This window comes from Stegodyphus dumicola, chromosome 11 (assembly GCF_044657685.1).
Source record: "Stegodyphus dumicola isolate Sdum_Otavi_A_Nest chromosome 11, ASM4465768v1".
Classification (NCBI taxonomy): domain Eukaryota; kingdom Metazoa; phylum Arthropoda; class Arachnida; order Araneae; family Eresidae; genus Stegodyphus; species Stegodyphus dumicola.
Window position 1 is genome coordinate 77819588 of NC_140778.1, and position 144179 is coordinate 77963766.

The 144179-nt window shown below is 33.5% G+C and overlaps 2 protein-coding genes and 1 long non-coding RNA gene across 3 annotated transcripts; 2 read left to right on the top strand and 1 right to left on the bottom strand.

Annotated features, from left to right (window-relative positions):
* Nucleotides 1–23905: 23905 nt before the first annotated feature.
* LOC146994140 (uncharacterized) lies at nucleotides 23906–85839 on the bottom strand. The gene is made up of 3 exons (XR_015044025.1): nucleotides 85794–85839; nucleotides 27184–27226; nucleotides 23906–27000 (listed from the first exon to the last, which is right to left on the bottom strand). It is a non-coding gene; the product is annotated as an uncharacterized LOC146994140 (long non-coding RNA).
* LOC146994141 (uncharacterized) lies at nucleotides 28100–36436 on the top strand. The gene has a single exon (XM_085826878.1). The coding sequence runs from the start codon at nucleotides 28759–28761 to the stop codon at nucleotides 30544–30546; it is 1788 nt and encodes a 595-aa protein (XP_085683004.1). The 5' UTR covers nucleotides 28100–28758; the 3' UTR covers nucleotides 30547–36436.
* Nucleotides 85840–94285: 8446 nt separating the features above from the next.
* Nucleotides 94286–101360, top strand: LOC146994142 (uncharacterized). Its single transcript, XM_085826877.1, has one exon. The coding sequence runs from the start codon at nucleotides 94707–94709 to the stop codon at nucleotides 96699–96701; it is 1995 nt and encodes a 664-aa protein (XP_085683003.1). The 5' UTR covers nucleotides 94286–94706; the 3' UTR covers nucleotides 96702–101360.
* Nucleotides 101361–144179: the final 42819 nt, after the last annotated feature.

Here is a 144179-nt window from a genome sequence, read left to right on the forward strand (position 1 = left end):
AAATTAATGTCGCTAAGAGTGCCGCCACCGTTTTCTTTTCCAGAAAGAGGAATGTTCACAGTGAACTCCCACCACTCAGGTTATTTGAAGAAAAAGTACCCTGGGTGGTTCCTATAAATATCTGGGAGTATATCTGGATGCGAAGCTGCTCTGGAATACACACATCAACTATGCAATATCCAAAGCTAGAACCACAAGAACTCAACTGATGTCACTTATCAATAGAACCAGCAACCTCTCCCTCAACAATAAGATCCTCCTATACGAGAGTACCATCCTCCCGATTCTGACGTACGCAGCCGTCGTCTGGTCTACTGCAGCCAATAGCCACCTGAAGAAGATCCGGGTATTCCAGAGCGTCACGCTTCGTATTCTGACAAATGCTCATTATTTCGTCCGTAATGAAGTGCTACACAACGATCTCAAAATTCTACTCCTTGATGCCTTTTTTCGGCAAAATTCGGCCAAGTTTTCCAATAGATTATCACAGATTGAAAACCTGTCTTGCACTTATTTCCTGCATATGACCCAGCGGAGCCCAGCTCCGCTAAGCGACCTAGGAGCGTTCTAGATAGAACATTTAACATTTTTCCTAGGAAGCCCAAGCGGAGGTGTTTGCTTGACTAGGAATTCTTTCTAAATTAAATTACAACTAGCACTTCACGGGCCTAACCCGGCGACCCTTAACTATTTCTAACTACCCACCGGACTTAATTCGGCCTAGTTCAATCGGCATATTTATCCGTGCTGCTAAACATAATATGCTCCTCCATTTGCCAAGACCTCAGCTTTTCATATCTCACGGTGTGTGTTAAGATGAATCTAGTGTTTTCTTATTTCAGTGCTTGCATGTATTTGATTTTGAAAGTGTAAGATTCAGAATACATATTGTGTATGATCTGATTATATCCATTGTTACTATTAAAAGTTATCTGTGAATAAATTGAATATATTCATTGTGAATAGATAAATTCATTCTCTTTGATGAGTATTTCTTCTGTAGATAGTATATTTATGAGTGAGCAGTTATTAAATCTGAAATTTAACACAGTAATGCAAATTAGTGAAGCTCACTTTGAATAAAATTCTGCATTGACTATTATTATATCTTTTTTATATAGACTGCAATAAAAAGTGCTGATTTCTATTTACATATATAATTGGTGTAAATGTTTTTCTCATATGCATAGTTTTATGTAAAGATAGCATTTGGGCTCAGATGTGTGTCACATATTTCTTTTGTCTTATTTATCACTTATTAAGTAATATTTCGCATGAATATTTTTGCGGAGTATCCAACATGTGTTTGTATTTATTTCAAATTCTTTCAGCCAGGTAGTGAAATCTTCATAATTGCTTATATTTGATATATCTTCGCAATGAAAATTTTAAGAAAATATAGGCGATGTGCAAAAATTTGTACAGAAAATTGCGTGGCAAAATATTTTCAACCATCTTGCCTAAATCTTAAAGCGTGCGAAGGGTCATGTGGCACGACAGAAATATTACTGGATGCTCATTGGTCCATCCTAGAATCCACTCCCTCGGTGGCTACACAGATGTGCACTTGTGAAATATGCACGCCGGAAACTATCGCCTTGGGCCGTCGGAGCGCTCATGATGCGCACCTTCACGTACAAGGATCAAGGACCGAAAAAAGGTCGTCGCATGGCCGAAGATGTTTGGCCTGGCGATGATTTCAGATTTCTGCGATTCAGTGAAGTGTTGCGGAACGTGTGAAAATCGGTCACTTTCTGCCCAATTATGCTAGCAATTGTTTGCTAAGTGCTTAAAATGGCACATGGGGTGAGCTTTGTGCTCAAATATTTGAAAATTTACTTACTGGGGACTGAAAAAGCGTATACAGAAATAGACGTTATCTTTTTTTCGCTCGTGTTGATGTTTTTGAGTTGCTTAAATTAATGTTTTATGTTTTCGTAACATGCAATAATCAGTTAACCGTATTTTACATTTATTTCCAAATGTATTATTGTTTGATATTTCATCTTATATTTACCGTTATCATACTTTTTTTTATTCATGCTTTCCTTAAAGACATGTCTCATCCTAAGCAAATAACTCTTCAGTCTTTTGACATAATCAATTAATTTAACCTCATTATACAATTTTTTTTATTTCATATTTACAGGTATCATAATAGACCTTGGCAAATAATTCTTGAGAGCTTAATATAATTAATTTATCCTCATTTATCATAAAAGTTTATCTTTTAACAGGCATTCAGAAAAATAACATACTGTGGTCCTTTCTTTTCGTATTGGTTACATTATCTTACCTTAGTAGTAATCCAAAAAGGATAGGTTCTTTTTTCAGGTAAAGAAGTTGTTAACAAAATACAGCAATCAGTTAAAATAAATTTCTGGCGATTCAACATACCTCATTCAGTAGTATTTTTCACTAGTGTGAAGTTTGGTAAAATCCTCGTATACTGTGTACTCTTGGTGCGATTTTGAAAATTATCGCCAACACCAAAATGACCCGTTTAAATACTCATCGTATATGTCCTGTTTACTGCTCATCATAAAGTCGGCAAATCCCTTGTGCACCGTATACTAGGATTAAACTGTGAAGTTTGTTTTAAAATTCTTTGTTATTTTTAATGGCATCAAAAAATTCACTGCAGTTTTTGTTCACTATTAATTTTGCAACTTACTAAAGCTTTTTCCTTTGGTTCAGCCATTTTACCTCTTTCTGTAAACCATAGCGTGTTCATTATTTAGAATACTCTTTGGACTGGTGCAGATGTGTTTGGCATGCTTATTTGAATGGGACTGAACAATGAAGTACATTTTTCAATGAAATGACTGAAAACGTGTATCCATAAACATGCGTTTTATAATTGGCTGACCAAAAAGCTTTTAAAATCATTAATTTTTCAAAAAATACATCCGTGTTCATTGTATAATCTGCATGATTTTCATAAATATTTTTTTTTAATCTGAAGCTTCAGTTTGAGCCCATGTTAATTTACTGTTGTTTATACAAATAACATAGTCGGCTCCGCCAAAACTGTTGTCTCGTAGCTCCGTATAAGCAAAACATCTTTCATAAAATGTAATATCATAAATAGGTACAATTTTTTAATCATAAAATGTTTTTATTTATTTTTTTGCATCATTAAATGTTTTGTAGGATTAGTAATTTCATTATTTTCTAGTATTCTAAAATGTTTTCTGTTTCTTGAAGCATAAATTTACTATCTAGCTTTGTTTTTATTTTTCAATTTCACTGGCAATATCGGTTGCAGTTGCTTTTGTACTTTCTTTAATAAAGATAATTTTGCTAAATAATTTAAGTTGCGTTTGCACAAACCACAAATACATTTCACTACAATCGTTATCATCTCTGCAAGGTGTTCTTGTGAAATAAAATAAGATTTCATTTCTTTGGAGATTTCAAGTATTTTGCAATAGCTGGTAGTAGTAAAAGAAAATGGTTGTGGTTATGTTGAAGAACATTTTTCATACTGTGCATCTACAAATTCAGATAAGGGACAAAGAATATACAAATAATATCTGCGGGTATGAGATACCCGGCACATGTGCTGGGTTAAAAATATGTCGAAATAGTTTTTGGTATTTTCTGTATATATTTGTTTTCCAGGATTTTTTCCTCATTACACAATATAGCGTATTTGTCAATAAATGATATCAGTTTTATTAATATTTTTTGAAGTCAATGAGATTTTGATTATGCTGATCAGTTTTGCCACCGCACATGCGTGAAGCAAATGCAATGCTAGGGCAAAACACTACTCATAATTCAGTTATCAACCCCTTAATCATCAGTGACCCTTTCATAATTTCATCAACTTCTGAGGACTCAATACCAACCCTTTTGGAAACCAGTGGACTAGAGAGTGGACTTATTCATCTTCAGCTCAATGCCGATTCGTCCGTTGCCTTCTCTCACCAATTTCCTCCTTTGCAAACTACTTTCTGATACCATGAACATCAGCTTTTGTCAATTAAAACAGTTTAGAAAAGGTTCCCCTTACTACTTTGACCTAGTTTAGCTTTGATTTGCAATGTTATTCATTAAATATTTAAGTACTGTTCTAAGGACCTGATCCAGAAATGTATGTATGTATGTGCATATATACACACACAATATAGCTTTTATATATATGTATGTTGTGCAGTATAGCACAAAGTACATATATATTTCTGGATCCGGTCCAGAAAATTACCAGTATTTCTTTTAGACAATTTACTTTCAGCAGAATATTGAATGTTATATTCCAATATCTGAATCTAGTTTCGACTTCGTTACAATTCTGGCCACCCTTTATCTTTTATTGTGCCTTTTATTTATTTTTTTTCAGTACTAATGTTCTTTAAAATAGTAACTTTCTTTTTGAGAAGCGCTACTATAATTATTTACTAATAGGTAATGGGGGTGAAGTGGAGAATCGCACAGTTATTTGTTTGGTGCGTTTTACAAGAGTAAGAATTTGATTTTTGTCAATTTTCTTTGACTTTTTAAGGGAAAATTGGTCGATGTTTACATGGATAAAGTCAAGGGAGTGCGCAATGCCATTTTTGTGCAATTCTGGGATGATTTTAAGTGAAAATAAGTCGATGTGTACATGGATACCGAATTTGTGCAATTCTTAAAAATGCGTCAATCAGTGGATGATTCTGCACTTTGCCCGGTAATGGAATTATTTAGTCCAGTATTAATTTTTAAAATGTCTGTTTATTCTAAAAGAAATGTAAGAACAGTATAACTGACGTCGTTCTTCTGCTGTCAGCTATTATGCAGTCAAAAGTCGTTAATTTAGACACCCATAATCCGGAATGATCTATAATCCAGACCTCAAAGCTAAAAACATTCTGAGCATGCGCATAGGCGTTTACGCATGAGCGTAAGATCTTTACGGCTGCAAATATGCATGTGCGCATGCGCATAATACGTTTACGGATGCGCGTTTAATGTATAAAAGACGGTATAAGCTAAGTTAAAATTATCTAATTCAGTTAATGTTGCAGATTGCGTTGTTCCTTAATCTTCGAATTGGATCCGGCTTATTATTTTTTGCAGACTGTTAGAGCAATTTTATAAAAGTAAGCTAGAACTTTCGATTATGTCAAATAGAATTTCCGATATATATTTACTAATATGTAAAGGAACTACAAAGCGAAAGTATGTTTCGAAATCCGAAATCTGTTTATCAATTTCACGCTGCTCTGCGGCGGAGGGGGGGAAACGCCACGGCGAGCAATCAATTGGAAGTTGATCTGGCAGCACTATCCTTATCTTCAGGGCAGATGCTTTTATTTTATTTGGCTTATAATTCCTTACTGAATGTAGTATTTCATCTCGATGTACTCCGTCTTTGATATGATTTAAATCAAGTTCCTCATCATTATACTTCGCTTCCGATAGCGAAGAAAGTGACAGAGGTTATTGAAAACGAAAAAATTTCGATTGACAAATTAGTCGGTATTCTCGACACAGCAATTATAGGACTTGAACAGCGGAACTTTGTAACTGAAGAAGAAATTATGTCTGTTTATAGAATTACAGAGAAAGTATTATCATATAAAACGAAGCAACTTAAACAACTTACATTGAAAGAAATGTTTAATAAAGTAAACAAATAAATATTAAGCTTTTTCTTTTTGTAAATTTTGATACCCTTTAGATCATAATTGTTCTTTATTTCATAAATTACGGTTTCGAATTTTTAATTTTGTAATTGCTGCATGCCATCTTACCAAATTTGAACTGATGATCTATAATCCGGAAAAATCGATAATCCGGAATCGCCGAAGTCCCGACGAGTTCGAATTAACAACTTTTGACTGTATAAGTTTAAATGTTTTCTCTGTATTTTTCATCATACATAACATATATTTATTATGATACAGTCAAATACCAAAAATCCGCTGACCTGAAATCCACGTTGCCTCTCAAAATATAAATATTAAATTTATAGATGACACAAAGAAAATACCAAATCATTGACATCATAGTAAAAGTTGTTTTCCCCTTTATTCTGTATCGAGGTAAAAATAAGTCAGAGTTTCTGAAAAAAATTCTTTCAAGTGACCATTCTATTTCACTTATTATTTAAAAAAAAAATCACCTTCAAAGACTGCATTTATTTGTTAGATGGATCATGGAATTATGTTTCCCAAACAACATTAGTAAATGCCTGGCACAATGTATGGCCATGGAACATGATGATAAATACTAAAAGTTTTAGAACAGAGCAAGAGATTCCAACTCTATATAATTTATAAAAAAAAAAACTTACTTTGGAGCACCTTAAAGTTTTAAAACGAACCTTTACCAGAAAAATGTTTTAAACATGTAAAAAATATATATATATTTTATGACTGATTAATATGCCTTATTTTTATATGACTTTATTGTATAAGTGTTTAATGCTTTTAAGTATCCCTGTAATCACTAATATAAATGAATATAATAGAGTACAAAGTCCGTAATCCGGACTCGTCGAGACTTCGGCGATTCCGGATTATATATCATCAATTTAAATCTGGTAAGATTGCATGCAGAAATTATACAATGAAAAATATGAAACTGTAATTTATGAAACAGAGAGCAATTATTATCTAAAGGGTATCACAATTTACAAGAAAAAGGCGTAATATTTGTTTACTTTAGTAAACATTTCTATCAATGTAAGTTGTTTAAGTTGTTTCTTTTTTTTTTTTTTTTTTTTTTTTTTTTTTTTTTTTTTGTGCTAATACTTTCTCTTTAATTCCATAAACAGACATAATTTCTTGTTCGGTTACAAAGTTCCACTGTTTTGCTGTGTCGAGAATACCGACTAACTTGTCAATCGAATTTTTTTCGTTTTCAATAGTGTTCCCTGGTCTTTTCTTCACTATCGGAAGCGCCCATGGGTAAACGCTTTACGTGCATGTGTAAGTTTGTGGCTTTGAGTTCCAGATTATAGATCATTCCAGATAATGGATGTACGAATTATGTACTGTATATGTATATAATAATAATTTAACGCATATAATAAATTAATGTAATAATGTATATGTATACTACTTGTATTATTATAATGTATATAATAATTTAATTAAATGTATCTGTCTTATTTATTTCACACTGTTCCGGTGCACCGGAACAGAACAACTCAAACTGACTCTTTCGCATTTGGAACTATGCCAAAGAACATTGAATTCAGTTGAACTGTCGGACTCAGACGAACACATTCGCAAGGCAGCTGGAATGCTGTCTATTTTTCATTATTTTTGTTCTGTTCTCGTATTTATAAGTTTTATATGTCATTTTCTTGTTTATACTTGTATTGTGCAATTACTCAATATAAGTTTTATGTTTAAAACGAGCACGTATATCGAATTCATTCACATTACATCGCAACACACACTTATAGTCTAATATTATGACTACTAACGATTTTTCAAACCAGAATGAACTTAAAGTGATGCAAAAACTGGAGATTCTGCACGATGAAATTCTAATAATTAAAGAATTTGTGAGACCGAACGTGGCAATGGATACGGATGAAGTGTCAAAGGGTAAGGATGAAATTATTTCATGCCCTTTGAAGGAAGGTGTATCTGCACTCGATGTACTGTAGAACTTACCGGCCCCTGAATCCCTTGGGGTTCATCCACGTAAGAGATTTGTTAGGAGAAATGGTGATGTTGTACTAAGATTAGGCTCCAGCGAAGACGTTTCAAGGCTGGATGCACAAATCCGCTCTCGAAAAGAATGTAATGAGATAATTCGTACAAGAAGAAGAAGATATATTACTCCTAAGATTATCATCTATAATGTGCCTAAGCATCTTTCAAACGATGATTTAGTAAAAGCCCTAAAGGGTAACTGCAAATGTGGTACTGAGAAATGTGCACGTTTTCTTTTTGAAATTCCGAACAGGAGAGACAATGATTTGAGCCACAGGATTTTTCAGATTTTGCCTTTATGCCAAGTTGATTTCGTGGATCACCGAAGTATCTCCATTGGATGGCGCACCTATGATGTTAATCTTTTTAGTATAAGACCTAAACAGTGCCTAAACTGTCAGGAATATGCTCATATTGCCAAATTCTGTCCAAATGCTTCACTCTGTCGTTGGTGCGCTGGCACACACAGTTCGAGAGAATGCCAAAATAAGAATCAACACTGTTGTATTAATTGTATTACGGCTAATAATGTGACTCGCATTTATTCTAATACTGCTCACTATGCCAATTCAAAGGATTCGTAAATAATTTATTGTTGCCAAACCAGGAAAAAAAATTTTTGACACCTGAACAAGTTAACGCGCATGACGTCATGATTTAAATTTAATGTAATATAACAACTTTTTGTCAGTGTCAATAAAATAAGTAATGTGGCAGTCAGTTATCCTAACCTGAAGCAAAAAAGGGCTAAAGTGCAGAATCGCCCACTTATTAGCTTGGCGCTTTTTGCAAGAGCAAGAAGAATTGGATTTTTGTCACTTTTCTTTGACTTTTTAAGTGAAAATAGGTCGATGTGTACTTGGATATCAAATATGTGCAATTCTTAAAAACGCGGCAAGCAGTGGGCGATTCTGCATTTTCACCCAAAAAAGTTGCCAACAGCAGCTCTTTGTTTAAAATGCTGACATTCACGAAACATTTTCGACATACAATGACGTCACATGCAATAATGTGTTTTCTTCACCCAGTGAATATGACTTTATATAATATTAATACATTTAATGTTTGGCAATGCTATTTTTAGTTCATATTTTGTAAAACTAACAATTTTTTTATTATTATTATTAAAAGACTCTAATATAGAAAGCGAAGAGTGGCATTATTTTTCGAAATATAAGCAGACTTTTATCTACTTTATCTACAGCGCGCGAGACTGTTGCCACTCGAAAAAATGAATGCGAAAATTTGAGTTTTCGGGGATTGTAATTAATATTTCGGCTGATGAACGTTGTGCGATGATGAAAATGTTCCAAATGGCCTTTCACGAGTTTTTGGAGTCCAAGGGAACGAAACTCAACTCTCCGCCGTTCCGGAGGAGATGATGTCACAAAAATACAAACAGACAGACGCGCGCAAATTTCAATAGAATAGATTGTTTGGAATTTGCAATAAAATAGGTTCTCGGTTTTATATTTTACTTACTGTTATGTTGTTCAAAGGTAATATCTTAATTAATGCACACAGAACCGATGAAAGCTTGATAAAATTTCTTTTACCAAAAGAAAGGCCTTACAGTTCTGGAACTTTCCACAAACATACTCGTACAGCTTTTCTCAGTATCCCACAGCGCAATCAGTAGTTAAAATTTCAGACTAATAAGAAAGTTAACGCCATGCAAAGCGTATCTAAAAGACGAAACTCTGTGAAATGTCTAAATACTCCGAATTCAGCTCTAGACTAAAATTGAGAAAATGACGCTCTCTCTGGTCTCGATAGTTTTACGCTGGTCACTGAGAAATGTCTAGTACCTTCCACTTCTCGAAATTACTGGAAGGCATATAAAAGCTGGATACGGTTGCGTGATGACCACTACACCACAAAAGCATGCTAAGATTGCGGTCTGTTCCCAGGCATCATTTGAAAGCTCCTGTTGTTGATACTTATGCTTAACTCCTGTTGTTGTTACTTATGCGCAGTTGCCGTAATATCAACCCAAGCGCACGAAATACCTCGTGGCAAGGAACGGTCCGCCCCAAATTTTGATGGAGAGCACACCGGGGGAACGGGTTCGAGGGTCTCCTATCCTCTCCCTTTCCACCAAACTACACGAGAGGACTTTCGGCTCGCCGCATAATTACACTACCGCCATGCCGCACCGACATTATACATTTACAAACTGCCATACCTTCCAATCTCCGGGATTAGAACCCGGGACATTCGGCAGTCAGCGACGCTAACCACTAGACCATTTCTTCCATGTTGTACTTGAAAAATAAATACAGAACAAAATTAAAATTGGATCCTAATTTATGGTTAAAACTAATCGAACTAAGACCAGACGTAACGAAATTAATCTATCTCAAACAGGGCCAAATCTCACACTAAATTTTAGAATTAAAGTATTATAACTTAAATTTTGCTAATTAAAATGGCAACCAATTTTTAATCTAATATTTTTTGTGTGCATATTTAATACAAATATCTAATATTTTTTGTGTGCATATTTAATACAAATATCCAATAGGTTGTGCAAATGGCAAATATAGATTAGATTTTTTTTTAAATATTTCTATTGAGATATTGAAAAAAAAATCATTTCTTGATTATGCGTTGTTCTTATTTTCAAAATATTTTGATTCTTAGAGCAGACGTATGAAAATAATTTAAATGCTTCCGCCATAAGAACAGGACCGAAACAATCTTGATCCGAAAGAAATATTGACCTTGGGTGAATGACTTAAAAGCACGCTAAATTATGTGTTGCAAAGGGGAAATTATCATAAGCGACAAAATTATTTAAATCTGAATTAATTAACTCGCGTTATTGTCTGCCCAGATAAATATTTTATACACGTTTTGTAATAATTAAGTTTTGTTTAATCACGTTTTCATTAAAAGTGTAAAATCCCGATTAGCCCAGATAATGTGGATTGTCTTCTATGAGTGAAAATACATATAAAGCAGCATCTATAATTATTTCGTAAAATTTATCGTGAAGAAAATTTTCGGTGTTAATTGCATTATTAATTATTGTGTTATTACGTTATTAAGTGCGTGCATGCAAAAAGGCCACCAGATCCCTAGTTCGACCTATAGTGTATTTTAAGGAATAAAATCCAAACACTTGGTTATGTATGAATTTGGTGTTTCTATGCTGTTGGTATGTATAGGACTGCCCGGGTGGTATAATGGTTAATGACGCTGAATGCCGTAGTGAAGGGTCTGGGTTCGAATCCCGAAGAAGGCGTAGCTATTGGTAAACTTATAATATCTTTACATTAATAATGTGAAGCTATTATAAATTTACAATCATCCATGCTTTCTTCATGCGTAAAGCAAGCGAGCATTCACAATACAAGTCCAGCCGAAATTCTCTCGAGAAGCTGATAGTAGAGGAATAAAAGTTGGGAGACCGTCGGAACACCCGCAGAGACATCTTCCATTAAAAACTGAAATGTCATACTAGTTAACAAGACTCAGCAATATACAATATACTTTCGGGAAGGGACGGATGCTTAACCTACAACTGCCTTTTCCAGTTGGGATGTTATGAAGGAAATTTCTTTATGGTAGAATATGTGAACAGATTTATTTCCATAAAATTAAAGAGTGTTTTTAAACTTAATAGTCCTCAAATAATATTAAAAATGATTATTAACGGAAACATAGTGAGATATGCCTAAATTTATTTACAACCTCTCCTGTATCCCCGAAAATTCTTATAAATGCTGTTAATACAGGAAGTTTTCAAAGCTAAAAATTATGAGCAACATAAATAAATGTACAGTGAGGGTGGGGGTGGAGAATCCAAAATGATTTATACAGTTTTTTTTTTTTTTTTTTTTTTTTTTTTTTTTTTTGTGGTCAGTACAAAATCTTAATTCAGAGTGAATTAGTTTCGACGTTGTTTGAGTGATTGATAAATAGCGCTCTAAAATAATATTGGCTGGTTAAGTTTCGAATTACGAAACATCACCAGCATTATATAGACAAACATTACAAGAAATTTGTATGTAGAAAGCAGTGGCGTAACTAGAACTCTTGGGCCCCTATGCAAAAAATTTTCATGGGCTCCTTTCCCAATAAATTTAATGAGCCTAAAAAAACAAAACAAAAAAATCAAGGATTCCAGGTGCCAATGTTTGAATGAGGATTTTTATCACATCTGGATTAATTGTTAAAAATTAAAGCACGTTCTCAGGGAACCAGTTGAAAGGTACGTAACATGACGAAAGAATAAAAAGGAAAATAATTTGAAATAATTTGGAAAATAATTTGGTGAAATGAAAATTTGCTTTAGTCTGGGTATTTGACGTCAGATGATTTTAATTCAGTTACTTAAGACTTTTTGTCTGAGTGCGAGAGACAGATTTTTCTCTCCTTTCACTGAGATGCATACTGATAATAAATGAAAAAGTCTATATAAGAAAAGGAACATGTCGACGTATAGCATTAAGAAAAGGTAGAAAGCCTAGATTTGCAGAGATTTTTATAAAAAATTCAAGAAGTTTTACATACTAATGTTTTACATTTTTATATAAAATCTGTGCCTATCTAAGTTTTTTCGCTTAAGTTAGCAAACTTATAAATAATTAGTTATATTATAAAAACTGACAGACAAGATAATTGATAAACGTACAGAAAGGCTATTACATTACTGTATAGTACTCTGTGATATCAAATTTGGCGCAGTTCGTACCCTACCTTTCGAACATGATTTATGCAATAATATACAAGTAATAAATAAGAACTTTTATAATGTAAATGATACATTTGTTAAATATAAAACATATTTATCATAAACTTCATAAAGAGAACTATTTGAACATACAATTTTTGTAGAAAATATGTATGGTAAAGTTTTTTTTTTTCTGTCTTTTTAAAAAAACTTTTGGTACATGATTTTTTTTAAAAAATGCTAAAAGAATAATAAAGTTTTTTACTGTTTCCTTTTTATTTTCCTTAGTCCGTACTGCTCTTCTCTAATTTTTCCTCCCTCAATAAGTCTAATGATAACATTGGTGGCCAAAATTCATCATAAAGAAAAAAATCCTTCTTTTAAAATTTGCGTCTCCTAACCTTCATTTCCGCAAAATTATTTATCAATAATTGGATGTCCATTTTCTCAGCGTCTACGCTCAATAGTGAAAGGTTTGACAACCGATCTTGCGTCATGCTGTTTCTTATATATGTTTTTATTAGTTTCAGTAGTGAAAATGATCTCTCACTCGTGGTTGTGGTTACGGATAGTGATAAATACAATATAAGTAAATTGCACACTCCCGAATAACTGCTTGTCATGTCATAATATTTTACCATTGCTAATTTAGCTAAATCCTTAAAGGATTTCAAATTTTGGATTTCTGTTCTGAAAGTATTTATAAATAATAAAAGTTGTACTTCCAGTGCAAGTCTTCTTTATATGTCTTCTGTATTTTTGAAGCATTATTAATAATTTCCGTATTTGTTAACAATGACAGTGTTTTAGGTTCCTTATTTCTCTTTTATTTTTCAAATTTAATTTCTATGCCCCATTTATTTGCAATAAACTTAGCTTCTTTCATAATGTCTTCAAACTTGTTTCTCATATCTTGCATATTAATAGAAATGTTTTTTAGAGGTTGATGAGCTCCATTCAAGTCGATTGATTTTCGATTGTCGAGCCGATTGATGGGTTGATCGATCCTGCACTATAGCGCAGGACGTGTTTAAAAAATTTTGTTTTTCTTAATGTATGGAAACATTGATTATATTTATATTTCATATTTATCATAAAAATATTTTGTTAATATAACAATACGTTATTAATATTAGTAGACATTTGCATTGTTAATGGTGATAATTTTGGATTTTTCAGATAAATGGATTAAAAGTTTAGCTGAATTGAAGTTTTAGCAAGTTTTAAATTATAAGAATTTAGTTTATGATTAATTTGATATTACAAATCGATAACTTACCTTTATAATGAAGAATAATATTTGAGATCACTTTGAAATTTAATTTTAAAGAAAAACTTCTGTTTGTTCTCGCCATAGACTAGAGAAGTGGGATTAGAATAAGAGCAAGTTTAAGTTCAGTTTACTGTTCTGAGTCATCAGCCAATTTACAAGTATACTTGAGGGGGTAGCGTTTCACACTTCAATGCAGCTGTTTAACGAAGAAAGGAACCCCGCCTCCACTATAAATTTCCAGTGTCTCCCCAAGTTGAGTAACAGTAAAACTTTCATCCAAGACTTTACTGTAAAGATTTCCATTGTCCATTTTGTTTTTAAAACGCTGAAACATCTTTTTTTTTTTTTTTTTTTTTTTTTTTCAGTCAAATTGTACTATTATTATTGTCATATTCCAATGATATATAATACATCACCTGCAATATCTTTCTACATTTCCACTGTACTATAAATGCATTTCAGTTAATGTATAATTATTAAATATTTAACAGTAAAAATTATGGATATTCGAATATTTTTAGGAAATTCTTCGCAAGTTTACGATGAAATCATAAACAGGTAGAAACAAATTTTATTGATATGTATCCAAAGAGCTTTGAAAATAATTGTGTAATACGAAATGGAAATTTTAAAATTAATCTAAATTTAAATACCCACTGTAGCAAAATATGATGATTCCCTTCCAAGTTTCAAGGTCCCAGAAATGTTTAATAATTTAGAGTTAAGCTTATTGATACTAACGTATATTTGAAGATGAGTACTCACACTCTGTCGCATGGGTTCTAAAAGTAGTACATATAAATATTTGTTTAGGAAACAAGTAGAAAGTTTCTTCATAATTAGTAAAAATAAAATTGTATGAAACAAGTTTTGCGTACTTCGTAGAGAAATGCGCAAAACTTCATTTATGAAAATAGGTTTTTTTGTACCCCAGGTGGATCAGAAAGCAAAAATCAGTTAAGAAAAGCGGATTTATTTTAGGAGCATTAATATTTATGATTATTGTTATGTTTTATTTGCGTCTTAGAAAGCTATTTATATCTCAGAAATTCATTACCTCAGATTTCCAGTCCTTACATTGCTTATAAATTAAGCAGTATCGATTTTTTTATATTAATCATTAATTTATTAATGACAAAAATATAAAAAATAAATATAATGTATGGGAACATATATTAACGGAAGCTATTTATGTCTTAGAAAAGTTATGCAGTGATACCGAAATGAAAGAGAATAATGTACAAAGGGATTTTATGAGTGAAAATCGCATCATTTACTATTAAAAAGTGTTAATTAATTTTTTTTTAATTTGCAAAAATTATTGAAATATTGCAATAACGGGGGAGCATTCTTCTCTGAAATATTCCATTCGTTCGTGGATTAAAAATAGCAATGTAATTTTCGTTCTTTCAGATGTTCAAATTCAACTTAAAACTATTAGGGCAACGCTGTTATTGATATGTTTAATATTTTCAGTAATTAATTTATCGAAATTTACGAAGTAGTATATACTTTAAGTTGTGTGATGCCTTTTTTATTTTCATTATTATATTATTATTGATGATTTCACGTACTGAAAGCTGTGGAAAGTAAATTAAAAGCAAAAGTAAAGTAAATTGTAAAATTTCATTTCAAATAACGATTAGAAAGTACTCCATGAAGGCATTCTTCCCCTCGGGCAAATAGTCCTTGAGTGCTTTATTATTATATAATGATTCAATTCAATTCCGTTTAAATAATGTACAAATTTTTGCGCATTACTCAATTATACGCTTAAATGTTTCATGTTGTTAAAAAAAAATTGTAATTTATGATATTTTTTTCAAACGAAGAGAGATTAATATATTTCTTTCAAAACAAATTTAATGTCTTCAGAATTATCTTTTACGGATAAGTGTGAATTTTTGGTAGAGATGGGTAATTTACAGGTTAAGAAACACTACAGCTCTTCTCTTTTCTAAAGCAAATCAAGTAAATCCTCAAACGAGTTCTATGGTTTCAAATTTAATTCTCGATTAGGGATTTGAAAGAATTCCTAACCTGCATTTTCTCTGCAATGTGCGAATATTTTGAAAATTTTGATAAATATTCATTTACTCATTATTTCAAGTAAAAATATTCATCCATTTCCATTTCCTACCCCCACGAGTGAAAAAGTAATGAATTTTGATAAATTTAATGAAAACAATTTCATTACATTTACGCCGGAAATTAAATGAAATATTTGCCGCTTAATGTTTGAGCATCTGTGTGTTCGTAGACTGTCGTAAAACTTCCCCCCCCCCTTTTTTTCGGACCTTGAATTCATTCAAAGATCCCTATGCCGGACGGGAAATCTCTCCTTTCCAAATGTGGTCCATAAATTCTTCGCGTTTCCTTAGAACGGCTTTTCGACATAGGGGTGGGGCAAAGTCCTTTCATGCCATGGAGGTAGGAAAGGAAGGAAGGGCCAGTCCGCACTAGAAGTCAAGCACTACTTTGAAGCTTGGGTCACCAGATGGGGTGTTCTTTGTTTACATTCAGAAGCTCGCTTGACACGGTTCTGATAGTATTTCGACACACGACAGTTCCATACAAATCGAAAAAGGGACACTTTCGCATGAAAGAGACATTCATAGTGTGATGGATAATAGCAATTTGTATAGTTTAGTGACATTTACGCCAAAATCACATCTTGGTTATTTTTCGATAACTAACAACAGCGCGATTTTGATTATGAATTAGTTTTATAAAATTCTAAGCTGTTGAACTACAAAAATATAGATTTTAAGAAAAATGTTATGCTTAAAAGAATGAAAAATACCTTACGGTACATTTAAAATTGTATACGTCTTTCGATACCCTTGATAGAGTATTCGCTACTTTTATTTTATTTTCCAAACGCCAAAATGTTTTAAATAAAACAAATTTTTTTCAGATCCATATATTATTGTTGCATATTATTGCAAAAAGCATGTATCTGCTTTTGACAGAATACATAAATATTCATTAAATTATTTATAAATGTATTTGAAATGAAGAATTTATTCACTTATAAACAACTGTGAAAGTACTGTGAAGAAATCTAATTATTAAATGTATCTAATTTATAATGATTATAGATGTTATCTAAATATATAATAACCTTAATATTGAATTGTAAAAATAAATTGAAATCCTGTTGACAAATACGTTATAAAACTATTTAAGCAAGAATTGTTCGTATTGGAAAGCAATGTGTTAAAAGGTATTGCAAAGCAAATGCTATGAGATGCGCACTTAAGAAAGTAATAAAGAGTTTTGGAATATGTATTGTTGAAATGAAGGGTAAAAAAAAATCAGATAATTAAAAGAATTATTCCCCTTACATTTTATAATAACTCAGTTACAAGTTTTAAATAATACTTAAAAAAAAAAAATCTGAAATGTTTCAGATTTTAAATTACGTCCAAAGGGGCGTTTTTTTAACGTTTTGAGTGTTTCCTTTATTTATTAAATATCATGTTCTTTGCACTTAAACCATAAAATTCAGTTGAAGAGCAATATCGCAAAATAATGTTAAATTAAGCATATCTTTAGAATTTCCGATATACACAGTCTCGCGAGCTGGAGATAAAAGTATTTTTTTTTTCTATATAACGTTGCCATTTCTCGCTTTTAAAGCATTGAGTTTGTAAATCAAAAATTCGTTAAAGTTTTACAAAATATAAAATCTATAATAAAACAAATTCCAAATTTGGGATTTCAGATGCCCATATTCGCAGTAGGATTTCGTCATTCAAAATTCGATGGCTCTATGTACCATTGTTTTATCACAATGCGAGAAATAGACAATCATTTATGCAGATTTTTCATTATTTAATTTCTTCAAATATAATGCAGGACTCTAACATTTTGTGGTCACAGTTTGAAAAGTGAACCGACGTTTATGAGTCCGACACAAAATCGCAAAACGAAAACAATAGTCCTTCAGGGACAAAGCCCCTTTGGACTAAAAAAAAAAAAATCTGAAATGTTTCAGATTTTAAATTACGTCCAAAGGGACGTTTTTTAACATTTTGTGTGTTACCTTTCTTTATTAAATATCATGTTCCTCGCACTTAAACCATAAGATCCAGTGAAACAGCAATATCGCAAAATAGTTTTAAAACGAGCATATCTAGAATTTCCGATACAGAGACTCACGCGCTGGAGATAAAAATGTTTTTTCTGCACAACGTTGCCATTGCTCGCTTTGAAATCCTTGAGTTTGTTAATCAAAAATTCGTCAAAGTTTTAAAAAATAGGAAATCGATCATAAAACAAATTTCAAATTTGGTCTTCCACATGCTCATATTCGTTGGAGGATTACGTTATTCAAAATTCGATGACTCTATGTACCGTTGTTTTATCACAATACGAGAAATATACATACATTTATGCAGATTTTTCATTATTTAATTTCTTCAAATATAATGCAGGACTCTAACATTTTGTGGCAACAGTTTGAAAAGTGAACCGACATTTATGAGTCCGACGCAAAATGCCAAAACGAAACTAATAGTCCTTCGGGATTCAAATCCCTTTGGACTAATAAAATAAAAAAAAAATCTGAAATGTTTCAGATTTTAAATTACGTCCAAAGGGGCGTTTTTTTAACGTTTTGAGTGTTTCCTTTATTTATTAAATATCATGTTCTTTGCACTTAAACCATAAAATTCAGTTCAAGAGCAATATCGCAAAATAATGTTAAATTAAGCATATCTTTAGAATTTCCCATATACACAGTCTCGCGAGCTGGAGATAAAAGTATTTTTTTTCTATATAACGTTGCCATTTCTCGCTTTTAAAGCATTGAGTTTGTAAATCAAAAATTCGTTAAAGTTTTACAAAATATAAAATCTATAATAAAACAAATTCCAAATTTGGGATTTCAGATGCCCATATTCGCAGTAGGATTTCGTCATTCAGAATTCGATGGCTCTATGTACCATTGTTTTATCACAATGCGAGAAATAGACAATCATTTATGCAGATTTTTCATTATTTAATTTCTTCAAATATAATGCAGGACTCTAACATTTTGTGGCAACAGTTTGAAAAGTGAACCGACGTTTATGAGTCGGACGCAAAATCGCAAAACGAAAACAAGTCCTTCAGGGACAAAGCCCCTTTGGACTAAAAAAAAAAAAAAACTTATTTTATTTCCTTTTAGAAATGTTCAGAGAAAGTCAAGTACTATTTAAAGTATTTCGCTAATTCCTAATAATTCTCTAATTTAAAATTAACTGAATAGAGCATTAATTAGAAATTGACTTACATTTTTCGATTTAAAAGATGCCTCAGAAGCCAAAAAATCATGTCATATTTAAGAAAGTATTTTAGGATATATTTAGTATTTTAGGATTTTAGGATAGATAGTATTTTAGGATAGCTCTATAAATAGAAAAGAAATAATGCATAATTTTAATATTAATAATACAATAAACTTTGATCTTAATTTTTGTACCTTAACCGAATGAAATCGAATTACCTTAATTTTTTCTTTTCTAATGTAATTAACGAAAACTTGTGAAAATATTTCATTCAAATTAAACCATTCTGAGAAAACTGTCCTGTGAAAAGTATAGCATTTAATTCTGTTCAGAATGAAATGTTGTTTAAAAATATGTTGTTTTCACATACTTAGAACTCTGAAGTGTTGTAGAAAAAGAAAATATATACATTTATATGTATATTTACGACGTAATTACAAAATATTTACATCCGAACGCGTCAAATCCCATAGAACTCAATGGTAAATGACCCAATGTTTTGGTCACCACGTAGGGATCGCCGGTGCTTCAGAGCAGGGTACGGGAGAAACTTGTTTAGCGCAACTCCATCTTACTTCCTACCCTCATGTTTCATGCCCCAACTGCTCAACTTACGTTAATGATTTTATGTCCTTAAGAAAGAAAAGCATGTATTCTAGAGTTATCAATTGATACTTACCAATGATTCTCCCCTCCAGCTCATTAATGTAAGAAACAGAGGAAAAAAATCGATCCGCCTTTAACTTTGCTATTTTTTAATGTCAATCGTGCTTCTAAATCCAAAATGTTTCTGTCCCTTACCTTGCTCCTTGGTGCAACTGCACAGGTTGCAAGTACCATCGTTTTTTACATTGTGAGAACTATACATTCAAACATGCAGATTCTTCCTTATTTAATTTCTTTAAAAATAATACAGGGTGAGGTTATTTGGTGGCAACAATTTGAAAAGTTATACGCCATTTATAGCGAACCAACGAAATACATGTTATATTAAATTCTAAGAATCATTCACATTAATAAATTCAATTTCAAATTGAATACATATTAGGACTGATTTTTAGACTTGCGCTTAATGGAAAAGCTAGTAAGAGATTCAATATATGCACAAAATTAAACGCTACCGGAATGACTGTATTATGAAAATTATGAACTGTAAATAATATACCACTATTTCTCTTAACTTGCATTACAAAACTTAAGTTCATTACAAACATTACTTAAGTTCATTACAAAGTACCAGAATCCTGCCTAGTTACTTCTTTGATTTATACTTCGAAAATATGTCTACTGATTATTCGATCATAACACGAATTATACAGAAACAAATTAATATATAAAATAAGTACTTTATAATAAATAGTTAAAATTAATTTCCACTTCCACCACTTTTTGATTTGGGATTGCAAAAGGAGAAACCTTTCCTTTAGGGGATCGCCTTTAATAATTTTCAGGTTTGAGACTAAGGAATACAAAGAAAATTTCAGATTTTCCTCTGCTTCCTATCCCTAAACTGGGGTAGATCATGAAGTTATTATTTGATAGTCGAATGCTGGAATTTTAACTTTTGCAAAAACTTGAATTTAGCTATTTCAGGTGCTTCCATGGGCCTCCTATCTGTGTCATACAGAGAATTGCGTTACTGCACCATATAGGTAGGGGGCCCTTAAAAACTTAAAAGTAAACGAATTCTATTACCTACATATACTTAAAGATTCTAAAGTTAAAAGTAAATTGGAGTCAAATCAAGGCTATTCCTCAACTATATTAATATTAACAATCGTGTAAAAGGGGTTTAACACAAAATTAAAACATATCAAAATTAAAATAAGAATTTATAGTACATAGTACAAATTCTAAACATTAAAATGAAAAGCAAAAGGGAAAAATAAAAATAATAATTAATCTTCTTTTATTGAAATTCTAATTTCGAACTCAGCAAGGGAAAATGAATTAAAGCTTCTTTATATACATAATGGAATCCGTCTCTTAAGTTTAAACATGTAAATGTAGTTCAGCAGGACATTTAAGGGCCCCTTAAGCCTTCGGGCCCCTATGCGATGGCATTCCTTGCATACCCTTATTTACGCCACTGGTAGGAAGTCACTTGACATGGATTAATAAAGGAATGACACAGTCCAGAGAGGTTTATTATAAGCAGTTACTATTTTTAGTACAGAAACTGAAAATAACCTAAATTAAAATGATGAGTTAAGGGCAAAACAATTTTTTAAATTAGAATCTTGATTTACATAGTTTTTATCTATCAATCTCTAGATATACACTTAGCAATATACAAGAAACATTAAAAAATTATTCTATTTTCTGAGGTATTTTTTAAATATATATGCAGAAAAAGACTTTAATATCTATAGTTCAGATTTCAGACACAAACTGTCTGCCTAAAGAGATTTGGATTTATTAAGTTATGGAAAAGTATGCTAAAGTTATATTCCTTGATGGAATAATGCTGTTAAGGAGGGCTTTCTGATGGAAACTATCTTGTACTCATGTTATGCAAGGGAGAATCTATGAAAACATGCATGCAGCCAATCTGTTCCCTGGGAATTGAACTTGGACTGAACTATCAGTGCTTAGCTGTCTTACCTGCTGGGCTGTGAAGGAAAAAAGATGCCTTCATGGATAACTTTCTATGAAGAACTGCCTCTGTTCATGTTCTATATAGGTAAAACCACGGATGCATACATTGAGCGAATTTGTTCACCATAATTTCGAGTTTGTCTAACTATCAATGTTCGCAGTCTTACCCACCAGATTCCATGGTAGGCTATATATGTTACAGATACAGTTGTTAATCACATTTATGGATTTTATGCCATCTCAGTGTGTTCCCTATGTTCCATTCCTTTCAAGTGTGTAAGATTTCAAACATGAAAGCAAGATTTCAATATGCAAGCAATAAAAATTGTTTAATACATAGCACTATTGCTATTATATGTACGAGAAAATAAAGCAAAGATTATACAAAATTCTGAAAAAAAAAAATTCATATGGCAGTAAGCTACGTAACACCACATTTCACAAGTGACAATGTATTGTTTTCCGAGATCGTTTAAAGAATCTACCTGGTAAGAACAAAAATTTTTCAATTTGTGTGAAAACTGTCATTAAATTTAGTTTGGTAATGACACATGATTTTCAATGTATTTTGATAATATTAAAGAACTTTATTGCTCTGCATGTGATAGGATACAAAATCAAAATGTTCATGTTATGTCTGAAGGCATGACACACAGACACACATATAGGCAATAGTTAAAAGAGGCAGAATAGTTTTAATTCTATAAAAAAAAAAAAAAAAAAAGGTGATAATTGCTTATTAATACCATAGACTTGAGCAACAGTTATATGGCAAAACTGTTGTTAACAGATTTTTTTTACTAAATTAGGTTAGATTATTTATATTGCATGAGGGTTATCTGCAGAAGGGGGGTACTTTTTTGGAGAACTTTCTTAAGGTGAGCTGGCTTGTATTACGTTAAACATGTCCAAAACCACAAAAACTCTTATGCAGCCAGCCCATTTACAAGGATTTGAAGCATCCATATTTAGGGATTTGCACTGGTGGATGTTTGTTTATAGTATGGAAGACACAAACATCTACAGAATTCAGGTATGCTTGAGATTTCAGTCTCTGCAGGGGTATACTGATAATCAGGGTTTCAGATTAATTTATTAAAGCAAAAACATGTGAAAATATCTGCTCAAGGAGACATATATCTTTGTGGAGGACTTTCTACAGGAAACTGGTTTGTATTTGTTTCATATGGAAAGCCATCCAAACACTAATGCAGTCAGCTTGCTCATTGGGATTTGAAAACGCGTCAAACTAACAATATTCAGCTTTCTTATTCACTTGGTTGCTGGTGGGCTACTTAGAAAAACTACAAGAAGTAGGTATGAAATGTCAAAATTTGTATTTCAGCTTTTTTATCAGAATTTGTATTTTTATCTCGTACTCTTGCAGGGCAGTAATATTTTTGAATAAAGACTAATCAAAACTATATCAATGTCCCTTTTTCAACTGACTATTTTTGTTAAAATATTCTACTTACATAAGCATTTTTTAAAAATTTTAATTGATGACTATTTAATTATAGAGATATAAAATATAAAAAGAACTGCCATCTTATTCATTTAAATTTTTATATAATAAATTATGAAAAGCAAAATAACATGATTTCTTAAACAATTCAAAATTAATTTTTAAGATGGTTTTAATATATAAATACCAAAGGAAGATTCATTAGACAAAACTATTTCTTTCCCTGTTGAAAGAAAAAAAAGTTTTTTAATTTTATATTTTATTCATAGACTTTATTGTTGAATTGATAAACAATTTAATTGCATTAAACTGTCACATATCTGTAACTTCTGGTTAATTTTAACACCATTAAATGCTACAATGTATTACATGTTACAAATATAGATTTTTTTATTTCAAGAGAAGTTAAAATTTACTGTATTACCATGATTGTTATTAGTGATATTTTGATCCAGCATTTATGGTGTCACATACACTGAATGTGTACTCATAATTAAACAAGTTAATAATCATTACTGAATATCCAGTATTATAATTTCACCACTGTATATAACAGGTAACAACTGCTAATGCCTAATTGAAACTTTCTAAATATTTTATGAAATTGATCTCCATTAGCTAAAATATTTTTCAAAATATACTTCACTTGATAAAACATTCACTTCCCAGTGGCGAAAAAATTAACATACATACATATTAATAATCCTTAGAAAAAAACCCTTTAGCCAGGTATATGTTTCATAGCAGCTATCCCTTGAATACTTTGTGAGGTAAACATTCAACTTGATTTGAAAAATATGTTACTTTTTAAAAAATTTTCTTTCCTCTCCTATCTTTATATATCTTCTACAACAGGGATTTTCAACCAAGGGGGCTACAGGGGGAAGAACATGGTCAGCCTTTTATTTATATGTTAAGTATTTAGTTTTAGTTCATGAATATCAAAATCTACTTTTGTTCCAAGTTTTAGCCCTTATCAACATTTTCTACACTTTGGTTGTTTAATTTATAAAACAAGTTGAAACATAGTCTGAATATAAATAAATGTATATGCATTTTTCAAGAGTTGGAGAAGGGGGTAAGGATTTTCTAGCAATGGCGAAAGAGATGCATCGGGCAGAATAGGTTGTTTTATTATTTTTAATACATCTATGTTATAGTATTTATTATAATTAAAGTCATGCCTTTCAGATACTTTTCTAATTGATGAATTAAAGTAATATCCTTTTAATCTTCATTTAAAAACACATTACCATCATAAATATTCATCTAAAATGTGTACGTAGGAAGTATTTTTGTGTTTTCTGTGAAAGGGAAGGCCATAAAGTACTGTACTTCCTTTGTATTCTCAGATTAGTCATGCTACTGTAACATTTATGTTCTCAAAACCTGTGCACTGTATTATCATTTTCCAAGTTACAACTTTTCCAGGTTGACCAAAAAGAAAAATAAATTCACAAATGTTTTATTGCACAGAACTTATAAGTTCACAAAATGTTGAGTAGATACTAAAAATTAAGAAGAGTTGAAAACAGTAAAAATCATACTATGCAACCAACTCCAGAAACCACCTGTTGGTGTTTAATGATATTTTGCACATGTTGGTTCATACAGACTGGACAAGTTTCACAAAGATTTAAGAATATTTGCAAAGGCAGTTATATTCCTGTATTAGCTAATTTGGTTTCAAAGTCATCAGACATCATGTCAGTAAGAATTGCATGTTACAATTCAGAAATATTCAAGAAACACAATTAGGTGTTTATCATGTTTCAAAATTAGCAAAGCTTTTCAATAAAAAGGAAATAGTTTAAGTAAACTGCCAAGGGTTTCTTAATTCAACAATAATGCTTACTTACACGAATAAATAGCGGTACTGTTCAGTTATTGGGATTGAGTTCAGAAATGTATGTATGCATTTATGTTTTCATTGTATGCATAAGTACAAATATATGTGTGCATACAAATACACATATAAGCATATACATACCAACACACGTTCACACATTTCTGAATCCAGTCCCTTGATAATAGAACAGTAGCAAAATAACTTTTACTGCTTTTGCTCAGTTTCCGAGAAAGCATATTTCTTGGATGTACGAATTATAACCTTTTCTATACTTTAGTTTTTATAGCTAATAAATAAAGCTTTTCCTTCAGATTTTCAATTTTTCTTTTTCAGTTATAATTAAAAACATACTTTAATAGCAGTAAACTGAAAATAAAAGAAGCGACATACTGCTGTTTACAATAATGTAAAAATAAAGCAGTAATTTGAAAATAGAGAACTATGGATTTTTACTTAGGACTCTTAATCTATACAATCTCCTCATGATAATAGTAAAAAGCATGGAAAAAAAAAAAAAAAAAAGAGGGAAATGAGACTGTAAGCTGTCAAACTATTGGGGTTATAGGAAAGTATACTTAGTTTTTTGCTATTGCATGGGCCTTCAGCCCACTTCAGGATTAATATAGGGATCAAACCTCACTACTGCATCACATAACAACTAATTCGTTGGAAATTTGGATCATTAGATATGTTTTGTATTTCATAATGCAAATCACAGTACAGATATTTATAGGGCATTCATTAAAATTGGCGGTATATTATGAATGCAGGTGCTACCAGGATTAAAAAATTTGTCTTTTCTGCTACGCTGATGACCACTACACATTTCAAGAGTAATATCAACATGGTAGTTACACATATGGCACTGTTTGACTTTTTTTTTACTTATCAGACATTAGCAAATAAGGCACAGTTTGAAATTATTATTCACACAATGTGATTTCAAAAAATTAAATTAGTAATTATTAAAAAGACACACAAATTACGTTTCAAATGACAATTATGTTTCAAAAGCAAAACAACGTGAGTTGCTTATTACTTGAGTAAATTATGAATTATGATTCTCAGCTTGATCTGTACATAAAGTATATGGCATATAATTATAAAAAAAATAACTTCTAAGAAACAGTATATTCTTAATTTGTTTTAAGAATATGATCTGAAAATTATTCAGATTTTTGAAGTTTTCAAAAAACAACACTTTTTTTTTTTCACTTTCATACAATATATAAATTGCTATTTCAGTGTCCATGAAGTATCAGACTTTCAATACTCAGCTACATAAATTTCTATCCATAAAAATTGTTTTCTTACTTTTTCATCAGCAACTATAACAGATTTTATTTTAGATATAAAAAATGCACTCAGATATATATGTTCTGCTTTACCACTCAGAAATAATACTTAAGCGAATTTTGTCACATGGGATATACTTTCACATCATTTTGAGTTTATTAACTTTCTTTTGAATATGGTCACTTTTATCTGGTTGCATGTGTAGTCTCCCTTTTCTTTTTTGTTTATCTGTGTCTTTAAAATATATTGAACTCGCATTTACTACATTCATTATATATTCTTTATGAAAATGAATATTTAGTCAAAATAATGCATAAGACAATTAACATTACATAAGATTACAGAACTAATTCTAAAATGGCTACTATGTGAAAGGCTATTAAATACTGCATTTTAAAAGTAAATAATAGAAGCATATTTCCATCGTAGTTATATGAGAACTGAATAATATGAGATTATAGTATAGTTAGTTATACGAGAATATCTGAAATAGTATTTTCACAAGCATACACATAATGTTACAATATTTGGGTTTTCAAAGCAGAAAAAGTTATAATACACATCCAGATTTCAAAAGTAGCTAGTTATCTGATACATATGTAGATCATATGAGCAGGAATGTGATATATTAATACATATATAAAATCGAATCGAAAAGTAATTGCCCTGCGTTTTCGCAATAGACGCACATTATTCGACTTTTAATGCTAATTTAGAAACATAACAGAACAAAATTAGCAACCAGATATGAAATAAATAGAAACACATCTTAATCCTGTTTTTCCCCGTGTATTTTCCTTTTCTCTTCAGCACCTATTCCCCACATGATATTTACTTCCGTTGGCATGATAAAATGTCGCCCATATTTTTAAAGGAGGCAAGTTGGCGCAATTAAGGCTGTTCTCCGAACCTAAAAGAGAAGATAAAATACATGTAGATGACATAGTGTTAATTGGTAAAGATGATAAAAAAAAGGCTATATTGGCTGCTAGGGAGAGTACTGGAACTTTTTCCAGGAAAAGATGGAATCATCAGACTTGTGAAACTACGAACTGAAAAGGGAAACATATTAAGACCAATCCAACTACTGTACCCTTTGAAATTGACACCAAATTAGGAGAAAGTCATATCGGAACCTCGAAAACCTAAGCTTAATACACTAGCGTCTACATCTCAAAACGGCAGCCAATGAGAGAGGCGATTCTATTATTTTCATCGGGGAGTAGGGGAGTTAGAATGGTTTTCTGAGGAATGCAACGGCAGTGGACTATATGTTTGCTTACATTTGGAAGTTCAAAAAATTGCTAAGGTGGATTGCCTTAGTTTCTACGGTTACTTACAGGGAAATATTAGGCAGTTTTTTCGGTTTGCTGATAGAAGGCAAATAGACAATTTACCTTTATAATCCGCGTTTATCTATTTAAACTTCAGAAGATTTAAGATGAAGCGAATATATTCAACACAACAGAACACAATCTTAAGACTTGTAAATCTTTTAAAAGACAACAGCAAATTTTTAAACATTACTGTAAAAAATATCTTCTCTTCTAATTATAATAAATGATGAGATAATGCATGGATGAATTGTTAATTATATGATAACTATGCATTTATAAAAAGTTATTAATAATGAACTATAAATAATATTTTTAATTATCGATGTATTGTTTTTTAAAAGATTTACAAGTCTTAAACTTGCGTTCTGTTGTGTTGAATATATTCACTTCATCTTAAATCTTCTGAAGTTTAAATAGATAAACGCGGATTTATAAAGGTAAATTATCTATTTGCCCTCTATCAGCAAACCAAAAAACTGCCTAATATTTCCCTGAAAGTAACCGCAGAAACTAAGGCAATCCACCTTTGCAATTTTCTGAACTTCCTAATGTAAGCAAACATCGTGCACTGCCGTTGCGTTCCTCAGAAAACCATTCTAACTTACCTACTCCCCGACGAAAATAATAGAATCGCCTCTCTCATAGGCTGCCGTTTTGGGATGTAGACGCTAGTAGCTTAATACTGACTCTAATGAAACTGTTCGCGTGTCTCGCTCAGGCCGAAAAATAAAACCAGTTAAAAGACTGGATTTATAAACTTCTGAACAAACTTTTGAACTTTCTGTGTTTGAACTCTAAAATAATTATTTCAGTTTGAATTCTAATAATTTAAAATATTTTTATTATTATGTACGTTATTGTTATCTCAAAACTGTATGTATGTTTTATCATTATGTTACTGTTTTGAGTATGTATCCCCAAACTCAAGGTGGGGAGAATGTCGCGCCACTATCAAACTCCATGAGAGGTACGTTTCTCTGTTACGGAATGGCAACGAGAGAGATTGTTGTTCAAAAAGATGGATGATCGAACTGCTTTGTAACCATCATTTTTGTGGATGTTCCCTATTGTAAAATGAACCTATTACACTGTGCTAAGTAGTATTAAAATGCTATATATTAAAAGATCTTTTATCTGATCTAAATTTTAACAAACCGCTCATTATTTTCTCTGAAACTCACAATGTTCACGACATATGTGTTGATACAGTAATGAAACCCCGTGTATGAGGTATACAGAGAGTATGGTTCTTTAAAGAAGCATGTGCATATATATACAGGGGACAAAAATTTGTATGCAAGAATTCACTTGGACGAAAGACAACCTTTAACATGAATATGCTTATTCACTCAAAAAAGAAACCTCATGTGTGTGAGATAGGTAACAAATCATTTATACGAAAAGGTGATTTAAAGGAACATATACTTATTCACACTGGAGAGAAACCTCATGTGTGTGAGGTATGTAACAAGTCATTTACACGAAAAGATAGTTTAAAGAAACATACACTTATTCACACCGGAGAGAAACCTTATTTGTGTGAGGTATGTAGCAAGTCATTTGCTCGTAAAGGTGATTTAAAAAATCATATACTTATTCACACTGGAGAGAAACCTCATGTGTGTGAGGTATGTAACAAGTCATTTACAGTAAAACGTCTTTTAAAGGAACATATACTTATTCACACTGGAGAGAAACCTCATGTTTGTGAGGTATGTAACAAGTCATTTACAGTAAAACGTCTTTTAAAGGAACATATACTTATTCACACTGGAGAGAAACCTCATGTGTGCGAGATATGTAACAAGTCATTTGCACGAAAAGGTACTTTAAAGGAACATATACTTATTCACACTGGAGAGAAACCTTATTTGTGTGAGGTATGTAGCAAGTCATTTGCTCATAAAGGTGATTTAAAAAATCATATACTTATTCACACTGGAAAGAAACCTCATGTGTGTGAGGTATGTAGCAAGTCATTTGCTCATAAAGGTGACTTAAAAAATCATATACTTATTCACACTGGAGAGAAACCTCATGTGTGTGAGGTATGTAACAAGTCATTTACTTTAAAACGTCATTTAAAGGAACATATATTTATTCACACTCAAGAGAAACCTCATGTGTGTGAGGTATGTAGCAAGTCATTTCCTCATAAAAGTGTCTTAAAAATTCATATACGTATTCACACTGGAGAGAAACCTCATGTGTGTGAGATATGTAACAAGTCATTTACACAAAAAAATCATTTAAAGGAACATATACTTATTCACACTGGAGAGAAACCTCATGTGTGTGAGATATGTAACAAGTCATTTTCACGAAAAGATCATTTAAAGAAACATATACCTATTCACACTGGAGAGAAACCTTATTTGTGTGAGGTATGTAGCAAGTCATTTGCTCATAAAGGTGATTTAAAAAATCATATACTTATTCACACTGGAGAGAAACCTCATGTGTGTGAAGTATGTAGCAAGTCATTTGCTCATAAAGGTGACTTAAAAAATCATATACTTATTCACACTGGACAGAAACCTCATGTGTGTGAGGTATGTAACAAGTCATTTACTTTAAAACGTCATTTAAAGGAACATATATTTATTCACACTCAAGAGAAACGTCATGTGTGTGAGGTATGTAGCAAGTCATTTCCTCATAAAAGTGTCTTAAAAATTCATATACGTATTCACACTGGAGAGAAACCTCATGTGTGTGAGATATGTAACAAGTCATTTACACGAAAAAATCATTTAAAGGAACATATACTTATTCACACTGGAGAGAAACCTCATGTGTGTGAGATATGTAACAAGTCATTTTCACGAAAAGATTATTTAAAGAAACATATACTTATTCACACTGGAGAGAAACCTCATGTGTGTGAGATATGTAACAAGTCATTTACACAAAAATGTAATTTAAAGAAACATATACTTATTCACACTGGAGAGAAACCTTATTTGTGTGAGGTGTGTAGCAAGTCATTTGCTCATAAAGGTGATTTAAAAAAACATATGCTTATTCGCATTGGAGAGAAGCCTCTTGTGTGCGAGATATGTAACAAGTTATTTACACAAAGAGGTAATTTAAAGGAACATAACTTTGGCTACAATTAGGGTTGCCTCCTCTTGGCTGTTAAAATCCGGGTGAGGAAAAAAAGTTTCTGGAAGAAAAAAAAATCTTTTTTTCGGTTTTTTCAGTTGCAACTGAGAAACACTCCGCCTTCTTAATCTCAATTAAAAGTATTTTTTGAGCTGCAGGAGCAAACACACTCTCACTAATACTTCTACATTTTGTTCTACCACAAGAAATCATTTTTGGACAAACAAGAATCTGGAAATAGAGTGCTATACAATTTGTGCAATCCTAGCTGTTAAAAGTGTGAGGTGCTTAATCCTGTGACAGACTGAAGTAATTTCAATTGCTGATATATTTTCGTGTTCTTCGGAAGATTTCTTCATGAAAAAGTTCGAAACCAATTGTGATGAATATTCAATATTAGCTACTAATGTTTCTTGCCTTGGGAATGTACAGTTAAAGCTATAACATCCTCGAATTTAATATTAACCATTTTCCAAAATACTTTACATTCTTCGTTAAAGTTGTCTCTCTTCATAAGCTAATGAAATTGAGTTAACCACTTATCTTGAAATGACGTCGAATATTTTATCTTTTTTTGTGGCACTTTGTTCACTTGCACAATCAGAATCATTTTTTTTCAGTAGATGTTATTATGAAATCATTTAAATAATTTCAAAATATGCACATGTTTGTGGATAGCTAGCTAACTGCAGGCTAAATGAAAGAATGGATTGAAAATGAGAGGGTGGCGTTAGATGAGGACACATGCGCGATACGCCGGCATGAAACGACTACTCATTCCGTAAGGTGCTTACTCAACGTAGATTGATGCTGCAAAGAATATGTATTGACATAGACGTTCTTTAGCTGCTGTGCACAGTCGTGTGATTTTCGATGCTCTCAACCATTTCTTCCGTGCACAATGTGTCCTTATTTTCAAGAAACTTTATATTCCGTGAGAGTAATATTTATTTTAAATTTCTTCCTGGAGCTGGGAGATTTTAATTTTCACAACTGAATTCGGGGCGAGGTGGGAACTCTAGCTACAATGTGCATAACCAATCTTCCAGCAAACATGCTTATTATAATCCTTCAATCAAGCATTTCTGCCATTTTGTGTGCATTCTTTTTCCTATATTCTAAAGTTTAACAGTTTTTATAAACAAATTGTGATATTTTTTGCCTTAAGCTTCATTTTAAAATTCAGCCTTGCAGAATTTGTAAGAAATTTTACCACAATTCTATAATAAAACTTTCTGCAAGAAAACAGAATTTTGTAAAGGGAACAAAAAAGAAATGCTTCTCCATAGCTGAGTGCTGCATGAACTGAATTCTTTTTTTGGGGGGAAAGGTGGCAAAAACAGATAGGTGTGTACTTGAGGACGAGAAAAGTGCAAAATAATAACAGAAAGATTTGGAAAAAAAATATTTTTTTTTTTTCAATTTGTCGCATCTTTTATTTTATAATAAAATTTATATTTTCAAATATATTTTCTTTTGATATAATATTAATTTTTACCAGTTTATAATAAATATCTACGGTTTCGTAATCTTTCTGAAATAAAGCTGTGAAAACCATGAACTTGCACCCAATAAATAACTTTTAACTTTTCATCTGTAAAAAATCAGAAAATTGTGCTAAGGTTATTCCTTTTATATATATAACTTGTTTCTTGCTCATGGATCCATGCAGATTGTTTCAGATAGGTTTATACGGTACTATTCGGTTTCGAGGGCCGTAAAAATTCGCCAAACTATTGTTGATGCCAATGCTGCCAAAAATAATTGCGGCAACCCTAATGCAAGAAAGGAAGTATAATAGCGAATAGCTATTTAAGATTAATGTTTTAATTTAGATGAAAAGTTACTTTCATATAGTACTTTTTTATTATTATAATTTATATAAAAAAGGCTAAACATGACTGAATGGAAGCATAAGAGTAAATAACTGTTTCAGATTATTATTTTAATTTAGATAAAAAGGTTAATTTCACATCATACAATTTATTATTATTAATATTTATAAAAAAGGCTAAAATAACTGATTGGAAACGTACTCATTACAGGTTTCTTTCCTGCACCGCCATTTTGCTACCGAGTTATCGATAAAGCATAATTTCATCTCATGATTGTTCAAACATAAATTTCTATCATAAATGATGCCCTTTTTTTTTGAAAAAATTCTATTGTAGACTTTTCTTCACTCGGCAATTCCCAAATTGTACAATCCATAGCCTTATCATAAAGAGAATTAAAAAATTAAACTAGTGTTTCAATGGCAACTTACAAATATAGAACTATCTAAAACTTACGCAATTTGAAATCGGCACGTTCGCAAGATTTGGCGTGCTGTTTAATAGGCGAGTTTGCTAGATTTGGCGCTTTTGCGCATGCATTTCCGCTGCAATTTTTTACGGTCCCCGAAACCAAATTGTACCGTTTATACTTATATGCTCCTGATTATTGTCTATTATTAAATATTTAGCTTTGACATCTGGTTCTTTTGGAATATGCTGACTTTCATGTTAACACCTAATTCTTGTTCTGAAATTCTGAACAATGGTTAAATATTACATCACCATGTCCATGCTGTAGCTTGCTAGCGCATTTTATTAAATTTGGCTCCTTTTACGTTAACAAAAAATTGAAATTTCGGTCTGTGCAGGACCTATCCTAGCAGGGATCAAATACTTAAAAGTATGCAGGCAGCAAAAATCGGGGGGCGGCCGGACTGTCGCAATAACACGACTAAGTATCTTAAATTCACTGCAAATGTTTGTCATATGCAAGAGCTTTTTATACAGTTTGTATTGTATAATTTCTGCATGCCATCTTACCAGAATTCAATTGATGATCTATAATTCGGAATCGCCGAAGCCCCAACGAATCCGGATTACGGACTTTGTACTGTATAAAAATTAAATCATGAAATCATTTTTGCCAGTGCAACTTGATACAAGTTCTTAAAAATTAACTTTTCCTGAATATTTTTAGATTTACTATTTAATTTATTTTTAATAAATACATCAAGCATAGGTATAAAAATACAGAATTTTTTCAAAAACCCTCTAAAGGGGACAATGAGGAAATATCTTTGGTAGATATTTAGTACAATGCACATTTATTCATATACAAATATGTTGTAGAACATAGATGTTAACATGTTACCTCCTTCAAACAAACATTATATTTACATTTCTGTATGAACTTTTACAACACTATTTAAGTATTTTATGTTATTTGCAACATAAACCTCACCATAGAATTAGAAATAACTCATTGTTAATGTTAATTACATATTTCATTATTTTTATTAGTTTCTTAGATAAGTTACCTAAGTGCAAATACATAAAATCGACTTATGTACAAAATATCTATATTAGAATGGGTTTTATATATAAAGTAGAAAGCTAATCACAAAATTATAATAAGTTTGAGTGTTAATTATAAAATTTATTGATCATACTGGTTATATTTACTAATTGATTGCAGCGAAATAACTGTCAGGTAAATGTGTTTACGTACGGAATTGTGAATGCATCTCTAAATATAAATGAATGTCAGCTGTGGTAAAAGTATATTTATGGGTACCCCTTGGCAAAAATTGGCGTTTTTTGGTGCTACATGGATACGGAGTTCGCACGATTCTTTGACTTGTTATTTTGGCTTTGTGTAGTGGCATTTTTAACGCCAAAAATATCACCACTACACAAACACAAAATAACAAGTCAAATAGTTGCATAAACTAGGCACTGCACACTCCCTTGACTTTAACCATGAACACATCGACTTATTTTTAATTAAAAGAAATTAGAGAATTGCGCAATCCCTCACTTTGTCCATGTACACATTGATGTATTTTCACTTAAAAAGTCAAAGGAGCGCCCAAGTCGAGGTAAACGTATATTACGGAACATTCAACTACTCAGGTTACAATAAATGAAACAAACTCTTGGCGAGAAACTAAAAAATAACTTGGCAATAAATGAAACAGTTTTACAATAATACAAGGGGTACTCTTCAGTCTACTCTAACCGTCGGTTGTACATGCATGTAAGGTGTAAGAAAATACGATAGCTGCTTTAGAAAAATAGATGGTGACCTCAAAATTAACATTTCCAGATTTTGTATGCTTTTCCTAAATTCATGTGTTCTCCCAGATTCGAGATTTTTCTTCATTATATAATGCTGGTTGAAAAGGGTAAATAAAACTAACCAGTCATAGATTAGCTGTACTTGTACATCAAACTTGTATAAATACACTTTTCAATTAATTACGTCATTATCTTTTCTGCTGCATTCCTCTCCCTAGCTTCTCTCTTTGCTAACGTATCTTCTATGCTCTGCTAAAACGATGTTGACCCATTAACTTGTATAAAGTGTATGTGAGAAATCATGATCACTGTAATTAAAGAGTATATTGTTATAGATTAGAGTCGAAGGAAACGCAAATAGAAAGGGGGCAATTTTTTTGGACAGAAATATAATTTTTAGACCATTTGATCTAAAAATGTTAAAGCCAAGTAAGAATGTGGGTTATCTCCATAGAGTAAGTACATCACACAACGATAACCATTTTATAAGAATTTAAATGTTTTCCCCTGATTTGGAGCCAAGGCTGCTCTCCGAGCTTTATTCTGACTTAGCTAACACAAACAAACAAGATCATTCTTTCTTTTCTTCTTCTCTACCGGAATATAGGTCATTTCTCTAAACATTCTTGTTTTTTAAGTCTAAAAAATATAATAATGTATAATTGAGCTTTAGAGTTTTGCAACAAGTAAGATGGTTGCCATTCATATTTCCTTACAAGCGTCTATAGAAAGAAGCCAACTTATGGAATCAGGATCTGATGTGCATCTCACTTTGTGCACATGCTGGCACACTCTTCATGAAATCCTTTTGTTTATTTACATGAAGTGCCATGTGGTTTGGAAATCTGTGTCATGTGGTTGAGAATGATGCATTTGTATTAATTCTGTATGACATATCTGTATATGATCTACAGTGAATACAGTTGAATCAATAAATCCATGTTTGTTAAAAAAAATTAATTTATGCTTGGAGATTAAAAAAAATGGCTAATGCAAGTTTCTAAGTAGTGTATTTTATCATTAAAAATGATTCCTTTTTAATTATGCATTTAATTAATTACGTGCAATAAATTATAATAATATAACCTATGACTGTTTCTAATTAAGCATGCTTATCTTCTGTAAATAATTGTTAGAACATGCAAATGATAAAGAAATATGCTATTTTATGCTAGTTTAATTTTTAGCAGGTAATTACAGGACCATGACAGAGAGTGCCAATTATTTTTTTCTGAAATTATTTTATTGCAGTTATACTAAGCTCATGCTTTAAGGGGTATTAAAAAGCTTATTTACGGCACATAGGAGCACATTCTGATGCATCAGCTATGTGATAATTTAAGCATTGGGTGTTGCAACTGGCATCTCAACAATGAATTGAAAGATCGACATTTCATCATCTGTACAAGCAGGGCTGTGGAGTCGGCAGGAAAAATGACTTGACTCCAACTGCTGGAATTTTAAAGACTCCGACTCCTCATATATGTAAACATATGCACATGGGTTACAGCTTATTTTTTTAATAGGAAAGAAGTAATAGATGCTATAGATGTATATGTATAGATGTAGTATATGATCTACAGTGAATACAGTTGAATGAATAAATCCGTGTTTGTTAAAAAGAATTAATTTATGCTTGGAGATTTAAAAAAAAAAGTATGAATGGAAGTGAAACAGTCATCCAACTACTGAAAGCGAAACTGTTAATTGCATGTTCAGTTTTTAATGGTGATAACTCACTCACTGTCGTCCATAAAATGCCTATTCTTAAGCAAATAATATTTTGAATATTACCATTGAGGAAACAAAAGCATTCGAAAGACAAAATGCACCTTTGTATCTGGTACATTATGCATGCATCATAAGTGAAAGATATTGAATTAATATAAATATTAAAAAAGATGTACTAAGATATAATATTAATAATGTGATATATATATATAGGGAGTAATGGAAAAAATCAGAAATATAATCAGAAAAAAACCAAATAAATATGCTTTGCCTTAAAAATTTTTGTTGGTGGAAAACTTGGTGTTATATAAATTATGACATGGGATTGTAACTAGGGATTTTTATTTTGAATAATTGTATAAATCAGTCAATTTCTTTCCCACAGAAAATTATGTCATGGTATCAAAATGCATAGCCTGTCCATTTCTGTTAACAGTTTAATGTTAAGAATGACGACACAGGATGCCGATTTAACTTCATAATTGTAGTGCTACTCATGCCCTTATGAATGATAACAATAAAATATACTTAATGCAATTTCATTATTAATTTTCATGGATATTCGTTACAAAGAGATAACATAGTAACTGATTGTGCAGTTACTGTAAAAATATGAATTGAGGAAAACGTCATATTGCACTTCAAACTTTCACATTTACCGATTTAGAAATTACAAAATATGTTCAGAGCTGCTGTAAAGCTGTTTAATGTATTGTCATTTTTTGTAAAACAACATTTTGTTTCAATATATTCCACCTATATGAAGTAACTATTGTTATTGCTAATACTAGCAATGGAACTTTCAGCAACAACAGAAAACTGCAGTGAAATTAGGCTGAATTTCTTTATTTGTTTAAGATCATTCAGCAATAAATCTCACAATAATTTTATGTTCACATATAGTTTATTTACCTGCATTTTCTGAATGAGGAGAAAAATTTCTGTTTAAACTGTTGTTAGGATATAAACAGTAATTTACAGATTGTCATCTTATGCTTCAATCTTATGATCCAAGACAGTCTCGTAACTTACTGAAGATTGCAGTATCATTTGTCGCATATGGCATTCATTTGCATTAATAGAAATGTGCTGTGTATAGGACTATGTAAGATTTATAGAGCCCACCAGAACTCGGTATCTCTCAGTTTTGAATGAAATCATAATTTCAGTTAGTGTTCATCTTTCTTTCGTTACAGCTTATAATATTTTGGTACTCTTTTGCTTATCGGGACTGGATTCAGCAATGTATAGATGTATGTGTTCACGTATGCATGTATATATGTATTTATGTATGTACATGTGTGTGTGTTTGTATGTATATGCACATAGATGCATACATTTTCTTATCTAATCCCGATACCAGAAGAATACCAATATTTTTTTAATGCATGAATGAATAATTCCTAAAATATAATTCATAATATCCATAAAATTTTGTTATGAATGCAAAATGTTATAGTAAAATTTGTATTTATAGTAGCCTGTATGCATGCGTCAGTTTCCTTTGAAAAACCAAAACACATGGTAAACAGTTGAAGGTGTAAATCTCCATATCCAAACTGAATCTCGTCACAAAAAAGAAGGAAAAGTACCCATCTAATTAATAAAGTGCCCATGATGTTAAGATGGCAGGCTACCTCCATTTGCACTTTTGTAGTTTTTCCCATGTGTAGTAAGTGTATCAGCCAGTTCCCTTAAAAAGTCGTCCACAAAAGCACTCCTCAGGCAAATAGCCCTCAAATGCTTTACTATAATCAAATAAGCCAACTTTAACAGCTGAATGGAATTCTTGTGGATTTCACTGTGTATACTATCAATGTGGTATAGGGAGAGAGCCACTATGTAGGGTTACCAGACATTGGGGATTAGCCCAAATAATTCAAAATTTGTAATTCTACTTGGACTGTGTCTAAGGACTGTAAAATGTTCACTATTGTTGAATGAAAGTGTCTTCTTGTCTAGTTAATCAGTTTTGTCACTAAATGCATCAGCTCCAATAGAAAGATTTTTTTTCAACAATGAACAATAAATATTGTTATCCAGAAAGACATTGATTACAGTTGTCAACAGTGAAGAAACTATTAAACTTGAAAATGAATTCTAAGTATTCATCTAGGTACTTTTTTTAACATTAAAAAGAAGTTTTTGTCAATATTACCTAATGAAAAATATGTAAGAGCAGGTCCATATTTTGTCCTTTTTGAATACTTTCCTTTTATTCCTTCATACACCATAACTGTCCCAAACATAAGCAGATGCAAACAATTTTCAGGGCGGAGGGAGATGAGATGAAATGATAACCCTATCAATGTGTGCTCTTCCATAATTCAATGACAAAAATTCATTTTAGAAGCATCAGTTTTCAAAATCAAAATAATAATCTGAGTAACTTATTATAACTGGGGTTGTTGTATTTAGAAATTTTGATCATTGTAGCTACTGAAAACCATTTGAATGATTTTATTCAGAAATGTTTAAAATGAATCTTTCATAAATTAAATTAGGTACTAATTGTATTCAGTGATTGTATTCACAAAACTTTCTAATTTTCCACATGATAGAGAATTTTGTTATGATACAAATGGTTAAGTTTGAGATCCTTGTTAATCTTTCCTTGGAAACAAGAATGCAATCATTATTTCCATGATTATATTTTTAGCATCTTAAAATCTTTTTAACATTTTTTCATAAAAGTAGAATATATACTAATTCAGAAGACAAACAACAAAAATCAGCGTTATATTTACAAAATTTCCACAGGACTAGTTTCGATGGTTTTACCAAACCACCATCCTCAGCTGCAAAACCGCAAATGAACAAGATAGGAAAAAATTATTACATAAGATAAGAAAGCCTGGACAAGAATAAGCAAGTGTCGCCATCTGTTGGTGAAACCAGAACTAAAACATAATTTCTTTAAAGGCCGAAGGCAAATTTGGGTTGGAATTAGGATCGTTAACTAGACCAGAAAGATTTTTATGAATGTGAAATGCCTCTAGAAAATCCAGTTCTCCAATGGAAGATGTTTTTTGAATAATTTTGGCAGCAGAAAAATTGAAAGTGTGATTTTCGGACCAACAATGTTGCACAACAGAAGACTTCTGTGTTTCCTTTTTTCTAACATATGCCTCATGTTCCTTGACGCGAAATTTTAAGGCTCTCTTAGTTTGGCGAATGTAAATTAAACCACACTGACAAGGAATCCTATAAATACCCCAGGAATTCATATCCGGAATGGAGTCCTTAAGTATGGAACTCGGAATTTTATTGATGGGAGAATAAACAACCCGAAAGTTAAATTTCTGCAAAATATGTGCAACTTTATAGCTAATTGATGGAAAGAAGGGAATGACAACAGAATTTTTATGATCTCCTAAAACAAGAGTGTGCCTTTTAGTGTGTTGAGATGAGAACTTTTTAACTGCTTGATTAATAATGTTGGGTGAAAAGCCCCTGTCAATAGCTATTGCTTTTAAATAATTTAGTTCTTCAACAAGGGCTAGTTTGGAGGAGCAAACTTGAAGAGCACGGAAAACATATGAATAAAATGAATCTAACTTTTGTTTAGTCGGATGACATGATTTAAAGTGTGGTGGAAGGCAAACCGATGAAGGTTTACGGTAAACTGTAGTACTGAAGTTGGATGTGTTACGTGTGACCAGAATGTCGAGAAATGGAAGAGAATTGCAAGTGTCAAGTTCAAAAGTGAACTGAATAGCAGGATCAATAGAATTCATTGTTGAAAGAACTTTATTTAAATCATCTTTATTACCTTCAAACAGGGTAAAAGTATCGTCAACGTAGCGGAACCATGCCGGGAAGATTAAAGTTTCAAACAATTTTGATTCATAATAATGCATGTAGATATCAGCCAGGATGGGACTGAGGGGGCTTCCCATGGCTAATTCCTCAGTTTGCTTGTAATATTTATTTTGGAAAACAAAATGTGTTTGTTTCAAACAGAGTTGAGTGAGAGAAATTAGCTCATCAATTTCGATGCAAGAGAAATGAAATTCGCGAAGTCTGGTTTCTAGACATCTTAATGCACCCTCCACCGGGACATTGGTGAATAATGATTTTACATCAAAAGAAACCATGAGTAAATTACTAGGAGAAATGTTTTTAACCTTTTTTACAAACTCTATTGAATTTTTTATGGTGTAAATGTTATTGTCTAAGAGAGTGGAAAATCTAGAAACCAAATATTTAGCTAATGGATACGATGCAGTACCTAAATTTGATACAATAGGGCGGAAAGGAATACCACTTTTATGAATTTGGGGAAGAGCATATAATCTGGCACAATTCGCAACAGATGGGATAAGCGAATGTTTTAAGTTGCTTGAAATGATTTGCGAAGATTTGATCGCAGTTTTTATTTTTGACAAGTCGGAAAGTGAAGGATCTTTAGGGATCGGATTATATGGTCCTCCGTTTAAGAGTTTAGTGACACCATCGATGTAAGTGTTCTTATCCATGACGACTATCTGGCCACCTTTGTCGGCCTTTGAAAAGATAATATCCGGGTTAGAATGAATTTCGCACATTGTAGCTCTTTCTCTCGCAGTTAGATTTGGTTTCAAAGGTTTATTATTGAATTTCACATTATGAGCGATAAGATGCCTAATCATTTCTTTCTGTGAATCTGAAACTTTACTGAACTTGAAAGCTTTTTCGATAGGAGCCAAAATCTTTGGAATCGAGGGTTTACAGGTTTGTGAGAAGTTAAAATTATATTTTAGAATTCTCTCTTGTTCTTCTGAAAGACTAACATTAGAAATATTAACTATTGGCTTGATGTTTACAATGGGAAGATTTTTTGAACTACTTGAACTGGAAGACTGTAAAAGGAGTTTTTCGAATTTAACTGCAAGGGTGTTTTTATGACGGTTAACTCTATTCTTCGTTCTAGACCAAGACTTCAAGAGCAGTGAATTTTGGATATGATTTAGCGAGTTCCAGATGAAGCTTATAGAGTTCATGTTCAATTTTGGACAATTGTTGACGTGTATCCCTTATGACGGACCGAAGTAAGGCAAACTTGCAATTTAACAGAATTCTTGAAACGCGACTCGAAGGTTTCTGATTAGATTTGATTTGAATAAAATTGGGGATCAATTTTTTACATTTACATTTAAGTAAAAAGTCAAGATGATTCAGGAATTTTTTCCGTTTCAGGCGTAATTTAGTGAAACGATTAACGGATGAGAGCATGATAAACAATGCAGAAAATCAAACTAAATTAACTAAGAATAATAAAGCACACACAAAGCTATCTATCTTGTATGATTTCATGCATTTTGCTTACAAACGTTTTGTTTTCTATTCATTTCAGTGAGGGATTTTTCTGCTGTTTTGTTTGCAACCCTCTATTTTTTTTTTTTTTTTTTCATCCGCCATTTTGTCTTAACGAAGTAAAGACATGTTTCTTTTCTTTTTATTTACTGAACACTTTTTCCAACAATCTACTAGCCAAATTACACTTATACTAGAAATTTTACCTAACAAAACTTCTTAATCATGACAAATATTCACTGCAAAATTGGGAAAAAGTGCACAATCGGAAACTCTTTGCGCGTTTTTCACAATAACACATACACATAAACCATGTACACGTCGACTTATTTTTACTTAAAAAAAATCCCAGAATTGCACAAAAATGGCATTGCGCACACTCTTCACTATATCCATGTACACTGCTTTTTTCTCATAAATTAGAAAAATTTCACGAAAATGCATGACAATTTTCTGAATCTTTAAACCCGGTAAAAAAGACATATATGAAATTACCTTATCGCGAAAAAGTATATACCCTTACCAAATATGAACATTTCCACGTATAAAATAAATAAAATATCTAAAAACTTTTACCTCTAAATTATCTATTATATTATAAACGTCACCAACGAATTCATACCGCAAACATTACAAATACTTAGTGTCAAATATTTAAATTATTTCCATGCACGTTTACTTCAACTAAAACGTATACCAAATTCCTACAAACATAAAATTCACAAAATAAGTATCATTTAATTAAAATATCACTAAACCATGTACACGTCCACTTATTTTTACTTAAAAAAACATCCCAGAATTGCACAAAAATGGCATTGCGCACACTCTTCACTATATCCATGTACACTGCTTTTTTCTCATAAATTAGAAAAATTTCACGAAAATGCATGACAATTTTCTGAATCTTTAAACCCGGTAAAAAAGACATATATGAAATTACCTTATCGCGAAAAAGTATATACCCTTACCAAATATGAACATTTCCACGTATAAAATAAATAAAATATCTAAAAACTTTTACCTCTAAATTATCTATTATATTATAAACGTCACCAACGAATTCATACCGCAAACATTACAAATACTTAGTGTCAAATATTTAAATTATTTCCATGCACGTTTACTTCAACTAAAACGTATACCAAATTCCTACAAACATAAAATTCACAAAATAAGTATCATTTAATTAAAATATCACTAAACCATGTACACGTCCACTTATTTTTACTTAAAAAAACATCCCAGAATTGCACAAAAATGGCATTGCGCACACTCTTCACTATATCCATGTACACTGCTTTTTTCTCATAAATTAGAAAAATTTCACGAAAATGCATGACAATTTTCTGAATCTTTAAACCCGGTAAAAAAGACATATATGAAATTACCTTATCGCGAAAAAGTATATACCCTTACCAAATATGAACATTTCCACGTATAAAATAAATAAAATATCTAAAAACTTTTACCTCTAAATTATCTATTATATTATAAACGTCACCAACGAATTCATACCGCAAACATTACAAATACTTAGTGTCAAATATTTAAATTATTTCCATGCACGTTTACTTCAACTAAAACGTATACCAAATTCCTACAAACATAAAATTCACAAAATAAGTATCATTTAATTAAAATATCACTAAACCATGTACACGTCCACTTATTTTTACTTAAAAAAACATCCCAGAATTGCACAAAAATGGCATTGCGCACACTCTTCACTATATCCATGTACACTGCTTTTTTCTCATAAATTAGAAAAATTTCACGAAAATGCATGACAATTTTCTGAATCTTTAAACCCGGTAAAAAAGACATATATGAAATTACCTTATCGCGAAAAAGTATATACCCTTACCAAATATGAACATTTCCACGTATAAAATAAATAAAATATCTAAAAACTTTTACCTCTAAATTATCTATTATATTATAAACGTCACCAACGAATTCATACCGCAAACATTACAAATACTTAGTGTCAAATATTTAAATTATTTCCATGCACGTTTACTTCAACTAAAACGTATACCAAATTCCTACAAACATAAAATTCACAAAATAAGTATCATTTAATTAAAATATCACTAAACCATGTACACGTCCACTTATTTTTACTTAAAAAAACATCCCAGAATTGCACAAAAATGGCATTGCGCACACTCTTCACTATATCCATGTACACTGCTTTTTTCTCATAAATTAGAAAAATTTCACGAAAATGCATGACAATTTTCTGAATCTTTAAACCCGGTAAAAAAGACATATATGAAATTACCTTATCGCGAAAAAGTATATACCCTTACCAAATATGAACATTTCCACGTATAAAATAAATAAAATATCTAAAAACTTTTACCTCTAAATTATCTATTATATTATAAACGTCACCAACGAATTCATACCGCAAACATTACAAATACTTAGTGTCAAATATTTAAATTATTTCCATGCACGTTTACTTCAACTAAAACGTATACCAAATTCCTACAAACATAAAATTCACAAAATAAGTATCATTTAATTAAAATATCACTAAACCATGTACACGTCCACTTATTTTTACTTAAAAAAACATCCCAGAATTGCACAAAAATGGCATTGCGCACACTCTTCACTATATCCATGTACACTGCTTTTTTCTCATAAATGAGAAAATTTTCACGAAAATGCATGAAAATACTCAACGACTGCTACTTAAACATATTCCAAAATACTACAATCATATAACTCCCAAAATCACGATCATTAAATTAAAATATAATTAAATTAAAAAACACTACTTAAAATATAAATAAGCACATACATTAAATTAATAAAAATTAGATTACAATCCTAATTACTTTAAACTAAATCATTGCTAATAACAATTTTCCAATAATACCAAATTACTTTACTTCCACCTTACATTTAGAACAACGCATAAAAATAATATCCTCAAATGATTAAAAATACTAACTTACCTAATCTTCTTCAGAATCTTCATTACGTCGCTGCAGTACTACTGCTAATTTCTAAATCCTAAATCCAGTAGTCAACTGGAAGTCTATTCACCAAGTAATAAGAAATTAATAAAATTTCATCTATACTCAAACTACTTTCAGCAAACCACATACCCTTCCTTACACTCCTTTTCACAAAATGTCCATTTTCACCATATTTCTTGCACCGCCATTTAAACTTCTAATATCCTTCCTTTCACACAATCTCAACTTATTATTATTATCAGATAAACGCATTAAAAATTTAGAATTCACTTTACATAGCGCCATGCAATCCGAAAATTAATCAACACTATTTCACACAACACACAATGAAGCTTTTCCAAATTAACCCCCTTTTCCAATCAAAGAACTGTAATTCGTCCATTAATGTCACGTTTCACACAAAACAGAATATAGCTAAATACGAAATTTCCAGATTTCCCCCCTTTTCCGATTAAAAAACTGTAAGTCGTCCATTAATGTCACATGACATATCTCATGATCTCTCATTTCCCTCATACAAAATAATGTGTAATCGGAACTGAGTGCTTCTCACATTATTACCAAAGTCCTTTATCGCCTCCAAAATGTCGCCAAACTACCAGTTACCATATTGCAAAGATCAGCTAGTATTTCATTATTAAAAGAACTATTTTGATGTATTTTTTCCATTATCATAGTTGTCTCATTAGTTTCAACAATACTTAAACTACTTTCCTCATTAGTATAACTGCTGTTATCACTTCCCTTTGTTTGATTGATAAAATTAGAAATATAATGAATATGTTTGCACATATTCTATTTAATGGCATTGTCTGCACATGTGCATGATAATCACTGTATACAAATATTGCAATAACTGCATATCAACATATATTCAGTAATGTTTTCATTATTTTCATAAATCTGGGGGCCCACCAGCGGCCGAGCGGTAAAGTCGCTGAACACTGGTAGTTTGGTCCGAGGTTCGAATCCCGCGAACGTGCTGGCTGCATGGGTGTTTTCGTGGTTTACCCCATGTGTAACGTGTATACGAGCCAGTTTCCCTTAGAAAGTCCTCCACGAAGGCGTCCCTCCCCTTAGGCAGATAGTCCTCGAGGCTTTGGCATAATCACACACATATAAATCTGAAAACCTCTTGAAGATTGCACTGTCCAGCTATTTTCATTTTGCACAACTGGTGATTTAAAAGAGAGACTTTCTTTGTGACGTTTTCTTATGCCCTTTAATTTACTTGTTAACTTTCCTTTATTTAGAATTAACAGTCTGTCAAAGAGTTTATCCCGTACGAAAAGCATGATGGCATGAAAAGCTTTATCAAGACTTTCCACAGTCTTTCCTTGTAAATAAATATATTTAATAGTACGATGCATGCGTTCAGTATGCATATTTGTGTTTAAGCCACTGTGCATCCACTGTGCAATATGCTCAAGTAGATACATTTTTTGTATAGTACGTTTTAAAATATGATGAAAATTCTGAAATTTGTGGATCATCTTCCAAATACACAATGACATTTTCTAACATTTTATAAAAGTCTGCTCATCTCGCTCCTCGAGCAAGGTTCGAAGGATTTTATATACCTCTCCTTGCTTGAGGTGAGATTTTATTTATTTATTTTTTTTTTAACTTTTCATCCATGCATGATCAATATGCCAAGCGCAAAATAGACACATTTTGGGTGCGTCCATAGTTGCTACCCAAGCATTATAAAATGCTTCTGCCATATTTGACAAAAAAATGCATGGTGTTATTTTTCAAATTTTTTTTTTTTTTTTTTTTTTTTATTGTTGAGAAAAATAATGATTTAACATGGTGGTCAGTTCGATTTGAGATTAGAAATGCACAGGGAAAACCCTGCCTCATGTCAATTACTACCAAGGATGTAAGTTCAAATGAACAGCTATTTAACCCGTGGGTGCTATCTACAGAAATACAGTCTGATCCAAACTTTTTAAGCATGTCACACTGTGCCTCATTCATGATGATTAAAACAAAATCATCGTTCCTTAATAACTCTTGATGTTTTAAAATAATGGCTTGAGGTTTATATAGCAAATCACAAGAATTTTCATTTGCCTGCATCTCATTAACACATGCCTCCACGCTAATCCCATCAGTTTGATGCCAAACAGCAGTAGCATTTAAATTAAAAACTCTTTTCAATATTATGTAAATCCTTATTTGTTGAAAGATGAATTCTTTGAAGATTTGACTCTGATACTGAATCTCTGAGTTCATCTAATATAGAATTAAATGGAACTTTTGTCGGCTATTTTATCTTGATCATTCTGCGAAAGGTGTAAATGCCCAGTATCATTAGAATGACCAATATGCGTTTGTAAAACATTAACCTCATGCAAACCATTTTCTGTTTCTGTAGCAGTTATAGAAGAGGGAGAGTATGTATTTATTTTATTACGTCCTTGAATTTTCAGGTGTCTCAAACCTTTACTTTTGCTGTTAAAATTTCTGAATGATGAATATGAAAATAACGTTTCTGTATACCTGATTTATTTTCTTTTGTGCCTCTTTCTAAAACATATGTTGAATTCGTATTTAATTCAATATCATGCTTCCATCGGTAGAAGTCCTCCTGGGTCTTAAATATTAAATTTTGAGAATTGATGTTTACAGCACGCAGACTGGCAGTGCAACGAAACGTCCTTTTTTACTTCCTTGTACGAAGTAAAAAGGAAGAATAGCGTCTAGCCCTAGCATTGAAGTTGCTTCACGCATGCGCAGTAGGCATATTTCAGCATGGTATCCTTCGTCGCTTGGCTCAGGTGCTGGACACTTCAGCAGGCTCCTAGGCTGGGACAGGCAGCGTATTTCCAAACCCTACCCCACTTTTCGAATTTTTGACGTCACGGAAATATCGACTAGTTTCACCTGGCAAGACGGCCTACCCTACTTTTGACTACTACGGCGCGCTTTCGAAAGAATTGTGCTGCTGAATAGTGTGTTTAGGTGCTAATTCTGAAATTTTAGCAATTTAAATTATTATGTGTGGGAATTTACGCAAAATCTTTAGTGAATGGTTATTGTGCCTTATCGCCGTTGTATATTTGAGGAAAGAGGAGAATAATTCACTGCTGATGTATTCATTAACAGTATGAAAAATCTGGAAGGTGATACTCGGCAATAAATGTGCTGCATTTCATCGCAAAATTCAGCGACGCCAGTGAAACAAACGAGAGTGTTCGAAAACCTTATCCACATCTGAAGCCACTATACAAAAACTGTATGTGTGCCAATGCAGCAATTTAAATAAAAAAAAAAAAAACAATTGCAGAAAACTTCAGATCAAGGAATAAGAAAGAATTGCAGTCCTCCATGTGCTTAAAAACTACGAAGCATTCTGCAGAGTTCCGTGCCAAAATCAAGGTTGACAAATAGAGTAATACATTTTAATGTTTCTTTTAGTGTATATATTTCAAAATTTTTTTAAATAACTTGAACAGTTGTTTAATTGCTTAAAACAGCAATAATTTTCATTTATAAAGATATACAAGGAACTTCATAATTCATTGCTTTGGTGAACAACTGAAATTTACTAAATTACCTAACTTTATAACATTAAATATCTTTGTAACTGTAGTATTATTTTTTAAATAATTTGAACAGTTGTTTAATTGCTTAAAACAGCAATGAATTTCATTTATAAAGATATACAAGGAACTTCATAATTCATTGCTTTGGTGAACAACTGAAATTTACTAAATTACCAAAGTTTTATAACATTAAATATCCTCGTAAGTGTAGTATTTTGCTCTGTTTTATAAAAGCTTAACTACTTTATTCATTTGTTATACATTAACACCGCCATGGATACTTCGATGTCTACGGACGCGGCTGTCTCTGTCTCGAATACGGATACCAGCCAGATGAATCCAGATGATCTACAAATTCAGATAAAGCAGCTTTATTTGTTAAAAGCTCGCTTTATTGATTTGGAACAGAACCTGAGCCTAGCAAGAGGAGCCACACCACTCGCCAATTTTGATATGAAGTGTGTCAAGCAAGAGTCGCAGGTAACGCTTTTGTCACTTACTACCCTTGCCAAACGCCTAAACTTGCCTCTTTTTGGAATTCCGCCCTGAAGACGAATGCATTAAAAAATTACTTAATCAGCCAGAGAAATTAGCGATGCCAATGAAAATTCTCAAAAATCTAATGTTTCGGCCAAAAGTCAAAATTCTAAGTCAATTCTAAAACCAGCTAAGCTGCGAGCAGATAAATTAATTAACAGCACTAAAAAAATTCAAAAATTAACTATTCACGGCAGAGATAATACTGATTCACCAAAAAATAAAAAAATCAGGAAAATCGACGATGAAGGATTCCAGCGCCCTCCTCGCCATCTTGTTACACGAGGTGCGCCGAATTCACCCTAAAAACAGGTTCCAGACAAAGCCATACCTCCATTTTGGAGCGATAGAACTGAGGAGGAATAACCTCCCACCCAACCTGCAGCTAACCCCCCTCAGAGGGAGAAAGAAAATCCAGAGGAGCAATCCGTTGACGGTACCCCCCTACTGAAAGCACTAACAACAGCAAAAGAAAAATTCCTTTTTTCGTTGAGCCTAAGGCTTTGAATTCTTAACTTCCTTAGTGCAAGCAACTGTGCCTACGGCTATTTGCCGCACGAAAGGTAAATTTTTGAGAATTGAGATGCAGAATGAAACTGATTATCGCTCGGTCGCCCAAATACTTACTAATCAGGGCGCCGAGTATAAGTCATTCAACCTAAAACAGGATCGGCCCGTAAAGGCTATTCTACGCGGCCTACCCAACACCGCTAAAGCGGAAAAATCAAACCAGAATTGCAAATGTTGGGATATTCTGGGATAAATGTCACACAGCTCCGTAGGCACAAATCCCGCTATCCCATGCCATTATTTTTGATCCAACTCAACACCTCACTGAATGTTTATGACATATTTGAAGAAACTCTAATGTTTGGAGTAGAAATTAAAGTGGAAAAGCACATCGGGAAGAAAGGGGCCGAGCCAGTGTTGGCGCTGCCAAGACTTCTTCCACAGTTCCGCAGTGTGCACACTGCCGATCAGATGACTGAGGTTTGCTGGGCCGCATTACGCGTATCATTTAACTAAAGACACTGAAGGAGCCAACACCTGCGCGAACTGCTTTGGTAGGCACGCAGCCAAATGGTTCCACTGCCCTCGAAACCCGATGAATAAAAATAAAAATCCCCCCCTTTCGATTGGATAGCGAGAAATCAAAATTTGTACTGGCTCCGGCTAAAGCTTCTCTTAGCAGCACGGATCCCTCTTTTAGTGAAGTCGTTTCCGGACGGAAAAATCCCGGACTTCCATCATCTACGAAGGACCAGAACCAAGCCCCTGCACTGAAGCAAGCCCAGAAGCAGAGTCCTCCATTCCAGCCAGCACCAACGGCCCAGGCTCCAGTCCCGACCGTAGATGATAGCAGCTGTACAGACACCCTCAGGAGTGTATTCCAAATTGCATCCGAATTTGGAATTGAACCTCAAACACTCCTGAAGGCTTTCAGAAATGCTCTCCCAAAGCTCCGAAATGTCTCCATGGGGCATGAGAGAGCGTTTTACATTTATGAGGCATACTGTGGCCTCTTAAATTAACGGCCTCAAGTTCAACTGTCCAGCGAGTGATGACAGCCTCCTGATCTCTTTCTGGAACGCCAACGGGATCAAGAACAAGATTCACGAAGTCCGGGATTTTATTAATGAGCTCCACATGGACCTCTTCCTCGTTCAGGAGACACATCTGGTTGAGAGACTTAGCGCAAACATAGCGAATTATTTCTGCTACCGAAATGATAGAGAGGTATGCATCAGTGACACTGTTCGTGCTAGTGGCGGTACTAGCATTTATGTAAAACGCTCTTAAAAGCATTCCAGAATTCCCCCGCCACCACTGGAGGCTCTAGAAGCGACTATTATTCAAATTCATATTCATAAATTCAAATTCATAAATTGCCCCCCTCATAGCCGTGGTGTCTTGCTATATGCCTCCGAGACAGGGACCAGCATTTATCTCTGATCTCAGAAAACTCAGTGGTGTTGCAAATAACCTGATTGTCGCAGGAGATTTAAATGCCCGTCGTAGAAGTTGGGATTGTGTCACTTCCAATAACTATAGCGATAAACTCAAAATTTGGGCTCAGGACGCCCGTATCCAAATTATAGCGCCGAACTCACCTACCCATTTCCAGTATCGTGGGGGGTTAGGTGCTCCTTCCGTTATAGATTTGGCTCTTTACAAAAATATTCCAGTAGATTATTCGATCGAAGTGATCCCGGAATTGTCCTCTGACCATTATCCGGTTCACCTCACCCTTAAAACATCCAAAATCAACCAAAATTTACCGGCGCAAGTCTACAAATTGGGACAACTTTCGGTATGTCTTGGAAAATGGTATTCTCCCCCCTATCAAAATTAACGATAAGCAGGAGGTTGATTTAGCCATTGACAGGCTCAACCAATCCCTGGGAAGTGCATTCACGGCTGCTTCCAAGCCCAAATTCAGGTCAAAATATCATAAATTACCTGATTTCATTAAAGTGAAAATTAAATTATACTCCGTCTTCGCAGAGATTGGCAAAATACACGTTTGAAAGACTTTCGAGTTCAGCTGCGAAGACTACGGAATGAGATCAAGTCTGATATTAAGAAATACGCAGACGACAAATACGCAAATTATCTTAAGTCCTTAAAGACTTCTGACAATAGCCTTTGGGTAGCTAGCGCACGGCTTCGCAAACCAAAAGATGACATTCCCCCCCTAATGGGCACGGTCAATGACCGGATCGCATTAACAAACACTGAGAAGGCTGAACGCATTGCGGACAGTCTTCAAACACAATTTTCACCAAACACTGGACTCATGTTCGATTCCTGTGCAGAGCACTCGCATGAAGTCCAACACCAAGTTGAAGAATTTCTCTCCTCAGATACACAATCGGAGGAACCCATTACCACAACAATGACTGAGATTTCTTCCTTTATCAAAAATCTCACTCCCGCAAAAGCACCTGGCCTGGATAGGATTTCTAATCGCATGATTTAAAATTTACCAGTCAAATTTATATTTTACCTAGCAGTTTTGATAAACTCAATGCTAAGGTTAAAATATTATCCTGATAGCTGGAAGAATGCATTAGTCATTCCTATTCTAAAACCTGGAATGGACCCAAAGGTCCCTCAAAATTACAGACCGATCAGCCTCCTGTCTTCACTTAGTAAGATTTACGAAGCTATACTGCTTAGATTCCTGAATGATTTCTGCCGAAACCGAAATATTATTATTTCTCAGCAATTCGGTTTTCGTGCTAAACACTCAACTCAGGCCCAACTACTGAGGGTAGTAGAAATCATTCAAACAGGATCTCGGAGTGGAAAGCCTACAGCTATCGTTTATTTAGACGTAGCAAAGGCTTTCGACAGGTGTTGGCATATCGGAATTTTATTCAAGCTCATGCGACTTGAAATTTCGGCTAATTTTGTGCACTTAATGCACTTTTATTTCACTAATCGTTCCTTTTCTGTTAAAGTTAAAAACTCTGTTTCTTCTTCTCGGCCTATCCTGGCCGGCGTACCGCAGGGTGGAATAATTCGTGCTACACTCTTCAACTTGTATGTAAATGACATACCACAGTCACCAAGTGTCGATCTAGCACTTTATGCAGACGACATAGCCATCATTTCGCAGCGCACAACACTGCGTGCCACTCTCAATCACCTACAGCTGTATTTGACAGACTTGGAGTCCTGGCTCATTACCTGGAGAATCAAAATTAATGTCGCTAAGAGTGCCGCCACCGTTTTCTTTTCCAGAAAGAGGAATGTTCACAGTCAACTCCCACCACTCAGATTATTTGAAGAAAAAGTACCCTGGGTGGATTCCTATAAATATCTGCAAATATCTCCAATATCCAATATAGATATCTCCAATATAGATATCTGCAAATATCTCCATTCGCATATCTGGATGCGAAGCTGCTCTGGAATACACACATCAACTATGCAATATCCAAAGCTAGAACCATAAGCAAGAACTGATGTCACTTATCAATAGAACCAGCAACCTCTCCCTCAACAATAAGATCCTCCTGTACAAGAGTACCATCCTCCCGATCCTGACGTACGCAGCCGTCGTCTGGTCTACTGCAGCCAATAGCCACCTGAAGAAGATCCAGGTATTCCAGAGCGTCACGCTTCGTATTCTGACAAATGCTCATTATTTCGTCCGTAATGAAGTGCTACACAACGATCTCAAAATTCTACCCCTTGATGCCTTTTTTCGGGAAAATTCGGCCAAGTTTTCCAATAGATTATCACAGATTGAAAACCCAGTCTTGCACTCACTTCCTGCATATGACCCAGCGGAGCCCAGCTCCGCTAAGCGACCTAGGAGCGTTCTAGATAGAACATTTAACATCTTTCCTAGGAAGCCCAAGCGGAGGTGTTTGCTTGACTAGGAATTCTTTCTATATTAAATTACAACTAGCACTTCACGGGCCTAACCCGGCGACCCTTAACTATTTCTAACTACCCGCCGGACTTAATTCGGCCTAGTTCAATCGGCATATTTATCCGTGCTGCTAAACATAATATGCTCCTCCATTTGCCAAGACCTCAGCTTTTCATATCTCACGGTCCAGACAATCAAGAATTAATATCTGAATAAGTATCTAGCTTAACTCTCAACAGAAGCTCCATTTAACCCATCAACGAGCCCGCCTCTCGGAACGAAATGCTTTGAAAACGGCCGCGTTGTCAGACAACAAACCCCTCCAAAAAAATCGCTTTCGTTTTCTGAAATCTCTCTAAGATGGCCCAGCCTAAGGCAGTATGTTTGCTTCCCCTTAGTGTGATGGATAAGCCATAAAATTGCCTCCCCGGTATTGAATGGCTTGCGTTTCGTTTCGTCTTCCTCCTCTTTCTTTGTACTAGTAGCCTGTAGACTTGTTTCTTTTAACATGTGACGGCCGAATTTTCCGAAATCTTTTTAGAATTTTACCTTCCAAGCTTGTAAATTTTCAATTATTCGACATGTTTTATTGGGCAGTATTTTAAGAAAGATCATTATTTATTTTGTTACACAATTTTTTACTATTTACTAATCTATTTTATTTAGTTTTATTAGGCCAATTTATTTTTGGAAATTAAATTTTAATCCATTCTTTTACCGACTGTTTTCATCACATTATAAGTCCATATATATTTACGATGAGAGTACAATATTTATCAGGAATTTTTGGAAAATTTGGCATACGTATTTAGTATATTTTAGCGTTGAATTTTTTCCACAAGTTGTTCGTTAACAGTCGAGCTCATCCTCGTAAACGCTTGATCTTTTCAGCATGGAAATGGCAAGCAATAATCTTCCTAATATTTTTCGGGATTTTATACCAATTTCCAGAATTTTGGCGGTTTTCTACAAATATTTTGGGTACGTTTAGCTATTATACAGTTGCTACTAATGTGGAATTTAAAGCCAAAAATGTATTCCTTCGTTGATTTGAGAGATCGCATTTCGAATTTAAACGGAAGTTTAAATGAATTTGATACAATCTTAGCACAGACTAGAAGAATTATTTCTCTGTGTTGGATGGATTTTTCTCACTTTTCTGCATTTGATAGATTAAATGCATAAAGCAGACACGCACAAATAGAATTTAAATAAATTTATTTAAATAAATTTCTATTTTCATTTAAAATTTGTCGTTATTAGCACCTCCCACAGTTTTATGCAATCATAGGATTTTCCGAATTTCTCGGTTTTATATTTTACTTACTGTTATGTTGTTCAAAGGTAATATCTTAATTAATGCACACAGAACCGATGAAAGCTTGATATAATTTCTTTTACCAAAAGAAAGGCCTTACAGTTCTGGAACTTTCCACAAACATACTCGTACAGCTTTTCTCAGTATCCCACAGCGCAATCAGTAGTTAAAATTTCAGACTAATAAGAAAGTTAACGCCATGCAAAGCGTATCTAAAAGACGAAACTCTGTGAAATGTCTAAATACTCCGAATTCAGCTCTAGACTAAAATTGAGAAAATGACGCTCTCTCTGGTCTCGATAGTTTTACGCTGGTCACTGAGAAATGTCTAGTACCTTCCACTTCTCGAAATTACTGGAAGGCATATAAAAGCTGGATACGGTTGCGTGATGACCACTACACCACAAAAGCATGCTAAGATTGCGGTCTGTTCCCAGGCATCATTTGAAAGCTCCTGTTGTTGATACTTATGCTTAACTCCTGTTGTTGTTACTTATGCGCAGTTGCCGTAATATCAACCCAAGCGCACGAAATACCTCGTGGCAAGGAACGGTCCGCCCCAAATTTTGATGGAGAGCACACCGGGGGAACGGGTTCGAGGGTCTCCTATCCTCTCCCTTTCCACCAAACTACACGAGAGGACTTTCGGCTCGCCGCATAATTACACTACCGCCATGCCGCACCGACATTATACATTTACAAACTGCCATACCTTCCAATCTCCGGGATTAGAACCCGGGACATTCGGCAGTCAGCGACGCTAACCACTAGACCATTTCTTCCATGTTGTACTTGAAAAATAAATACAGAACAAAATTAAAATTGGATCCTAATTTATGGTTAAAACTAATCGAACTAAGACCAGACGTAACGAAATTGATCTATCTCAAACAGGGCCAAATCTCACACTAAATTTTAGAATTAAAGTATTATAACTTAAATTTTGCTAATTAAAATGGCAACCAATTTTTAATCTAATATTTTTTGTGTGCATATTTAATACAAATATCTAATATTTTTTGTGTGCATATTTAATACAAATATCCAATAGGTTGTGCAAATGGCAAATATAGATTAGATTTTTTTTTAAATATTTCTATTGAGATATTGAAAAAAAAATCATTTCTTGATTATGCGTTGTACTTATTTTCAAAATATTTTGATTCTTAGAGCAGACGTATGAAAATAATTTAAATGCTTCCGCCATAAGAACAGGACCGAAACAATCTTGATCCGAAAGAAATATTGACCTTGGGTGAATGACTTAAAAGCACGCTAAATTATGTGTTGGAAAGGGGAAATTATCATAAGCGACAAAATTATTTAAATCTGAATTAATTAACTCGCGTTATTGTCTGCCCAGATAAATATTTTATACACGTTTTGTAATAATTAAGTTTTGTTTAATCACGTTTTCATTAAAAGTGTAAAATCCCGATTAGCCCAGATAATGTGGATTGTCTTCTATGAGTGAAAATACATATAAAGCAGCATCTATAATTATTTCGTAAAATTTATCGTGAAGAAAATTTTCGGTGTTAATTGCATTATTAATTATTGTGTTATTACGTTATTAAGTGCGTGCATGCAAAAAGGCCACCAGATCCCTAGTTCGACCTATAGTGTATTTTAAGGAATAAAATCCAAACACTTGGTTATGTATGAATTTGGTGTTTCTATGCTGTTGGTATGTATAGGACTGCCCGGGTGGTATAATGGTTAATGACGCTGAATGCCGTAGTGAAGGGTCTGGGTTCGAATCCCGAAGAAGGCGTAGCTATTGGTAAACTTATAATATCTTTACATTAATAATGTGAAGCTATTATAAATTTACAATCATCCATGCTTTCTTCATGCGTAAAGCAAGCGAGCATTCACAATACAAGTCCAGCCGAAATTCTCTCGAGAAGCTGATAGTAGAGGAATAAAAGTTGGGAGACCGTCGGAACACCCGCAGAGCCATCTTCCATTAAAAACTGAAATGTCATACTAGTTAACAAGACTCAGCAATATACAATATACTTTCGGGAAGGGACGGATGCTTAACCTACAACTGCCTTTTCCAGTTGGGATGTTATGAAGGAAATTTCTTTATGGTAGAATATGTGAACAGATTTATTTCCATAAAATTAAAGAGTGTTTTTAAACTTAATAGTCCTCAAATAATATTAAAAATGATTATTAACGGAAACATAGTGAGATATGCCTAAATTTATTTACAACCTCTCCTGTATCCCCGAAAATTCTTATAAATGCTGTTAATACAGGAAGTTTTCAAAGCTAAAAATTATAAGCAACATAAATAAATGTACAGTGAGGGTGGGGGTGGAGAATCCAAAATGATTTATACAGTTTTTTTTTTTTTTTTTTTTTGTGTGGTCAGTACAAAATCTGAATTCAGAGTGAATTAGTTTCGACGTTGTTTGAGTGATTGATAAATAGCGCTCTAAAAGAATATTGGCTGGTTAAGTTTCGAATTACGAAACATCACCAGCATTATATAGACAAACATTACTAGAAATTTGTATGTAGAAAGCAGTGGCGTAACTAGAACTCTTGGGTCCCTATGCAAAACATTTTCATGGGCTCCTTTCCCAATAAATTTAATGAGCCTAAAAAAACAAAACAAAAAAATCAAGGATTCCAGGTGCCAATGTTTGAATGAGGATTTTTATCACATCTGGATTAATTGTTAAAAAATAAAAGCACGTTCTCAGGGAACCAGTTGAAAGGTACCTAACATGAAGAAAGAATAAAAAAGAAAATAATTTCCCTTGACCAACTGGTGAAATGAAAATTTGCTTTAGTCTAGGTATTTGACGTCAGATGATTTTAATTCAGTTACTTAAGACATTTTGTGTGAGTGAGAGAGACAGATTTTTCTCTCCTTTCACTGAGATGCATACTGATAATAAATGAAAAAGTCTATATAAAAAAAGGAACATGTCGACGTATGGCATTAAGAAAAGGTAGAAAGCCTAGATTTGCAGAGATTTTTATAAAAAATCCAAGAAGTTTTACATACTAATGTTTTACATTTTTATATAAAATCTGCGCCTATTTAAGTTTTTTCGCTTAAGTTAGCAAACTTATAAATAATTAGTTATATTATAAAAACTTGTAAGGATCTTAAGTTTTACTAACGTTTATTTTATTTTAAATCTTTACTATCACTTCTTATTTTCTACTTCCGGCCAGAATTATAAGCGTGAAGGTTTTTATGCAAAGTTTGTCTGGCGAACGCCAAGTATTTAAGTGTGGCCTTTTTGCCAAGCGAAAGAGAGGAAGCAGTGAGTTCGAAGCAGGCCGCTTACCTTAGAAGTTACGCAGTTGCTATTTGCCTTCCAGGCCAGAGGTTTTAATCCTCTTGATAAATTAAACGTATTGTAGTGTTCACAGTCTCTGTGCTACATACGCTTCCTGTTATTATAAGGCCAATCTTCCACGTGTATTATTCTAAAGTTAAATTAGAGTTTAGTTTTATTTTTTATACTTTTACGTTAGACCCCGAGTGGCGGGTCATTGTATTCCGAAGTACGGAAGTTATTGTATATAGAGAAAAATAAAGGGTTTTGCATACCCTTCGTCTGTATCATGTCTACTTACTACAATTAGTGAACATAGCTTTAGTAAGCTCTCTGTTCCTAGTCAGGTCCTTGTATGTTCCCGAAGAAGGTTAGAAGGAATATTGAATCTGATAGTGGCGCCCAACGAAGAAGAATAACCATGGCCGAGTTTCAAGAAGAACCTGTGCTGCCTGCAGAAACGGCTCAGAATCCAGAAATGCCAGCTGCCGCCCTGGAAGGATTCGGTTACATCGTCCAGACCATGCCCGCTTCGATGAAACCAGAAGCAACATTTAACGGAAACTCACCGATAACCAGTTTTTTGGAAAAATTGGATGACCACTTCATGCTCTACCCCGTGCACGAGTTTCAAAAAGTTACCTTAGCTACCAGCGCTTTGAGGGGCCAAGCGCTTAACTGGTTCAAATGTATCGGCAGAAGTCTCTTGGGTCAAGCAGGAAGTCCCACCTATACTTACGAAAATTTCAAGACTGCCCTACTAAAAGCCTTCCCTGTTGTAAGGGATCGTGCGAAATTAGAAACGGAACTTTTTAGTATATATCAACAAAGAATCGAAAACCTCTCGAGCTTTATTTTAAGAAAAATTCACGTTTTCAAGCTCTTGTATGGAAACCGTCCGGATCCTGAAATAATTCAAGTGATTTTGCCGAGGTTACTGCCCCAACTGCAAGACTTTATTGAATTAAGAAATCCGACTACACTGGAAAAGTTATTTGAGCTAGCAATCCAGTTTGAAAGTAGAAGAACGGCGGACGTCGAAAGAAGACGCCAATATCAACAGCGAAACCAATTTGGTACGCCAAGACTACAGCAAACTCAAGCATACGGCTACGGAGAAAAAGCGAATCAGTGGGCAAGGAAACCCGAGCATTCAAAAACAGCCGGCGAACGTCGACAGTTCAATAGCAATCCAGGAAAAAAGTCTCAAGGCCAGGGGAAAAAGAAGGAAAGCACGGAAAGGAAAAATAATTTAAACTAAAACGGATTTCTGCTGACGAGAGGGTGCGGAAATCCGAAGGCCACGAAAACCCCTCTTCCTACAAGTTAAATACAGTAATGGTGAAAAATTTGACTCTTCCGAAGATTGAAGTGTTGGTGAATAACATCTCAGCCACCGCACTCCTGGATACCGGTGCGCAGTGTTCCTGTGTGGCAGAGGAGTTTTTTAGAAAGTATTTTCGCAAATACCGCATATATAATGCGGATAATACAACAGTGTTAACGGCGCAAGGAGAAAAATGTAAGTGCGTAGGTAAAGTACCTTTGTATATCCGTATCAAGGACAAACAAGTAAAGGTGATGTTTTTTATAGTAAAGAATCTGCAAGCACATTTAATCTTAGGAATAGACTTTCTTTCAGACGCACAAGCTACACTGGATTTTAATGAAGCGTCCCTTAAGCTGACAATGAAACCAGTGCGTGTAGAAAAGGTTGAACCGCCAAGGTTAAATCTTGACCACCTGCCTAATGACGAGCAAGATAGAATCCGACAAGTGGTAAGTGAATTTGCTTCGTTATTTAGTGATATTCCAGGATTTACTCAGGTTACTAACCATAGTATTGACACCGGAGATGCATTGCCAGTTCGTCAAAAACCATACCGGTATGATAAGAATAAGGAAAAAATTATAGAATGGCATATTACCGATATGCTACGTAAAAAGATCATAACGCCCATCTCAAGTAGTTATGCTAGCCCGGTGGTTTTATGTAAGAAAAATAATGATTATCCTTTGGAGCATCCAAAAAGGTGGAGATTCGCTATTGATTACCGTAAATTAAATTCCGTAACGAAATATCCGGTATATCCGTTACCGATCATAGAAGAAATTTTAAGGAACATAAAATCAACCAAATTTATGACGACTTTAGACTTAACGAATGGTTATTTTCAAATAGGGGTCAGGCCTGAGGACGTGCCTAAGACTGCTTTTATAACCAAGTCTGGCACTTATGCATTTTTGCGTATGCCGTTTGGCCTTTCAGGGGCCCCAGCAACATTTCAGCGATGCATGGACATTGTGTTAAGACCTGTTCTTGGAAAGTCCACATTTATCTATTTAGACGATATCATTATTACTAGTGATAATCTAGACCAACATGTACAGGATTTAAGACAGGTGTTTTCTTTATTAAATGAGGCCGGTCTAAAAGTTAATGTCGAAAAGTGAAAATTTGCAGCCCCTGAATTAAAATATTTAGGTTACAAAATATCTCAAAAAGGGATCGAGACAGATGAATCAAAAATAATCGCTGTACAAAAGTATCCGACTCCAAACACGGCAAAGAAGCTCTCTTCTTTTCTAGGACTTTGTTCATATTATAGGTCCTTTATAAAAGATTTTGCGGCTATCGCTGAGCCATTGTTAAAATTAAAAAGGAAAAAGGCAAGATTCTCGTGGACGGCCGAAGCCAATAGTGCTTTCGAAAAATTAAAACAAGCATTAACGCAAGCCCCTGTGTTGAAATTTCCTGAAAAGGATGAAAATTTAGAAATTTCAGCGGATGCTTCGGATTATGCGGTAGGAGCGGTACTTTCGCAAAATCAGCAGCCCGTGGCATTTTTTAGCCGAACTTTAAATCAAACACAAAGAAACTATTCCGCGACCGAGAGAGAGGCACTTGCAGTTCTGTTAGCGGTGCAAAAGTTCCGAGTCTATTTTGGAAAGGCGCCGATAACAGTGTACTCTGATCATGCGGCGGTAACTAGATTGTACTCAGGAAAAAATTTATCCCCAAGGTTAATAAGATGGGCACTCAAGCTGCAAGAATATAATCTGGTAATCAAGCATACCCCTGGAAAGGAAAATATCGTAGCAGATGCCCTATCAAGGATTAAAATAGACGAACAAGGCAATACCGTAAAGATGGCAATGCTGACAGCGTGTACAATAAATTCCCGAGAAACTGTAATAACCGAACTGGGTAACGATCCTGAGTTTGGAAGTATTTATGAGTATTTGAAGGATCCTGAAAATTTTAGCCACCAAGATATTGTGGCGATAAGAAATAGGGCGGCTCATTACGAACTAATAGATGGTCTATTATTCTATACAAAAACTACGAATTCCAACAACGAATTTCGACCTGTTATCCCAGCTAGTCTCAGATTAAATATCCTGCAGGAGCTCCATGACATCCCTTTAGCTTCTCATGCTGGTATTCGAAAAACTATCCAACGCGTACGCGAGGCAGTCTACTTTCCTGAACTGCAAAAGTTAACAAGGGCGTATGTCCAGTCCTGCTCAACATGTCAAGCAGTTAATTATATTAATTTCCGCCCGGCCGGGTTTCTAAATAGTATTAAATACGAATTTCCAAATGAAATAATTGGCATCGATTTATTGGGCCCTTTCCCAAAAAGTCAGTTAAATAAAAGTCGCTATCTCCTTGTTATGGTTGATCATTTTAGTAAATGGACCGAAATTGTCCCCTTAAAACGAGCCTCCGCGAAATTAGTTACTGATTCTATTTTAAATAAATATATTTTAAAATACGGGGCGCCCCTAAAAGTTATATCGGATAATGGTCTTCAATTTGTAAGGAATATATTTGAAGACATGTGCCAAAAACTGGGCATACGTCATTTAAAAATGGTCCCGTATCGGCCGCAATCAAATATAGCGGAACGGGTCAACAGAAATATAGTGAAAATTATCCGTAGTTATGTTAAAAATTTTCATAAAAGCTGGGATAACTATGTCAATGAATTTGCTTTCGCCCTTAGGACCGCAAAACATGATACAACGGGCAAAACTCCTGCTGAGTTATTTCTAGGCAGAAAGATTATAACACCGTTAGATAAATTATTTTATGTGCAACAAAGAGCCCCAGAATTTAAAATGGGTGATATAGAAAAACTAATAAAAGAAGCAAAAAAGAATACGGAAGTAGCACAAAGAAAACAGAAGTTATATTATGATTTGAAACGACGGGGAGTAACTTATAAAGTAGGGGATGAAGTTTTAAAAATTAAGCATTCACTTTCTTCAGCACCAGAAGATAAAACTGCCAAATTTTTTCCACGATTTGAAGGACCATATGTTATAGAAAAAATAACTCACGCTGTTGTAGTGTTAAAAGCCAGAAATGGTGAAACCTGTTCAGCAAACATTGATCAAATTAAGCCCTACTTCGATCGTAATAAAATGCAAATCTTTTCAGATCTTTTGCAGGATCCGGCACGGCAGACACCGGAGGTACAAGTTCCAGAGGTGGGAAAACGACAAGTACAAGGGCAAGCCAATGAGAGACAGAAGCAAGTGAAAAGAAAATTGCCCCGCGGAAAAATTGAAAGTAACAAGAAAAAGAAGCCGTTCCACCGTCCAGAAAACAGAGTTCACGAACACCCTCAAAATGAAGAAGGGAGAAGGACGACGTATGTGAAGAGGACCAGGAGAAACGACGGCAACTATAACCCGGCTTTAAAACGGAAGATCTACTCATCCGACAGAACTCTCCGCAGCAAAAGTCGCCGAACTGCGGAAGGGCCATCAGCGGCGGAGGAAAAAGTACAAGAAAAATTTGAACGGCCAACAACGAGGTCCAAGCAGGATCACGACAGAAGTTTCCCGGTTCCGCCAAGACCAGCTGCCTTCAAACGGCCAAGACCACAAGCAGAGGAGAAAAGGAAGGTGTTCAAGGGTGGCCGAACTGGTGAAAAACGGAAGCTTCCAGAGGAAAGCACTGAAGGGCGAGCCCGTACAAGAAGGAGGATAAACCAAACTACTATCTGCAGTACCTTTAAAGACTGGGCCCAGAAAAGGATGTCCGAATATTACAAAGATAAGTAAAATTTTATGTTACTTTGCAAACTTAAGTTAATCTTTCATTCTTACTGCAAGTGGCAGATTTTAAGAAGTTTTACCTCATGCGAGGTTTACCTTTATCGCCAAAAGGGCGAGAAATGAGTTGTGACCGATTTTCTTATTATGTTTTTCAATTACTCGTGCGTAAAACTAAAGTTGATGTATAATAGCGTTCTGTAAAAACTTAAATATTGTAAAAAGTTATTGTATAAATTTTATTTAAAACATTCTAGCAAGAAAGAAGTTTTAGTCTGAAAGACTTTTTGAAATGTAGTATTATTTTAATGTAGAAAGAATTGGCACTTGCTTTGAAAAGAATAGAAGTTAACAATGTACTACTAATGTATGTTTTCAAATGTGTAAAATTAACGGCATGTTGATATGTTCTTATATACATGTGAACTGTTATTTTAAATGTTAAGAAATACCGTGATGTGGTAAAAGTGAAAGTAATGTTAAAAATTTGTTATTCGTGTGACTGTAAAGATTAAATCATGGCGAATATGTGGTAAAGGTTGAATGATGTAGTTAGGCTCTCTGACGCTACACTTAAGAGTTAGCCACTTTTAGAATAGTACCTCAGGGTTTAGAGTTGAAATTAGGGTGTGTTAAGAGGTCTCGTTATGTTGAATTTTAACACGTTAGTGTTTTGATTGTAGGAGGAAGTGTGGCACACGTAGACAGAAACACATTCGTGTTTGGTGTTCTTTTACAGCACATGTCAGAGAGCACGGGGAGAGATAATTAAAATAGTCATGAATGAAATACGAATGTTTAGAGCAGTATAATTCTATATGTTACTTGCCATGTCATTGTGTAACATTTCATTAAACTAGTTTTCCTTCCAGATCTCTGGAAGGAACCAGAATTGAATAAAAGCTCCTGGTTAGATGCAGTACAGATGAAAAAAAGATTGTTGTATGTCCTGGGAGCTGCTATTGTAACAAATTTCTTTCTTTTAAATTTTCTAGTTTCTAACGAAGTTATGTTTGTAAAAGGTTGGCCTCGCGTTAGATTTTAGAGCTAAAAGTTTTCAACAAGGTCGTTTTAGACCTCAGTTTCAAACTAATTAACTCTGGCGGGAAGTATGTAAGGATCTTAAGTTTTACTAACGTTTATTTTATTTTAAATCTTTACTATCACTTCTTATTTTCTACTTCCGGCCAGAATTATAAGCGTGAAGGTTTTTATGCAAAGTTTGTCTGGCGAACGCCAAGTATTTAAGTGTGGCCTTTTTGCCAAGCGAAAGAGAGGAAGCAGTGAGTTCGAAGCAGGCCGCTTACCTTAGAAGTTACGCAGTTGCTATTTGCCTTCCAGGCCAGAGGTTTTAATCCTCTTGATAAATTAAACGTATTGTAGTGTTCACAGTCTCTGTGCTACATACGCTTCCTGTTATTATAAGGCCAATCTTCCACGTGTATTATTCTAAAGTTAAATTAGAGTTTAGTTTTATTTTTTATACTTTTACGTTAGACCCCGAGTGGCGGGTCATTGTATTCCGAAGTACGGAAGTTATTGTATATAGAGAAAAATAAAGGGTTTTGCATACCCTTCGTCTGTATCCTGTCTACTTACTACAATTAGTGAACATAGCTTTAGTAAGCTCTCTGTTCCTAGTCAGGTCCTTGTATGTTCCCGAAGAAGGTTAGAAGGAATATTGAACCTGATAAACTGACAGACAAGATAATTGATAAACATACAGAAAGGCTAACACATTAATGTATAGTACTCTGTGATATCAAATTTGGCGCAGTTCGTACCCTACCTTTCGAACATGATTTATGCAATAATATACAAGTAATAAATAAGAACTTTTATAATGTAAATGACACATTTGTTAAATATAAAACATATTTACCATAAACTTCATAAAGAAAACTACTTGAACATACAATTTTTGTAGAAAATATGTATGGTAAAGTTTATTTTTCTGTCTTTTTAAAAAAACTTTTGGTACATGATTTTTTCTAAAAAAATGCTAAAAGAATAATAAAGTTTTTTACTGTTTCCTTTTTATTTTCCTCAGTCCGTACTGCTCTTCTCTAATTTGTCCTCCCTCAATAAGTCTAATAATAACATTGGTGGCCAAAATTCATCATAAAGAAAAAAATCCTTCTTTTAAAATTTGCGTCTCCTAACCTTCATTTCCGCAAAATTATTTATCAATAATTGGATGTCCATTTTCTCAGCGTGTACGCTCAATAGTGAAAGGTTTGACAACCGATCTTGCGTCATGCTGTTTCTTATATATGTTTTTTAAATATGTTTTTATTAGTTTCAGTAGTGAAAATGATCTCTCACTCGTGGTTGTGGTTACAGATAATGATAAATACAATATAAGTAAATTGCACACTCCCGAATAACTGCTTGTCATGTCATAATATTTTACTATTGCTAATTTAGCTAAATCCTTAAAGGATTTCAAATTTTGGATTTCTGTTCTGAAAGTATTTATAAATAATAAAAGTTGTACTTCCAGTGCAAGTCTTCTTTATATTTTTTCTGTATTTTTTAAACATTATTAATAATTTCCGTATTTGTTAACAATGACAGTGTTTTAGGTTCCTTATTTCTATTTTATTTTTCAAATTTAATTTCTATGCCCCATTTATTTGCAATAAACTTAACTTCTTTCATAATGTCTTCAAACTTGTTTCTCATATCTTGCATATTAATAGAAATGTTTTTTAGATGTTGATGAGCTCCATTCAAGTCGATTGATTTTCGATTGTCGAGCCGATTGATGGGTTGATCGATCCTGCACTATAGCGCAGGACGTGTTTAAAAAATTTTGTTTTTCTTAATGTATGGAAACATTGATTATATTTATATTTCATATTTATCATAAAAATATTTTGTTAATATAACAATACGTTATTAATATTAGTAGACATTTGCATTGTTAATGGTGATAATTTTGGATTTTTCAGATAAATGGATTAAAAGTTTAGCTGAATTGAAATTTTTACAAGTTTTAAATTATAAGAATTTAGTTTATGTATAATTTAGATATTACAAATCGATAACTTACCTTTATAATGAAGAATTATATTTGAGATCACTTTGAAATTTAATTCTAAAGAAAAACTTATGTTTGTTCTCGCCATAGACTAGAGAAGTGGGATTAGAATAAGAGCAAGTTTAAGTTCAGTCTACTGTTCTGAGTCATCAGCCAATTTACAAGTATACTTGAGGGGATAGCGTTTCACACTTCAATGCAGCTGTTTAACGAAGAAAGGAACCCCGCCTCCACTATAAATTTCCAGTGTCTCCCCAAGTTGAGTCAAATTCGGATTTAGAAGAAATCTCTCTACTACTAAACAACTGGTACGCTTTATCGAATTCGCAGGCTCGGCTCTGCATAACAGCCAAAATGTGGCTATCCTCATGTTGGACGTGGCGAAAGCCTTCGACCGCGTCTGGCATGAGGGATTAATTATCAAACTAATGAGCTACAACTTTGAACCCGAACTACTTCGCATCCTTCACTTGTTCATCACTGAGAGGAACTTTAAAGTCTGTGTCAACGATGCTCTCTCCACTGAAAGGAAAATTAAAAGCGGCATCCCTCAAGGCAGTGTTTTGGGACCTGTAATGTATATTTTCTACGCTGCTGATTTTCCCAAAATTAGCTCTACCAACTCCATCCTTGCCTGCTATGCCGACGACACGGCTATTGCCGTGAAATCAGCTAACCTCAACCACGCCATCAAAGTCCTACAGAACTTCACCCCATCCATCGAAAACTGGTGTAGCAAATGGAAGATCAAAATTAATGCAAGTAAATCACAACTATTGCTCATCAGAAAAAGAAAACGAAACCGCCCTGTAAATAACAACCTTTTCCTGTTTAATGAAATTGTTCCCATAGTTCGCCAGGCCAAATACCTCGGGGTCACTATTAATGATAAGCTTACCTGGACACCGCACATTAACAATGTCAGGAATCAAGCCCTGAAAGTCATTAATTGTCTCCTACCCATCTTAGGAAAATACTCCAATCTTGATCTACGCAAGAAACGACTTATCTACTTGACTGCTGTGAGACCCATCCTCACATATGCATCTCCTGCATGGACTGCGGCAAAACCTGCCGACATTAATAAACTGCAAATTGTGCAAAATAAATTCTTGAGAATCGCTACAAACGCCCCTTACTATGTGAGGAACTCTGTGTTGCATAGTGATGTACGTATTGACACCTTAAAAGATTTCGTGCACAAGAGCAACGAAAACTTTTTTCAAAAAGCATTTAACTGCAGTCAGTTAAACTTTTTTCAAACCTTAAACTATGAAATCCTTGTAGAAGACCAATTTCTACGTCCGTTTGCAGCATTTTCATTAAATGCCGACAATAATCATCCTACTTAATCTCCCAAAACAAGCAGCATCCTTTGAAGCCACAGTTCGGGAGGGTGGCCCCTCACGTGACCTAGGACTTAGAAAATTTCTATCTCTGCTTTGGATCACTCAGTGCTACTGAAATGACTGCACATATCTGTACATATTTTACTGATTATTTTACTTTATAACCTTATTTTTATTCTATCCAATGTGTATATATTCCTCAATAAGCTATTTACAACTGCATATTTTCTGTCAACTGAGCACTACTGAGACTGATGAACTCTGTGCTATGCCACGCCCAGTGCTCATAAATTTTGGACTTTGCAGCAATTTCACGAACTGTTAGTGAAAAACTCTTGTGAAATCCATTGACTGGAGCTCTTGCCCTTCAGAAAAAAATATGTTTTCATTATTTGAACGACAAATATTTTTAAAAAAACAAGTTTTCTTAGCCATCACATGACATGGCTCCACTTTTGACTTTCTACGCTAACATTGTATATTTGTAAATACTCATATTTAACCAAGATTCAATTATGGAACTTCATTCTGAATAATTATATTTTACTTTTGACTTTCATCATTTCAACTTTTTTGCATATTTGTATCTGATTTGTATTTTACACCACCCCACGATGTTACACTCTTTAGTGGCAAAGTGCTACACTTTCCCTTATTTACACATTTTGTCTCTGCGACACCTTTGTTCTGTTTTTAGTACTTCCAGGAACCCTTATTAAACGACAACTGGCAAAAAGCCTGCAATCCACGCAGGCTAAGTCCAGTATAACAGCGGAAAATGGAATGGAAAAACGTTGAGTCACAGTAAAACTTTCATCCAAGACTTTACTGTAAAGATGTCCATTGTCCATTTCGTTTTTAAAACGCTGAAACATCTCTTTTTTTTTTTTTTTTCTTTTTCCCTTCAGTGAAATTGTGCTATTATTATTGTCATATTCCAATGATATATAATACATCACCTGCAATATCTTTCTACATTTCCACTGTACTATAAATGCATTTCAGTTAATGTATAATTATTAAATATTTAACAGTAAAAATTATGGATATTCGAATATTTTTAGGAAATTCTTCGCAAGTTTACGATGAAATCATAAACAGGTAGAAACAAATTTTATTGATATGTATCCAAAGAGAATCCAAAGAAAATAATTGTGTAATACGAAATGGAAATTTTAAAATTAATCTAAATTTAAATACCCACTGTAGCAAAATATGATGATTCCCTTCCAAGTTTCAAGGTCCCAGAAATGTTTAATAATTTAGAGTTAAGCTTATTGATACTAACGTATATTTGAAGATGAGTACTCACACTCTGTCGCATGGATTCTAAAAGTAGTACATATAAATATTTGTTTAGGAAACAAGTAGAAAGTTTCTTTATAATTAGTAAAAATAAAATTGTATGAAACAAGTTTTGCGTACTTCGTAGAGAAATGCACAAAACTTCATTTATGAAAATAGGTTTTTTGTACCCCAGGTGGATCAGAAAGCAAAAATCAGTTAAGAAAAGCGGATTTATTTTAGGAGCATTAATATTTATGATTATTGTTATGTTTTATTTGCGTCTTAGAAAGCTATTTATGTCTCAGAAATTAATGACCTCAGATTTCCAGTCCTTACATTGCTTATAAATTAAGCAGTATCGATTTTTTTATATTAATCATTAATTTATTAATGACTAAAATATAAAAAATAAATATAATGTATGGGAACATATATTAACGGAAGCTATTTATGTCTTAGAAAAGTTATGCAGTGATACCGAAATGAAAGAGAATAATGTACAAAGGGATTTTATGAGTGAAAATCGCATCATTTACTATTAAAAAGTGTTAATTAAATTTTTTAATTTGCAAAACTTATTGAAATATTGCAATAACGGGGGAGCATTCTTCTCTGAAATATTCCATTCGTTCGTGGATTAAAAATAGCAATGTGATTTTCGTTCTTTCAGATGTTCAAATTCAACTTAAAACTATTAGGGCAACGCTGTTATTGATATGTTTAATATTTTCAGTAATTAATTTATCGAAATTTACGAAGTAGTATATACTTTTAGTTGTGTGATGCCATTTTTATTTTCATTATTATATTATTATTGATGATTTCACGTACTGAAAGCTGTGGAAAGTAAATTAAAAGCAAAAGTAAAGTAAATTGTAAAATTTCATTTCAAATAACCATTAGAAAGTAGTCCATGAAGGCGTTCTTCCCCTCAGGCAAATAGTTCTTGAGTGCTTTATTATTATATAATAATTCAATTCAATTCCTTTTAAATAACGTACAAATTTTTGCGCATTACTCAATTATACGCTTAAATGTTTCACGTTGTTAAAAAAAATTTGTAATTTACGATATTTTTTTCAAACGAAGAGAGATTAATGTATTACTTTCAAAACAAATTTAATGTCTTCAGAATTATCTTTTACGGATAAGTGTGAATTTTTGGTAGAAATGGGTAATTTACAGGTTAAGAAACACTACAGCTCTTCTCTTTTCTAAAGCAAATCAAGTAAATCCTCAAACGAGTTCTATGCTTTCAGATTTAATTCTCGATTAGGGATTTGAAAGAATTCCTAACCTGCATTTTCTCTGCAATGTGCGAATATTTTGAAAATTTTTATAAATATTCATTTACTCATTATTTCAAGTAAAAATATTCATCCATTTCCATTTCCTACCCCCACAAGTGAAAAAGTAATGAATTTTGATAAATTTAATGAAAACAATTTCATTACATTTACGCCGGAAATTAAATGAAATATTTGCCGCTTAATGTTTGAGCATCTGTGTGTTCGCAGCCTGTCGTAAAACTTCCCCCCTTTTTTTCGGACCTTGAATTCATTCAAAGATCCCTATACCGGACGGGAAACCTCTCCTTTCCAAATGTGGTGTCATAAATTCTTAGCGTTTCCTTAGAACGGCATTTCGACATGGGGGTGGGGCAAAGTCCTTTCATGCCATGGAGGTAGGAAAGGAAGGAAGGGCCAGTCCGCACTAGAAGTCAAGCACTACTTTGAAGCTTGGGTCACCAGATGGGGTGTTCTTTGTTTACATTCAGAAGCTCGCTTGACACGGTTCTGATAGTATTTCGGCACACGACAGTTCCATACAAATAGAAAAAGGGACACTTTCGCATGAAAGAGACATTCATAGTGTGATGGATAATAGCAATTTGTATAGTTTAGTGACCTTTACGCAAAAATCACATCTTGGTTATTTTTCGATAACTAAGAACAGCGCGATTTTGATTATGAATTAGTTTTATAAAATTCTAAGCTGTTGAACTACAAAAATATAGATTTTAAGAAAAATGTTATGCTTAAAAGAACGAAAAATACCTTACGGTACATTTAAAATTGTATACGTTTTTCGATACCCTTGATAGAGTATTCGCTACTTTTATTTTATTTTCCAAACGCCAAAATGTTTTAAATAAAACAAATTTTTTTCAGATCCATATATTATTGTTGCATATTATTGCAAAAAGCATGTATCTGCCTTTGACAGAATACATAAATATTCATTAAATTATTTATAAATGTATTTGAAATGAAGAATTTATTCACTTATAAACAACTGTGAAAGTACTGTGAAGAAATCTAATTATTAAATGTATCTAATTTATAATGATTATAAATGTTATCTAAATACATAATAACCTTAATATTGAATTGTAAACATAAATTGAAATCCTGTTGACAAATACTTTATAAAACTATTTAAGCAAGAATTGTTCGTATTGGAAAGCAATCTGTTAAAAGGTATTGTAAAGCAAATGCTATGAGATGCGCACTTAAGTAATAAAGAGTTTTGGAATATGTATTGTTGAAATGAAGGGTAAAAAAATCTGATAATTAAAAGAATTATTCCCCTTACATTTTATAATAACTCAGTTACAAGTTTTAAATAATACTTAAAAAAAAAAAAAAAAAAAAAAAAAAAAAAAAAAAACACTTATTTTATTTCCTTTTAGAAATGTTCAGAGAAAGTCAAGTAGTATTTAAAGTATTTCGCTAATTCCTAATAATCCTCTAATTTAAAATGAACTGAATAGAGCATTAATTATAAATTTACTTACATTTTTCGATTTAAAAGATGCCTCAGAAGCCAAAAAATCATGACATATTTAAGAAAGTATTTTAGGAAGAAGCTCTATAAATAGAAAAGAAATAATGCATAATTTTAATATTAATAATACAATAAACTTTGATCTTAATTTTTTTTGTACCTTAACCGAATAAAATCGAATTACCTTAATTTTTTTTTCTAATGTAATTAACGAAAACTTGTGAAAATATTTCATTCGAATTAAACCATTCTGAGAAAACTGTCCTGTGAAAAGCATAGCATTTAATTCCGTTCAGAATGAAATATTGTTTAAAAATATGTTGTTTTCATATACTTAGGACTCTGAAGTGTTGTAGAAAAAGAAAATATATACATTTATATGTATATTTACGACGTAATTACAAAATATTTACATCCGAACGCATCAAATCGAATTGAACTCAATCTTAAATGACCCAATGTTTTGGTCACCACGTAGGGATCGCCGGTGCTTCAGAGCAGGGTACGGGAGAAACTTGTTTAGGGTAACTCCATCTTACTTCCTACCTCCATGTTTCATGCCACAACTACTCAACTTACGTTAATGATTTTATGTCCTTAAGAAAGAAAAGCATGTATTCTAGAGTTATCAATTGATACTTACCAATGATTCTCCCCTCCAGCTCATTAATGTAAGAAACAGAGGAAAAAAATCGATCCGCCTTTAACTTTGCTATTTTTTAATGTCAATCGTGCTTATAAATCGAATATGTTTCTGTCCCTTACCTTGCTCCTTGGTGCAACTGCACAGGCTGCAAGTACCATCGTTTTTTACATTGTGAGAACTATACATTCAAACATGCAGATTCTTCCTTATTTAATTTCTTTAAAAATAATACAGGGTGAGGTTATTTGGTGGCAACAATTTGAAAAGTTATACGCCGTTTATAGCGAACCAACGAAATACATGTTATATTAAATTCTAAGAATCATTCACATTAATAAATTCAATTTCAAATTGAATAAATATTAGGACTGATTTTTAGACTTGCGCTTAATGGAAAAGCTAGTAAGAGATTCAATATATGCACAAAATTAAACGCTACCGGAATGACTGTATTATGAAAATTATGAACTGTAAATAATATACCATTATTTCTCTTAACTTGCATTACAAAACTTAAGTTCATTACAAACATTACTTAAGTTCATTACAAAGTACCAGAATCCTGCCTAGTTACTTCTTTGATTTATACTTCGAAAATATGTCTACTGATTATTCGATCATAACGCGAATTATACAGAAACAAATTAATATATAAAATAAGTATATTATAATAAATAGTTAAAATTAATTTCCACTTCCACCGCTTTTTGATTTGGGATTGCAAAAGGAGAAACCTTTTCTTTAGAGGATCGCCTTTAATAATTTTCAGGTTTGAGACTAAGGAATACAAAGAAAATTTCAGATTTTCCTCTTCTTCCTATCCCTAAACTGGGGTAGATCATGAAGTTATTATTTTATAGTCGAATGCTGGAATTTTAACTTTTTGCAAAAACTTGAATTTAGCTATTTCAGGTGCTTCCAAGGGCTTCCTATCTGCGTCATACAGAGAATTGCGTTACTGCACCATATAGGTAGGGGGCCCTTAAAAACTTAAAAGTAAACAAATTCTATTACCTACATATACTTAAAGATTCTAAAGTTAAAAGTAAATTGGAGTCAAATCAAGGCTATTCCTCAACTATATTAATATTAACAATCATGTAAAAGGGGTTTAACACAAAATTAAAACATATCAAAATTAAAATAAGAATTTATAGTACATAGTACAAATTCTAAACATAAAAATGAAAAGCAGAAGAATAAAAAATATAAAAATAATAATTAATCTTCTTTTATTGAAATTCTAATTCCGAACTTAGCAAGGGAAAATGAATTAAAGCTTCTTTATATATGTAATGGAATCCGTCTCTTAAGTTTAAACATGTAAATGTAGTTCAGCAGGACATTTAAGGGCCCCTTAAGCCTTCGGGCCCCTATGCGATGGCATTCCTTGCATATCCTTATTTACACCACTGGTAGGAAGTCACTTGACATGGATTAATAGAGGAATGACACAGTCCAGAGAGGTTTATTATAAGCAGTTACTATTTTTAGTACAGAAATTGAAAATACCTAAATTAAAATGATGAGTTAAGGGCAAAACAATTTTTTAAATTAGAATCTTGATTTACATAGTTTTTATCTATCAATCTCTAGATATACACTTAGCAATATACAAGAAACATTAAAAAGTTATTATTCTTTTTTCTGAGGTATTTTTTAAATATATATGCAGAAAAAGACTTTAATATCTATAGTTCAGATTTCAGACACAAACTGTCTGCCTAAAGAGATTTGGATTTATTAAGTTATGGAAAAGTATGCTAAAGTTATATTCCTTGATGGAATAATGCTGTTAAGGAGGGCTTTCTGATGGAAACTATTTGTACTCATGTTATGCAAGGGAGAATCTATGAAAACATGCATGCAGCAAATCTGTTCCCTGGGAATTGAACTTGGACTGAACTATCAGTGCTCAGCTGTCTTACTTGCTGGGCTGTGAAGGAAAAAAGATGCCTTCATGGATAACTTTCTATGAAGAACTGCCTCTGTTCATGTTCTATATAGGTAAAACCACGGAAGCATACATGGAGCGAATTTGTTCACCATAATTTGGAGTTTGTCTAACTATCAATGTTCGCAGTCTTACCCACCAGATTCCATGGTAGGCTATATATGTTACAGATACAGTTGTTAATCACATTTATGGATTTTATGCCATCTCAGTGTGTTCCCTATGTTCCAATCCTTTCAAGTGTGTATGATTTCAAACACGAAAGCAAGATTTCAATATGCAAGCAATAAAAATTGTTTAATACATAGCACTATTGGTATTATACGTACGAGAAAATAAAGCAAAGATTATACAAAATTCTGAAAAAAAAAAATTCATATGGCAGTAAACTATGTAACACCACATTTCACAAGTGACAATGTATTGTTTTCCGAGATTGTTTAAAGAATCTACCTGATAAGAACAAAAATTTTTCAATTTGTGTGAAAACTGTCACTAAATTTAGTTTGGTAATGACACAAGATTTTCAATGTATTTTGATAATATTAAAGAACTTTATTGCTCTGCATGTGATAGGATACGAAATCAAAATGTTCATGTTATGTCTGAAGGCATGACAAACAAACACACATACAGGCAATAGTTAAAAGAGGCAGAATAGTTTTAATTCCCCCCCCAAAAAAAATGATAATTGCTTATTAATACCATAGACTTGAGCCACAGTTATATGGCAAAACTGTTGTTAACAGATTTTTTTTTACTAAATTAGGTTAGATTATTTATATTGCATGAGGGTTATCTGCAGAAGGGGGGTACTTTTTTGGAGAACTTTCTTAAGGTGAGCTGGCTTGTATTACGTTAAACATGTCCAAAACCACAAAAACTCTTATGCAGCCAGCCCATTTACAAGGATTTGAAGCATCCATATTTAGGGATTTGCACTGGTGGATGTTTGTTTATAGTATGGAAGACACAAACATCTACAGAATTCAGGTATGCTTGAGATTTCAGTCTCTGCAGGGGTATACTGATAATCAGGGTTTCAGATTAATTTATTAAAGCAAAAACATGTGAAAATATCTGCTCAAGGAGACATATATCTTTGTGGAGGACTTTCTACAGGAAACTGGTTTGTATTTGTTTCATATGGAAAGCCATCCAAACACTCATGCAGTCAGCTTGCTCATTGGGATTTGAAAACGAGTCAAACTAACAATATTCAGTTTCTTATTCACTTGGTTGCTGGTGGGCTACTTAGAAAAACTACAAGAAGTAGGTATGAAATGTCAAAATTTGTATTTCAGCTTTTTTATCAGAATTTGTATTTTTATCTCGTACTCTTGCAGGGCAGTAATATTTTTGAATAAAGACTAATCAAAACTATATCAATGTCCCTTTTTCAACTGACTATTTTTGTTAAATTATTCTACTTACATAAGCATTTTTTAAAAATTTTAATTGATGACTATTTAATTATAGAGGTATAAAATATAAAAAGAACTGCCATCTTATTCATTTAAGTTTTTATATAATAAATTATGAAAAGCAAATTAACATGATTTCTTAAACAATTCAAAATTAATTTTTAAGATGCTTTTAATATATAAATACCAAAGGAAGATTCATTAGACAAAACTATTTCTTTCTCTGTTGAAAAAAAAAAAAAAAGTTTTTTAATTTTATATTTTATTCATAGACTTCATTGTTGAATTGATAAACAATTTAATTGCATTAAACTGTCACATATCTGTAACTTCTGGTTAATTTTAACACCATTAAATGCTACAATGTATTACATGTTACAAATATAGATTTTTTTATTTCAAGAGAAGTTAAAATTTACTGTATTACCATGATTGTTATTAGTGATATTTTGATCCAGCATTTATGGTGTCACATACACTGAATGTGTACTCATAATTAAACAAGTTAATAATCATTACTGAATATCCAGTATTATAATTTCACCACTGTATATAACAGGTAACAACTGCTAATGCCTAATTGAAACTTTCTAAATATTTTATGAAATGATCCCCATTAGCTAAGATATTTTTCAAAATACAGTCAAAAGTCGTTAATTCGGACACCCATAATCCGGAATGATCTATAATCCGGACCTCAAAGCTACAAACTTTCTGCGCATGCGTCGCGTTCACGCATGCGCACAGGCGTTTACGAAAGCGCATAAGACCCTTACAGCTGCGAATATGTTTGTGCGCATGCGCGTTTAATGTGTAACGGAGTTATACGCTAAGCTAAAGTTACCTAATTCAGTTAATGTTGCAGATTGCGTTGTTCCTTAATCTTCGAATTGGATCCGGCTTATTATTTTTTGCAGACTGTTAGAGCAATTTTATAAAAGTAAGCTTGAACTTTCGATTATGTCAAATAGAATTTCCGATATATATTTACTGATATGTAATTTGTATCTACAAAGCGAAAGTATGTTTTGAAATCCGAAATCTGTTTATCAATTTCACGCTGCGGATTGGAAGTTGATCTGTCAGCACTATCCTTATCTTCAGAGCAGATGTTTTTATTTTATTTGGTTTATAATTCCGTACTAAGTGTAATATTTCATCTCGATATACTCCGTCTTTGATATGATTTAAATCAAGTTCCTCGTCATTATAATTCGCTTTCGATAGTGAAGAAAGTGACCCAGAGGTTATTGAAAGCGAAAACATTTCGATTGACAAATTAGTCGGTATTCTCAACACAGCAATTATAGGACTTGAACAGCAGAACTTTGTAACTGAAGAAGAAATTATGTCTGTTTAATAGAATTAAAGAGAAAGTATTATCACATGAAACGAAGCAACTTACATTGAAGGAAATGTTTAATAAAGTAAACAAATAAATATTAAGCTTTTTCTTTTTGTAAATTTTGATACCTTTAGATCTTAATTGTTCTTTATTTCATAAATTACGGTTTCATATTTTTAATTTTGTAATTTCTGCATGCCGTCTTACCAGATTTAAACTGATGATCTATAATCCGGAAAAATCGATAATCCGGAATCGCCGAAGTCCCGACGAGTCCGGATTAACGACTTTTGACTGTATACTTCACTTGATAAAACATTCACTTCCCAGTGGCGAAAAAAATTAACATACATACATATTAATAATCCTTAGAAAAAAACCCTTTAGCCAGGTATATGTCTTATAGCAGCTATCCCTTGAATGCTTTGTGAGGTAAACATTCAACTTGATTTGAAAAATTTGTTACTTTTTAAAAAATTTTCCTTCCTCTCCTATCTTTATATATCTTCTACAACAGGGATTTTCAACCAAGGGGGCTACAGGGGGAAGAACATGGTCAGCCTTTTATTTATATGTTAAGTATTTAGTTTTAGTTCATGAATATCAAAATCTACTTTTGTTCAAGTTTTGGCAGTTATCAACATTTTCTACACTTTTGTTGTTTAATTTATAAAACAAGTTAAAACATAGTCTGAATATAAATAAATGTATATGCATTTTTCAAGAGTTGGAGAAGGGGATAAGGATTTTCTAGCAATGGCGAAAGAGATGCATGGGGCAGAATAGGTTGTTTTATTATTTTTAAGACATCTATGTTATAGTATTTATTATAATTAAAGCCATGCCTTTCAGATACTTTTCTAATTGATGAATTAAAGTAATATCCTTTTAATCTTCATTTGAAAACACATTACCATCATAAATATTCATCTAAAATGTGTACGTAGGAAGTATTTTTGTGTTTTCTGTGAAAGGGAAGGCCATAAAGTACTGTACTTCCTTTGTATTCTCAGATTAGTCATGCTACTGTAACATTTATGTTCTCAAAACCGGTGCACTGTATTATCATTTTCCAAGTTACAACTTTTCCAGGTTGACCAAAAAGAAAAATAAATTCACAAATGTTTTATTGCACAGAACTTATAAGTTCACAAAATGTTGAGTAGATACTAAAAATTAAGAAGAGTTGAAAACAGTAAAAATCATACTATGCAACCAACTCCAGAAACCCCCTGTTGGTGTTTAATGATATTTTGCACATGTTGGTTCATACAGACTGGACAAGTTTCACAAAGATTTAAGAATATTTGCAAAGGCAGTTATATTTCTGTATTAGCTAATTCGGTTTCAAAGTCATCAGACATCATGTCAGTAAGAATTGCATGTTACAATTCAGAAATATTCAAGAAACACAATTAGGTGTTTATCATGTTTCAAAATTAACAAAGCTTTTCAATAAAAAGGAAATAGTTTAAGTAAACTGCCAAGGGTTTCTTAATTCAACAATAATTCTTACTTACACGAATAAAGAAATAGCGGTACTGTTCTGTTATTGGGATTGAGTTCAGAAATGTATGTATGCGTTTATGTATGCATTTATGTGTTCATTGTATGCATAAGTACAAATATATGTGTGCATACAATTACACATATAAGCATATACATACCAACACACGTTCACACATTTCTGAATCCAGTCCCTTGATAATAGAACAGTAGCAAAATAACTTTTACTGCTTTTGCTCAGTTTCCAAGAAAGCATATTTCTTGGATGTACGAATTATAAACTTTTCTATACTTTAGTTTTTATAGCTAATAAATAAAGCTTTTCCTTCAGATTTTCAATTTTTCTTTTTCAGTTATAATTAAAAACATATTTTAATAGCAGTAAACTGAAAATAAAAGAAGCGACATACTGCTGTTTACAATAATGTAAAAATAAAGCAGTAATTTGAAAATAGAGAAATATGGATTTTTACTTGACTCTTAATCTATACAATCTTCTCATGTTAAGAGTAAAAAGCATGGAAAAAAAAAGAGGGAAATGAGACTGTAAGCTGTCAAACTATTGGAGTTATAGGAAAGTATAGTTAGTTGGCTGATCTTTAGAATATGGTAACTGGTAGTTTGGCGACATTTTGGAGGCGATAAAGGTTACTACCTGGGACTTTGGTAATAATGTGAGCAGTACTGAGTTCCGATTACGCATTATTTTGTGTGGGGGAAATGCGAGATCATGGGATATGTCATGTGATATTAATGGACGAATTGCAGTTCTTTAATCAGAAAAGGGGGGGAAATCGGGAAAAAATCTGGAAATTTTGTATTTAGCTTAATTCTCTGTTGTGTGAAACAGTGTTCGTTAATTTTTGGATTCCATGGCCCTAACTAAAGTGAATTCGAAATGGGTATTTAGTGGGATTGAAAGGGGTAGTAATAAGTGTTTTTTTAAGGTTGTGCGAGATAGAAGTAAAGATGTGTTATTAAGTTATTTATTTTACTTGGTACCTTGCTGTGAACTATAAGTATGATTTTAAAGATCCTGAAACAGGCGCACATACGCTTGCTTTTTATTTAGTGGAGGAAATAAGAAAAGTTTATCGGACACGTAATCAAGATTCTGAAGAAGATTAGGTAAGTTAGTATTTTTAATTATTTGAGGATATTATTTTTATGCATTGTTCTAAATGTAAGGAGTAAATAAAATAATATGGTATTATTGGAAAATTGTTATTAGCAATGATTTTTATATTTTAAGTAGTGTTTTTGAATTTAATTATATTTTAATTAAATGATAGTTATTTTGTGAATTATATGTTTGTAGGAATTTGGTATACGTTTTAGTTGAAGTAAACGTGCATGGAAATAATTTAAATATTTGACACTAAGTATTTGTAATGTTTGCGGTATGAATTCGTTGGTGACGTTTATAATATAATAGATAATTTAGAGGTAAAAGTTTTTGGATATTTTATTTATTTTATATGTGGAAATGTTCATATTTGGAAAGGGTATATACTTTTTCGCGATCAGGTAATTTCATATATGTTCTTTTTACCGGGTTTAAAGATTGAGAAAATTGTCATGTATTTTCGTGAAATGTTTCTAATTTATGAGAAAAAAAGCAGTGTACATAGATATAGTGAAGAGTGTGCGCAATGCCATTTTTGTGCAATTCTGGGATATTTTTTTAAGTAAAAATAAGTCGATGTGTACATGGTTTATGTGTATGTGTTATTCTGAAAAATGCGCAAGGAGTTTGCTATTGTGCACTTTTCCCAATTTTGCAGTGAATATTTGTCATGATTAAGTTATTGTTAGATAAAATTTCCAGCATAAGTGTTATTCGGCTAGTAGATTGTTGGAAAAAGTGTTCAGTAAATAAACAGAAAGAAACATGTCTTTACTTCGTGAAGACAAAATGGCGGCAGGGGAAAAAAAAATAGAGGGTTGCTGTAGGAGAGTTGGTCGCCAAATTTTCGCCAAAAATCACCAAGTTACCATAATTTAAAGATCAACCAGTTAGTTTTTTGCTATTGCATGGGCCTTCAGCCCACTTCAGGATTAATATAGGGATCAAACCTCACTACTGCATCACATAACAACTAATTCGTTGGAAATTTGGATCATTAGATATGTTTTGTATTTCCTAATGCAAATCACAGTACAGATATTTATAGGGCATTCATTAAAATTTGAGGTACATTATGAATGCAGGTGCTACCAGGATTAAAAAATTTGTCTTTTCTGCTACGCTGATGACCACTACACATTTCAAGAGTAATATCAACATGGTAGTTACACATATGGCACTGTTTGACTTTTTTTTTTTACTTATCAGAGATTAGCAAATAAGGCATAGTTTGAAATTATTATTCACACAATGTGATTTCTAAAAATTAAATTAGTAATTATTAAAAAGACACACAAATTACGTTTCAAATGACAATTATGTTTCAAAAGCAAAACAACAAGAGTTGCTTATTACGTGAGTAAATTATGAATTATGAGTCTAAGTTTGGCCATGCTTGATCTGTACATAAAGTATATGGCATATAATTATAAAAAAATAACTTCTAAGAAACAGTATATTCTTAATTTGTTTTAAGAATATGTTCTGAAAATTATTCAGATTTTTGAAGTTTTCAAAAAACAACACTTTTTTTTTTTTCACTTTCATACAATATATAAATTGCTATTTCAGTGTCGATGAAGTATCAGACTTTCAATACTCAGGTACATAAATTTCTATCCATAAAAATTGTTTTTTTACTTTTTCATCAGCAACTAATAACAGATTTTATTTTAGATATAAAAAATGCACTCAGATATATATGTTCTGCTTTACCACTCAGAAATAATACTTAAGCGAATTTTGTCACATGGGATATACTTTCACATCATTTTGAGTTTATTAACTTTCTTTTGAATATGGTCACTTTTATCTGGTTGCATGTGTAGTCTCCCTTTTCCTTTTAGTTTATTATCTGTGTCTTTAAAATATATTGAACTCGCATTTACTACATTCATTATATATTCTTTATGAAAATGAATATTTACACAAAATAATGCATAAGACAATTAACATTACATTAGATTACAGAACTAATTCTAAAATGGCTACTATGTGAAAGGCTATTAAATACTGCATTTTTAAAGTAAATAATAGAAGCATATTTCCATCGTAGTTATATGAGAACTGAATAATATGAGATTATAGTATAGTTAGTTATACGAGAATATCTGAAATATTTTCACAAGCATACACATAATGCTACAATATTTGGGTTTTCAAAGCATAAAAAGTTATAATACACATCCAGATATAAGTGTCAAAAGTAGCTAGGTATCTGATACATATGTAGATCATATGAGCAGGAATGTGATATATTAATACATATATAAAATCGAATCGAAAAGTAATTGGGTTGATCTTTACATTATGGTAACTTGGCGATTTTTTGGCGAAAATTTGGCAACCAACTCTCCTACAGCAACCCTCTATTTTTTTTCCCCGCCGCCATTTTCTCTTCACGAAGTAAAGACATGTTTCTTTTCTTTTTATCTACTGAACACTTCTTCCAACAATCTACTAGCCGAATTACACTTATGCTAGAAATTTTGGTTGATCTTTACATTACGGTAACTGGTAGTTTGGCGACATTTTGGAGGCGATAAAGGTTACTACCTGGGACTTTGGTAATAATGTGAGCAGTACTCAGTTCCGATTACGCATTATTTTGTGTGAGGGAAATGAGAGATCATGGGATATGTCATGTGATATTAATGGACGAATTACGGTTCTTTAATCGGAAAAGGGGGAAAATCGGAAAAAAATCTGGAAATTTTGTATTTGGCTTTATTTTGTGTTGTGTGAAACAGTCTTGGTTAATTTTTGGATCCTATTGCCGTAAGTAAAGTGAATTCGAAATGGGTATTTAGTGGTATTGAAAAGGGTAGTAATAAATGTTTGTTTAAGGTTGTGCAAGATAGACATAAAGATGTTTTATTAAGTTATTCATTTTACCTGGTACCTTGCTGTGAAAGATAAGTATGATTTTAAAGATTCTGAAAGAGAATGAAGAAAAGTGTATCCGCCACGTAATGAAGATTCTGAAGGAGATTAGGTAAGTTAGTATTTTTAATTATTTTTATGCATTGTTGGAAATGTAAGGTGGAAAGGAATTTGGTATTGTTGGGAAAATTGTTATTAGCAATGATTTAGTTTAAAGTAATTAGGATTGTAAGGTAATTTTTATTAATTGAATGTATGTGCTCATGTATATTTTAAGTGGTGTTTTTGAATTTAATTATATTTTAATGAAATGATAGTTATTTTGTGAATTTTATACTTGTAGGAATTTGGTGTATGTTTAAGTTGAAATAAATGTGCATGGAAATAATTTAAATATTTGATAATAAATATTTGTAATGCTTCATGTATGAATTCGTTGGTGACGTGTATAATGTAATAGATGATTTAGAGGTAAAAGTTTTTGGATATTTTATTTATTTTGTATGTGGAAATGTTCATATTTGTAAAGGGTAAATACTTTTTCGCGATCATGTAATTTCATATATGTTCTTTTTACCGGGTTTAAAGATTGAGAAAATTGTCATGTATTTTCGTGAAATTTCTTTAATTTATGAGATAAAACCAGTGTACATGGATATAGTGAAGAGTGTGCGCAATGCCATTTTTGTGCAATTCTGGGATGTTTTTTTAAGTAAAAATAAGTCGACGTGTACATGGTTCAGTGATATTTTAATGAAATGATAGTTATTTTGTGAATTTTATGCTTGTAGGAATTTGGTTTACGTTTAAGTTGAAATAAACGTGCATGGAAATAATTTAAATATTTGATACTAAATATTTGTAATGCTTCATGTATGAATTCGTTGGTGACGTGTATAATGTAATAGATGATTTAGAGGTAAAAGTTTTTGGATATTTTATTTATTTTATATGTGGAAATGTTCATATTTGTAAAGGGTAAATACTTTTTCGCGATCAGGTAATTTCATATATGTTCTTTTTACCGGGTTTAAAGATTGAGAAAATTGTCATGTATTTTCGTGAAATTTTTCGAATTTATGAGAAAAAGCAGTGTACATGGATATAGTGAAGAGTGTGCGCAATGCCATTTTTGTGCAATTCTGGGATGTTTTTTTAAGTAAAAATAAGTCGGCGTGTACATGGTTTATGTGTATGTGTTATTTTGAAAAACGCGTAAGGTGTATGGTATTGTGCACTTTTTCTGAATTTTGCAGTGAATATTTGTCATGATTAAGCAGTTTTGTTTGATAAAATTTCTAGCATAAGTGTAATTCGGCTAGTAGATTGTTGGAAGAAGTGTTCAGTAGATAAGAAGAAAAGAAACATGTCTTTACTTCGTGAAGACAAAATGGCGGCGGGGAAAAAAAAATAGAGGGTTGCTGTAGGGGAGTTGGTCGCCAAATTTTCGCCAAAAAATCGCCAAGTTACCGTAATGTAAAGATCAACCGAAATTTTATCAAACAAAACTGCTTAATCATGACAAATATTCACTGCAAAATTGGGAAAAAGTGCACAATACCATACTCCTTACGCAACACATACACATAAACCATGTACACGCCGACTTATTTTTACTTAAAAAAAATCCCAGAATTGCACAAAAATGGCATTGCGCACACTCTTCACTATATCCATGTACACTGCTTTTTTCTCATAAATTAGAAAAATTTCACGAAAATATATGACAATTTTCTCAATCTTTAAACCCGGTAAAAAGAACATATATGAAATTACCTGATCGCGAAAAAGTATTTATCCTTTCCAAATATGAACATTTCCACATATAAAATAAAATATCCAAAAACTTTTACCTCTAAATCATCTATTACATTATACACGTCACCAACGAATTCATACCGCAAGCATTACAAATACTTAGTATCAAATATTTAAATTATTTCCATGCACGTTTACTTCAACTTAAACGTATACCAAATTCCTACAAACATAAAGTTCACAAAATAACTATCATTTAATTAAAATATCACTAAACCATGTACACGTCGACTTATTTTTACTTAAAAAAACATCCCAGAATTGCACAAAAATGGCATTGCGCACACTCTTCACTATATGCATGTTCACTGCTTTTTTCTCATAAATTAGAAAAATTTCACGAAAATACATGACAATTTTCTCAATCTTTAAACTCGGTAAAAAGAACATATATGAAATTACCTGATCGCGAAAAATATTTACCCTTTACAAATATGAACATTTCCACATATAAATTAAATAAAATATCCAAAAACTTTTACCTCTAAATCATCTATTATATTATAAACGTCACCAACGAATTCATACCGCAACCATTACAAATACTTAGTGTCAGATATTTAAATTATTTCCATGCACGTTTACTTCAACTAAAACGTATACCAAATTCCTACAAACATAAAATTCAAAAAATAACTATCATTTCATTAAAATATAATTAAATTCAAAAACACTACTTAAAATATAAATGAGCACATACATTAAATTAATAAAAATTAGCTTACAATCCTAATTACTTTAAACTAAATCATTGCTAATAACAATTTTCCCAATAATACCAAATTCCTTTCCACCTTACATTTCGAACAATGCATAAAAATAATATCCTCAAATAATTAAAAATACTAACTTACCTAATCTTCTTCAGAATCTTGATTACGTGTCCGATAAACTTTTCTTCTTTCTGTTTCAGGATCTTTCAAATCATACTTATATTTCACAGCAAGGTACCAGGTAAAATGAATAACTTAATAAAACATCTTTATGTCTATCTTGCACAACCTTAAACAAACATTTATTACTACCCTTTTCAATACCACTAAATACCCATTTCGAATTCACTTTACTTACGGCAATAGGATCCAAAAATTAACCAAGACTGTTTCACACAACACAAAATAAAGCCAAATACAAAATTTCCAGATTTTTTTCCGATTTTCCCCCTTTTCCGATTAAAGAACCGTAATTCGTCCATTAATATCACATGACATATCCCATGATCTCTCATTTCCCTCACACAAAATAATGCGTAATCGGAACTGAGTACTGCTCACATTATTACCAAAGTCCCAGGTAGTAACCTTTATCGCCTCCAAAATGTCGCCAAATTACCAGTTACCATATTGTAAAGATCAACCAGTAATTGCCCTGCGTTTTCGCAATAGACGCACATTATTCGACTTTTAATGCTAATTTAGAAACATAACAGAACAAAATTAGCAACCAGATACGAAATAAATACAAACACATTTTAATCCCATTTTCCCCATGTATTTTCCTTTTCTCTTCAGCACCTATTCCCCACATGATATTTACTTCCGTTGGCATAATAAAATGTCGCCCATATCTTTAAAGGAGCCAAGTTGGCGCAACTAAGGCTGTTCTCCGAACCTAAAAGAGAAGATAAAATACATGTAGATGACATAGTGTTAATTGGTACAGATGATAAAAAAAGGCTCCATTGGCTGCTAGGGACAGTACTGGAACTCTTTCCAGGAAAAGATGGAATCATCAGACTTGTGAAACTACGAACTGAAAAGGGAAACATATTAAGACCAATCCAACTACTGTACCCTTTGGAATTGATACCAAATTACAAGAAAGTCATATCGGAACCTCAGAAGGTTCCGGAAGTGGTAGCTGGAAAACCTGAGCTTAATACTGACTCTAATGAAACTGTTCGCGTGTCTCGCTCAGGACGAAAAATAAAACCAGTTAAAAGACTGGATTTATAAACTTCTAAACAAACTCTTGAACTTTCTGTGTTTGAACTCTAAAAATAATTATTTCAGTTTGCATTCTAATAATTTGAAATATTTCTATTATTATGTACGTTATTTTTATCTCAAAATTGTATGTATTGTTACGAATATGGTATTTAAAAAGCTAATGTTAGATCAATTATAAATTAAATGGTTTTATTTCTCGCGCAGTGCAGCGCGTGACGAATATTAAAAGAAAGCTAAGCCGGAAAAATTAAAAATACAAGAGCGCGTGCGTTAAATAAATAAATATCTCTTTTTGATTTCGAGAAAGTACTGGAAAATTCTAGCGCGTGATTATAAAATCTTATAAAATGAGGAAAACATCTCAGTTTGTAGTAGTTGCTTAGTTTGTTGTTGTTTAGAAAACTGCTCTTGTTGATTGTAGCGAATTCGCGGATTAGCGTTCTTTAGCTGTTTTGAATAGCGTTCTATTGGATATTTGAGAAGTTAAAAGATAACTACTGTGAGATATTGTAATACTGCATCATAATTTGAGAAAATTTAAGCATTTTTGTTGTGATAATAATAAATTTTTGTTCCTTTTTCATCGGACTTGTGCATTCATTTCATAGCGAACCCGTACGCACGCAACAATTTTTGGTGTCAGAAGTGGGATTTGAATGCCAATAACAAGAGGGATGGAAGAACAATTGAGACAGCTCATTACTGCTTTTGCTGCTCTCCAAGAAAAGATGGAAGCTGGCCAAACATCTTTTAAAGAAGAAATGAAATTGGGCCAGGAATCCCTCAAGGAAGAAATGAAAACGGCACAGGAACAAATGAAGTTGGGCCAGGAATCCGTTAAGGAAGAGATGAAATCTCTTAAAAATGAGATGAAAGCAGGTCAGGACGAAATGAAAAGAGAAATTACTTGCGTAATAGAAAATAAATTTGAGGCTATGGAAGGCAGAATAGACGCGGTTGAAACTAAAGTTGGACAAATAGAAGAAAGAGTTTTTTCGGTAAAAGAACAAGTAGAAGAAAAAATTTCTTCTGTAAAAGAACATATAGAAGAGAGAGTTTCTGCCGTCGAACAACAAATTGATGATAGGGTTTCTGCTGCCGTCGCCAAAGAAGTTGACAGCCTAAAGAAGTGCATAGCGACGGTAGGAAACAATTCTGAAGGTTTCAAATTTTTATCGATGCCTGCTCGTTCCGTTCTGAAACTATCTACATATGATGGGAAGACCTCCTGGCAGGTGTATAGGACACAATTTTCTATCGTTGCGGATGCGAATGGATGGGATTCCCAAGCTAAGGCCTGTCATCTCGCCGCTTCTCTGAGAGCAGACGCAGCGGATATCCTGCAGACGCTTCCCGAAAATCAAAGGCTAGATTTCGAAGCTCTATCCGGCGCTTTGGAGCTGCGCTTCGGCGAGAAATGTTTAAAAGACTACAGCAGGCTCCAATTAAAATCTCTTCAACAGAAGCTCACCGAAACGCTTCAGGAGCTCGCCACGGATGTTGAAAGGCTGTCACATCACGCCTTTTCGGAGTGCCCGACAGAAACAAGGGAAATCCTGTCCCTGCAATATTTCATCAATGGCATCCGGGACCCTGAAATACAGAAAGCACTGCGAATGGCGGATGTTAAAGATCTGAAAAGCGCTTTAGTGTATGCCATGAAATTTGAGGCAGCCCAGCAAGCCACCCGTCGAGACCGCCACCCAGTCAGAGCTGCGCAAGTCCAGGAGCCAGGGGATCAAGTCACTGCTCATCTAGACGATTTAACTAGACAACTGAACGCCTTGAGACAGAATATTGGTGACAAGAAACCGACCGTAAAGTGCTGGAACTGCGGTGCTGAAGGACACATCCGACGAAACTGCAGAACACCCCAGGGCACGGATGCTAAGACCGCTCCTATAAAACAGCAGGGAAACTAATTAGTGGCCATCTCGCGGGGCGGAGGTTGCCAGATCATGAAAAACCCCAGTTTAAAGCGCTTCAGATTTCTGCAGTGAGAGGCGGCAGTAATGGACTTTTCGTAATAGGACATATTAATGGAGTTCCCTGCAATATGACGATAGATACAGGAGCCAACGTTACCATCATCCGAAAAGATTTGGCTCAACAACTGGGAAGCAAACTTATCTGGACGCCGCCCTGCGTTACCCTACAGACTGTGTCCGGTGAGAAGATCAACATCAATGGAAAAGTAAATGCTAACATCACGTTTGGAAGTGCCGCTTACCATCACACGGCATATGTAGCAGAGATCACTGATTCTTGCATACTCGGATTGGACTTTCTAAGGAAATACAATTTTTCCTTGAACTTTAAAAATAACGAATTGCATTCTACATCTGAGGACATAGCGTTATTTGGAGTCAATGGTGAAGTTAAATCTGTCCATAAAATCATAGCACAAGACAATATCCCAATAACTGTAATAGCCCAAAAGGAGTACTAGTAGCCTCAACACTCGTCGACCTATCCAGAACGGTTATCCCGGTGAGAGTCGCCAATGTAACTAAGAAGGGGAGAATTATTAAGAAAGGTGAAGTGGTTGCAGCATGTACTCCAGTAACCACCGTTGAAAGAAAGAGTAACATCCAAGAATCCGTGTCCTCAGAGAGAATTACATCGGAGTTATTGCAGAATGCGCAATTAAACGATAAAGAGAGGAATGCTGCCGATCGCGTCATTAAAGATCTTCAAGTTGTTTTCTCCTGCTCGTCTTCTGACGTGGGTCGAACTAGTTTAACATAACATAGAATAGATACCGGCGATCATCCCCCGATCAAGCAACATCCAAGACGTCTACCGTTTGCTAAACAGGAAGAGGTGCGAACACTGTTAAAAGATATGAAAGAAAGCGATGTCATCGAGCCTTCAGTAAGTCCATGGGCATCTCCCATCGTCCTAGTCAGAGAGAAAGACGGCTCAACAAGATTTTGCGTCGACTATCGCCGGTTGAATGAGGTTACGAAGAAAGACAGTTACCCTCTTCCTAGAATTGACGACATTCTAGACACTCTTTCTGGCAGCAAGTGGTTCTCAACACTTGATTTAAAGAGTGGGTATTGGCAGGTAGAAATACAGCCTGAAGACCGAGAAAAGACGGCATTTACTACGGGACAAGGGCTTTGGCAATTCAAGATGATGCCGTTTGGACTGTGTAATGCGCCGGCAACATTCGAACGTCTTATGGAAACTGTTTTGAAAGGCCTTTCCTACGAAGCCTGCCTCATATACCTGGACGACATCATCATCGTCGGAAAGAGTTTTGAAGAACATTTAGAAAATCTTAGGAAGGTGCTTCAGAAACTGAAAGAAGCCAATCTGAAGCTGAGTCCCACTAAATGCAAATTGTTCCGAAAGGAAGTGACTTACCTGGGACATGTCATCTCTGCAGAAGGTGTGCGCACGGATCCTGAAAAGGTATCAGCCGTTAAATCCTGGAAACGTCCCGAAAATGTCCATCAGCTGAGAAGCTTCCTAGGGCTTTGCACCTACTATAGGAAATTCGTGAAGGACTTTTCTTCCATCGCAAGACCCCTACACAAGCTGACAGAGAGCAACCAAAAGTTCTTGTGGACAAAAGAATGCGAGGATGCATTTAACAACTTAAAGGAGGCATTAACATCTGCTCCAATCCTGGCGTATCCTCAGCTTGACCGACCATTTATTCTCGACACCGACGCGAGTAATGAAAGTGTTGGTGCTGTTTTGTCCCAAGAAATAGACGGCCAAGTACGTGTAGTGGCATACTGGAGCAAGTGCCTGTCTAAACCGGAGAGGAATTATTGTGTCACCAGGAAAGAGTTGCTCGCCATAGTCAAAGCTGTAGAACAGTTCCATCACTATCTATACGGCAGAAAATTCCTGCTCCGCACCGATCATGCATCATTGACCTGGCTTTTAAATTTCAAGAATCCTGAGGGTCAAATAGCCAGGTGGATACAGAGACTCCAAGAATTTGACATTACTATCCGTCATCGTAAGGGATCATCACATGGAAACGCCGACGCCCTGTCTAGAAGACCTTGCCAAGAAAGCTGCCGATATTGTTCCAGGGTGGAAGCGAAATACGAGCTGCTGACTCCGGTCGCAAGACAAATTACATTATCAACATCGGCGGATCGAGACCCGTGGAGTGATGATGAAGTCAGGAAAGACCAGCTGGAAAACCGCGACATTAAACCCATAATTGATTTAATGGAGTCATCAAACAGAAAACCTACCTGGCAGGACATTTATATCTGTAGTCCTACAACCAAACAATATTGGGCACTCTGGGATTCACTTCACATTCGAAACGCCGTCTTATACCGGAAATTCGAATCGGATGATGGGAAGACGTTCCGATGGCAACTTATACTTCCAAGATCCCGCATTCCTGATGTCCTTAAAGAGTTACATAGCACCCCTACTGGAGGTCACTTTGGAATAATGAAGACCTTGCAGAGAGTTCGTGAGCGCTTTTACTGGAATAATGCAAAGGATGACGTGCAAAAGTGGTGCCGATCTTGCGATGCCTGTGCAGGTCGGAAAGGACCGAGGAGACGCAGCCGAGGCAAGCTGCAACGTTACAACGTAGGGGCGCCTTTTGAACGTATCGCCTTTGACATCCTGGGACCTCTGCCACGAACTGCTGATGGCAACAAATACATACTCGTTGTCATTGATTACTTCACCAAGTGGCCTGAAGCTTATCCTATTCCTGATCAAGAGGCTGTCACAGTAACTGAGGTAATGATACAGCACTGGATTTCCAGGTTCGGAGTGCCTCTTCAGTTACATTCCGATCAGGGAAGGAATTTTGCCTCGGCAGTAATCAAAGAACTATGCAAACTACTCGGCATTGACAAAACTCAAACGACGCCATTGCATCCCCAGTCGGACGGCATGGTAGAGAGGTTCAATCGAACCATCCTTAATCACCTCTCATTAGTGGTTTCCAGAAACCAACAGGACTGGGACAAGAAATTACCACTCTTTTTACTGGCTTACCGCAGTGCTGTCCACGAGACTACCGGCTATTCTCCATCACAGATGCTCTTCGGTCGTGACCTTCGTCTGCCTTGTGATCTATTGTTTGGCCGCCCTCCGGATGCTCCTTCATCGTCTGAGGAATATATTCAAGATCTCCAGGCCCGGTTTGAAGTGATGCACAACTTTGCACGAGAGCGAGTCAACCTGGCGACGGAGAAGATGAAGACCCGCTACGACACAAGAGCTACTGAACATCAGTTCCACGAAGGAGACAAGGTGTGGTTGTGGAATCCGACTCGACGGAAAGGACTTTGTCCGAAATTACAATCACCTTGGGATGGCCCGTATACAGTCCTAAAAAGGCTGAATGACGTCGTGATTCGGATTCGTAAGTCTTCGAACTCTAAACCTAAAGTCGTTCATTACGACAGGTTAGCTCATTACTATGGCCATAGTACGTAATGTAAATAATTGTAAATAGTATCAGACCATGGTCCTTTTTGTTTATGAATGTGTATTTAGTATTTGATTTGCATTTAGTATTTGATTTGTATTTAGTATTTGTTTTGTATTTAGTATTTGATAGCATTTGATTTATAGCATTATCAAATGCGTTAGCATTATCAAAATATAATTATAGTTAGTTATTGCATTTATTGTTTATATTGTTTGATATTGTAATGTAATGTTTATGCCTCAGTTGCATTTATGCCACAGTTGTAAGTTTAGCTTCCTGTCCAGGGATTGTACTGCCCGGGACGTGCAGTCTTTGGGAAGGGGGCAGTGTTACGAATTTGGTATTTAAAAAGGTAATGTTAGTTCAATTATAAATTAAATGGTTTTATTTCTCGCGCAGTGCAGCGCGTGACGAATATTAAAAGAAAGCTAAGCCGGAAAAATTAAAAATACAAGAGCGCGTGCGTTAAATAAATAAATATCTCTTTTTGATTTCGAGAAAGTACTGGAAAATTCTAGCGCGTGATTATAAAATCTTATAAAATGAGGAAAACATCTCAGTTTGTAGTAGTTGCTTAGTTTGTTGTTGTTTAGAAAACTGCTCTTGTTGATTGTAGCGAATTCGCGGATTAGCGTTTTTTAGCTGTTTTGAATTGCGTTCTATTGGATATTTGAGTAGTTAAAAGATAACTAATGTGAGATATTGTAATACTGCATGATAATTTGAGAAAATTTAAGCATTTTTGTTGTGATAATAATAAATTTTTGTTCCTTTTTCATCGGACTTGTGCATTCATTTCATAGCGAACCCGTACGCACGCAACAGTATGTTTTATCATTATGTTACTGTTTTGAGTATGTATTCTCAAACTCAAGGTGAATCTTGGATCATATCTTTACTGCTGGCTTTAGCTACTAGGAGCTCTTACCAGTATATTATCATTTTACCATAGGCCATAAAGTTAAAAATTTAAGAGGTGTATTTAAAATACACCGCGCCCGAAGGCGAGATCAATAAATGAGAGAACTCATAAAATAAGTTTTGCTAAATTGCAAATCATGGCATAGCATGGGTGATTATATACGTAAATGGTGGCGAGAAGCGAAATGAAAGTCTAAGTTTCTGCGTGAGTCAAGAAGAGCAGGAACAAGTGATCAGCGTCCGGCATTTAGATTGGTCGAGGAGTCATAGTTCGAAATATGAAGTTTTTGTAGTTTTTGGCAATAAATAAAGTTCGAACATAGTAAAAGCAACATCTATTTGTGAATTTAAGAGTCTTATGTCTTTTGAAACACTTGAAAATCTTCTAAACTTGCGATATAATCATTAAATGAATAGGAAACTGTAAAAGGCGAAAATGAGGTCATGTAGCTCACTAGGGCTAATTAAGGCTCCTGTAATATATAGGAGCCTTAGGGCTAATGAGTGAGAGTAAGCACTTGGTGTTACCACGAACTTTGATTTTAAAACACACGATACTAAATAGTAAAAATAAAAAGTAAAAATCTTGGTTAAATAAGTAGTAAAACGAAGAATTCTTCGATGAAAAATAAAGTCCTAATTTTACAAAGTTCATCTTTCTTGAATAGTAACTGCAAAGGAATGGTAATTTTTTTTTTTAAATTTTTTTAATACATTATATACACTGCCACCACTTAGAATTGTGGTGGATCGTTCGAGGTCTTTTCACAACGTTCTCAATAGTAGGGTCATAGTCCGTAAGCGATTTAATAGCTTCATAGGGAGAATTTCTCATATCTTCAAAGAAGTTGTGTGCAGAAATTAGGATTTGGTCGTGAATTGGATTGATATCCAGGTCTTTGTGAATTTGAGAATTTCGCACGAACCAGAGTGCGTTCACTATGCTACGTAAGGATTTGTTTTGAAGTACATTTAATTTTTGTCTGTCTATTTTTCGGGCAGTAGCCCAGGCTGGAACTGCATAGAGGATTATTGGTCGAATAAGTGAGATGTAGATATTTTTCTTGGTACGGAGGTTTAACTTAGAGTTTCTTCCAATTAATGAGTAGAGAGCAATGAAAGCAGCGTTAGCCTTATTTGTAACATATTTAATATGATCTTTGAAATTTAGGATTTTGTCAATATAGACACCTAAATATTTATAGGAGTTGGCAACGGGAATATCTTGGTTATTGAGTCGGATATTTATATTCACTGGGATATTTTTTCTGTATCTGCGAAAGAGAACTACGCAGCATTTATCAGTATTTAGTTTGATTTTCCAGTCTTGACAAAATTTGTTAATAATGTTGACTTGGAGCTGAAGTTTCTCTAAAGCATTATTTGGACTTCGTGAACTGGTGAGGATGACTGTGTCGTCGGCATATTTGAGTATATTAGAATGAAAAGGTAGAGGCATATCATTTATGAATATTGTAAAAAGCTTCGGTCCTAAAACACTGCCTTGAGCTACTCCACTGTAAATCACTTTTTTTGAAGAGATTGCTTCACCACAGCGCACTTGAAACGTACGATGTTTAAAATAAGAATGCATAAGCTTAATAAAGCTGTTTGGTAAAAGGAAGTTAGATAGCTTATGTAGTAAGCCAGCATGCCAAACTCGATCGAAAGCTTTTTCGAAATCGAGGAAGCATGCCGCTGCTCCGTTCTTTTTTGTAAATTCTTGGGCAATAAATTCAACTAAATTTAATATTTGATGTGTGGTATTGTGGCCTTTGCGGAATCCAAATTCATGCTTGTCTATTAGATTAAGGCGTTCTAGATGATTGGTGAGCCGAGCACTAAGTACTCGTTCGAAAACTTTTCCAAGCGCTGGCAAAGGACTGATGGGTCTGTAATTTTTTGCTAGCTTTGGATCTTTTCCTAGTTTCGGGATCGTAACAATGATCGAATGTTTCCACTGCGATGGAAAGTAGCTGAGTCTAATACAAGCATTAAAAATATTTGTAATTAAGACAATGCATCTTCTAGGTAAAGCTTGATTTCTATGGGGAGAATGTCGCGCCACTATCAAACTCAATGAGAGGTAAGTTTCTCTGTTACGGAATGGCAACGAGAGAGATTGTTGTTAAAAGATGTATGATCGAACTACTTTGTAACCATCATTTTTGTGGATGTTCCCTATTGTAAAATGAACCTATTACATTGTGCTAAGTAATATTAAAATGCAATATATTAAAAGATCTTTCATCTGATCTAAATTTTAACAAACCGCTCATTATTTTCTCTTAAACTCACAATGTTCACGACATATGTATTGATACAGTAATGAAACCCCGTGTATGAGGTATACGGAGAGTATGATTCTTTAAAGAAGCATGTGCATATATATACAGGGGAAAAAAATTTGTATGCAAGAATTCACTTGGACGAAAGACAACCTTAAACATGAATATGCTTATTCACTCAGAAAAGAAACCTCATGTGTGTGAGATAGGTAACAAATCATTTATACGAAAAGGTGATTTAAAGGAACATATACATATTCACACTGGAGACAAACCTCATGTGTGTGAGGTATGTAACAAGTCATTTACACGAAAAGATAGTTTAAAGAAACATACACTTATTCACACTGGAGAGAAACCTTATTTGTGTGAGGTATGTAGCAAGTCATTTGCTCGTAAAGGTGATTTAAAAAATCATATACTTATTCACACTGGAGAGAAACGTCATGTGTGTGAGGTATGTAGCAACTCATTTGCTCGTAAAGGTGATTTAAAAAATCATATACTTATTCACACTGGAGAGAAATGTCATGTATGTGAGGTATGTAGCAAGACATTTGCTCGTAAAGGTGTTTTAAGAAAACATATGCTTATTCACACTGGAGAGAAACCTCATGTGTGTGAGGTATGTAACAAGTCATTTACTGAAAAATATCATTTAAAGGAACATATACTTATTCACACTGGAATACTTATTCACACTGGAGAGAAACCTCATGTGTGCGAGATATGTAACAAGTCATTTGCACGAAAAGGTACTTTAAAGGAACATATACTTATTCACACTGGAGAGAAACCTCATGTGTGTGAGGTATGTAGCAAGTCATTTGCTCATAAAGGTGACTTAAAAAATCATATACTTATTCACACTGGAGAGAAACCTCATGTGTGTGAGGTATGTAACAAGTCATTTGCTCATAAAGGTGATTTAAAAAATCATATACTTATTCACACTGGAGAGAAACCTCATGTGTGTGAGGTATGTAACAAGTCATTTACTGTAAAACGTCTTTTAAAGGAACATATACTTATTCACACTGGAGAGAAACCTCATGTGTGCGAGATATGTAACAAGTCATTTGCACGAAAAGGTACTTTAAAGGAACATATACGTATTCACACTGGAGAGAAACCTTATTTTTGTGAGTTATGTAGCAAGTCATTTGCTCATAAAGGTGATTTAAAAAATCATATACTTATTCACACTGGAGGGAAACCTCATGTGTGTGAGGTATGTAGCAAGTCATTTGCTCATAAAGGTTACTTAAAAAATCATATACCTATTCACACTGGAGAGAAACCTCATGTGTGTGAGGTATGTAACAAGTCATTTACTGTAAAACGTCTTTTAAAGGAACATATAATTATTCACACTGGAGAGAAACCTCATGTGTGTGAGGTATGTAGCAAGTCATTTACTGTAAAACGTCTTTTAAAGGAACATATACTTATTCACACTGGAGAGAAACCTCATGTGTGTGAGGTATGTAACAAGTCATTTACACGAAAAGATAGTTTAAAGAAACATATACTTATTCACACTGGAGAGAAACCTTATTTGTGTGAGGTATGTAGCAAGTCATTTGCTCATAAAGGTGATTTAAAAAATCATATACTTATTCACACTGGAGAGAAACCTCATGTGTGTGAGGTATGTAACAAGTCATTTACTTTAAAACGTCATTTAAAGGAACATATATTTATTCACACTCAAGAGAAACCTCATGTGTGTGAGGTATGTAACAAGTCATTTACTTTAAAACGTCATTTAAAGGAACATATATTTTTTCACACTCAAGAGAAACCTCATGTGTGTGAGGTATGTAGCAAGTCATTTCCTCATAAAAGTGTCTTAAAAATTCATATACGTATTCACACTGGAGAGAAACCTCATGTGTGTGAGATATGTAACAAGTCATTTACACGAAAAAATCATTTAAAGGAACATATACTTATTCATACTGGAGAGAAACCTCATGTGTGTGAGATATGTAACAAGTCATTTTCACGAAAAGATCATTTAAAGAAACATATACTTATTCACACTGGAGAGAAACCTCATGTGTGTGAGATATGCAACAAGTCATTTACACAAAAATGTAATTTAAAGGAACATATACTTATTCACACTGGAGAGAAACCTTATTTGTGTTAGGTGTGTAGCAAGTCATTTGCTCATAAAGGTGATTTAAAAAATCATATACTTATTCACACTGGAGAGAAACCTCATGTGTGTGAGATATGTAACAAGTCATTTTCACGAAAAGATCATTTAAAGAAACATATGCTTATTCGCACTGGAGAGAAACCTCATGTGTGCGAGATCTATAACAAGTTATTTACACAAAGAGGTAATTTAAAGGAACATAACTTTGGCTAGAATTAGGGTTGCCACCTCTTGGCTGTAAAAATCCGGGAGAGGAAAAAAAGTTTCTGGAAGAAAAAAAAATCTTTTTTTCGGTTTTTTCAGTTGCAACTGAGAAACACTACACCTTCTTAATCTCGTTTAAAAGTATTTTTTGAGCTGCAGGAGCAAGCACACTCTCACTAGTTCTTGTACATTTTGTTGTACCACAAGAAATCGTTTTTGGACAGAGAAGAATCTGGAAATAGAGTGCTATACAATTTATGCAATCCTATCTGTTAAAAGTGTGAGATGCTTAATCCTGTGACAGACTGAAGTAATTTCAATTGCTGATATATTTTCCTGTTCTTCGGAAGATTTCTTCATGAAAAAGTTCAAAATTGATTGTGATGAATATTCAATATTAGCTACTAATGTTTCTTGCTTTGGGAATGTCAGGTTAAAGCTATAACATCCTCGAATTTAATATTAACCATTTTCCAAAATACTTTACATTCTTCGTTAAAGTTGTCTCTCTTCATAAGCTAATGAAATTGAGTTAACCACTTATCTTGAAATGACGTCGAATATTTTATCTTTTTTTGTGGCACTTGTTCACTTGCACAATCAGAATCATTTTTTTCAGTAGACATTATTATGAAAGCATTTAAATAATTTCAAAATATGCACATGTTTGTGGATAACTAGCTAACTGCAGGCTAAATGAAAGAATGGATTGAAAATGAGAGGGTGGCATTAGATGAGGACACATGCGCGATACGCCGGCATGAAACGACTACTCATCCCGTAAGGTGCTTACTCACCGTAGATTGCTGCTGCAAAGAATATGTATTGACCTAGACGTTCTTTCGCTACTGTGCGCGGTCGTGTGATTTTCGATGCTCTCAACCATTTCTTCCGTGCACAATGTGTCGTTATTTTCAAGAAACTTTATATTCCGGGAGAGTAATATTTATTTTAAATTTCTTCCTGGAGCTGGGAGATTTTAATTTTCACAACTGAATTCGGGGCGAGGTGGGAACTCTAGCTACAATGTGCATAACCAATCTTCCAGCAAACATGCTTATTATAATCCCTCAATCAAGCATTTCTGCCATTTTGTGTGCATTCTTTTTCCTATATTCTAAAGTTTTTATAAACAAATTGTGATATTTTTTGCCTTATGCTTCATTTTAAAATTCAGTCTTGCGGAATTTGTGAGCAATTTTACCACAATTCTATAATAAAACTTTCTGCAAGAAAACAGAATTTTGTAAAGGGAACAAAAAGGAAATACTTCTCCTCCATAGCCGAGTGCTGCATGAACTGAATTGTTTTTTTTTTGGGGGGGGAAAGGTGGCAAAAACAGATAGGTGTGTACTTGAGGACGAGAAAAGTGCAAAATAAGAACAGAAAGATTTGGAAAAAAAATTTTTTTTTTTTCAATTCGTCACATCTTTTATTTTAAAATAAAATTTATATTTTCAAATATATTTTCTTTTGATATAATATTAATTTTTACCAGTTTATAATAAATATCTACGGTTTCGTAATCTTTCTGAAATAAAGCTGTGAAAACCATGAACTTGCACCCAATAAATAACTTTTAACTTTTCATCTGTAAAAAATCAGAAAATTGTGCTAAGGTTATTCCTTTTATATATATAACTTGTTTCTTGCTCATGGATCCATGCTAAATGTTTCAGATAGGTTTATACGGTACTATTCGGTTTTGAGGGCCGTAAAAAATCGCCAAACTATTGTTGATGCCAATGCTGCCAAAAATAATTGTGGCAACCCTAACGCAAGAAAGGAAGTATAATAGCGAATAACTATTTAAGATTTTTTTTTTAATTTAGATGAAAAGTTACTTTCATATAGTACTTTTTTATTATTATAATATATATAAAAAAGGCTAAACATGACTGAATGGAAGCATAAGAGTAAATAACTGTTTCAGATTATTATTTTAATTTAGATAAAAAGGTTAATTTCACATCATACAATTTATTATTATTATTATTTATACAAAAAAGAGTAAAATAACTGAATGAAAACATACTCATTACAGGTTTCTTTCCTGCACCGCCATTTTGCTACCGAGTTTTCGATAAAGCATAATTTCACCTCATGATTGTTCAAACATAATTTTCTATCATAAATGATGCCTTTTTCTTTGAAAAAATTCTATTGTAGACTTTTCTTCACTCGGCAATTCCCAAATTGTACAATCCACAGCTTTATAATAAAGAGAATTAAAAAATTAAACTAGTATTTCAATGGCGACTTACAAATATAGAACTATACGCAATTTGAAATCAGCGTGTTCGCGAGATTTGGTGTGCTGTTTAATGTGCAAGTTTGCTAGATTTGGCGCTTTTGCGCATGCATTTCCGCTGCAATTTTTTACGTTCCCCGAAACCAAATTGTACCATTTATACTTATATGTCCCTGATTATTGTCTATTATTAAATATTTAGCTTTGACATCTCGTTCTTTTGGAATATGCTGACTTTCATGTTAACACCTAATTCTTGTTCTGAAATTCTGAACAGTGGTTAAATATTGCATCACCATGTCCATGCTGTAGCTTGCTAGTGCATTTTATTAAATTTGGCTCCTTTTACGTTAACAAAAAATTGAAATTTCGGTCTGTGCAGGGGTCAAATACTTAAAAGTATGCAGGCAGCAAAAATCGGGGGCGGCTGGACTGTCGCCATAACACGACTAAGTATTTTAAATTCACTGCAAATATTTGTTATATGCAAGAGCTTTTTATACAGTTTGCCAATTTTGTGCTTAGTGAGTATGAGATAAAAATTTTGGTAGTCATTGAGCTTTTATTTTTTATTTTTTTTTTTTCTTTTTTAATTGGGAGACTGTTGTCTTAAGAAAATTCGTGGGCAGTCTGTTACTTAGGGACGGGCCTGGTTGTGTGATTAGGTATAAAAATGTTTCTCAACTTCAATAAGCTTTCAAACAATTTTTGCACTTATCAGCACTGTAGAAAAACCTCATGTATGTAAAAAGGCATTCGGAAAATATTTTTTACATAGATGTAAGAAATAGTTATTTACTAAATGTGTCTTTAAGAAATATTTTGTTTTTATATTGCCAGAAGAAAACATAATTTTAACCTTCAAAGACACATACTGCCTTTCTATATTGCATGTACCAAAGTAGAGTCTTGTACTTATCTTATATTTCGTGCTTTGTTTCGGAAGTATTTGCACTGATCAGCTTTAAGAGAAATGGGAGCCTAAATTGATTTTGAAATTCACTGAGGGAGCATGATGAAATATTTCTTTTATAATGCAACATAAGAATATAAAGAATCTGAAAATTTCGTACTTTATTGACTCTATTGTTATTTTTAACCGAAGAGATATTCCATATAAAAATTATATTCAATTGATGTTTGCAAATAGGACTCCTCTAACAGAAATAAGAATTATAATCTGGCAAAGTTATGTTGTTAACAGAATATAATTTTGCAGATCATTTTAATTTTATTTCATGTGATTGACTGAAGTAACATTGCATCTGTTGTACTCTTCTTGTTTTGTTTAATAAATCTTTTTTTTTTTTTTAATTATCACTATAAATGTTTTTGTCATTATTTACATATAGCCTTAAAAGTATAGGGGGGAAAATGTACATATTGAATTTAAGGAGATATTTAAATACAAGAATTCTAAAATTTGTATTGTGAAGTTTGCAACTACATATTTTAAATACCTTTCGCATATTTGGAAAGATTATTTTGATTTAAATCAAATATTAACAGATATGTGTACAGTACGAAGTCTCTAATCCAGACGTCCATTATCCCGAATGATCTATAATCCGAACATCAAAGCCACAAACTTATGCATGCGCTTAAAGCCAGTAAAGTTTGTACCCATGTGCGCTTCCGATAGTGAAGAAAGTAACAGAGAATGTTATTGAAAAAGAAACAATTTCGATTGAGCAGTTAGTCGGTATTCTCGACACAGGAATTACAGGACTTTGTAACTGAACAAGGAATTATGTCTGTTTATAGAATTAAAGAGAAAGTATTAGCACAAAAAACAAAGCAACTTAAACAACTTACATTGATAGAAATGTTTACCAAAGTAAACAAATAAATACTAAGCTTTTTTTTTTGTAAATTTTGATACCCTTTAGATCATAATTGCTCTTTATTTCATAAATTACGGTTTCATATTTTTAATTGTATAATTTCTGCATGCCATCTTACCAGAATTCAATTGATGATCTATAATCCGGAATCGCCGAAGTCCCAACGAATCCGGATTACGGACTTTGTACTGTATAAAAAGTAAGTCATGAAATCATTTTTGCCAGTGCAACTTGATACAAGTTCTTAAAAATTAACTTTTCCTGAGTATTTTTAGATTTACTATTTAATTTATTTTTAATACTTAATTCATCAAGCATAGGTATAAAAATACAGAATTTTTCAAAAACCCTCTAAAGGGGACAATGAGGAAATATGTTTGGTAGATATTTAGTACAATGCACATTTATTCATATACAAATATGTTGTAGAACATAGATGTTAACATGTTACCTCCTTCAAACAAATACAATATTTACGTTTATGTATGAACTTTTACAACACTTTTTAAGTATTTTATGTTATTTGCAACATAAACCTCACCATAGAATTAGAAATAACTCATTGATAATGTTAATTACATATTTCATTATTTTTCTTAGTTTTTTAGATAAGTTACCTAAGTGCAAATACATAAAATCGACTTATGTACAAAATATCTATATTAGAATGGATTTTATATATAAAGTAGAAAGATAATCACAAAATTATAATAAGTTTGAGTGTTAATTATAAAATTTATTGATCGTAATGGTTATATTTACTAGTTGATTGCAGCGAAATAACTGTCAGGTAAATGTGTTTACGTACGGAATTGTGAACGCATCTCTAAATATAAATGAATGTCAGCTGTGGTAAAAGTATATTTATGGGTACCCCTTGGCAAAATTTGGCGTGTTTTGGTGCTACATGGATACGGAGTTTGCGCATTTCTTTGACTTCTTATTTTGGCTTTGTGTAGTGGCGTTTTTAACGCCAAAAATATCACCACTACACAAAGACAAAATAACAAGTCAAATAGTTGCATAAACCAGGCACTGCACACTCCCTTGACTTTAACCAGGAACACATCGACTTATTTTTAATTAAAAGAAATTAGAGAATTGCACAATCCCTCACTTTGTCCATGTACACATCGATGTATTTTCACTTAAAAAGTCAAAGGAGCACCCAATTCGAGGTAAACATATATTACGGAACATTCAACTATTAAGGTTACCATAAATGAAACAAACTCTTGGCTATAAACAAAAAAATAACTTGGCAATAAATGAAACAATTTTACGATAATACAAGGGGTACTCTTAAGTCTACTCTAACCGTCGGTTGTATATGCATGTAAGGTGTAAGAAAATACGATAGCTGCTTTAGAAAAATAGATGGTGACCTCAAAATTAACATTTCCAGATTTTGTATGCTTTTCCTAAATTCATGTGTTCTCCCAGATTCGAGATTTTTCTTCATTATATAATGCTGGTTGAAAAGGGTAAATAAAACTAACCAGTCATAGATTAGCTGTACTTGTACATCAAACTTGTATAAATACACTTTTCAATTAATTACGTCATTATCTCTTCTGCTGCATTCCTCCGCCTAGCTTCTGTCTTTGCTAACGTATCTTCTATGCTCAGCTAAAATAATGTCGACCCATTAACTTGTATAAAGTGTATTTGAGAAATCATGATCACTGTAATTAAAGAGTATATTGTTATAGTTTAGAGTCGAAGGAAACGCAAATAGAAAGGGGGCAATTTTTTTGGACAGAAATATAATTTTTAGACCATTTGATCTAAAAATGTTAAAGCCAAGTAAGAATGTGGGTTATCTCCATAGAGTAAGTACATCATACAACGATAACCATTTTATAAGAATTTAAATGTTTTCCCCTGATTTGGAGCCAAGGCTGCTGTCCGAGCTTTATCCTGACTTATATGTAGCTAACACAAACAAACAAGATCATTCTTTCTCTTCTTCTTCTCTACCGAAATATAGCTCATTTCTCTAAACATTCGTGTTTTTTAAGTCTAAAAAATATAGTAATGTATAATTTAGCTTTAGTGTTTTGCAACAAGTAAGATGGTTGCCATTCATATTTCCTTACAAGCGTCTATAGAAAGAAGCCAACTTATGGAATCAGGATCTGATGTGCATCTCACTTTGTGCACATGCTGGCACACTCTTCATGAAATCCTTTTGTTTATTTACATGAAGTGCCATGTGGTTTGGAAATCTGTGTCATGTGGTTGAGAATGATGCATTTGTATTAATTCTGTATGACATATCTGTATATGATCTACAGTGAATACAGTTGAATGAATAAATCCATGTTTGTTAAAAAAAATTAATTTATGCTTGGAGATTAAAAAAAAAATTGCTAATGCAAGTTTCTAAGTAGTGTATTTTTTCATTAAAAATGATTCCTTTTTAATTATGCATTTAATTAATTATGTGCAATAAATTATAATAATATAACCTATGACTGTTTCTAATTAAGCATGCTTATCTTCTGTAAATTATTGTTAGAACATGCAAATGATAAAGAAATATGCTATTTTATGCTAGTTTAATATTTAGCAGGTAATTACAGGACCATGACAGAGAGTGCCAATTATTATTTTTTTTTTTTTGAAATTATTTTATTGCAGTTATACTAAGCTCATGCATTAAGGGGTATTAAAAAGAAGATTATTTACGGCACATAGGAGCACATTCTGATGCATCAGCTATGTGATAATTTAAGCATTGGGTGTTGCAACTGGCATCTCAACAATGAATTCAAAGATCGACATTTCATCATCTGTACAAGCAGGGCTGTGGAGTCGGCAGGAAAAATGACTTGACTCCAACTGCTGGAATTTTAAAGACTCCGACTGCTCATATATGTAAACATATGCACATGGGTTACAGCTTATTTTTTTTAATAGGAAAGAAGTAATAGATGCTATAGATGTATATGTATAGATGTAGTATATGATCTACAGTGAATACAGTTGAATGAATAAATCCGTAATTGTTAGAAAAATTAATTTATGCTTGGAGATTAAAAAAAAAAAAAAAAAAAGTATGGATGGAAATGAAACAGTCATCCAACTACTGAAAATGAAACTGTTAATTGCATGTTCAGTTTTTAATGGTGATGACTCCCTCTCTGTCGTCCATAAATCTGCCTATTCTAAAGCAAATAATATTTTGAATATCGCTGTTGAGGAAAGAAAAGCATTCGAAAGACAAAATGCACCTTTGTATCTGGTACATTATGCATGCATCATAAGTGAAAGATATTGAATTAATATAAATATTAAAAAAGATGTACTAAGATATAATATTAATAATGTGATATATATATATAGGGAGTAATGGAAAAAATCAGAAATATAATCAGAAAAAAACCAAATAAATATGCTTTGCCTTAAAAATTTTTGTTGGTGGAAAACTTGGTGTTATATAAATTATGACATGGGATTGTAACTAGGGATTTTTATTTTGAATAATTGTATAAATCAGTCAATTTCTTTCCCACAGAAAATTATGTCATGGTATCAAAATGCATAGCCTGTCCATTTCTGTTAACAGTTTAATGTTAAGAATGACGACACAGGATGCCGATTTAACTTCATAATTGTAGTGCTACTCATGCCCTTATGAATGATAACAATAAAATATACTTAATGCAATTTCATTATTAATTTTCATGGATATTCGTTACAAAGAGATAACATAGTAACTGATTGTGCAGTTAGTGTAAAAATATGAATTGAGGAAAACCTCATGTTGCACTTCAAACTTTCACATTTACCGATTTAGAAATTACAAAATATGTTCAGAGCTGCTGTAAAGCTGTTTAATGTATTTTCATTTTTTGTAAAACAACATTTTGTTGCAACATATTCCACCTATATGAAGTAACTATTGTTATTGCTAATACTAGCAATGGAACTTTCAGCAACAACAGAAAACTGCAGTGAAATTAGGCTGAATTTCTTTATTTGTTTAAAATCATTCAGCAATAAATCTCACAATAATTTTATGTTCACATATAGTTTATTTACCTGTATTTTCTGAATGAGAACAAAAAAATTCTGTTTAAACTGTTGTTAGGATATAAACAGTAATTTACAGATTATCATCTTATGCGTGATCCAAGACAGTCTCGTTATTTACTGAAGATTGCAGTATCATTTGTCGCATATGGCATTCATTTGCGTTAATAGAAATGTGCTGTGTATAGGACTATGTAAGATTTATAGAGCCCACCAGAACTCGGTATCTCTCAGTTTTGAATGAAATCATAATTTCAGTTAGTGTTCATCTTTCTTTCGTTACAGCTTATAATATTTTGGTACTCTTCTGCTTATCGGGACTGGATTCAGCAATGTATAGATGTATGTGTTGACGTATGCATGTATATATGTATTTAAGTATGTACATGTGTGTGTGATTGTATGTATATGCACATAGATGCATACATTTTTTTATCTAATCCCGATACCAGAAGAGTACCAATATTTTTTTAATGCATGAATGAATAATTCATAAAATATAATTCATAATATCCATAAAATTTTGTTATGAATGCAAAATGTTATAGTAAAATTTGTATTTATAGTAGCCTGTATGCATGCATCAATTTCCTTTGAAAAACCAAAACACATGGTAAACAGTTGAAGGTGTAAATCTCCATATCCAAACTGAATCTCGTCACAAAAAAGAAGGAAAAGTACCCATCTAGTTAATAAAGTGCCCATGATGTCAAGATGGCAGGCTACCTCCATTTGCACTTTTGTAGTTTTCCCCATGTGTAGTAAGTGTATCAGCCAGTTCCCTTAAAAAGTCGTCCACAAAAGCACTCCTTAGGCAAATAGCCCTCAAATGCTTTACTATAATCAAATAAGCCAACTTTAACAGCTGAATGGAATTCTTGTGGATTTCACTGTGTATACTATCAATGTGGTATAGGGAGAGAGCCACTATGTAGGGTTACCAGACATTGGGGATTAGCCCAAATGATTCAAAGTTTGTAATTCTACTTGGACTGTGTCTAAGGACTGTAAAATGTTCACTATTGTTGAATGAAAGTGTCTTCTTGTCTAGTTAATCAGTTTTGTCACTAAATGCATCAGCTCCAATAGAAAGATTTTTTTTCAATAATGAACAATAAATATTGTTACCCAGAAAAACATTGATTACAGCTGTCAACAGTGAAGAAACTATTAAACTTGAAAATGAATTCTGAATATTCATCTAGGAACTTTTTTGAACATTAAAAAGAAGTTTTTGTCATTATTACCTAATGGAAAATATGCAAGAGCAGGTCCATATTTTGTTCTTTTGAATACTTTCCTTTTATTCCTTCATACACCATAACTGTCCCAAAAATAAACATATGCAAGCAATTTTCAGGGCGGGGGGAGATGAGATGAAATGATAACCCTAACAATGTGTGCTTTTCCATAATTCAATGAGAAAAATTCATTTTAGAAGCATCAGTTTTCAAAATCAAAATTATAATCTGAGTAACTTATTATAACTGGGGTTGTTGTATTTAGAAATTTTGATCATTGTAGCTACTGAAAACCTTTTGAATGATTTTATTCAGAAATGTTTAAAATGAATCTTTTATAAATGAAATTAGGTACTAATTGTATTCAGTGATTGTATTCACAAAACTTTCTAATTTTCCACATGATAGAGAATTTTGTTATGATAAAAATAGTTAAGTCTGAGATCCTTGTTAATCTTTCCTTGGAAACAAGAATGCAATCATTATTTCCATGATTATATTTTTAGCATCTTAAAATCTTTTTAACATTTTTTCATAACAGTAGAATATATGTTATTTAAAATAATCAGTATACAGAAAACAAGCTTTATGAAAAAGAGACTGTGTCCACACAAATAAAAAAATCGAAACGTACAGCTCAGCATCTGTATGAGCAGAAATTAGAATGAATTGGGTTATTAAATTAAAGTAAAGCATACTTCGTAGTTTGATCAAGACTCTCCTAGAGGATATGCATCCGAATGTTTACTGAAAATAGCCTAGGAAACAGGATAAGAGTCTTATATTCCTCTTCTGCAAAAGAAGTTTTCAAGTTAACTTCTGTGTCAACAAATTGTAGGTGTCATCCTGCACAGACACTGACAAATATCACAAAAATACATGTTTAATCAAAACGCACAATCAAGTCCAATATTCTGCATTCTAAAAATATCTGAAATTTCCAGGTAAGTGTTTTACATAAATTTAAGAAAATATCTGAAATTCAATCCTTTTTTTTTTTTTTTTTTCCTTTTTTTTGAGTTATGTAAGCTAAGAGGTTTTTCTGTAACTTGAAGATCTCTTATCGGCTTGATTTAGGTGAACAGCATTCTTGTGCTTTGCCTAATTCAAATAATCCAGTCCTACTTCTAAAGGAATATAACTTTGAAAATTATCACACAATCTGCACACATTCAGATAAAAAAATTCACAATTAAAAAATAGGAATCATACATCGAAATGGAACAAATCAACTTATTAGAGTTATACAAATCTTTTAAAATTAGAGTGAAGTAAGGTAACTTTATAATTTTTCTTTTAAGCAAAACTTTCCTTATATAAATGTCTATTACAATAATTAAGTTTTTTTTTAAGCTAAAAGTATGCGGTTAACAAAATATACTTTTTAATATTTTACATATCATTGATGTGTAGATAATTAATGAGAAATATACTTAAAATGTATACATGTGGTACATAATCAGCTTTTATATTCAACCCCTACAAATGCAGCCTTAGCACACTTAAGCAATTTTTTCCTCATGTGATTTTACATTTTTATAAATGATGCACATACAATTACATATTATATTTATAATTGCAACTTACATGTTTAAATATGGGAAACAGTAAATAATTCAAAATTATTTTAAGAAATATATAACTGTAATATACATTATTTTTAACTCACGTGTATGTAATTCATAATGATCAAATCGGATACAGCTTCCTGTGTGTTATTGCAAAGTTCTTGAGAAAACTTTTATATCAGAAGATTTTATGCGCTCTAATTTTACAAAGGTAATACAGTCAAAAGTCTTTAATCTGGACTCATAGGGACTTCGGCGATTCCGGATTATCGGTTTCTCCGAATTATAGATCATCAGTTTAAATCTGGTAAGATGGCATGCAGAAATTATAAAATTAAAAATATGAAACGGTAATTTATGAAATAAAGAGAAATTATGATAGGGTATCAAAAGTTACAAAAGGAAAAGCTTAATATTTATTTGTTTACTTTATTAAACATTTCTTTCAACATGCGCATGCGTAAAGCATACATTACGCATAGTCGAAATTAGAAAATTGCAACCAGAAAACTATTTGATGTGTATTTGTGATATTTATAATGACGAGGAATTTGATTTAAATCATATCTAAGACGAAGTACATCAAGATAAAATACTACATTTAGTAAGGAATTATAAGCCAAATAAAATAAAAACATCTGCCCTGAAGATAAGGATAGTGCTGACAGATCAACTTCCAGTTCATTGCGTGCCGCGACGTCCCCCCCCGGCAGAACAGCGTGAAATTGATAAAACAGATTTCGGAATGGTTAGAGAAACAAAGGATATGCCTTTATGCATTTTTTACAGCAATTCCACTTTTTGCTTGATCGACATCGAAACATGCTTTCGTTTTGTAGATCCTTTGGCAGCTCCATAATCGGAAATTCTTTTTGACATAATCGAAAGTTCCAGCTTTTATAAAAGTACTCTAACAGTCTGCAAAAAATAATAAGCCGGATCCAATTCGAAGATTAAGGAACAACGCAATCTGCAACATTAACTGAAATAGATAATTAGATCATTTTAGCTTAGCTTATACCGTCCGTTATACGTTAAACGCGGATGCGTTAACGTATTATGCGCAAGCGTAAATGCATATTTCCGTATGCATAAATGTATTATGTGCATGCGTCAATGCATTATGCGTTGACGCATGCGCAGAAAGTTTGAGGTCCGTATTATAGATCATTCCGGATTAAAGATTTTTGACTGTAATACAATCATAATTATCCATGTTTTTCCTCAAATACAAAATCATTCCCAATGTTCTACCTTTTAATAATATTTACTACTTTCAACAGAATTTCTTTCATTTTTAATTGTTTTTATACACATCAATGGATTATTATTCAGTTATGGGAAAGCACACGAGGGCTATCTGCCTAAAGGGAGGGATGCCCTCGTGGAGGACTTTCTAACTTTATACACATTAAAACTGAGAAAACTTTCACAGATTTTCCTGTCTTAAGTCACATGTGTAAAGAGGTTTATGATACTTGCAGAACATAACATCTAAAATTAGCTCAATATATAAATATTATGCAATGTAAAGAATGCTATTAAGAAAATATGTAGTAAAATGGATTAGAGAAGAAATTATGCATGAAGCAGCAGCTGAAAATAAAGCTTTTTAATTAAAAAAGCAGAAAAGCAACTCTTGTACTACTTTTCTTATAAAATAAAACAATTTTTTTATTTATTTATTTTTTCAAAAATAAAATCTAAAGAAATCAAATTACAAGAAAGTCAAGTTTATATTAATATCAGAAAAAATTGACACATAGGTTGAAATTGTCTGGCTTGTACAGTACAAAAAGGTTACGAGACTTACATAAATATACATAACTGTTGAGAAATCTGATCTTCATTATATAATGCAGTAGACATTCTAATCAGCAGTTAAATAGTTTACCTACTGAGAGTAGTTTTTTCCTCCTAAGATCAGGTTTAGATTAATATCTTTTACTTCCTCAACAGTAGGTCTTCTGATGGAAGTTTTTAACCTTTTAAGTATTCTTGTACAAAATAATCTCCTTTGGTGCTCAATATTTTTATTTCCTGGTATGTTCTGCACTACTACCTCACGTGAAATGTCATTTATTGCTGATGTAGTACGGATAGCTTTTAATGTTGGCTCTGCAGGGGCAAATATTTTTTTAAGCTTCCTATTTCTTCCATAGTAGTGACACTGTCAATTAAATTATTAATTTTCTCTTTTAATTAATTTTTTTCAATATCAACTGTGAGTGTTTCATTATTAACAGAACTATTTTGGTGTAATTTTTCCATTATCATAGTTGTCTCATCAGTTTCAATAATACTTAAACTACTTTCCTCACTAGTATAACTGCTGTTATCACTTCCTTTTGTTTGATTGATAAAATTAGAAATATAATGAATATGTTTGCACATATTCTATTTAATGGCATTGTCTGCACATGTGCATGATAATCAGTGTATACAAATATTGCAATAACTGCATATCAACATATATTCAGTAATGTTTTCATTATTTTCATAAATCTGAAAACCTCTTGAAGATTGCACTGTCCAGCTATTTTCATTTTGCACAACTGGTGATTTAAAGGAGAGACTTTCTTTGTGACGTTTTCTTTTGCCCTTTAATTTACTTGTTAACTTTCCTTTATTTAGAATTAACAGTCTGTCAAAGAGTTTATCCCGTACGAAAAGCATGATGGCATGAATAGCTTTATCAAGACTTTCCACAGTGTTTCCTTGTAAATAAATATATTTAATAGTACGATGCATGCGTTCAATATGCATATTTGAGTTTAGGCCACTGTGCATCCACTGTGCAATATGCTCAAGTAGTTACATTTTTTGTATAGTACGTTTTAAAATATGATGAAAATTCTGAAATTTGTGGATCATCTTCCAAATATACAATGACATTTTCTAACATTTTATAAAAAGTCTCCTCATCTCTCTCCTCGAGCAAGGTTCGAAGGATTTTATATACCTCTCCTTGCTTGAGGTGGGATTTTATTTTATTTTATTTTAATTTATTTTTTTATTGTTGAGAAAAATAATGATATAACATGCTGGTCAGTTCGATTTGAGATTAGAAATGCACAGGGAAAACCCTGCCTCATGTTGTTAATTACGACAAAGGATGTAAGTTCAAGTGAACAGCTATTTAACCCGTGGGTGCTATCTACAGAAATACAGTCTGATCCAAACTTTTTAAGCATGTCACACTGTGCCTCATTCATGATGATTAAAACAAAATCATCGTTCCTTAATAACTCTTGATGTTTTAAAATAATGGCTTGAGGATTATATAGCAAAACACAAGACTTTTCATTTGCCTGCATCTCATTAACCCATGCCTCCACGCTAATCCCATCAGTTTGATGCCAAACAACAGTAGCATTTAAATTAAAAACTCTTTTAAATATTACGTAAATCCTTATTTGTTAAAAGATGAATTCTTTGAAGATTTGACTCTGATACTGAATCTCTGAGTTCATCTAATATAGAATCAAATGGAACTTTTGCTACTATTTTATCTTGATCATTCTGCGAAAGGTTTCTGCATCGTATGTGTTTCGGGTGTTACGGTTCAGCCCAAATTTCACCCCGACGAGAGTCTGCCGACGCTAACGGATGACGATGCCCTTCCTGTGAACGTATCTATCTCGGGAAAACGGTGAACTGGTTAAGATAAATTCCAAGAATTAATTCGAAATGAACTGTAGAGGTAAACAATTAATTTCTCGGAATATTTTGTTTCAAACATTTCTCTGAAATACGAGTATTAGGAAAGCTAAACATATTATTACTTATACTTGATAAATCAACAGCATTTTTAACGAATTCTTTTTGTCACATTATTTTAACTAGGGCTTATTTTCGGTGGATGTCTTATTTTACAAAAAGTTCCGAAAATCACGATAGGGCTTATTTTGAGGATGTCTTATTTTCAGAAAAAGACTGTAGAACCAAGTACCTCTGACTACAACAACAAAGAACGTTTTTGAACAACGCGGTAAACGATTGCTAATATGGCCGACGGCATGCTGTTTTGTTTCTTTCTGACGTTATTTCGTACATGCGCAGTGAGGTACGGAGGGTGGATGGATTGTCCATTTAAAATAAGCTTCGGCTCAGGCAAACTCGATGAGTTTTCGCAAAGTGGGTTTCCGCGTGACAACGGGATGCGTAATGGCAGACCGCACATTGAGTTGAACAGTGTTAAGCGAATTTCGCTTACTGCGCATGCTTGATACAAGCGTCTACGGAGAGAAGGCAACTTTTGGGATCATGAATCTGATCCTACCGTCTTACGCGCATCTCAGTTTGCGCATCATGTGACGTTAACAGATACATCAAAAATGTGTCTGTTTACATTTTGCATTTGACTTCGTGCGTTTTATGCTTCGTTAGTATGTGAATTTTGCTTTCACATATTTATAATGAACTGAAGAATCTCTCAATAAAAGACCCTTCTCACGGCCAAATACTTAGGAATATTGTGAGGATTCTGCTTCAGAATATTAGAATATATAGCACCAATTTAAATGAGCTGGGTGGTGATATCAATGATCATTCAAGACAATAGATCTGAAATTCACATTTCCGCGTTGATTACGATTGGTAACATCTTTCAGAAAACTGTAATTTCAAAATCTTAAAACTGTTCTATTTGCAAAAAGTGTTTTTCAAATGCCAGCAATTTATAGCATCATTTGAAGAACATACATTCCAATAAAAAGCATATTTCTACTGCTGAAATATTTAATTCCAATTCAGATCATGCATTTTATAAAGTCGTCAATGGTAATTCGATTTCATATACTTTTACTTCAAATCCAGTATAACGTCAAAAAAGTTTTAGCTGCCCTGATTCCAAAAAAATGTTTCTCAAGTAACAGCAATCTAAAATGTCACTGCATGAAATTGCATATATCACAACAAACAACATTACTCAAAGCAAGTAAAAATAAAGTTTTCCAATTTAAATGCAGTTTATATAGTCGTCAGTTCAACAATAATAAAAATTTATTATTTTCACAATCAGATAGTGCATTTACTGCCCTTGAGTGTTCATCATTAAAAAATTATATAAATGCACATTATGTAATGAAGGTTTTCCACAGGAAAACTTTTCATTACATTTGCAAATGGAACATGAAATAGTCATTGAAAAAGAAGAGAGAGATTTCTCTGTGTTTAATGATTTCATGTTGTGAAAGGAGAATTTTGAAATGGAAACATAATCTAAATTTTTTTAATTTACAAAGAAACATGACCCATTACATGTAAAAGATATTTATTTTGTATGCCATCATTCAGGACATTATTTTATATCTAAAGTGCAAGGCATGGGACATTTAAAAATACAAGGGAGTAACAAAATTAATTCTTATTGCCCAGTAAGCCAGTTTAATAATGGAAAATGTACTGCTTATATAGAAAAACCCATTGTAAGTCATAGAAATGGTATAGGGCATCTGTCTCTTACAAAATTAGAACGGCAGTTATACCATTCTAATGTTAATTTATGTAACTTAAATTGCTGGAAAAGTATCTTTTGATGAAATTTTAGATAAAATTCAAGATTCTGCATATGATACTGCATCTTTTGACAAAGAATGATTTATGGAATATTGAAAATTCGGTACTCTTCCGTTATCAGAACCAGAATCAGAAATGTATGCATGTATGGCTGGATGAATGTGTTCATGTATGCATATATATGTGTACATATGAATGTATACATTTTTGAATCTGGTCCCAGTAACAGAAGTGTACCGAAAATTCTTATAATCCACAATCAAATGCTGTAAGGCATAAAAATGATTGTATAAATGTTAATGAAATTACTAGTGAGGATAACAACTCTATTTTATTTTATAAGCCTTAAAATAGAATTTTAGAAAGTTATCCTGAATTTTAAAATGATGATTTCACATTAATGAAAATGAATGACTCCCAGAGGCACTTTCTTCAGAAGTTGGGATCAGACTATATATGTATAAATGGTACACATAGGTTGAACGGTTACAGAATTGAATTAATCATACTGCTTTTACTTGATGCTTTGCTTCACGGCTTTCCCTGTGCATTTATTATTACAAACAGAACTGAGCAGGAAGTTTTGTCTGTTTTCTTTGCACATCTGAAAGATAAAGTATGTCAGTTAACACCCGAAGTATTTATGAATATGAATACAAGCTAGTTTTGGCTCACCAGCGGCCGAACGGTAAAGTCACTGAACGCTGGTAGTTTGGTCCGAGGTTCAAGTCCCTCAAACGGGCTGTCTGCATGGGCATTTCCATGTTTTTCCCCATGTGTAATGTGTATACAAGCCAGTTTCCCTTAGAATGTCCTCCACAAAGGCATCCCTCCCCTTAGGCAGATGGCCATCAAGTGCTTTGCCATAATAAAATAAACCAAACCAACAAACTAGTTTTGATTAAAAAGTCTTCCATGAAGGTATTTCTTCCGCCACATGATCTTTGCCATATTCCAGTTCCAACAATCAAATCAACACATTGTTATTTAACTACTTAATTTGAAGATTTTTGGGCCCACCAGCGGCCGAGCGAGCGATAAAGTCGCTGAACACTAGTAGTTCGGTCTGAAGTTTGAATCCCGTGAACGGGCTGGCTGCATGGGCGTTTTCGTGGTTTTCCCCATGTGTAATGTGTATAGGAGCCAGTTTTCCATAGAAAGTCCTCCACAAAGGCATCCCTCCTCTTAGGCAGATAGCCCTCGAGGCTTTGCCATAATCACACGCACACATTTTGAAGATTTTATAGCAGATTATGAAATATACAATATTATATTGATGCAAAAATATATTTTTTACTCAATTCTGGAGGAGGGGGCAAGTGTTCATTTTCCCGTTTCCTGCAGATTCCTACAGTCTAGCATTTTCAAACCTAAAACATGATAACCCTAAGTAACATATCACCATCATTGGTACGCATTAGAGCAAACAGATCACTAGAATTTGCATATCTTCTATGTCTATTTGCTTCAATATTAAATCAAAGTCTGTAATAGTTAATGTGAAAGGCTTGAAATAAAGCAGTATGCGTGATTGTTTAGAGCTCATATTAGCAATATCATTATTGTTTAGAGCCTGTTCTCTGGAAGTAATTTACAGACTTGCTGGGAATTTTATTAAAAATGATATACTTTTCAGTAGTTGCTGCATAAAAAGTAAAAGCCGTGTGTTGGCCATCCCTGGTGTAGGACGGTAAGGATAAAAATTGCCTTTCTCTCGACATGTTGCAATGCAGTGAATATAACTGAGCTTTAACTTCAAATATCTTGAGTTATACTTTGTGCAGCAAATGAATGACATATGTGTTATCCCTGTTTCATTCTTACTTTTACGCAATTCTAGTGCAGAACGTAGCTTGAGAGTTATACACCAGAAATATGAAATACTTGTCAGCTGGACTAACACCACAGATTTACACCAGTGGACAGGGCCGTCCCTAGGCCATTGGCTGCCTGTGTACTTTCCTAAGAATACAGTGCCCAAATTTAAAAAAAAAATTCTTAATGATTAGTTGAATTTTTATTTCATACTCACTAAGTACTTATATGTGACAAATTGTATAAAAAGTATTTACATGTGACAAGTACAATGAATTAAAAATATTTAGTCGTGGTATCGCGAGTGTTCAGCTGTTGCATAATTTTACAGCTGCACCGCGCTAGGAACGGCCCCGACAGTGGAAGATAACCATGTTCAAATCATGACAAAATTACTTTGGCAACAACACAATCAACTGGCTATTAAATTGCTGGTGAAGGTTACTTATCAAGTTCCTATAATTAATAAATATCCTTATTCAGGACTTAATTTCTAAACTTAGAAGTGCCAGAACCCTATGCTAAACTGTCAGCAAAGGGGAAGAAAAGTAAATAAATAAATAAAATGACTGTTACAATCATTAATAATTTAAAAATTAAATAGTTAATTAATACCAAATTAATTCATTATTATTTAATATTAATAATTATCAATTATTTTTAATTAATGATTTTTATTTAATTAAATAAATTATTATTAAAAAAGCTAAATTATTAAAGTAATTTAAATTAAGTAAAATGTAAAGAGATAAATTAAAATTTAATAAGCGATTCGTAATACAGTTTTACTGCAAAAAATTAAATGTTTGAGATCAAATTTTTGTTCAGTTGCATAAAAGAAGTGCCGGAGCCTTCTTATTTAGGGCTCCGGCTATATTTATGATTTATTCCAAAAACTAAGAAGTACCGGAGCCAGGCTCCGGTGCAATTTAAGCTCTGTCTCTATAAACTTTTTAAAAAACTTACACATTTAGTCATTATGAATATCTTAAACTTCATTAAGTTATAAGGTTATTCTTGGTCTAATAATGGAATTTTAGTCTTATAACCCTAATATAATTATCACTTGAGATATTATGACAAAGCTTTATGAAAGATTTTAAAACAACCTTTTTATTTAAACTGAACTTTTAACAAAACAGAGCATGGCCTGAACTTAGAGCATAACCACGGCTAGTGGCGATGCAAATAAATGCGAACAATCAAATAAATGAAAAATGTTGATCAGTAGTCTAAGACTACATAGTTAATTATTAAGCTAGCCACTAATTTACTGGCACATCAGATTAAAGTATCGGTGGCATGAGAACACAAAGCTGATACTTTTAATTATACTAGAGCTGGAAGAATCTGACCATCCAATACAGATGCCAGAAACACTCTCTAAAGATCCAAAATCCTCAATTTAAATAATGGAGGTAGAAATAAGAGGAGAGGTCTTAACTGGTTTTCCTCGTGTACTGCCCTGAAGCAGTAGTGCACCTCTCGTGGAAACCAAACTATTCAGTGACTATCCATTAACATCAATAGGTTTTAACATAATCGGCGGTAAACATTTTGTAATTACATCGTAAATATACATATAAATATATATATTTTCTTTTTCCGTAATACTTCAAAGTCATAAGTATGTAAAAAGAAAATATTTTAAAACAATGTTTTATTCTGAGCGGAATTAAATGCTATACTTTCCCAGAAAAGTTTAATTTGAATGAAATATTTTCACAAGTTCTTGTTAATTACATTACAAAGAAATTTTAAGTTAATTTGATTTTATTTGGTTAATGATTACAAAAATTAAGATCAAAGTTTATTATAATACTAAAATCAAAATTATGCATTATTTCTTTCCTATTTACAGAGCTTCTTCCTGAAATACCTTCTCAAATGCAGAATGATTTTTTAGCTTCTGAGGCATCCTTTAAAAATCAGAGTTACTTTATAATTAATGCTCAGTTCGGTTAATTTCAAATTAGAGCAGCTGTTATTTCCATAGTAAAATACGTTAAATATCGCTACTGATTTCTATGTACTTAACTTTCTATGAGTATTTTTGAAATGGATTAAAAAAGTTTATTTTTAATATTGTTTAAAACTTGTAACTGATTTATTACAAAATGTAAGGAAGGAATTCTTTTGATACTTACAGTCAAAAGTCTTTAATCTGGACGTCCATAATCCGGAATGATCTATAATCCAGACCTCAAAGCTACAAACTTTCTGCACATGCATCAACACAGAAATTATGGTTTCATATTTTTAATTGTATAATTTCTGCATGCCATCTTACCAGATTTAAATTTATGATCTATAATCTGGAAAAACCCCTAATCCGGAATCACTGAAGTTAACAGGAGTTTATGAAAGAATAAATCCTTGATTTCCAAATACATTTATAATAATTTAATAAATATTTATGTATTTTATGCTTTTTACAAGGATAATGTATACTCATATATTTAATATTTTTCGAAATGTGCAAATCTTAAATTTCTGTGTATTTACTATATTTTTCAAGTAAAGTAATTAACAGTAATGTAGCATATATCAGAATTTTTTACATATGAAATATGTATAAATTGAATGAAAATTAGATGTATTATTTTTTAATATGCACTCAAACTTCAGTTTTGCCTTGAAATTCCTCCATGAAGGCATATTTTCCTTTAGGCATATAGCTCTTGCATTCCTTAGCTTATTTAAAAAGATTAACCTGACCTATGTGCCTAATTAGAAAGTATTTAAACATCCATAATTTTATATTTACACTCAGCCATCAAGTTTCAAACTTTTGACTCAAAACATGTGTTTGGATACATTCATTATGAAATTCAAATTTTTTAGTAAACATATTTTCGCGTAGCATTCAATACCTTCCTTGGCGATTATGCCCAGTTTAATAATTCTCTGATAATATAATAAATAACAACTTTCCATTTCACATTTAAACATTAATCTCATTGACATCGGATCACAATCTTGATTTCCTTACTCTGCATAATATTGCTTCATTTTTTAAAACAGTTAAAACAACTAATTGATCTGAATTCACAAATGCATACATTATACAAGTAATTAAAAATATATAAATTATACAAATTTTCACACTTAATACTATTTAGATGTAAGGAAACTGAGGTTTAAAGAGTGTTATATTTTTCCGAAATTTTGACATTTTATAATTATATATCTTATCATTTTATAATTATATATCTTTATAATTATATATCATTTTTAATAATTTTATATATCTTAAGGTATTTTTCATTCTTTACGCATAACATGAACATTTTGCTAAAATCTATATTTTTGTTATCCAGTAGCTAAGAATTTCCTAAAACAAATTTATAATCAAAATCACTGTTGCAAGTTATTGAAAAATAACCAACACATAATTTTTACATAAATGCCACCAAACTGTACAAAGTACTATTATCCATCCAACAATTGAATGTTTCTTTTATGTAGAAGTGTCCCCCGTTTTCGATTTGTGTTGAACTGTCATGTGTGGAAAAAACACTATCAAAGAGCTCTGGATGTAAAAACAAAAAATACTGCCTCTGGAGACAGTAAGTGAAAATACATGCAAGATCGAAGTACTGTAGGCAGTTCAGGTAGAATGTTATAGCTAACATTCAACCTGAAATGGTCTTTACTAATATCTCAACTATGAACTAGCAATAAAAATGTTGCAAATTTACTAACTGTAGTCTACTACTATACTGTTATGTTACATAATCCTTAGCCATTGAAAGGCTCCTCAATGATAAAATCACAAATATCTGAATTATTAAGTAAACTGCAGCTATGGCTCTTACAGTTATTTTAAAATTAGATACTTCTATTTAAGCTTCATGTCTATTAATTTCATTTTAAAATCCAGGTTGATGTGTGTTTTTTAAGACAAAACACAGAGCATCAATGATAATTCTGAGCACCTTGTTCTCCAGCTGTTACACAGACAGTCGATTCATTGGCAGCAACCATCCAGTAAGATGATGTACATAAAAACATGTTATTCATGGATTGATAAACCTCTTTATTTTAGTACTGAGTAGTGAATCATGTTTAGTTACAGAAAGAATTCTTATACTTTCTTTGTCAACCTTGTCCTTGACATATAATATACCTCTTTTAAAATGATAAATTATCACAAATAATACTTAGGTATTATTAGCTTGACATTGTAAATATATTGAGAATAACATGATGAATATGAATGTCTAAAGTATTTATTTTTTCCAAAAAGTAACAGTTTTTTCAAAGAAATTGACTTTAATTTTCTTGTTTTCACACTATTGTAATAACAATTTAATGCTGTCTCACATGCACGACTTAATGATATAATTAAAATACAGTACAGTCAGGATATATGGAAAAACAGTGCACTTCATTGCTCTTGTACAGATGATGAAATGTCAATAATTTAATTCATAGTTGAAATGCCAGTTGTAACACCAACTTATCACATAGCTGATACAACAGAATGTGCTCATATGTGTCGTAAATAAGCTTTTTAATACACTTTAACGCATAAGCTTAGTATAAGCAATAAAGAAATTTCAGGAACAAATAATAGACACTCTCTATCATGGTCCTGTGATTACCTGCTAAGAAATAAACTAGCATAACGTATATTTCCTCATTATTTGCACATGTTTTAGCAATAATTTACAGAAGATAGGCATGCTTAATTAACAACAATCATAGGTAATATTTCATTATTATTTAATGTATAAAAAGAAATAAACTTTTTTAATGAAAAGTGCACTACTTAATAACTTTCATTAGCAAAAATTTTATTTTTTTATCTCCAAGCATAAATTAATTTTTTTAACAAACACCGATTTATTAATTGAACTGTATTTCACTGTAGATCAAATACAGATGTAATACAATTTCATCCATTCTCAACACATGACGCAAATTTCAAAACCACAAAGTACTTCACGTAAATAAACAAAATTTCACGAAGTGCACGGCAGCATATGCGCAAATTGAGATGCGCACGGGAGGATCAGATCACGATCCCAAAAGTTGCCTTCTCTCCGTAGACGCTAGTTTCAAAAGCGGGGTACGCCGTCTTGCCAGGTGAAACTAGTCGATATTTCCGTGACGTCAAAAATTCGAAAAGTGGGGTAGGGTTTGGAAATACGCAACCGGCCTGGGTGTGGTGGAACCCCTGGCAACGGTAACATTGCAGGGGCCCATCCCGACCGCGGTAATCCTCAGTTTTGGTACCAAGTCCACATAAATTAGTGATGTTATAAATTTCTTTCGAGTCGTCTTTTTTGGGAAGTGTAATTAAGAATAATGGTAACTTTATAACGTCACAGTTACGCGTACGGGTGATCTGCTTAACAGATTTAACAGTAAAGTTTTGAGCTTCGAGTGCGTCTTGTATGTCATTGATTTCAGTATCAATTAGTAAACCCCGGATTACAACCTTTAAGTCTCTATCCTGAGGGAGTATAAATGAGTGGTGTTCAGTTTTGGCAGCACGAAGTAGTCTAACAATGACTTTGTAGTCATTAGCATCCTTTGCAAAAATTTTAATACCTTTAGGGTTATTTTTACTCATGACATCTATGTTTCTCTCAAAGAATGTGTTTCTTAAATTTTGAAAAATGTTTTTACTAACTCTGATGGTAATGAGCGGAACTCTACTTTTCTTAACAAATTCCGCTTCAAGGTCATCATTTTGCGTGGTAGTGTCTATTTCAGAAGTGCTAATCTGCTCATTAGCAGCAGAGGAAGTATCCATTATTTCGTTATCAGCTGTATTTGCATTTTCTACATTCTCTTCAATATCAGAATTTTTAGCGTTATTCATTTTATCCTCATCATTATTGTTCACCTTAGAAGGAGATTTAGTCATATTTTTATTTTTACCCGTACTCTCTGTGTTGCTTTTAGCGGGTGCAATATCGGGTTTAGTTAAGGGAGATAAGTTACTTATAACAAGTGCTTTGTGCTCTTGTTTTGATTTCATCACCGTCGCCTTAACAGTACGACTACGTACAGTTTGATCGCCTCGCCTTTTCCTGTAAAATTCCTCATCGGAGCTTACGTCTTGATCTAATGTTATTTCAGGATCGGAATTAACTGCAGAGTTTTCATTCAACTTTATAGGGCTACGAGAGCGATCGTTGTCACTGTGTGTAGCATTCCTGTCATCTTTATGTGCATCAGTGTTATGTCTAGTAACGCCACGTGTGTCACTATCTGATCCTGCAATGTAATTTTCAATACATGCTAGCAATTGTTCATAAAATTTTTAATAGCGCTCATTATCACTCGCAAGTGCACCAGCAACGCTACGTACTTCATCCAATTCAGCTAGAAGCTGCTGAAAAACTAGCCTTACTCTGTCCATGATCCAAACGAAAAAGGAAATCGAAGCGCCCAAAAACGCTCAAAGAAACCTGCGCCCTGTAACCGGACCCCCTCGACGGCGTCCCGGCAGACAGATGGGCAGGCGGAAAACTCACTGGGCTCCTGACTAACGCGTAACTGCGAAAGCTAGGGAGTAATTAAGTAAGCTAAAAATCCAGCTAAAAAATCAAATAAAACAAATCAGTGCTAAACCAACACCAATAAGCAAGCAGACGTTTTAGAGCAACGACGTGATAAATCAATCCTTTGGCGTTGAGTCGAACCGAGCATCCACTAAGCCTAGCACGTGGCTGTACTCATCAACGTGTGAAATCGTCGCAGAGACCGACAATTTCAGATCGAAAAGAAAGCACAAATTTGTACGCTTGTATCCCACACAAGGCCTTTTTACAGATCTCAGAACGCAAGCTTCAACGAGAATCTAACCTTTTCAGAGCGAGATACAAGGAAAGCTAAAATAGTAGATAAATCAGCAAGGCTTAGCACAGAAGCGAGGGGACTGAGCACCTTCACGCTCAGCGTCCAGCAAGCGAATGCCATTTTTATCCTTTTCTGATTCATAATTTATCTTCAATTCAAATCAGTGCCCCTTATCCTTTCTTATTCATCTTCAGCTCAATGCCGATTCGTCCGTTGCCTTCTCTCACCAATTTTCTCCTTCGCAAACTACTTTCTGATACCATGATTTTGTCAATTAAAACAGTTTCGAAAAGGTTCCCGTTAATACTTTGACTTAGTTTAGCTTTGATTTGCAATGTTATTCATTAAATATTTTAGTACTGTTCTAAGGACCAGATCCAGAAACGTATGTATGTATGTGCATATATACACACATAATATAGCTTTTTTATATATGTATGTTGTGCAGTATAGCACAAAATACATATATATTTCTGGATCCGGTCCAGAAAATTACCAGTATTTCTTTTAGACAATTTACTTTCAGCAGAATATTGAATTTTGCATTCCAATATCAGAATCTAGTTTCGACTTCATTACAATTCTGGCCACCCTTTATGTTTTATTGTGCCTTTTATTTTTTTTCAGTACTAATGTTCTTAAAAATAGTAACTTTCTTTTTGAGAAGCGCCACTATAATTATTTACTAATAGGTAGTGGGGGTGAAGTGCAGAATCGCACACTTATTTGTTTGGTACTTTTTACAAGAGTAAGAACTGGATTTTTCTCCATTTTCTTTGACTTTTTAAGGGAAAATTGGTCGATGTTTACATGGATAAAGTCAAGGGAGTGCGCAATGCCATTTTTGTGCAATTCTGGGATGATTTTAAGTGAAAATAAGTCGATGTGTACATGTATAATGAATTTGTGCAATTCTTAAAAATGCGTCAAGCAGTGGATGATTCTGCACTTTGCCTGGTAATGGAATTATTTAGTCCAGTATTAATTTTAAAAATGGCTGTTTATTCTAAAAGAAATGTAAGAACAGTATAACTGACGTCGTACTTCCACAGTCAGCTATTATACAGTCAAAAGTCGTTAATTTGGACACCCATAATCCGGACCTCAAAGCTACGAAATTTCTGCTCATGCGCCTAGGCGTTTACGCATACTCGTAAGACCGTTACGCCTGCAAATATGCATGTGCGCATGCGCATAATACGTTTACGGATGCGCGTTTAATGTATAACAGACGGTATAAGCTAAGCTAAAATTATCAAATTCAGTTAATGTTGCAGACTGCGTTGTTCCTTAATCTTCGAATTGGATCCGGCTTGTTATTTTTTGCAGACTGTTAGAGCAATTTTATAAAAGTAAGCTAGAACTTTCGATTATGTCAAATAGAATTTCCGATATATATTTACTAATATGTAAAGGATCTACAAAGCGAAAGTATGTTTCGAAATCCGAAATCTGTTTATCAATTTCACGCTGCTCTGCGGCGGAGGGGGGGAAACGCCACGGCGCGCAATGAATTGGAAGTTGATCTGGCAGCACTATCCTTATCTTCAGGGCAGATGCTTTTATTTTATTTGGCTTATAATTCCTTACTGAATGTAGTATTTCATCTCGATGTACTCCGTCTTTGATATGATTTAAATCAAGTTCCTCATCATTATACTTCGCTTCCGATAGCGAAGAAAGTCACAGAGGTTATTGAAAACGAAAAAAATTCGATTGACAAATTAGTCGGTATTCTCGACACAGGAATTATAGGACTTGAACAACGGAACTTTGTAACTGAAGAAGAAATTATGTCTGTTTATAGAATTACAGAGAAAGTATTATCACATAAAACGAAGCAACTTAAACAACTTACATTGAAAGAAATGTTTAATAAAGTAAACAAATAAATATTAAGCTTTTTCTTTTTGTAAATTTTGATACCCTTTAGATCATAATTGTTCTTTATTTCATAAATTACGGTTTCATATTTTTAATTTTGTAATTTCTGCATGCCATCTTACCAAATTTGAACTGATGATCTATAATTCGGAAAAATCGATAATCCGGAATCGCCGAAGTCCCGACGAGTTCGGATTAACGACTTTTGACTGTATAAGTTTAAATGTTTTCTCTGTATTTTTCATCATACATAACATATATTTATTATGATACAGTCAAATACCAAAAATCCGCTGACCTGAAATCCACGTTGCCTCTCAAAATATAAATATTAAATTTATAGATGACACAAAGAAAATACCAAATCATTGACATCACGGTAAAAGTCGTTTTCCCCTTTATTCTGTATCGAGGTAAAAATAACTCAGAGTTTCTGAAAAAAATTCTTTCTATTTCACTTATTATTTTAAAAAAAATCACCATCAAAGACTGCATTTATTTGTTAGCTGGATCATGGAATTATGTTTCCCAAACAACATTAGTAAATGCCTGGCACAATGTATGGCCATGGAACATGGTGATAAGTACTAAAAGTTTTAGAACAGAGCAAGAGGTTCCAACTCTATATAATTTATAAAAAAAAAAACTTACTTTGGAGCACCTTAAAGTTTTAAATCAAACCTCTACCAGAAAAATGTTTTAAACATGTAAAAAATATATATATATTTTATGACTGATTAATATCCCTTATTTTTATATGACTTTATTGTATAAGTCTTTAATGCTTTTAAGTATCCCTGTAATCACTAATATAAATGAATATCATAGAGTACGAAGTCCGTAATCCGGACTCGTCGGGACATCGGCGATTTCGGATTATAGATCATCAATTTAAATCTGGTAAGATCGCATACAGAAATTATACAATGAAAAATATGAAACTGTAATTTATAAAACATAGAGCAATTATTATCTAAAGGGTATCAAAATTTACAAAAAAAGCGTAATATTTGTTTACTTTAGTAAACATTTCTATCAATGTAAGTTGTTTAAGTTGCTTCGTTTTTTTGTGCTAATACTTTCTCTTTAATTCCATAGACAAGCATAATTTCTTGTTCAGTTACAAAGTTCCACTGTTCTGCTGTGTCGAGAATACCGACTAACTTGTCAATCGAATTTTTTTCGTTTTCAATAGTGTTCCCTGGTCTTTTCTTCACTATCGGAAGCGCCCATGGGTAAACGCTTTACGTGCATGTGTAAGTTTGTGGCTTTGAGTTCCAGATTATAGATCATTCCAGATAATGGACGTGCGAATTATGGACTTTCTACTGTATATGTATATAATAATAATTTAACGCATATAATAAATTAATGTAATAATGTATATGTATACTACTTGTATCACTATAATGTATATAATAATTTAATTAAATGTATCTGCCTTATTTATTTCACACTGTTCCGGTGCACCGGAACAGAACAACTCAACCTCACTCTTTCGCATTTGGAACTATGCCAAAGAACATTGAATTCAGTTGAACTGTCGGACTCAGACGAACACATTCGCAAGGCAGCTGGAATGCTGTCTATTTTTAATTATTTTTGTTTTGTTCTCGTATTTATAAGTTTTATATGTCATTTTCTTGTTTATACTTGTATTGTGCAATTATTCAATATAAGTTTTATGTTTAAAACGAGCAAGTATATCGAATTCATTCGCATTACATTGTAGAGTTGCGCGCCTCCAACCTGCACGCAACAAAGTGGTGACTGCTGAAACTGGGAATTAGACAGAGTCTTGAGAAGGGTTTAAGTCCCTTTTTATTCAACTTTAGAAATTACAAATGCGTGCTCTTGACGCTCACAAACTACGTCGACCCGGCAGTAAAATAAAAATAAGAAACTAAAAAGAGAATAATAACAAGTGACTAACTACGAGGATCTCTAAGCGTAACTAACCTAACCGCGTTCTAAAATACCGCTGACAATTCAGCAAACTTCTGAATATTACGTTGAAAGATTTAACTATCTACCAAGGCAAGCACACAGGCCGAAACGCGTGGTTCTTCAATTTCTGACTAACTACCTCCGCGTTCGTGAAGCAAGAAAGCACAATTCGAACTCGTTTCCTTTCTATTTAACTCAGAATACTTCCGCTGATAATTTGAATGCTTGCGCGTTCTACTAAAAATTTACATACTCAGGCATTGGCAGTTCCAGGGGAAAGTAAGGCTTGACAGGAAAGATAGTTTAAACTTAAACTAAATGTTAGTTAAAGTAAACATAAACCCTACATTTGCCGCTGCCAGAATTTGGAAAACTTGGAAGCAGGTCCTACAAACGACCTGTTGTACAGTTTCTACATAATTCTGGCAGAACTGTTCCCACGTTATAGGTTTCATGGACGTCAGTCTTCTCCTTACTGACCTCCGAGTGTCGTCCACGCTAATTTGTCTTTTTCGTCCTCTGCATGCTGGACTCTTGGAGTAGTAGTCGTCGGGTTGCTGTCTTTTTCGTTTCTTCCCTAGACGGCTGGTCTTGGCGTCCTCCGGTCTGGAGTATTTCTTGAATTTCTTCTGTTGTTGCTGGTCTTTTCGTTCCTCCTTCTGTCTTTTTATTTTCCGGAACGGCGGCCTTGTTCGCACCTTACTCTCTGACCCTGGAAGCGTTCTCCTTGATGTATAATTTCTACTGCGATACGTTGTAGGAGGTTTTCCTCTTTACCAAGGTTTCTTTACGCGGTGGCTTTGCATTCTTGTTTTTCTTAAATGCTGGAGTCTGAAAGTTTTCGTTTTTTTTTTCGGTACCGTCGCCTGGGTTGTAGAAGGGCTAGGTCTCTCTTCAGTTCTCTGCTTCTTGGGTGGTGGAACGGGTGATGTTATTTCGGGACCTTCTACTTCTTTTACGCTTGAGTCCTGCAAGAAACTTTTAAGGATTTCAAATTCATTTTGATTATAGTATTTTTTCACCTGGTCGGGACTTGCTTTACAGATTTCCCCTCTCTCGTTCTTAACGTACAATATGACTCCTTTGATTTCCTGAATTACATAGGGGCCGTCAAAATTTGGAACTAACTTTGCAGTAAAATTATCTGGGGCACTTGATAAAGAAAATTTCCGCTTCAATACTTTATCCCCAACTTTAAAATCTGCTTCACGGCGTTTTCTATCGTAATATGTTTTTTGCTTATTTCTTGCCGTATCCGAGCTTTTAAGCGCCTGATCAATAAGTTTTTGCACATCTTTCTGTTGAAACTCTTGCTCTCTTTGTTGCACAAAGAATAATTTATCTAAAGGCGTAATTAACTTTCGGCCTAAAAATAATTCTGCTGGAGTATTTCCCGTAGTATCGTGATTTGCCGTTCTTAAAGCATAAGCTAACTCATTTATGTAGCCATCCCAGCGCTTGTGATGTGCGCTAACGTAAATGCGAATTATTTTTACGATGTTTTTATTAACTCTTTCTGCTATGTTTGCCTGTGGTCTATACGGAACCATTTTGATATGACGTATGCCAAGTCCAGTGCATATGTTTTCAAATATTTGACTAATGAATTGTTTTCCGTTATTGCTAATGACTTTTATCGGTGCACCGCATTTTAAAATGTCTCTGTGTAAGAATGCATCTGCGACTGTTTTGGCTGACGCGCGTTTAAGTGGAACAATTTCTGCCCATTTTGAAAAGTGATCTACAATTACTAAAAGAAAACGATTTTTATTTAACTCGCTCTGGGGGAAAGGACCAAGAAGATCTATGCCTAAAATTTCATTCGGAAATGTAGCGCGAATGTTATTTAAGTACCCGACCGGGCTGTAATTAATATCACTTATTAACTGACATTGATTGCAGGACCTGACATACGCAGTTACTATTTTGTACAAATGCGGGAAATATACTGCCTCGCTTACCCTTTTTAATGTCTTTCTGACCCCTAAATGACCCGCTGTTTTCGCGTCGTGTAATTCCTTCAAAATGCTTAATCGAAGCGAGGCTGGGATGACTGGTTTGTACTTGAGATTTTCGTTTGTTGTTTTCGTATAAAATAACAAGTTATCTATTATTTCATAGTTTTCTGCTCTATTTCTTATCGCATCGATATCTGTGTGCTCAAAGCTTTCGGGGTCTTTCAAATATGCATAGATACTTCCAAATTCAGGATCAGCTTTCAATTCAGCAATAATTGTTTCTCTAGAATCTAAAATTTTTGAAGTCAACACAGCGCATTTGAGTTCATTTTCTACATCGTCCAGTTTTATACGAGAAAGTGCGTAAGCTACATTGTTTTCCTTACCCGGTTTATATTTAATTAAGAGATTATATTCTCGGAGTTTTAAAGCCCATCTTATTAACCTGGGCGTTAGGTTTTTTCCCGAGTAAAGTCTACCAACAGCCGCATGATCCGAAAAGACTGTTACTGGCGCTTTGCGAAATAAACTCGAAATTTGTGTACAGCCATTAATACGGCTAATGTTTCTCTCTCTGTAGCTGTATAATTTCTTTGTGTTGGGTTCAGCGTTTTACTAAAAAATGCCAAAGGATGGTCATTTTGCACGAGAACCGCACCCACAGCATAGTCCGACGCATCTGCTGCAATTTCCAGGTTTTCGTCCCCCTCCGGGAATTTCAAAACAGGGGCATTGATGAGCGCTTCTTTTAACCTTTCAAATGCGGTATTTGCTTCCGCTGTCCACGTGAATTTACTTTTCTTTCTTTTAATTACTAACAAGGGTTCAACAATATTAGCAAAATCTTTTATGAATGACCGATAATAAGAACATAACCCAAGGAAAGAAGAAAGTTTTTTGGCTGTGTTGGGAGGTGGGAAATTCTTGATTGCTTTTATTTTTGAATCTTGAGTTTCTATACCCTTTTGCGAAATTTTATAACCCAGATATTTAAATTCTTTAGTTGCGAACTTGCATTTTGAGGCGTTAATTGTAAGACCGGCCTCTTTTAATAATTTAAAATCTTCTTCTAGATCTATAATATGTTGTTCCAACGTACTACTCGTTATAATTATATCATCTAGATAGATTAAAGTCGATTTTCCTAGGACAGGCTTTAGAACAACAATGTCCATAGCTCTCTGGAATGTTGACGGGGCCCCACACAACCCAAAGGGCATGCGTAAAAATGCATAAGTGACCGATTTTGTTATAAACGCGGTTTTATGTATGTCTTCGGGTCTCATAGCTATTTGATAGTAGCCAGACGTTAAGTCCAAAGTAGTCATGTATCTTGTAGATTTAATCTTTCTAATAATTTCCTCTATAACCGGCAAAGGGTAAACTGGGAATTTAGTAACACTATTAAGTTTTCTGTAATCGATAACAAACCTCCAAGCCCTTTTATCCGAAGGAGGAAACTCGTTCTTTTTCCTACATAGTACGACTGGACTCGCGTACTCACTATTTATGGGCGTTATTATTTGGTTCTTTAACATTTCCTGAATATGTTCTTCTATGATTTGTTCTTTCTGTTTATCATAGCGGTAAGGTTTAGTCCTACAGGGTTTGTCGGCAGTTAACTGTATTTCATGCGTAACTATTTGATAACTACCAGGACGTTCTGAAATCCAGATGTAAATAATGTGAAAATCTATCATGCAACCAGCGTTCGCAAGGGTCGAACTTGGGTGATACTACTAGTATTCAGTAGTCTTAATCATTCAGCCTGTGAAAGTCTCATAAAACCTCCAAAGTGTAGGTGGAAAGAACTGAGCACATTTGTCGCCTCATCCGAATTTCCAGCCCTCTGTTTTAGTGAAATTCTTAGTAACATGTTTCGTCTGATATTATTACTTTATGCCTTTTGTTTTCATAAAGAGACAAATTAGTCCATAACAATTTAAAATCAGCCATAATTTAAATTTAGAAGCCATCATCTAAGTTTTAGAAGCCATCAGCTGGCCAATCATCTAAGATAGAGGTTTTAATGTGGTTTTGCATGTGATTCTCATGGACTATCTTATAAGACCTACAAAAAGCTTCCGAAATCTGTATTAATCTATCCTAAATTGCTCAGGTAGTTGAACTGCATCAGCATCACATATGATAGTGTGACACAGTCACGCTTTTCAAATGGTCGCAAGTCGCTTTTCAAATGGTAGAACGGATCAGTCTAAGAATTTTGTACCGTTTTACACGTATCCTAATTACATCTTTGCCTACTCCCTTTTTCTCATTGACCTATGTTTCATCGCCTTTGCTTTCCATTTCATAGTGGTGCAGTTTCCGAGATGAGATGTCTACTCCAAATCCTTTTGACATCCTCACCGTCCCTCTCTGTCTTCTGACATCTCGCGAAGACGGTACTACTCACGTATAAGAATTATTTGAAAAATAAATGGATTTTATTCATTGTAAATTCCCGAATTTTTTAATTTACTATATTCTGTATGGTTGCTAAGGCAGGATCCACAGGTACACTACCTATCAATTCTTGCAGAACTGGACAGGCTGACTGCCAGTACATTGTGCATTTCGATGTCCGACGAAAAATGCTTTCCTTCTGGAACATCTATGTGTTTGGCTCACTACTGTCTTCAACCTGTACAGACTGATATTATATATCTGGTATCGATTTTACCTCCCTTCTAATGGACTCATAGATAATATCAACCGAAAATGCTTAAGATAGCACTTATCTGCATCATTCGTTCTAACCGATGATTTTAATGACGACAATCCTCTTTGAGGAAGTAAGGATAAGAATTTAAATATGTAAACAGAGCTACTAAGTATGTCACTGCGTATGCCTCCATAACGATAGATAGCAAACCCATATCTACCAACTTAAAAGGCTACCTCACAGCACTGATCTGGTTATATGTACGCCCAGGGGCGTAGCTAGAGTCTACAGCGCCTGGGGACAATTGAAGAATTTGCGCCCCTTTTTGTGTGCCAGGAATGGAAAACGTTTCATTAAAAAAATTCGTAGCATGAATTTGGCGCCCCTAGGATGCTGCGCCCGGGGACAGATGTCCCTCCCTTGTCCCACCTTAGCTACGCCACTGAGTACCCCATTACATCTATCATTTTATACATTGAGAATCTAGAGTGATCCATTTAATACAGAATATTTCCCAATATTTGCGTCTTTTAAAGAAATATGAGTGTCGGACATATTTAGAATTCCAAGGTTTCTTTAAGAGTGAGAGACTTGGCCTTGTTTCCATCTCTAGCTTTTCTTACGAATGAAAACGTAAGGTGTGTAAAAATAGATGATACTGTGAAGGCCGTTACTGATCTGTTGTCCAGGCGTTCAGAAACCACAAATCTGTATTCCTACGTCATCAGACAGACTTCCTAGATACATATCTAAACTCATAACAGAACCCTATGAAGAGAACTTTAGTTAAGACATATAAGGCAAACCCTAGTTTCAGAATATTAGCAATTCCATGCTGAAGCATTCGTTGAGTAAGTCTTTTATTAGTTTCCCTTCTTACTCTTTGTAATAGAGGTTGTAGCAGGGCATTTAATGTTTGCCATAGAGAAATCAGAAAAAAAAAAAAAAAGGAAAAGCCAAAATTTCAATAATGTTCCGTTATATATTAAAAAATGCTTTTTACTGTATTTACCCATCAGCAGCCGAGAGGTAAAATCACTGAACACTGATAGTTCGGCCCGTGGTTCGAATCTCGGAGAATGGGCTGGCTGCATGGGTGTTTTCTTGATTTTTGCAGATTTTTTGCACACTAATTTTTGCAGATGAACTCCTTAACTACACGCATGGGCACAATCGTATTTTAGGATATTTTCTACTTCTTTTCCTTTTCTTTCTGTAGGCCCTTTTTTCCCCCCTCTATTATTTTTGGGCCATTTATTTTAAATTTTATTTTGTCCCATCTTTTCTTTCTCGCCTTTTGAACTCGTATAAAATGTACGAAGTTCCTTTTTACTCTCCTCAAATACGAAATTGCCCCTCTTTCTATATACCTTTCCTTCGCACCTATGCTTGATTTTTCGCCCATTGGTGCAGAAAGACTTAGCTGGTGCAAAACAAGACATCTGTCTACTTTGTCTGTCTGTCGGATATTGTCTTTAAATATGATTAAAAAAATGGCATAACATTTGCATCATATTCAAATATCACACGAAATAATTTTAAAAAGTTTAACTTTATTTAATTAACAGGGCATAACATGAAATCATTCACAAATATTCAAACGTGATGAAATCGTTCATAACCTTATTTGTGACGGAATAAAACAAAATGCAGTAAACTCTCTAGTTGCGTCCATCTCTGAAAAGAACAAAATATTTCTAAGACTAATATCGGTACTGAAAATCACTTTCGCACAAGATCGAAATCATGAAGACCTTGAGAAGTAGAGAGGATCACCTCAAAAACAGGTAAGATCCTGAATACTGTTAATTTTTAAAAAAGTTGAAATAACTTAATTTTTTTAGAACTATCCTGAAACTGAAAGCGAAACTAACGATATATTATTTCAGTTAGGTGTTGCGTTGTTTAGAATAAAGACATAAATATAGGAGAACTTCATTAATGTATCTTAAACTTTCTATTTACACAGGAGTTCATCTGTCAAATTTATTGTAAATCACTTAAAATCGCTGAATATTAATTATTTTAAAATTACGCTATGAATATACATTTATAACAGAGAAAGAAATGTGACATTCCAAGTCATTTTATGTCTCATGATTATCAACAAAGCTCTAAATAAACATCGGTAAAATAAATTAACATCTCTTTAAGATCTAATGTGAGGTATGGTCTTTTCCACAGCCAGACAGGTCGTGTAGCGTGACGGCACTCTAGACAGGACGCAGATGAAGAGCCCCTATGGCAGTCGGTCTCATTCCTGCAACAAGACAATTTTCAACTCCAGGATGGTACTTGGAAGGGGGAAAATTGCCCTCCTAAGAGCGTCCCAGACATACTTTATAGGGATATATTATTTCAGTTAGGTGTTGCGTTGTTTAGCCAGGTGGTGAATATCCTCACTTTCCAGGTTACCGTTGAATAGATGAACCCTATGTGGACGAGCTTTGCCATCCATTAACAGGAACACCGGACCAACTGGGCTCCTGAAACATACGATCTAAAATTGCCTCTCTATACCTCATAGAAATCAGAAAGCCTTTGTCAAACACATGAAGGGGGTGTGGGGCCGTTCAGCATAATGCCTACCCAACTATTACACCTCCACCACCGTAATGATCCTTTACCATGATGAGGGAGGGATGGTATCGTGTTCCAGGTTCTTTCCAGATGCAGACACAATAAGAATCAATGGCCAGGCATATCTCGGCTCGTGTAAAAAGCACGCATTGAAGTCTGTGTATTGAAGTGAGCGGAACGCAAATAGCAGGTCTTTTGGCATACAGCCCTATCTCATGAAGCCTTCAGACAACTGTAAACCGTGAAACTCGGATTTCAGCGGCAGCATATAGTTCAGGTGAGGTTGTGAATCTGTAGCAGTTCTGTGTCGCAGCGCTGAAAGAGGCAAATAGTGAGCTTCAATCGTCGTTGTGGAATTTGGTCGGCTTTGGACCTTGGTTATGGATCTTAATCGAACTTTTCAAAGTCCTGAAACTATTTCCATAAATTGCTGACGACACTGGGTGTCACATTGAGCTCTTTAACTACCTGTGCTTCTGATTGATCTGGCTATCCGAATCTGGGAGAACTCTTCTAGGCCATTGGCTTTATACATACACACCGTAATCGGCGAAACTCTATAGCAAATTACTGTGGCTACCATTGCATTTAACTCTTTAATTCCCTGTGCTATAGTCATTAAGTTTGTCAATTAAGGATGCAAAAATATCATTTCAAACAATTAATAGTAATCAAAGTGTGACATAATTCATGAAATTTTTCATTAAATCAGGATATTGTCAAGTCGAGGTTATTTTTACTTAATCATATTTTAGGAAAATGCTAAAATTTTAGTGTATGTTTCCAAACTGCCCAGATCTTTTATGCATGCAAATAAAAATATTGTTTTTCTTTTTATATTTTAATATAAGATAAATTTTCCCAATTTCATACACTTCAGATCAAATAAATAAAATAAATTGTTAATTCAAAGTTGAAAACAGCAATCAAAGTCTGGAGCTTAATGAAATGATAATTCTCTTTCAGTAATTGTCAGTGTATGGTGTCTAAAACACAGGACTAGTCACCTGGTGAAGTACAGGTGACATAATTTTTAGAAATCAGGAAGTTACTTGATGGCAAAATCTTGAAGATATATAGATTACATTGGGAAGCCAGTCAGAACGTTCTCTTCCTTTTTTAAACCTCTTGCTACTGAACAAGGATCAAAATTCTTATGCATATATGACATGTTCTTGTATTGCTTTCTTTATAGGTCTTAATAAATTTTAACACAAATTGCAGTTATATTCCTTTGAAGACTTCTATCTCTTAATTATTATAAAAATCAAAATGAAATAAAGATATAAAAAAGGATGCTCATCATTTTTGAAGTTTTAATGTGAAAGATAAATTAAATATTACACTACACTGAATTATAACTTCTGAAAACTGGCAATTATAGTCAAAAGTCGTTAATTCGGACACCCATAATCCGGATCTCAAAGCTAAACACTTTCTGCGCATGCGTCGCGTTCACTCATGCGCATAGGCGTTTACGCGTGCGCGTAAGACTTTAACGGCTGCGAATATATATGTGCGCACGCGCATAATACGTTTACACATGCGCGTTTAATGTATAACGGACGATATAAGCTAAAATTATCTAATTATCTATTTCAGTTAATGTTGCAGATTGCGTTGTTCTTTAATCTTCGAACTGGATCCGGCTTATTATTTTTTGCAGACTGTTAGAGCAATTTTATAAAAGTAAGCTTGAACTTCCGATTATGTCAAATAGAATTTTAGATATATATTTACTAATATGTAAAGGATCTACAAAGCGAAAGTATGTTTCGAAGTTCATTAAACAGAAAGGGGAATTGCTGCAAAAAATGGATAAAGGCATATCCTTTGATTATCTAATCATTCCGAAATATGTTTATCAATTTCACGCTGCTCTGCCGGGGAAGGGAAACGACACGGCGCGCAATGAATTGGAAGTTGATCTGTCAGCACTATCCTTATCTTCAGGGCAGATGTTTTTATTTTATTTCGCTTATAATTCTTTACTAAATGCAGTATTTCATCTCGATGTACTCGGTTTTTGATATGATTTAAATCAAGTTCCTCGTCATTATAATTTGCTTCCGATAGTGAAGAAAGTGACTCAGAGGTTATTGAAAACGAAAAAATTTCGATTGACAAATTAGTCGGTATTCTCGACACAGGAATTATAGGACTTCAACAGCAGAACTTTGTAACTAAACAAGAACTTATGTCTGTTTAATAGAATTAAAGAGAAAGTATTATCACATGAAACGAAGCAAATTAAACAACTTACATTGTAAGAAATGTTTAATAAAGTAAACAAATAAATATTTAGCTTTTTCTTTTTGTAAATTTTGATACCCAATACATATAGAGCAATACCTAACATATAGAGCAATACATAATTGCTCTATATTTCATAAATTACGGTTTCATATTTTTAATTTTATAATTTCTGCATGCCATCTTACCAGATTTAAACTGTTGATTATATTATCAGGTTCAGTGTTTCTCCTTACTTGCTTGGGCAATATTCAAGAACCTGACTCAGAACAGGGAGCTTACTAAAGCTATGTTCAATAAATGTGGGAAGTAGACAAGATACACAGCAAGGGTATACGAAACCCTTTATTTTTCACTCTTTACAATAATTTCCGGACTTCGGAATACAGAGACCAACCACTTGTGGTCTGAACGTAAGAATATAAAAATATTAAATAAACTCTAACTTAACTTTGGAATAATAAACAAGGGCCTACGTGGAAGATTGGCCATATATTAACAGGAAGCCGTATGTAGTACAGAGCACTGTTAACACTACAATACGTTTAAAATTATCAAGAGGATTAAACCTCTGGCCTGGAAGGCAACCAGCAACCGAGTAAAAACTGCTAAGGCAAGCGGCCTGCTTCTACTAACTCCTTCCTCTCTCTCGCTTGGCAAAAAGCCACAACTTAAGTACTTGGCGTTCGCCAACAAATTTGCATAAATAAGTTAAAGCTTTAAATTCTGGCCGGAAGTAGAAAATAAGAAGTGATAGTAAAGATTTAAAATAAAATAAACGTTAGTAAAACTTAAGATACTCACATACTTCCCGCCAGAGTTAATTAGTTTGAAAATGAGGTCTAAAACGACCTTGTTGAAAACTTTTAGCTCTAGAATCTAACGCGAGGCCAATCTTTTACAACATTTCTCACTAGAAACTAGAAATTCAAAAAAATTTGTTTTTACATTATCAGCTCCATGGACAATTACTTTTCATCTGTACTGCATCTAAACAGGAGCTTTTAGTTGAAATCTGGTTCCTTCAAGAGATCTGGAAGGAAAAATAGTTTAATGAAATGTTACACAATGAAATGGCAAGTAACATGAATATTTATTTTTCTCTTAACATTTTTATTTCATTCATGACTTTATTTTAATTATCTCTCCCCATGCTCTCTGACATGTGTTGTAAAAGAAAACACCGAACACGAATGTGTTTATGTAAACGTGTTCAACACTGCCGCCTACAATCAAAACACTAACGCGTTAAAATTCAACATAACAAGACCTCGTAACACACCCTATCTTCAACTCTAAACCCTGAGGTACAATTCTGAAAGTGGCTAACTCTGAAGTGTAGCGTCAGAGAGCCTAACTACATTCATTCAACCTTTAACACATATTCACTATACTTTTCTCTTTTTTTTTTTTTTCAGTCACACGAATAAGTTTAAAATTTTTGGCATTACTTTCACTTTTACCATATCACAGTATTTCTTAACATTTGAAATAACAGTTCACATTGTATATAAGAACATATTAACATGCCGTTAACTTTACGCATTTTAAAACATACATTAGTAGTACATTGTTAACTTCTATTCTTTTCCAAGCAAGTGCCAATTCTTCTACATTAAAATACTACATTTCAAAAGTCTTTCAGACTAAAACTTCTTTCTTGCCAGAATGTTTTAAATAAAATTTATACAATAACTTTTACAATATTCAAGTATTTACACATTCCTATTATACATCAACTTTAGTTTTACTCGCGAGTAATTGAAAAACATAATACCAAAATAGGTAACAACTCATTTCTCGCCTTTTTGGCGATAAAGGTAGACCTCACATGAGGTAAAACTTCTTGACATCTGCCACTTGCAGTAAGAATGAAAGATTAACTTAAGTTTGCAAAGTAACATAAAATTTTAATTATCTTTGTGATATTCGGACATTCTTTTCTCTACCCAGTCCTGGAAATTAGCAACGATTCGTGTTTGATTTATCCTCCTTCTTGTGCGGGCTCGCCCTTCAGTGCCTTCCTCTAGAAGCTTTCTTTTTTCTCCAGTTCGGTCACCCTTGAATACCTTCTTTTTCGCCTCTGCCTGTGGTCTTGGCCGTTTGATGGCCGCTGGTCTTGGCGGAGCCGGGACACTTCTCTCTCGTTCCTGCTTGGACCTCGTTGCTGGCCGTTCGAATTTTCCTTGTATCTTTTCCTCCGCCGCTGGTGGTCCTTCCGTAATTCGGCGACATTTGCTGCGTAGAGTCCTGTCCGATGAGTAGATCTTCCGTTTGGGAGCCGGGTTATAGTTGCCGTTATTTCACCTGGCTCTCTTTGCATTCGTCGTACTTCTCCCTTCTTCATTCTGGGGGTGGTCGTGCCCTCTCTTTTCTAGTCGGTGGAACGGCTTCTTTTTCTTGTTACCTTCAATTTTCCAACGGGGAAACTTTCTTTTCAATTGCTCCTGCCTCCTAATGGCTTGTCCTTGTGCTTGTCGTTGTTCCACCTCTGGAGCTTGTGCCTGCAGTGCCTTCCGTGCCGGATCCTGCAAAAGATCTTTAAATATTTGCATTTTATTACGGACATAGTATGGTTTTATTTGGTCAATGTTTGCGGAGCATGTTTCAGAATTCCTGGCTTTTAACACCACTACAGCCTGAGCTATTTTTTCTATGACATATGGTCCTTCAAATCGTGGAAAAAATTTAGCGGTTTTATGTTCTGGTGCTGAAGAAAGTGAATGCTTAATTTTTAATACTTCATCTACTTTATAAGTTACTCCCCGTCGTTTCAAATCATAATAGAGCTTCTGTTTTCTTTGTGCTACTTCAGTGTTCTTTTTTGCTTCTTTAATTAATTTTTCTATATCACCCATTTTAAATTCTGGGGCTCTTTGTTGCACATAAAATAATTTATCTAACGGCGTTATAATCTTTCTGCCTAAAAATAACTCAGCAGGAGTTTTGCCCGTTGTATCATGTTTTGCGGTCCTAAGGGCGAAAGCAAATTCATTGACATAGTTATCCCAGCGTTTATGAAAATTTTTAACATAACTACGGATAATTTTCACTATATTTCTATTGACCCGTTCCGCTATATTTGATTGCGGCCGATACGGGACCATTTTTAAATGACGTATGCTCAGTTTTTGGCACATGTCTTCAAATTGAGGACTTATTACTACTTACAAATTGAGGACCATTATCCGATATAAATTTTAGGGGCGCTCCGTATTTTAAAATATATTTATTTAAAATAGAATCAGTAACTAATTTCGCGGAGGCTCGTTTTAAGGGAACAATTTCGGTCCACTTACTAAAATGATCAACCATAACAATGAGATACCGACTTTTATTTAACTGACTTTTTGGGAAAGGGCCCAATAAATCGATGCCAATTATTTCATTTGGAAAATCAGATTTAATGCTATTTAGAAACCCGGCCGGGTGGAAATTAATATAATTAACTGCTTGACATGTTGGGCAGGACTGGACATACGCCCTTGTTAACTTTTGCAGTTCAGGGAAATAGACTGCCTCGTGTACGCGTTGGATAGTTTTTCGAATACCAGCATGAGAAGCTAAAGAGCTGTCATGTAACTCCTGCAGGATATTTAATCTAAGACTAGCTGGGATAACAGGTCGAAATTTGTTGTTGGAATTTGTAGTTTTTGTATAAAATAATAGACCATCTATTAGTTCGTAATGGGCCGCCCTATTTCTTATCGCCACAATATATTGGTGGCTAAAATTTTCAGGATCCTTTAAATACTGATAAATGTTTCCAAACTCAGGATCCTTACCCAGTTCGGTTATTACAGTTTCTCGGGAATTTATTGTACACGCTGTGAGCATTGCCACCTTTACAGTATTACCTTCTTCATCTATTTTAATTCTGGATAGGGCATCTGCTACGATATTTTCCTTTCCGGGGTATGCTTGATTACCAGATTATATTCTTGTAGCTTGAGTGCCCATCTTATTAACCTTGGAGATAAGTTTTCCCTGAGTACAATCTAGTTACCGCCGCATGATCAGAATACACTGTTATTGGCGCCTTTCCAAAATAGACTCGGAACTTTTGCACTGCTAACAGAAATGAAAGTGCCTCTCTCTCGGTCGCGCAATAATTTCTTTGTGTTTGATTTAAAGTTCGACTAAAAAACGCCACGGGGTGCTGATTTTGCGAAAGTACCGCTCCTACCGCATAATCCGAAGCATCCGCTGAAATTTCTAAATTCTCATCCTTTTCAGGAAATTTCAACACGGCTTGCGTTAATGCTTGCTTTAATTTTTTGAAAGCACTATTGGCTTCGGCCGTCCACGAGAATCTTGCCTTTTTCCTTTTTAATTTTAACAATGGTTCAGCAATAGCTGCAAAATCTTTTATAAAGGACCTATAATGTGAACAAAGTCCTAGAAAAGAAAAGAGCTTCTTAGCCGTATTTGGCGGCGGATACTTTTGCACAGCGATTATTTTTGATTCGTCTGTCTCGATTCCTTTCTGAGATATTTTGTAACCTAAGTATTTTAATTCAGGGGTTGCAAATTTGCACATTTCAACATTAACTTTTAGACCGGCCTCATTTAATAATGAAAACAGCTGTCTTAAATCCTGTACATGTTGGTCCAGATTATCACTAGTAATAATGATATCGTCTAAATAGATAAATGTGGACTTTCCAAGAACAGGCCTTAACACAATGTCCATACATCGCTGAAATGTTGCCGGTGCCCCCGAAAGGCCAAACGGCATACGCAGGAATGCATAAGTGCCAGACTTGGTTATAAAAGCAGTCTTAGGCACGTCCTCCGGTCTAAACCCTATTTGAAAATAACCAGTCGTTAAGTCTAAAGTCGTCATATATTTGGTAGACGTTATGTTCCTTAGAATTTCTTCAATAATAGGTAACGGATATACCGGATATTTAGTTATGGAGTTTAATTTACGATAGTCAATCGCGAAACGCCACCCTTTTGGATGTGTGAATGGATAGTCATTGTTTTTCTTACATAAAACCACCGGGCTAGCACAACTACTTGAGATGGGCGTTATGATCTTTTTCCGTAACATATCTCTAATGTGCCATTCTATAATTTTTTCTTTATTCTTATCATACCGGTATGCTTTGGGGCGAACTGGCAATGAATCTCCGGTGTCGATACTATGGTTAGTAACTTGAGTAAATCCTGGAATATCACTAAATAACGAAGCAAATTCACTTACCACTTGTCGGATTCTATGTTGCTCTTCCTTAGGCAGGTGGTTAAGGTTTAACATTGCCGGTTCTGTTTTTTTTTCTCGAACTGGTTTCATCGTCAGCTTAAGGGACGCTTCATTAAAATCCAGCGTTGCTTCTGCCTCTGAAAGAAAATCTATTCCTAAGATGATATGTGCTTGCAGATTCTTTACTATAAAAAACATAATTTTTACTTGTTCGTCCTTGATACGAACGTATAGCGGTAATTTACCTATGCACTTACATCTTTCTCCCTGCGCAGCTAACACTGTCGTATTATCCGAATTATATATGCGGTATTTCCGAAAATACTTCCTAAAAAAATCTTCTGCCACACAGGAACACTGCGCGCCTGTATCCAGGAGTGCGGTGGCTGAGATGTTATTCACCAACACTTCAATCTTCGGAAGAGTCAAATTTTTCACCATTACTGTATTTAACTTGAAGGAAGAGGGGTTTTCTTGGCCTTCGGATTTCCGCACCCTTCCGTCAGCAGAAATCGGTTTTAGTTTAAATCCTTTTTTCTTTCCATGCTTTCCTTCTTTTTACACTGGCCTTGAGACGTTTTTCCTGGATTGCTATTGAAATGCCGACGTTCGCCGGCTGTTTTTGGATGCTCGGGTGTCCTTGCCCACTGATTCGCTTTGCTTCCGCATCCGTGTGCTTGACTTTGCTGTGGTCTTGGCTCACCAAATTGGTTTAGTTGTTGATATTGGCGTCTTCTTTCAATGTCCGCCGTTCTTCTACTTTCAAACTGGATTGCTAGCTCAAATAACTTTTCCAGTGTAGTCGGATTCTTTAATTCAATAAAGTCTTGCACTTGGGGAAGTAACTTCGGCAAAATCACTCGAATTATCTCAGGATCCGGACGGTTTCCATACAAGAGTTTGAAGACGTGAATTTTTCTTAAAATAAAGGTGGAAAGATTTTCGATTCTTTGCTGATGTATGCTGAAAAGTTCCGTTTCTAATTTCGCACGATCCCTTACGACAGGGAAGGCTTTTACTAGGTCAGTCTTGAAATTTTCGTAAGTATAGGTGGGACTTCCTGCTTGACCCAAGAGACTTCTGCCTATACATTTGAACCAATTAAGCGCTTGGCCCCTCAAAGCGCTGGTAGCTAAGGTAACTTTCTGGTACTCGTGCACGGGATACATCATGAAGTGGTCCTCTAGTTTTTCCAAAAAACTGGTTACCGGTGAGTTTCCATTAAATGTTGCTTCTGGTTTCATCCCTGCGCGCATGATCTGGACGATGTAACCAAATTCTTCCAGGGCGGCAGCTGGCATTTCTGGATTCTGAGCCGCTTCTGCAGGCAGCACAGGTTCTTCTTGAAACTCGGCCATGGTTATTCTTCTTCGTCGGGCGCCACTATCAGGTTCAGTGTTTCTCCTTACTTGCTTGGGGAATATTCAAGAACCTGATTCAGAACAAGGAGCTTACTAAAGCTATGTTCAATAAATGTGGGAAGTAGACAAGATACACAGGAAGGGTATACGAAACCCTTTATTTTTCACTCTTTACAATAATTTCCTGACTTCGGAATACAGAGACCAACCACTTGTGGTCTGAAAGTAAGAATATAAAAATATTAACTAAACTCTAACTTAACTTTGGAATAATAAACAAGGGCCTACGTGGAAGATTGGCCATATATTAACAGGCAGCAGTATGTAGTACAGAGCACTGTTAACACTACAATACGTTTAAAATTATCAAGAGGATTAAACCTCTGGCCTGGAAGGCAACCAGCAACCGAGTAAAAACTGCTAAGGCAAGCGGCCTGCTTCTACTAACTCCTTCCTCTCTCTCGCTTGGCAAAAAGCCACAACTTAAGTACTTGGCGTTCGCCAACAAATTTGCATAAATAAGTTAAAGCTTTTAATTCTGGCCGGAAGTAGAAAATAAGAAGTGATAGTAAAGATTTAAAATGAAATAAACGTTAGTAAAACTTAAGATCCTTACAATATAATCCGGAAAAATCGATAATCCGGAATCGCCGAAGTCCCGACGAGTCCGGATTAACGATTTTTGACTGTATTATGCAGCAAGGATGATAAATACTTCAATAGAATAACAAAATGTAGCCCGATGAAGATTCAAGAAAAAGATTAAGAAATGCTCATGTTTTTTATTACATTGTTCCTTAAGCTAAAAAAAAATTTAGAACTACCGCGAGTAATTAGTTTTCTTATAAGCTCAAGATTTGATTATCTCTGAAAGCAATCATCTTGCAGAGGTAAAACGGCAGTGTCGAATTAAAAATTCTAGTAAATCCAAAATAAAATGAAATAAGTTTTGTACACACACTGCAGTTAAAAGAAAAAAAAAATGTGGTTGGATAAAGATGCACTTGAGTTACATATGCGGCATTAAACTGACATTTCAAGTTTAATAATTAAACGCAAAAACAAATTTAGATGGAAAAATCGAAATTTTATGCATGCACACACACAGGGGGGGAGGATAAAGATGAAACTTATTTGTTTATTTTTATTAACAACAATTTATCCATGCACTGAAATGCATAAGAATTATAACTATCTCTGCCATATTCACTAAATGGAAAAAACGAATAAAAGTTTAGATTAGGATATTTGAATACAGCAAAGAACACGAGAGCTATCTGCCTCCCTTAAGGAAAAATGCCTCACATTTACGTTACACACAGAAAAAACCATACAGCCATACAGCCAGTACTTTCACCTATGATCAAACTTCCAGCATTCAGCAGTCTTAACTACTCAGCTACTTGTGGGGCTAAAAAAAAACTTAAATGTTTCATTTACTGATATTTTATGTATGAAATATATGTCTTTTAGAAAAATTTTAATTTCTTAGATAAGGAGAAGTGTTTTGAGTAAAAAAAATCAGTATGTTGGGATTCTCCATCCACACATTAATAGTTCAAAGCACATTGAAATCATTAGAAATGGACTAGCCCTAAAGGTGGTTTTGTGGTTTTTCTGGATCCTAAATAGAATACCAGCCATAAAGGTAATTTTTATCTTTAGATAGTTAAGTCATTGTGTGCTTTTTCATAATCATTAAATGTTATGTTACAGAAAGTTAGGTCAGTTATCTAATTTGTGATTATATTGCTCAAATGTGTAAAGCTTAGTTAAAATTTTGATGTAAGCACAATATCAAGATACCACACTATCTCGAACTTTTAATTATATCAGTCTTTGGAAGTTTTAAGGTATTTATTTTTTAAATGGGTGAGGAGTAAACTAATACATATCCATGTCATAATACATTTTAAGCTAATAATGAAATGTAAGATCATCACAAAGAAATTGGATTATTTTTATAATTTAACTCAGAAACATTAAATCATTATTTAGCATTTTAATGTACATTTTTGAATAAGAAACTTGATTATACACAGATCTAATGCTTTTTTAGAATGAATTATAAATAATTAAGGACATCAGCATCTCCTCAGCTGGAAATGGAACCAAAATTAACGAAACCACAGCACTAACAATTCTGTTATTAAATCAGCTATTAAATAAAAAATATAATTACTAATTTTTCAATAATTTAAAGCGGTTATAAAAATATTTCACATTATAATATAAATATTTCTCCCTACAAAATGGCAAAAGCATTAAAATTATTGACTAGCTTTTGAACAATTAAATACTATGTGACATCA

What these genes read in the sequence shown, in the direction of transcription:
- LOC146994141 (XM_085826878.1), top strand. Translation starts at nt 28,759, where the DNA reads ATGAATATGCTTATTCACTCAAAAAAGAAACCTCATGTGTGTGAGATA.
- LOC146994142 (XM_085826877.1), top strand. Translation starts at nt 94,707, where the DNA reads ATGAATATGCTTATTCACTCAGAAAAGAAACCTCATGTGTGTGAGATA.